This window comes from Ammospiza nelsoni, chromosome 26 (assembly GCF_027579445.1).
Source record: "Ammospiza nelsoni isolate bAmmNel1 chromosome 26, bAmmNel1.pri, whole genome shotgun sequence".
NCBI lineage: Eukaryota > Metazoa > Chordata > Aves > Passeriformes > Passerellidae > Ammospiza > Ammospiza nelsoni.
In genome coordinates this window covers 4910996-5047899 of record NC_080658.1, presented here as the reverse complement: position 1 = coordinate 5047899, position 136904 = coordinate 4910996, and the positions used below count along the sequence as shown (strand labels likewise).

At 56.6% G+C, this 136904-nt stretch overlaps 8 protein-coding genes across 17 annotated transcripts; 5 read left to right on the top strand and 3 right to left on the bottom strand.

Annotated features, from left to right (window-relative positions):
* Positions 1–41: 41 nt before the first annotated feature.
* PLEKHM1 (pleckstrin homology and RUN domain containing M1) lies at positions 42–22054 on the top strand. The gene is made up of 14 exons (XM_059489433.1): positions 42–63; positions 1063–1481; positions 1983–2137; positions 5501–5582; positions 7075–7322; positions 8638–9267; positions 10422–10746; positions 12939–13173; positions 13591–14493; positions 16031–16176; positions 16311–16504; positions 16945–17008; positions 17399–17556; positions 21283–22054. The coding sequence occupies exons 4-14, from the start codon at positions 5541–5543 to the stop codon at positions 21476–21478; spliced, it is 3141 nt and encodes a 1046-aa protein (XP_059345416.1). The 5' UTR covers positions 42–63; positions 1063–1481; positions 1983–2137; positions 5501–5540; the 3' UTR covers positions 21479–22054.
* A 560-nt stretch (positions 22055–22614) lies between these two features.
* On the top strand, positions 22615–34228 carry ARHGAP27 (Rho GTPase activating protein 27). 2 transcript variants are annotated; one of them, XM_059489434.1, is made up of 16 exons: positions 22615–22711; positions 22963–23821; positions 27056–27481; positions 28788–29003; positions 29321–29425; positions 29518–29585; positions 29682–29769; positions 31050–31154; positions 31605–31703; positions 31782–31872; positions 31974–32093; positions 32458–32556; positions 32833–32910; positions 33033–33167; positions 33623–33728; positions 33840–34228. In XM_059489434.1, exons 2-16 carry the CDS (start codon positions 22982–22984, stop codon positions 34015–34017), a joined length of 2754 nt encoding a protein of 917 aa, XP_059345417.1. In that variant the 5' UTR covers positions 22615–22711; positions 22963–22981; the 3' UTR covers positions 34018–34228. The 2 variants fall into 2 exon arrangements, with proteins under 2 accessions (XP_059345417.1, XP_059345418.1); XM_059489435.1 differs by lacking the exon at positions 29321–29425.
* Positions 34229–37415: 3187 nt separating this feature from the next.
* TMEM98 (transmembrane protein 98) lies at positions 37416–41080 on the top strand. 4 transcript variants are annotated; one of them, XR_009420050.1, is made up of 6 exons: positions 38055–38172; positions 38418–38451; positions 38728–38843; positions 39289–39348; positions 39856–40801; positions 40863–41080. XR_009420050.1 is itself a non-coding variant. In XM_059489397.1 (5 exons), exons 1-5 carry the CDS (start codon positions 37416–37418, stop codon positions 39350–39352), a joined length of 477 nt encoding a protein of 158 aa, XP_059345380.1. The 4 variants fall into 4 exon arrangements, 2 of the variants coding, with proteins under 2 accessions (XP_059345380.1, XP_059345379.1); XR_009420049.1 differs by having other exon boundaries at positions 39856–40821; XM_059489397.1 differs by lacking the exons at positions 39856–40801; positions 40863–41080 and adding an exon at positions 37416–37546 and having other exon boundaries at positions 38041–38172; positions 39289–39352.
* A 2757-nt stretch (positions 41081–43837) lies between these two features.
* On the top strand, positions 43838–49412 carry GRN (granulin precursor). Of its 3 annotated transcripts, none has more exons than XM_059489390.1 (13): positions 43838–43879; positions 44897–45000; positions 45069–45140; positions 45241–45325; positions 45409–45512; positions 45594–45741; positions 45838–45944; positions 46532–46646; positions 46728–46825; positions 47429–47671; positions 48343–48585; positions 48906–49169; positions 49244–49412. In XM_059489390.1, the coding sequence occupies exons 2-13, from the start codon at positions 44911–44913 to the stop codon at positions 49340–49342; spliced, it is 1668 nt and encodes a 555-aa protein (XP_059345373.1). In that variant the 5' UTR covers positions 43838–43879; positions 44897–44910; the 3' UTR covers positions 49343–49412. The 3 variants fall into 3 exon arrangements, with proteins under 3 accessions (XP_059345373.1, XP_059345374.1, XP_059345372.1); XM_059489391.1 differs by lacking the exon at positions 43838–43879 and adding an exon at positions 43885–43925; XM_059489389.1 differs by lacking the exon at positions 43838–43879 and adding an exon at positions 43957–44287.
* Positions 49413–49465: 53 nt separating this feature from the next.
* FAM171A2 (family with sequence similarity 171 member A2) lies at positions 49466–58987 on the bottom strand. Its single transcript, XM_059489458.1, is given in 10 exon segments — positions 49466–49758; positions 50383–50963; positions 50965–51655; positions 52417–52543; positions 52778–52894; positions 53542–53718; positions 53794–53952; positions 54058–54150; positions 55502–55729; positions 58844–58987. Coding segments are annotated over 10 exon segments (2337 nt in total). The 5' UTR covers positions 58953–58987; the 3' UTR covers positions 49466–49703.
* Positions 58988–59898: 911 nt separating this feature from the next.
* On the bottom strand, positions 59899–67988 carry ITGA2B (integrin subunit alpha 2b). Its single transcript, XM_059489146.1, has 30 exons — positions 67843–67988; positions 67640–67770; positions 67465–67562; positions 67227–67386; positions 67087–67136; positions 66690–66735; positions 66400–66525; positions 66270–66317; positions 65999–66042; positions 65843–65902; positions 65694–65746; positions 65365–65567; positions 65069–65251; positions 64947–64992; positions 64766–64870; positions 64620–64675; positions 64369–64520; positions 64034–64147; positions 63295–63365; positions 63065–63212; positions 62241–62333; positions 62078–62157; positions 61898–61978; positions 61727–61829; positions 61495–61647; positions 61291–61416; positions 60888–61001; positions 60572–60676; positions 60375–60497; positions 59899–60132 (listed from the first exon to the last, which is right to left on the bottom strand). The coding sequence occupies exons 1-30, from the start codon at positions 67986–67988 to the stop codon at positions 60007–60009; spliced, it is 3144 nt and encodes a 1047-aa protein (XP_059345129.1). The 3' UTR covers positions 59899–60006.
* A 1330-nt stretch (positions 67989–69318) lies between these two features.
* On the bottom strand, positions 69319–125798 carry GPATCH8 (G-patch domain containing 8). Of its 4 annotated transcripts, XM_059489143.1 has the most exons (9): positions 125720–125769; positions 109063–109137; positions 103435–103452; positions 101291–101363; positions 89817–89884; positions 88908–88994; positions 84754–84897; positions 75468–75598; positions 69319–75132 (listed from the first exon to the last, which is right to left on the bottom strand). In XM_059489143.1, exons 5-9 carry the CDS (start codon positions 89841–89843, stop codon positions 71304–71306), a joined length of 4218 nt encoding a protein of 1405 aa, XP_059345126.1. In that variant the 5' UTR covers positions 89844–89884; positions 101291–101363; positions 103435–103452; positions 109063–109137; positions 125720–125769; the 3' UTR covers positions 69319–71303. The 4 variants fall into 4 exon arrangements, with proteins under 4 accessions (XP_059345126.1, XP_059345124.1, XP_059345125.1 ...); XM_059489141.1 differs by lacking the exon at positions 103435–103452 and having other exon boundaries at positions 125720–125798; XM_059489142.1 differs by lacking the exons at positions 103435–103452; positions 125720–125769 and adding an exon at positions 100567–100722 and having other exon boundaries at positions 109063–109086.
* Positions 125799–134620: 8822 nt separating this feature from the next.
* Positions 134621–136478, top strand: FZD2 (frizzled class receptor 2). The gene has a single exon (XM_059489333.1). It carries the CDS (start codon positions 134660–134662, stop codon positions 136331–136333), a length of 1674 nt encoding a protein of 557 aa, XP_059345316.1. The 5' UTR covers positions 134621–134659; the 3' UTR covers positions 136334–136478.
* The last annotated feature ends 426 nt before the right edge of the window (positions 136479–136904 follow it).

The following is a 136904-nucleotide window of genomic DNA, read 5'->3' as shown; positions in this document are numbered from 1 at the left end:
ATGATGGGCGGGACGTGCGCGTTCCCGGCACTTCCGGGTTTTCCGGCCGGAGCCGCGGAGCCGGTGAGCGGGGGGGGCCTGGGGTTACCGGGGGCACCGGGGGCGGTGGGGCCTGACAGGAGCTGCGGGGTGAGCGTGGCCGGTGCGCTGCGGGGCTGCCAGGGGGTGTGCGGGATGAGGGCCGTGAGGTGCGAGGCGCTGGGGGTGTGCGGGATGAGGGCCGTGAGGTGCGGGGCTGCCAGGGGGTGTGCGGGATGAGGGCCGTGAGGTGCGGGGCGCTGGGGGTGTGCGGGATGAGGGCCGTGAGGTGCGGGGCGCTTGGGGTGTGCGGGATGAGGGCCGTGAGGTGCGGGGCTGCCAGGGGTGTGCCGGATGAGGGCCGTGAGGTGCGGGGCGCTTGGGGGGGTGCCGGATGAGGGCCGTGAGGTGCGGGGCTGCCAGGGGTGTGCCGGATGAGGGCCGTGAGGTGCGGGGCGCTTGGGGGGGTGCCGGATGAGGGCCGTGAGGTGCGGGGCGCTGCGGGTGCAGAGTGACGGGGTTTGTGGAGGGCTGCGCGGTGCCGGGTTCAGCCGCCGTGGTCGGGGTCTGGCAGGGGGCGCAGGGCTGCCTGCGAGCGCTGCTCCCCCAGCTCCCCACGGCTGCTCAGGCCCCGATCCCTCCTCAGCCCCCCTCGCAGCCCCCAGCCCGCCCGTGGCAGGCCCCGCACGCCTGGGCTGTGCTGCCCAGCCAGCAGCCTCGGCCTCTCATTCCTCCTCTCCGTGTCCCCCCCATGGGGGCACAGCGGGTCAGATGTGCTTTTCCAAGGGCCCCACTGGGGGTTGGTGTCTGGTCCTTAGTTCACCCCCACGAGAGCTGACACCCCAGATCTCTCAGCCTGTTCCTCCCACCAGCCAGAGATCCCAGCACCTGTGGGATCCTTACAGCTGTCCCTGATTTATCAGGTGGTCATTCTCAATAAATCATGTTTTCTCACATCAAATGAGCAGTTGCAAACAGGGTCTGGGTAATTCTTGTGTATAACACAGAGATTAAAAAGCCCTTTCCTCCCTTCCTTCCTTGCAGCCACCGCTGTCCCCTGCTGAGGGATGCAAGCCACCCACCCAGCCGGATGGCACCAGGAACATCCACAGGGAAACTCCAGCGCTGGCAATCCAAAGCAACACAAAAACTGGGAATAGAAACCTGGGAACATCTTGCCTCGACACGCTGGGGCTTTCACAACCTGCTTGGCCCGTGCACGGTGGCTCCAGTGCTGTGGAAAACCAAGCCCAGCTCTCCCTGCGGCTCCAGCAAATTGTAGCCTGGTGCAGGAGCAGGTATTAGGCTGAAGGAAATTCCCAGTTTGGAGTGTTTGGGAAGCACAGTGTCACCACCCAGCCTGGGAGCTCAGTGGCTGCTCTTCCTCCCGCAGTGCTCCTGGGCCCTGCAGGGCAGAAGCTGGACGGGTGCATCGGAGGTGACACTTCTCCAGCCACCACCAGGTTTGTCAGCTGTGACAAATAGGGACGAGGGTGGTGTGGTGATCCTGTTCCTCACTCCTTACCTGTGTTCCTGCTGTGAGAATCACAGCACTGCTGCATCAGGCTGGGCACAGGGAGGGAGCCAAAGTCAGACCATGAGGGTCCTGTCCTAACCCTTGCCAAGCTGTTTCCAGGGCTTTTGTCCTCCAACCAGCCAATCCCCATGCCATGCCACTGGCTTTCCTGCTCCTGGGCTGTCTCTGGGCCCAGCTTGCACTCAGCTCTGGGTGGAAAACAGGAGCTGTGTCAGAGGAGAGGACTGTCCCCACAGCAGCCCTTGGACCCTCTGTGCCATCAGAGCCCCCATGTCCCCAGGGCAGAGGGTGACTGGCACAGCACTCGTGCTTGGAAAATGACTGGCTCTGTGTCCAGGCCTTGAGTCACCCTCACGCTGCCGTCGTGGGCTGTTGTTTTCCATCCCAGAGCACAGGCAGTGACCTGCTGTTTATTTATAACTCACAGAGCGTCCCTTCTTGGGAGACTGAGGAGCCAAGCTCTGGGACAGAGGCTCTGCTCTGCTGCTATGAACCTTGATTCCAGCTGTTCCCAAAGAATCTGGCTGGTTTGCAGTTTGGGAGATCAGCAGCTCTGCCCTTGCACCGGGACTCTTCTCCTGGGTAGGTCAGACTGTGCCTGGGGTTGTTCCTCACCTCTTTGCCTTTCCCTGCTTCACCCAGGGAGCCCCTGGGGTGGTGACTGCTGGGAAACCTGGTGGGTTTTCTCTGCTCTAGCTGTGCTTGTCTCTGTCTTTGCACATCCATCCCATCTCTTATCTTCCAAGATCACAAAGAACAGCTGTGGCTTTCCAGGATCTGCCTGGAAGTGCTCCAGAGCCCTCTAGGTCTTTCTAGACCCAGTGTCCTGTTCCAGTTTCCCTGTGTTTCACCTAAGATTTTATTTGGTGAAATCCTCCTCAAAGCTGCTTCCTTGCACTCGTTATTCAGGAAAATTCTGTCCCACAGAAGTGGTGCCATGTGGATTTGTGGTGCTGGAATAAACTGGTTGGACTGGTCGCGGTGGGAGTGGAAAAGTCCCGTGGTGAAGGTGGTGGGTTGTCCTCCTCAGCTCTCTCCTCCTGCAGCCTCTCATCTCCTTCTGAGAGAAGTGATGCTGGCAAAGGAGAGTGTTTTGGGGGAATAACTCTCACTTTGTAAAACTTAGGTGAAGTCTTTGAAAAACCTCTGCTGTCACCCTTTTCCCTGTGACCAGCTCAGGACTCCAGGGTGGTCCTGGAACTGGAACACCTGTGCTGCCTCCCTGGGCATGAGAAATGCCACCCTGTGCCCCTCCTCGAGTCTCCCACCCTCAGGTCTCACCCTCAGAGCTCCCTCATGTCTCTCACTCTTGAGTTGTCTCCCACACCTGGGTCTCCTCTCACTTTTGGATTTGGATTTCCCATCCTTGAGTCTCCCACCTTCATTGTCCTCAGGGTGTAGCAGGAGGTGGTGGGGAAAGGGGCAGAGGCTGCCCAGCCCTGAGGAGCCTTGAGGAGCTGGAGCCTCCCAGGTGGGAGCAGAGATGGGGGTGGCTCCCTGCAGTCCTTGGAGCCCCTCACTTCCCCAGCCCCCCAGCAGCCCCTGAGCCAGTGGTGAACTTTCCTGTCCTCCCCCATTTCTATGTTGCAACACAGGGAGAGGAAATCTTATGACAAGCCACAGCAAAACCAGTTTCATTTTCTCTGAAATCATCTGTGAACTCTGAAAACATTGAGGATCTGTCCTGGATTTGGCCCCAAGGAGTTTTTGCCCTACTGCTCTCAGCAGGGCCAGCTGCTGTGGTACCTGCACAGAATGCTCTGGGTCTGGGATATTCTAGATCTGGAATGTCTGGATTTGGGCTGCTCCAGGCTTGAGCTACTCTGGGTTTGGGCCACTGCAGATTTGGGCCACTCTGGGTTTGAGCTGCTCCTGATTTGGACAGTGCTGCCTTCAGGACTGGCTGTGGCCATGGAGGAGCTGCTCAGCAAACCATGACTCTGCCCAGGCCTGGCAGGAGAGGGGCAGGTTGATGCTGTCAGCTCTGCCCAGAGAAAGCTCTGGGGATTTTGTGTTGGCTTGAAAATAAAATCTGACACATCAGTGCTATTGCAAGCCTGTTGTCTGCCAGAGGCAGATCCAGCCCTGTGGCAAACAGCTGGGCTCTCCCTCTCCATTTGGATGGCAAGTGATTCCAGCTTAATGGAACAGTTTGATAGGACAAGGTGGAAGGCTTTCACACTGACAGAGGAGAGGGTTAGATGGGATATCAGGAAGAAATCCTTCCCTGAGAGGGTGGGCAGGCCCTGGCACAGGGTGCCCAGAGCAGCTGGGGCTGCCCCTGGATCCCTGGCAGTGTCCAAGGCCAGGCTGGACAGGACTTGGAGCACCCTGGGCCAGTGGAAGGTGTCCTGCCATGGCACTGGGTGGGACTTGCTGCTCCTTAGGGTCCCTTCCAGCCCAAACCATTCTAGAATTCTATAAATAAATTCCTTCTCCAGCCTCTCCTGTCCTTAGGAGTCACAAGGGCTGGAGCAGCCCTCAGACCCCTCTTCATGCCAGGCCCAGCTGTGCCTGGTGGGGGATCCAGCTGTGTTTGCAGTGGGATCCAGCTGTGTTTGCAGTGGGATCCAGCTGTGTTTGCAGTGGGATCCAGCTGTGCCTGGAGAGGGATCCAGCTGTTTGCAGAGGAATCCAGCTGTTTGCAGAGGGATCCAGCTGTGTTTGCAGGAGATCCAGCTGTGACTGGTGAGGGATCCAGCTGTGTTTGCAGAGGGATCCAGCTGTGCCTGGAGAGGGATCCAGCTGTGTTTGCAGAGGGATCCAGCTGTGCCATGGGTGTCCTGCTGACACCATGTGTTCTGCTCAGAGGCTCCAGGCACAGCTGGGTTTCACAGACAACCCCAAGGGAAGAGTAGGGCAGGAAGCCAAGAGTCAGAAGTCAAAGGTCCCTTGTTGTCCCTGCAGTGGCAGCTGACCTGGCCAGGCTGCCCAGACTGTTCAGGTCTTTGCAGGGTTTTCCATATCAGGAGGACACTGTTTTTTTTCTCTGTCTCCCTCCAAAGCAGCAGAGCAGCCCTGGCACCCCCCAGCATGGGGAGATGCTGAGGTTCATCTGCCTTGTGGAGAACCCAAAGCCTTCCAGTACCCTAGAGGGGCTTTTAAAAAATGTGGAGAGGGACTTTACATGGGCAGACAGTGACAGAACAAGGGAGAATGGATTTAAACTAGAAATGGAGACTGGATATTGGCAAGAAATTCTTCCTGTGAGGGTGGGCAGGCCCCGGCACAGGGTGCCCAGAGCAGCTGGGGCAGCCCCTGGATCCCTGGCAGTGCCCAAGGCCGGGTTGGACAGGGCTTGGAGCAGCCTGGCATAGTGGAAGGTGTCCCTGCCCATGGCAGGGGGTGAAACTGGGTGGGCTTTGAGGTCCTTTCCAACCCAAACCATTCCAAGATTCTTTCCCATCTCCCCAGACGGCTCTGTGCTGATAGGGTCTGTCGCAGCTGAAGCAGTGTCACTCCTCTGGCATGTGACAGAGCTGAACTGCTGTCACCTCTCCCCAGGCTCTGCTGAGGGTGACACCCCTTGTCCAGGCCACCTAATGCCACCCTCACTTGGATTTTGGGTGCCTTTTCCAGGCTTAGGCATTCCAGGGGACACAGGGACAAGGGGAGCAGTCCCTGGTGTACCTGTGGCACTGCTGGCCACACCTGCCTGAGGCCCTCACTGGGGTTCATTCCTCCCTCCTGTCTCCTGGTCATGCTCTGTTTTGCCTGAAACTCTCCTGGTGCCTGGGAAGTGTCCCCAGGCATTGTCCCTGGAATCACAGCACCTTTCCATGTCAGTCACTCCCAGCTCAGATCCCACAGTGTCCTGGCCATGAGCACCTGCAGAATGCCTCAGGGCAGGATCCATCCCTTGTGGGTGGCACCAGGAGCCCTTCCTCTGGCAGGTGAGTGGGGTGAGACCCCTGGGTGCTCAGCCATGCCCTCCTTGTCCCACAGGTGACATGTGAAGGCAGCGTGGGGAGCAGCAGCAGCAGAGATGCATTCCAGCCACCCCGAGGACCCCAAGGAAGCCATCCAGGTGAGCCAGAGCCCTCAGTGCTCCCCAGACAGCTCCCAGTGCAGCTCCAGGCACTGCTGGGGACAGGTAGGATTTGTGGGTGCTGCCAGCTGGGATTAGGATGCTTTATACTGGGATTGGAAACAGATCCTTGATGATTTGTCTGGGTTGGGGGATTAAAGGAAATAAGGGCTTAAATCACACCTTGGCCTTTGCAAGACCTCATGTGGGGCAGGGAAGGTGCTCAGCTCTGGTACCTGGATGAAGGAATGTTGTCCCCCCCAGTTTGGGGTCTCTTCACCCAACTTTGGGAGTCTAAACACATTCAACAAGCAAAATCCAACATCAACGGTTAAACCCAAGTGTTTTACTCCTCCCATGGATGAATCCATGCGTGACTGATAAAATCATCTGCACTCTTTATTCTTCTCAGCCCTCAGTGCTCCTTCCATGGAGCAGCAGACCTGGGGGGCAGCTGAAAAAGCTGGAAAACAGCACCCCAAATAAGGGACACATTCCCCTGGCTGATGTCCTTGAGCTACACCTGCTGGGAATCTTATTTAGATGCTGAAAAAAATATCCCAGGCTGGAAATTTAATATGGGTTTGTGCAAGCCAACCCAGGCTGGAGTTAAAATGTGCAGAGCCCTGCTCAGGGAGCATTCAGCCTTTGCTGGAAATGCTGTGTGGTGCTGAAACATGGATTGTTTGGTTGGAATTTGAGGAGGGATTTGTGGTGTTTTCCAAGTGCCTGCTGGGAAACACAACCTTGATTTAAAATAAAGATAAAATAACGATTGGTTGACATATCCAGGCTCAGTTGCTTTAGGAAAAATATTTTCCACTGGCATGAAATTGCTAAATTCACCAAACTGGCTGCTTTTGACTGGTGGAAGAGGAAGTAAAGCTGCTGGAAGGCAAAATTCCCACATCCCAGAACCCACTGAATGTCTCTGAGGGCAGCAGCTGAACCCCAATGTTCTCCGAACCCTGATGTTTTGGGGCCCGTCCCCTGGGTGTTTACCCAGCACAGCCAGTGAGGTCGATGGCTTTGATTTCTGCTGGCAGCCCTGTGTCACATGTCACATGCTGCTTGGGCTGGCCTGCATGAGCTCAGGGGATCCATTCCCTCCTCTGAGTTTCTCCTTTCTCACCCACACTGAATCCTCGTGTTTCCCCCGAGAGACTGCCTGGAAAGAACCAATTCCTTTTTCCCCGTCCCCTTAAGCCCGTTCCTGTCTGCAGAGGAAGCACCACACACTCTAAAGGCAGCCCCAGTTCTGAAACACCAGCCAAAATTGCATAAATTATTATTTTTATAACAAAATAAGCCAGATGACAGGAGTGTGAGTCCCCAGCTTGACCGGTTCAGCTGCTGCAAAGAGTGAGGACGAGGCAGGAGTCGTGTGGTGCTTCACTGTGGATAAGCCTTACTGTTTTTTGAGCTCTTATACATTAAATCCTTCCTAATAGTTTTACTTTTATAATCCAAACCTGCTCCTCCTGTCTTGCAGCTGGTCAAGAAGCAGCTGGTAAATGCCATCAAGGCTCTGCAGAAGCAGTACGTGAGCTCGGACACCGTGGTCACCAGCGATGACAGCAACGCCAACACGCTCTGCAGTGCCCTGGAAGCTGTGTTTGTGCATGGCCTGAAGGCAAAGCACATCAAGGCAGAGAGTGGGGGGAAAGGGAGGAAATCAGGGGGTCGAGGCCCCCTTCCCCAGCCAGTTTTTTGGGGCCTGCTGAAGAGCATCACACATCGGTGAGCAGGGATTCACGGGCTCAGTTTTATCCCTTCTTTTGGTGCTGTCACATTCAGGGAATGAGGATGATGGCTCGATGGTCAGATATGTCTCTCCCCATCTGTGTGCTCAGTCCCCTCAGCTGCAGGGAAGCATGCTCTCACAGGGCTTTGGGGGGCTGCCCAGGACCCTGGGAGATGGAAGTAGCAGTGAAACCCCTGCAGTGCCAAGAGGGGCTCAGCCCCAACATCCCTGCTCAGTGTGTGCTGGGGATGAGCTGATGTCCCCAAAAAGTTGAGGATTGAAACTGAAGGCACATCCCTTTCTTATTTATTCCTGGGTGCCAGGCTGGATTTCTGGGCCCAGTGGCCACACTGGTGTCCAGCAGTGGCTGCTCATGCACAACACAGGGATCTGGGCTCTCTCCTGGCCTGGATCTGCTGGAAATGGTTGGCCCCGTTCCCTCATGTCCCAGCCAGCCTTTAAGGAGGTCTCTCCTGAGTGATCACTGTTTACTGGGTTTTTCTAGCCACTCCCTAAGTCAAGTTCACACACAGTAAATAACAGCCCACACACAAATTGTTCTGAAAGACTCATCCAGTTCCATCACCAACTCCTGAATTATGAAAGAGTGGATGAAAATAACTCTTTCACATGCTAGGGGGGATATTTTTGTGCCCTTTGAAGGTTTTTTCTTCTGTCTTGAGAGACAGATTAGGAAAGAAGTCTTACAAAACCTTTGTTCTGGTTTTTGAGGTGTATGAGTGAGCTGGGAGCAGGGAGGATCAGGCAGCGTAGTGTCGCTGTTGGATTTTAGGGAAGAGCAGCTGAATTCAGGAGTTTGGGACTACTTGAGCTCAGCCCCAGTCAGGTTGTTTTTTTTTGGGGCTGCCACAACACTTTTCACTGTGTTTTGACTGTTTTTAAATTTGAAGTGAGAATTTAGACACATGGTTGTCACCAAGGAAGGATCCAGCCAGTATAAACCCCATAAATACACAAGGACAGCAGGAATTCTCTGCATCATTCAGTACAAGCAATGTGTGGGAGATGCCTCCAGTCAGAGAGCATGGTCAGCCAGAGGCACTGCAGGGCTGCCTGGGGTCCTTACCAGCATATTTAGTTTGGACCATTCAGGAGCCATCTCCCTCCATGGAAAACCACACTTTCCATGAAGGAGAGAGATTTCCCACAGCCTGTTTTATCCCAACTCCTGAACTCCTGTAGCAGAGCAGGTTGGGCAGTGTCTGATGAAGGCTCTGGCCCTCCAGCACCCCACTATGGACCAAAACAGAACCACTCACTCCTGCTCTGTTCCTTTTCCTCTTTTGCCAGGAATATTGTCTCGGAGCTGGAGCAGCTGATGTTTATCAACACGGACGTGGGGCGCTGCCGGGCCTGGCTGCGGCTGGCGCTGAACGACGGCCTCATGGAGTGTTACCTGAAGCTGCTGCTGCGGGACCGTGCCCGCCTGCACGACTACTACCAAGCCCCAGCCCTGCTCCTGGATGCTGAGGAGTGCGAGTTCCTCCTCTGCTACTTGCAGGGTTTATCCTCCTTAACCTTTGAGCTCTCCTACAAGTCAGCAGTTCTGAACGAGTGGACCATCACCCCGCTGTCCCTGTCGGGTTTGTGTCCCATGTCCGAGCTGCTGGAGCCCCTCACATCCTCTGAACCCCGCAGGAAAGCATCGCTGGGCTCCATCTCCCAGTCCTCAGGGTCGGATGAGATCGAGATCCAAGCCCCTGTGCTGCCCATCAGCAAAGCCAGCAGCAAGATCAAGCTCACATCATCCTCGCTGAGCCTGAACACCACGAGCTCATCACAGCTCTCATCCAGCCTGGGCTCCGACAGCCTCCCCCCGGCGCCGTGCGCCCGCAGCCCCGAGCGCGCCGAGGAGCCGCTGTCCTGCGACTCCGACCTGGGCACGGCCACCGCCGAGGACCTGGACAGGTCCCTGCAGGAGTGAGTCTCTCCCCACATCTCCTCTCCAAAGGGGTTTTGACCCTCTCTGGGCTCTCCTGTAGGCAGGAAGTCTTTCTCCCTGTTTGTCGTTGACAAGCCCTTTTTCCCTTCTGGAAGGAGCTTTTGTTCTTTGCACGATCAGCACGGCTTGTTGAGACTCTGCTGCCAGTGCAGATGAGCTCATAGCCACTGAAGTGTGTGTGTGTCCTCTTTAGCAGGGCAGAAATGTCAGAAAAATGCTGCTCCCTGGTTTCAGGAATGTCACATCTTCCTGGAGTACACTGGGGGATGCTCCAGGGCTTTCCACAGGGGGAAAGAAATTAATTTGGTCACAGGGAAGGGTTGTAATTTGCAGCTTTGGCAAATCACTCAGAGAGGGAGGTTGTTGATTTGTCATCCTTGTGATTTATCCCTGCCAAGCATCCAGCACAAAGATTTCCAGGATTATATAATCTCTGAGTAATCTGTAAATATTTTGCCTGTCACCTTTAGAGTGTGACTCTGAGGGAGGCGAGCCTTGGGGTGATGCCTCTTCCCAGTCTCCAGGAAGAGTTGGAGCTGCAGACTCTGCTTCCCCATCTATAACATCATCATTCCCTACTTCCAGATTTTGCATCTTCCAATGGTCCTGGAAGAGCCTGCCTTGATTGGATTAAACTCGTGATGGAGACGCTCCTTTGAGTTTTAATCTTGGGCTGATTTAATTCTGGGGCTGGCAGCAGAGTGGGACCACGGGAACAGCCAATCCTCTGGCCAGGCTCCACTGTTAATTGCTCATTAATGAAAACAATTGGAATTTGGCATATGGTCCAAGGCTGGAATCGTATCCAGGAGCTGTACATGGGGCTGGGGCTGTGGGGAGCACCCAGTGCTGTCCCTCCATCCACCAAATTAAACCAAATTGATGGATGTAATTGGGAAATGCTCCCTTCACAGGCTCCATGCCATGGGGCTGGTGCTGCTCTATGGGGCACAAATCTCACATTTTTCTGTTGGCATCACTGGGATTTTCCAGCCACACCGTGCTGCCATCCCACAGAGGCCAGCAGTGACGCTGAACCCTTTTTACATGATTACAACTTGCAATAATGGGGTGGGGGTTTATAGCTTTTGTTTTTGAGCTGCTTTCAAACCAATCACTTTTCCATTTCCAGGGTGCTGTCCGAGTTCAGCAAGGCCAGGCCCAGCCCCGACGCCCCGGAGGGACGGCTGCTCCCCAGCGTGCTGGGCTGCTCCCCCCAGCCACCCCCAGGCCCCCCAGCACCGTCCAACAGAGCACAGCAGGAGCCTCCCCCCAGCAGGGTCACCTCTGCTGGGACAGCAGCCCCTGAGCACGGGGACAGAGATGGCAGCAGCACCTCCAGAGCTCCGGCCCCTCGGGAGGGTCTGGGCAGAGCCAGCAGCAGTGGCAGCGAGGGGAGCCAGGCTGTGCGCAGCCCCACGGCCCAGCAGCTGCTCTCTCCCCTGCCTGGGTGTCCGGTAAGTGCTGCAGCTCCCTCCCTTCCCACCTCCTTGGGTTTGTATCCTGTGGTAAAGGGAAAAAAACTGGGGACAGCACCAATAGGTACTGCTTTTCTAGGATCAGGAAATCCCAGAATGGTTTGGGTTGGAAGGGACTTAAAGTTCATCCAGTTCCACCCCTGCCATGGGCAGGGACACCTTCTGCTAGACCAGGGTGCTTCAAGCCCCGTCCAGCCTGGCCTTGGACACTTCAAAGTCCACTTCCAACCCACTTGGATTTCTCCAAACTCCCATCTTTCATGCTGCTCCCACTTGGTTATCAGTGATGATTCCCACCCCATGGAGCTGTGGCCATGCAGCTGCCTCAGGAGAAACTGGATCAAAGTCTGTGTTCCCTAATGAAAGAGGCACCAAAGCTTTTGAAGCCCTGCCTGGCCTGTCAGTCATCCCTCTCCAGGAGCAGCTGCTGCAGGAAGTTTTGGTTTTGTTAGGGATATCTGGAGAGGGGTGAGCTCTTGCACAAATCTGGCTGTGGGCTGTGTGCAAGCGATAAAACAGCCCCAGAGTTGAGGTTCTCATGGGGACTTTTCTTCATTTCTGGGCCACGTAAGAGGAGGGAGGAGGGTTGACTGGACAGGAAACAAACTAGTTTCCCAGTGGGAAAAGCCTGCTGCAGCGCATCTGTTCCCAGAGTGGGATGGCATTCCCGGGTGTTGGTCCTGAGCAGCGGCGGATTTCCCCTGCTGCCACCGGGAGCTGATCTACATCCACTGGCCCCTTTGAACAGCCCTGTCCTAATTCCTCACTGACTGTTCCGTCCTGGTTCCCATTGTTTCCATGCTGGTTCCCATCCTTTCCGTGCTGCTGAGGGTAGGATGTACCTCACACCCCGAAGACCATTTCTCCTTTTGCTCTCTGCTCCTCTCGGTTCCCTCCCGCTTATCCCGTTTCCGCTGCTTCCTCGTGGCCCAGAGCCAGTTTGACCTAATCTATGTATAACATACTGTGTCAACAGGAAATTCCCCCTGCTCTCCATGACTCATGGAGCAACCTGCATTCCTGCCCCAGGAGTAATCCAGGAGCTGCCACCCGTGATCCTCCCCAAAGGGTGGTGACAGCTCTTCTGCTGTCACTTTGGTTGTTATTCAAAATAAAAGGCTCTTGGGAGGCTGCAGAGGGGAGTTGAAAGGGCATTCCTGTTGGGATGCAGCCCAGGAAGGATCTAGGAGTGCTGCTCCCTTGTGCCAAGGCACTGAGCTGGGTTGTTTTTTCCTCCTGGTGTTTGCTCAGGGGCCTTGTCCCAGAACCTTGCTCCTTTCAGGAGGAATTTCTTCACTGAAAGGGTGGTCAGCCATTGGAAGGGGCTGCCCAGGGAAGTGATGCAGTCCCCATCCCTGGAGGTGTCCAAGGAATGCCTGAACATGGCACCCAGTGCCCTGGTCTGGCTGCCACAGTGATGATTTGGCACAGGTGGGACTCAAGGAGCTTTTCTCCCTTAATAATTCTGAGATTCTTGTAGCCAGAAAAGCTCCTGGAGAAGCTACAGCCTTATTTTTTTCAACTCATGGACCTCATCCTCTCCTGGCACATGCAGACAGAGGCTTCTTCTGCTTTCCCTGCTTTATTTTTCCCCTGCACAGCCCAGGCCCCTGTAGCATCCTCTTGTGAGCAGTAGGTCTCAGTTTCACCCTGGACACCTCTGCCTCTCCCCATCTCTGTTCTTCCTGGTGCTGCTGTTCCAGCTCATGCCCTTCCATGTCAGGGGTGGAATTTCACCCCCATCAGTAAAACCCCATGGACCTGTGGTCACTGCAGGGAATGTGCTCTCCTTCCACAGTGATTTTAGGGAGAGAGAACTGATTAATTTTGGACTTCATAATCCCACCAGAATACAGTCTCAGTATTTTCCAGCTGTTGGGACAGTTCCATGAATCATTCTTTGACTGGAGGGAGCAGGGGAATTACCCACCTGGGAATGTCTAGCAGAAAATCAGGCAGTCATGGAATGGTTTGGGGAGGAAGGGACTTTAAAACTCATTCCCAACCTCCTGCCATGAGCAGGGACACCTTCTGTTAAATTCACACATCAGTGCCTGGATTTGGGCTGCACAGGAGCATCCTCCAAGGAGGGGTTGGTGTGGATGTGTGTGTTTGAGGGGCACAGGGTGTTGCATGAGCTTAAAAATTCATAATATTTCCATTTTTAACAGAAGAGCTGGATCTCAGAAGATGATTTCTACAGACCTCCCCCGGGAGAGAGCAGCAGGAGCACAGCTGACACCAACGGCTTCGGGCCAGAGGGGGACAGCGAGGGGCCAGCCCCAGGGCTCATCAGTGCTCTGGACTTGGAGAGGCTCTCAGTGCCATCCTCGGACGCTGGGAAGCCCAAAATGTCCCCAGAGAGGGAGCAGAAGGGCTTCAGCGTGGTGCACCGCAGGCAGATGGGTACGTGCCACCTCCTGCTGCCCTCGGGGGCTGCTCCAGGTGGGGATGGGCTGGCTGGGGAGGTCGGAGCTGATGGCAGCGCTGGGAGCTGCAGGAGGCAGTGGAGCAGCTTCCCAAGGCATTGCTGAGCCCAGGGAAGCTCTGATGGGTGGGGGAAAGTCTGTCCATCCTGTGGGACACTTTTCCTTTATCCAACTTGTTCCCAGCCTCAAAACCCAAATGCAGAGGACAGAAACCCAAGTGTGGGTGGACAGTGATGGAGACCAAGGTCCCGTCCGCTCCTGCCCCAGCCCACCATGTACAGCACTGGCTCTCACCCCTGCCACACCTCTGGGTGCTTGCTTTGAGGCCCTCTTGGCTTTCCTCTCCCCACTATCTTCCCCTCTGTCACTCAAACTGAGCCCTCTCTTGCCCCAGGTATTTCCAACCCTTTCCGCGGGCTGCTGAAGCTGGGCAGCCTGGAGCGCCGCGGCGCCATGGGCATTTGGAAGGAGTTCTCCTGCGAGCTGTCCCCGCTGGAGCTGCGCCTCTTCCAGGACCACGAGGAGAGGATCTGCGTGGAGACCTTCTCCCTGCTGCGCTGTGAGTCCCTGGCTCTGAGCCAGGATGGCCGTTTTGAGCTGGTGTTCCTGGGCAAAAAGCTCTTCCTCAGAGCCCCCTCCCAGGACGAGGCCGAGGACTGGCTGGACAGGATCCGCGAGGCGCTGCGCAAGTGCCGGCCGCAGCTGGAGGAGGAGGACTGGGAGACTCTGGAGTGTTCTGAGGATGGAGGTGAAGCCCAGCCTGTCCAGGGAGATTCCAGTGCTCTCCAGCACAGTGATGTGCCTGGGAGCAGCTTGGACTGGAGTGCAGCTCCAGAAGCAGAGCTGGATGCCATCAAAGAGACTGTTCTGTACATGGACGTGGACAAAACCTGGGTCCCGTTCATTTTTTCCCTGTCTCTAGAAACTCTGAAGTGCTTTAAAATCAGAAACAGTGACAAAATTTTAAGCAACAGTTATGGCATAGAGACCATCCAGGACATCCTTCCAGACACCAGCCTGGGGGGACCCTCCTTCTTCAAGGTGATCACCTCCAAGGCTGTGCTGAAGCTGCAGGCTGAGAGCGCGGAGGAGGCAGCCTCGTGGCGGGAGCTGGTCCGAGAGGTGCTCATGTCCTACCTGGAGGGTGCTGAGGAGGCACTGACTCTGGGGGGCAGCTTGGATGGGCACTCCCAGGTGGTCCTGAAGAACATAGTGAAGGAAAATGGCTTCTTGCTGCAGTACCTGGTGGCCATCCCCATGGAGAAGGGCCTGGACGCGCAGAGCTTCATCTGTGCAGGTACAATTCATGGAATGGTTTGGGTTGGAAGCACCCTAAAGCCCCCCCCCAATCCCACCCCCTGCCATGGACAGGGACCTTCCACTGTCTCAGGGTGCTCCAAGTTCTGTCCAAGCTGGTCTTGGGCATCCCCAGGGATAGGGCAGCTGCAGCTTCTGTGTTTTCCCAGTGACCCAGCAGCACAAGATCTCCTTGGTGGGGCTTCATGTCCCTGTCAGGGGCACCTTTGGTGTCCTGGGTGCACAGGGTGAGCCCCCCCCACCATGCTGAGCCCCCCATCCCACCCCAGCCCAGTCCAACTGGGATGTTACTGGGCTCCCATTTAAGATGCTTTTGGCATAGAGAGTGGGAAACTGGGGTTGAAGCAACCTTAGGTAGATCAGGAAGCTCAGGACTTTCTTCCTGGGCATTTTGAGGCCCCAGCCTGTGGGGAAGGTGCAATCTGGAGCAGTTTTTCCAGTAAGGCAGCACGGGAGCAGGGATTGCCATGGGTGTGACGGGCTGATTTTGCAAAACAATCATTTACCCTTCACCTGACGCCTCTCAGCACACAGGGAGATTCTGGTGGCACCTTCACTGACCTCCACAGGAGCTGTAATTTGCTCTTTACCTTGCTAAGTTAATTAAATTTCAGATTTCTCTCCTGCTTCAATTATATTTCTTATACCCTCCAGGAGGTTGGGATTTTTCTTTTAATCTGTCTCCTTTTTATTATATAATTTTTTTTTCTGGTCTATTTGGTCTCTGCCTTCCCTTCCAAGCTCTTTCCTGTATCTTCCACCTCCCCACAGCTGGAAGCCACAAGCCAAAAAGACAAAATCCCAGTTTTTCTGTGTAGGTTTACTTTAGGGATCTGCCTGCCCTGCTTTCACCCCCCTCCCAGCCTGACACCTGATGTGTTCCCTTCCATCTCAGAGTAATCAGCAATAAAGTCTAGTTTTTCTTATTAATTCAGAAAGCAACACGTGATCTCCATGAATATTTTGGAGGGATGAGCTCCAGCTATTCCACAGTGCAATGAATGGGGGTAGGAGAGCCAAGATGGGTTCCACAGTGCTATAGTAAAGGTTTTTTTGGGTTAATCCATCCTGATCTCATCCCTTGCAGATGAGGTTTAGGTACCCTGTGACATCAGGAGAAAAGAAAAAGGCTTAGTGAAGGCAAAATAGTGCAAAGCTACTGGTGGAGGTGATGGTACAGCAAGTGGGATTTAGGTTCTTCCCTAAACCACTGGGATGTTGCCAGAATTCACTTTTCCTAAAAAAAACCCCAAACAATTGAAACACCTGATGGATAAAAGTGGGTTCACAGATAGTTCAGCCTCCTTTTTAGAGAGAAAAAGTTGAACCCTCATAGGCTTAAATCCATGAGGAGGGGGCTGGAGGCCTCGCACTGAACATCCTACAGGTGCTTTAGTTGCTCTCTGCCCTTTCCCAAAACTTCATTGCTCAGTTCCACGCTGCCCAAGGTTCCCCCCCATGTGGCAGTGGTGGCAGGGCTGTGGGCAGCAGTCCCCTGTCACCCCCTGCTCCCGCAGGCTGCTCCCGCCAGATCGGCTTCTCCTTCGCCAGGCCCAAGCTCTGCGCCTTCTCGGGGCTCTACTACTGCGACAGCTGCCACAGGGACGAGGAGAGCATCATCCCCTCGCGCCTCATCCACAACTGGGACCTCACCAAACGGGGGGTGAGTGCAGCATCTGCTTCCCAAGGGTCCATCTGGGCATTCCCTGCGCTGGCAGTGCCCAGCCCAAACCTCCCTCTGAGCTCTGGGGCTGCTCCGTGCTCCGTGTCCAGCTGTGCCCTCTCTCTGTGCCCCAGGTGTGCAAGCAGGCCCTGAAGTTTCTGACCCAGATCCGAAACCAGCCTCTGATCGACCTGAGGCTGGTCAATGAGAGCCTCTACGAGCACGTGGAGAGGATGGGGCGGATCCTGCGCAGCCGGGAGCAGCTGAAGCTCCTGGGGGATTATCTCATCATGTGCCGCAGCGGCGCCCTGAAGGAGCTCAGCAAACGGTGAGCTCCCTCCTGGGGTGGTATTCCCGTCTCCTGGCACCCCAGTGGGCTCCTGGTCCCCCTCCTCACTCACCATGGCAGCAGGGAGCTGTGCTGCCAAGGCTCAGGCTGGTTTTACCTCCATGTCATCTGCTCTAAGGAGTTATCCATCTGTTGGCTGGGTCAGCACAATGAGCTGGGACTCAGGAAACACCTTCCTGGCTGAGGAGCTTCTGGCTGGACAGGAAACACCTGGCAAAATAGATGAGATATTTATTTTATTTTTTCCCCCCCTTTGAAATGCTTTCACATGATTTCCAGTGGCAGGATTTGGGACGTGAAAATGGGCTCTGCAGTGATTCACTTCAAAAGGCTGCTTCATCCAGCTTGCTCCTTGCTCCAAAGCTCTTGGAGGTGTGGTGGAGATCATCTACCCCCTTCCTCTCTGTGCTTCTTTGCAGGCTTGATCACAGGCATTACCTCCTGGAGTGTCCCCACAAATACAGCGTGGCTGATCTGAGACAGGTGAGAGCTGTGTATGGTCATGGAATCACAGAATGCTTTGGGTTGGAAGGGACCTTAAAGACCACCCAGACCCACCCCCTGCCATCCAGTTCCACCTCCCGCTAGACCAGACTGCTCCTAGCCCCCTGGCCCAGATGTTGGGGTTTTCCAGCTGAAAACACCCCAGTGTCTGTGGGAATGCCACGTGCTGCTCCTTCAGCAGGAGGCTCCCAGCAGTTGGGTTTTCCAGTGATCCCCAAGCCAGGAGCCCCATCCTGGCAGGCTGTGGGTGCTGCTCTCAGCACTCCGGGGTCCCACTGCATTCCAGGCTTGTGGGCTGGGGGTTGTTTTGGAGGACAGCCCTGCCTTCAGGTGGAGCCCAAAGCAAACACTGACCCCTGTGTCCCCCAGATCGCTGAGGGCAGCTTCGAGAGCTTCCTGCAGTCGCTGCTGCAGTTTGCATCCCACCACGTGTACAGCTGTGACCTGTGTACCCAGAGAGGCTTCATCTGCCAGATCTGCAACAGCAGTGACATCATCTTCCCCTTCGAGTTCGACACTACCACCAGGTGAGTGAGCTGCTCAGCACCCTGCCCGTCCTGCTGCAGCCAGGGCACCCAAGGGCACAGCCTGCCTCAGGCCAGGAGCCCCTGCCAGCCCCTGAGTTCTGGTCACACACCCCACTTGCAAGGCACGGGGGGAACTGGAAATGGCTCTGAGGTGGTTCTGCATCCTCGTGATGCCTGAAACCTTGTGGTTCCCATGTGGTGCCCATGTCTTCGTGGCAGCACATGTGCCCATATCCTTGTGGGATTTGCATCCTCATGGTGCCCATGTCCTCATGAGAGCCTGTCTTCACGTCCCACACTCTTGTGGGAGCCACATCCTCATGGTGCCCATGTCCTCATAAGAGCCCTGTGTTCATGTCCCACACTCTTGTGGGAGCCACATCTCCTTGGTGCCCATGTCCTCGTGGAAACCTTCTCTTGATCTACATTCTTGTGAGAGCCACATCCTCCTAGTGCCCATGTCCCCATGGAAGCCCTGTCTTCATGTCCCACATTCTTGTGAGAGCCACATTCTCGTGGTGCCCGTGTCCCCATGAGAGCTGTCTTCATGTCCCACATTCTTGTGAGAGCCACATCTCCTTGGTGTCCATGTCCTCATGAAAGCCCTGTCTTCATGTGTCACATTCTTGTGGGAGCCACGTCCTCGTGGTGTCCACATCTTTGTGGGACTCATCCTCACATGCCCACATCTTCATGCCCATGTCCTCATGGAACCCATCAGCTCCAGGGTGCTCCAAACAAAATCTGGGCTGTCTGGGGCAGGAGCAGGCTGTCCTCACAGAGCCAAGATGTCACCAAGAGAGGTGACTTTGCAGATTGAAGATGCAGCCATCAGCACCTGCTGTCAGCCTGCAAAGGCCTTGCTGGGTGCCAGGGCAGCCAAGATGGTTTGGGTTGGAGGGACCTTGAAGCCCATCCAGTGCCACCCCCTGCCATGGACAGGGACACCTTCCAAGTCCTGTCCAAGCTGGCCTTGGACACTTCCAGGGGTGGGGCAGCCACAGCAGAGGTAGATGGGGAGCAGCACTGTGGGATGTGCTGGGACAGGCTGAGGATGTTCCCAGCAGGAGAGGGGTGATACTGGCTCTCACTGGGGTTAGTTTTCCCCTGCCCACAGAGCTCCCATTCCCCACAGGCAGAGGGACCTGTCCTGCAGAGGGGTCAGCTGTGGGTCAGGGTGCAGCAGCTGGACAGGAGTTGGAGTCAGGATGGGGATGGTGCTAGAGGGGAATTCTTATCCCCACCACCATCAGGGTTTGCTGAAGAAGTCAAACCCTTCCAGGCCAGGAGGCTGCTCCACTGGAGCTGGAGAGATCCACATCTCCATGGTTATGCCGTAGAATCATGGAATCATTCAGGCTGGAAAAGCCCTGCAAGATCATCGAGTACAGTTCACCCAGCACTGCCAAGGCCACCACTGACCCATGTCCTCAGGTGTCACATCAGGGCTTTGAAATGCCTGCAGGGCTGGTGACTCCACTGTTTGCCTGGGCAGCCTCTGCAGTGAAGAAATTTTCCATAATATCCAACCTAAACCTCCTCTGAGGCAGCTTGAGGCCAATTTCCTCTTGTGCTGTCTTGGCCTATTTGGCATTGAGCACAATCCTGGCAGAGAGATTTCACAGGCTGCGTGGTCTCACTTTGCCTGGCACTCCCTAAAAGTGAGCAGCAACACCCAGAACCTGCAGAAAACCACCACGGATGCCGGGATCCGTGGGTGCTCCGTGTGTTCAGGGCTGCGAGTATTTATTTCCGTGGAGGAGGAGCAGCGCTGCTCGCTCCCCTCCCCGCCACAGGGACAGCACTGAGCTCATTATCGAGGACAACAACATCCCCAGGGGACCGATTTTCCCTGGAAAAAGAGCAGCCGTGCTCTGGGAAGCGCTGGCACGCAGGGCTGAGCTGGCTCAAGGCCACCCGGAGCTTTCGTGTCCTGCGGAGCCGAGCTCTGAAGTTTGTTGACGTCTTTCTTTCTCACCCTGACGGAGGAGGCTGTGCAGCAGGAAAGCGGCTGAGCCGACATCCTCGGGAGCTGAACGCGGCTTCCTGCCCCTGTGCCCGCCCCTGCCCGCCGGGTCACACCGGCCCTGCTGCAGGATGTGCCTGCAGCGCCTCAAACAATGACCCTGCCAGCGCAGGAGCCTCTCCTGCTCCGGCAGCTCGGGGGGAGCTGGAGGCAGGAGATGCTGGTTCTAGCTCAGAACCACTCTGGGTAAAACCTGGCTTCCCAAATCCCCCGTGCCTGGGGAGCAGCTCCCACCACTGCTGATCCAGAGAGGCCACATGGAATTTTGTTCCACCTGGGGAATGGGTATTTTCCATCCCAAATCCTGCCTGCCCGTGCACCAGCCTTTTCCTCCTTAGGGTTTGTAGCTCCTCTCCAGAGCAGGATTTCACCCCAGCTGAGATGCTGTGGTCCCTTTCCTGGCACTGCTGGGTGTTTCTCTGCCTCTCTCCCACACATCTTTTGGGGAGTTAAGGTGTTTCGTGCTGCTCACACATGGATTGTACACCAGGTATTTGCACAGTGAAGGTAAATCCGGCTGCCCCGCTGGCATGTGGCTGAGCCACATTTTACTGTCACTGATGAGCTGGGGATCACACCCCAAAAATTGACCTCAGCTCTCATAGCAGGGACGTTTCTGCTGGTGACTGAGCAGTGAAACCCCTGCCTGAGCTGGGGTCCTTTGCAGGGTGTCACATTCCTGCTGCTGCTGAGCCAGATCAGGGAGCTCTGACACCTCCACAGAGCCACCTGCTCAAGGACAGCTCCCTCCTGGCTGTCTGCCCCCTCCCTGCAGCTCTGCTGTCCCTACATGCTGGTCCTGCTCTCAGGGTGGGCTCTCCCACCCCAGCCATGGCAAGCAGAGGGTCCCCAACAACAATGCTGTCACAAGGGTTGGTGATGAGGGATCAGTGTCAGGGGTGGTGTCACAAGATTGGTGTCAGGGGATCAGTGAAACGAGGGTGAATGTCTGGGGTTTATCACAGGGTTTGTTGTGCAGGGGGTGTTGTCACACCCTCAAACTGTGCTCGGTGCTGGGAGAGCAGGGCACAAACCTCAGCTCAAACCTCACTCCCGTCTCTCTGACACATTGGCAGCACCCACCACGCTCCTTCCGGCCCAGCTCGCAGCTGCTGGGGTGGATGAGGAGCTGTGGGGGGGATGAGGAGCTGTGGGGGGGATGAGGAGCTGGTGGGGAGGATGGGGAGCTCTGGGGAGGATGGGGAGCTGCTGGGTGGATGAGGGGCTCTGGGGAGGATGAGGGGCTCTGGGGAGGATGGGGAGCTGCTGGGTGGATGAGGAGCTGCTGGGTGGATCAAGAGCTGCTGGGAAGGATGGGGAGCTGCTGGCGTGGATGAGGAGCTGCTGGGGAGGATGAGGGGTTGCTGGAGCTGATGAGCTGCTGTGGGGTGGATGAAGAGCTGCTGTGGGGTGGATGAAGAGCTGCTGTGGGGTGGATGAAGAGTTGCTGGATGGATGAGGAGCTGCTGGATGGATGAGGAGCTGCTGGGGTGGATGAGGAGCTGCTGGGGTGGATGTTACACTTGAGCAGCTGCTGCTCCTGCACTCGAGGCTCCTCCTGAGCTGTGGCTGGGGCTCTGCTCAGTGAGTGCTCAAAACACACCAGGACAGGGAAGTGTTCCCTGGTTCAGTGGGGGAAGTTTGCTCTTTGTTCTGCCGTTCCCAACACAGCGGGTTTCGTTTTTTCCTTCTTTTCCCAGGTGCAGTGAATGCAAAACCGTCTTCCACCGGGACTGCCACGCCCGGGCCCCGGCGTGCCCGCGCTGCGAGCGGCGGCAGCGCTACCAGCGGCAGCTGGAGGCCAGCACAGAGCCCGGCCCGGAGCCCGGCGCTTACCTCGACACTGCCCTGGGAGCAGGGACGGCGGCAGGGACAGAGCAGAGCCCCCCTGCCTGAGACCCCATCCTGCGCCTGGCCCTGCCCTGGGGACAGGGACAGTGTGGGGTGGGTGCTCCTGCCCTGCGGAGGGACCTTCTGCCCACCCAGGGCTAAAGAAGGGCTGGAAAAATCCATCCCCCTTCAGACTAACCGGGTGCTGTCCTGTCACCCTCCTGGTGCCAATGTCCCCTCCCAGTGGAACCCAGCGGCTCTTCAGGGTGTCAGCCCAGAATTCCAGTCAAGGGTGTGGAGAACTGACATTGATCAAAGCTCTAGTTTTTTAGGATACTGAAAACTGGTATTTTTTTACATGGGGGTTTTGCACAACTGGGCTGCTCTGGGTGGTGGACCCACGCAGGGAGGGGACAAAGTGACACTTGTGCCTTTAGGGACCTGCCTGCCCCAGGGGGACCGTGGGTGCCCTGAGCACCTCCTGCTCAGACAGCCCAGCCAGGGCCGTGGCCTCTGGGGAGAGCTGGGGAGAGCCGGGCCGCTCCTCCTGGCCTGCTGCTGCTCATCCTCGGGAGAAATTTTATTTTCCTTTAACCCCTCTCCACAAAAAGATAATTAAAGTCTATTTAACAACAAGTGAAACCATTTCTGAGTTTGCTTCTCCGCAGTGGGACCTCATCACAGTTTGAACCTGACACGGTGTCCATGGGAAGAGGATTGGGAATGGGGATGCTGCCAATCCTCCATCCTCCCTTCCCAACCCCCATCCTTCTTGCCCATCCTCCAGGGTTTCACTTGGACAAGTGGTTGGGGGTCCCTTCCCCATTTTCCTTTCCAGCTGCTCCCCACTAGTGTCAGCTTCTCCCATTGTTGGTTTCCCCACCACTCCTGTGCTTGGAGGACTTGGGATGTGCCCACCTACAGCAGAACTCTCTGGGGTGCACGGGGACAAAATCCAGGGCAGGGCAGCTCCCACGGGGCCCCCCTAATGGGGTCCCAATCCCACTGCCCAGGGAGGCCGTGCCGGATCCGGCAGCAGCGGGGCTGGGCCCTTCCTGCGGCAGGAACCTCCCGAGGAGCCGTTTCCTCGGGTCCCCTCCGCCACCGTCCCGTCCCGCCCGCCGAGGGGACAGGGCGCGCCCAGCACCCCGAGCAGCAGCGGGGGCCGGGCACGCACCCGCCGCGCAGCCCGGCCCCGTCTCTCGTCGAGGCGGCGGCGGAAACCGGGCGAGTCGGGACCGGCCCGGCGCGGGCACGAGCGGCACCGCGGGCGCGCCCCCGCCCCAGCGCCGGCCGCAGGTGAGAGCGGGGACCGGGGATTCGGTGCTTTGGGGCTCGGTGCCTTTGGGGCTCGGTGCCTTTGGGGTCTGGGGCACGGTGGCAGCGATGGTGGCGGTGACCCCAGGGTGTTCCAGCAGGTTCGGGCGGGTTGCGAGCCCGCCGCGTAGGGCGGCGGCTCAGCGGGGACCCCGAGGGAACTGAGTTAGGGGGTGCTCGGCCCAGGAGGGGTTGGGCGCTGCCGTCACCTTCCCCTGCCCCGTGTCCCGCAGGCGGAGGCGCGGGGAGGCCATGGAGGCGGCGGGGCCGGCGGAGGAGGCGCTGGTGCTGGTGGAGTACGGCTTCGAGTACCGCGCCAAGGACGGCACCTTGGTCTCCATCAAACCCAACGAGCGCTATGTGCTGCTCAAACGCACCAACCCGCACTGGTGGCACGTCCGCAGGAGCGGGGACGCCCGGCCCTTCTACATCCCGGCCCAGTACGTGAAGGAGCTGCCGCCCATCGCTGCCCCAGCCCCGCTTGACCCCCCGCCATCGGGACACGCTGCGACAGAGCCGGCCGTGCTCGTCCCTCAGCCCCCGCCAGCCTACGAGTATCGGTTCATCGGCGCCGCCGAGCCGGGGGAGCCGGCAGGAGGATGCCCGGTGCCCAGGAGGAACTCGGTGCTCCAGGATTCGGTGCCCAGGAAGGACTCGGTGCCCAGGAGGGACTCGATGCTCCAGAAGGATTCGGTGTCCAAGAATGTCTCGGTGCCCAGGAAGGACTCGGTGCTCCAGAGGGAATCGGTGCCCAGGAAGGACTCGGTGCTCCAGGATTCGGTGCCCAGGAATGTCTCGGTGCCCAGGAGAGACTCGGTGCCCCAAAGGGACTCACCACCATCACTCAGCTCTTTTCGGGTCCTCCCGGGGCTGACCCCACACCCGGCCGAGCCCGTGAGACCCTCGCACTCCCTGGATGACCTGGCGCGGGTGACACCGACACCTCGCGGTGCCACTGCTGCCATGGGGACATGCGGGGACCCCCCAGGACACGCTCGGCCGCTCGGGAAGAGCCGCTCCGAGACCCTCTGCGCCCCCGGCAAGGACAGGGACGCGGCCAGGAGGTGGCCGGGGGCCGGCCCCGCGGCTCAGGTACGGTGACATCCCCGCTGCTGTCCCCAGAGGCTGCGTTGAGGGGGGGGTTAGCGGGTGGGGGTGTTGAGCGTTGCCCTCTCGGCTGATTCAGTGGCCGTGTCCCCCCAGCATGGCCTGTGACCCCCGGCACAGAGTGGGGTGACACTCCGGCCCCACAGCCACTGCTGGGATCCCCAAAGTCTCCCCACCGAACTGACCCCATGGGACAAATCTGCAGGTGACCCCACCATTGGGGCTTGACAAAATTAATCATTTTGAAGGTGTGAGAGACCCCTCACACAGGGACACCCCCGCACACCGTCCACCCTCAGGCCCAGGCCCGTGCCTCAGTTTCCCCACCCTCATGGGCACCCCTGGCCTCTCTCAGCCCCCTACTCCGCAGAACCCCGTGGTCTCTGGGGTGTTTTGCAGTGATCCCTCAGGCTCCCTGAGCGTTCCGGGGTGAGAGGAGACAGAAAGGGTTAACAGGGAAGCGCGGCAGCTCCTCCCTGCCGGGGCGGGAGCCTCACCTGGGCGCAGCACCCATTGACCGAGGTGTGTGCTGGGTGCTCCCCGGCACAGGCCGGCGCCCCGACACCCCAAAGCCACGCTCACCCCACACCTGTAAGTAGCAAAAGGCTCTGCCCAGCGCCCCCTGGGCTGCACCTCCCGAGGGGGCACCCAAGGGTGGGGGTCCCCGCCGGCCACCAAGGCGGGCTGGGGTGCACAGGGTGAGGCAGCGCCGGCACAGGGGTGGGGCCACCCCCGACCTTGTCCACTCCTCACTTGTCTCCAGCCCCTCACTTCGGAGTGACCCCGGGCACCTGCAGCACCCCCAGCCTGGGTGTCCCCCACTTCCAGGGGGGCTGGAGGGATTGTGCACCTGGGGGAGTTGCTGGAGGAAATGGGGTATTGATGGTGGGGGGCTGCGGTTTACACCCCATTGTCCACCCCATTTTCACCTCATTTTCACCCCATATTATACCTTGTGCCCCCAGCTGTGCCCTTTGCACAAAGCCACTGTGCCCCTCTGGGGGTGACCCAGCATAGTCCCCAACCCCAGTGCCAACACGGGAACATTCCCCTTCCTGCCCAAATCCAACCAGTGCCAAAACCATCGGGCATGGCAGGACCATGGTGGCATCGGTCCTGCCACCATCTGCACCCGATGGGATGGGATGGGATGGGATGGGATGGGATGGGATGGGATGGGATGGGATGGGATGGGATGGGATGGGATGGGATGGGAGGGGATGGGAGGGGATGGGAGGGGATGGGATGGTCCCAGTGTTGTGGGGACACAGCAGCTCCAGATCAGCTTCCATTTGAGCAGTGTGACACCAGATAGGGCACCCAAAATCCCCCCAGTGCAATTCCTGCTCAGCATCACCCTGGAGCAGCTCCTGGGTGGCCTGGGCTTTGCTGGAGCGGGTGACGAGTGGCAGGTTGTGGGTGCCGGGTGACAACAGCCCCGAGAGGAGCCGGTTCCGCCCTGGGCGTCTCTTCCGCTCCTCGAGCCCCGGCAGGAAGCGCGGTGGGTGCAGGGCCCTGCTCAGGGCGCCAGCAGCGGGACCGGGGCCTCGCGCTGTCCCCACAGGGTCCCCACGGTGTCCCCACGGGGTCCCCACCCCGGTGTCACCACCATGGGTGACCAGGTGCCGGGGGGGTCCCGGCAGGCCTGGAGCAGGGCACGGCAGATGCTGCACCTGGGGAAGGTAGGCAGCACCCAAGGGTGCTCCCAACCAGGGGACAGGGGGGTGTTTTGGGGTCACCCCTTGCCAGGCTCCCCCTCGGCTTTCCCTGGGGGTTTGCGGGTGCTGGAGGGTGCCACAATGCTCATCCCAAAGTGGGGAGGGGGCACACAGTACCCCCCCGGGGTGAGAAACCCCCAGGGATGCACCCAGAGGGGACAGAGAGGTGCTGGGGGGGCTCGGTGCCAGGGATGCCCCATTGCCACCCCCATGTCCCTTGTCCCCAGGACGAGGGCAGACCCCCAGTAGTTTCTGGCCCTGCTCACCAGGGTGGGGGGGTTGTGGGATGATAGGGGGATGATGAGAGGTGTCATGGAGCTGCTGTCCCGCTCTGATCCAGGGTGTCCCCAAGGACAGTGCACCGACTGTCACCTCCCTCGGGGTGATGGGCAGGGCTGCAGTCGGGACCTTTGTCCCCACAGCCATTGGTGACAGACTCAGGCTGTAAAGCTGGGGAGATCAAAGGGTGACAGGAGGGGGTTCCCTGCTGGCAGCACCCTCCTGGTCCCAGGGGACACATCCCCCTACCCCGGGGTCCCCACAGGAGGGATCAGCCCGGCTGGTGCTGGGGGTGCTATTTTGGGATGTGGTGATGGGACTGTCTGGTTCAGCATCCGGCTCTGGGCGGGAGGCCGGGGCTGTGGGTGCTGGAAATGTCCCAGGGTGCAGGTGATGAGTGCTGGGGTGCAAGCGTGGGTGAGATGGGTGTGAGTGTTGGGGTGCCCACCAGAGGGGTGGGCACAGATGCTGGGGCTGCAGAGGATGAGCAGGTTGGAGGTGTTGGGACCGCAGGTGTCAGTGCAGAGATTGTGGGTGTTCATGGTGTGGGTGTCAGTGCTGCGGCTGCTGCGGAGAGCAGGTGATGCAGGTACCAGTGATGGGGGTGCTGTGGAGAGCAGGTACCAGTGATGGGGGTGCTGAATCCAGGGGGTGATGCAGGTACCAGTGATGCAAGTGTGGATGATGCAGGTACAAGTGACACAGGTGCTGCATGAGTAGGTACCAGGGACACAGTTGTTGATGATGTGGGTGACATGGGTGCCAGTGATGTGGGTGCTGATGATGTGGGTGCTGATGATGCAGGTACTGATGATGCAGTGACACCGGTGCCAGTGCTGCAGTGCTGCTGCAGTGCTGCACACAGTGGGTCGTGCAGGTACCAGTGACATGGTGCTGGTTGTGAGGGTGCTGCCAGCAGCAGGTGACACAAGTGCTGGACCTCAATGTGCCAGTGGGTGCTCCCTGCCCCACTCTGGGTGCCCCTCTCCACCTCCTGGCCTCCCATCACTGGCACCTCCTGCCCCACACTTTTTGGGGGCCCAGGTCACTTTTGGTGACCCAGCAGCCAGGACAGGATCCAACCCCTCAGTGCCTCACCCATCGGCCACCCGGACACCACAGTGGGGACACCACAGGAATGCCATCCCAGGAATGCCATCCCAGGAGTGCCATCCCAGGAGTGCCATCCCAGCTCAACAGTGACACATCCGTGTTCCCCCAGGCACGCAAGGAATCAGAGGAGACACCGGATCCCATCTACCTCAACATCCAGGAGCTGCGGGCAGAGGCCGCCGCCAGCTCGGCCCCAGAGGAGCCCGGCGGCTCCGTGTCGGACTGGGAAACCCACACGGACACGGACAGTGGACATTTGTTTTATTACAACCCCGTGACGGGCGAGACCACGTGGGATTGTCCCTTCGGGCAGGCGGCCGACGGAGTGAGTGCCGGCGCCTCTCCCGCCTCCTCGCTCGCACACAGCCCGGAGCTTCCCGCGTGGGAACAGCACGTGGACCAAGGAAGCGGACAGACTTTTTTCTATAATTCGGTGACAGGTGAGACGTCGTGGGACCCCCCCAGTGCAGGAGACACGGGCAGCCCCCGGGAGAGGCTCCCTGGGGGGACGCGGTACGGTCCCATGGAGCAGAGGGTGAGCACCCGGCGAGGCGCGGGGAGGGCTTGGGGTGGGGCGGAGACAGGGGTGGGAGTGGGGACAGGGATGGGAGTGGAGATGGAAATGGGATGGGATTGGAGACGGGGATGGGATGGGATTGGAGACAGGGATGGGAATAAGACAGGGATGAGAATGGAGATGGAGATGGAGATGGAGATGGAGATGGAGATGGAGATGGAGATGGAATGGGATTGGAGACAGGGATGGGACTGGAGAAGGATGGGATTGGAGACAGGGATGGGATTGGAGACCAGGATGGGATTGGAGTCAGGGATAGGAATGGAGATGGAAATGGGACAGGAATGGAGACAGGGATGGGATTGGAAATGGAAATGGAATGGGATTGGAGACAGGGATAGGATTGGAGATAGGGATGGGAATGGAGATGGAAATGGGATTGGAGACAGGGATGGGAATGGAGACCAGGATGGGATTGGAGATGGAAAAGGGATGGGTTTGGAGACAGGGATAGGATTGGAGACATGAAAAAGGGATGGGTTAGGAGACAGGGATGGGATAGGAGATGGAAATGGGATGGGAATGGAGATGGAAATGAGATGGGAATGGACACAGGGATGGGAATGGAGACAGGGATGGGATTGGAGATGGAAAAAGGATGGGATTGAAGACAGGGATGGGATTGGAGACATGAATAGGAATGGAGATGGAAATCCTAGCATCCTGGCAGGGATGAGATGAAAAAGGAGACACGACGGAGACTGGGATTGAGAAAGGTGTGGGAGATGCAATGGAGATGGAAATTGAGATGGAGATGGAAACTGAGACAGATGGGAATGGAGACAGGTGAAGATGGGCATGGGTATGGATACAGGGGTATAGGAAAGGATGAGACTGCAGATGGAAACAGCGATGGGATGAAAATGGAGGCAGAGCTGAAGACTGAGAAAGGATGGGAGATGAAATGGAGATGAATATGGAAACAAAGATGGAGATGGGAACAGATACAGGGATGTAGAAAGAGAGGGAATGGAGATGGAGACTGGGATGGGATGGGATGGAGATGGGGAGGAAGTTGGAGATGGGAGACAGAGATGGGAATGAAGATGAAGATGAAGATGGAGAACAGAATGGTACCGGGATTGAGTTGGAGATAGAAACAGGAATAGGAATGGAGATGGAGACAGGGGTTGAGATGGAGATGGGAATGGAGACAGATATAGGAATGGAGATGATGGAGATGGGGCAGCGCCCACCTGGGCGACACGCAGAGATGCAGATCTCTTGGTTGGGCACAAGATCTTGAACTTCCTCTTCTCTCCAGCCACCCACTCCAGAAACGGATTATCCAGACCTGTCTCCAGATGAGCTGGAGTGTTATCCTGAGGAGGACTATTCACCTGTGGGCTCCTATGACCAGAGGGCCTCTCTGTGCCTGTCCCCGAGGCGCCCCGAGGAGCTGGGCTCGTCCCCAGGCTGGTACGGGCACGGCCACCCCGAGGGACTCGTGTTCTACCCCGAGCACTTCGCCCCTGACACGGTACGGGACAGGGATGGGAACAGGGACTGGGACAGGGATGGGGATGGGGACAGGGAAAGGGACAGGAAATGGAAGAGGGATGAACACAGGGATAGGAACTGGGATGGGGACAGGGATGGGTTATGGACAAGGACAGGGACAGCGCTGGGGATGGGGGTGAGATGAGGGACAGATGCAGGCAGGGGTGACTGCCAGGGATAAACATCCTCACAAGCCCACAGAGCAGGGGCTGTGGGAGCTCTGGGGTGCTGTGGGTGCACAGCCCAGCCCCTCCTTCCAGGGGCACCTCAGGCTTCACCTGACCCCTCCCTGCCCAGGTGCCATCCCACCACGAGCGGGCCAGCAGTGGCTCCAGCCAGGACAGCGGGCTCTCCGCCTGGCACAGCCCCGTGTCACCAGCCCCAGGCAGCAGGGAGGAGAAGGTGAGCACCCAGGAAGGAGCACCCAGCCTGCCCTCACCCCAGCACCAGGCAGAGCAAGGGCCAAATTTGACACCCCCATCTTCACTTTCCAGTTTAAAAGCCTCGAAAAAGCCGGGGTGCTCAACAGGACCAAGACAGTGGACAGAGGGAAGCGGCTCCGGTAAGGACATCCCGGTGTCCCCTGCCTCTGGAGACACGAGTCCAGCAGGGAAAAGGGGCTGTGCTATCCCTGTGTGACCCCTGCTCCCCTCCCCAGGAAGAACTGGAGCTCCTCCTGGACAGTGCTGGAAGGGGGAATCCTCACCTTCTTCAAGGACTCCAAGCACTCAGCTGCCAGTGCCTTGGTAAGAGCCCCAGTGCCTTGGGGCAGGGCAGCTCCCATGGGATGGGAGCAGTGTCCATGGGACAGGGCCAGCACCCATGGGACAGAGCCAGCACCCATGGGACAGGGCCAGCACCCATGGGACAGAGCCAGCACCCATGGGACAGGGTCAGCACCCATGGGACACGACAAGAACTCGCAGGATGTGGCCAATGTGTGCAGGATAGGGGCAGCACCCACAGGGAACACAGCGCTGGCCTCACCTCTGGGGTGGGGGTTCAGGGCTCTGTCTAGGGAGTGCAGAGGCTCTTGGAGTAGGGGGACCATGGCCAGCACCCACAGAATGGGGTCAGCATCAGCAGGATAGGACCAGCACCCACAGAATGGGGCCAGCATCAGCAGGATAGGACCAGCACCCTTAGGACAGGGCAAGGATCCACAGGATGGGGTCGAAGCTGCGGGATGGGATCAGCACCCATAGGTTGAGGCCAACATGCAGGGGACAGGACCAGCATCCAAAAAATAAGACCCCAGCACTGTGGGGGATGTCAGCACTTGAAGGATGGGACCAGGACCCACAGGACAGGGCAGGTGCCCTGCACAGGGACCCCAGCACAGCGACCCCAGCTCACCCCCCAGCACACCCTGCAGGGGTGGCAGTGTCGGAGCACCTGGAGCTGGTGGGAGCCAGCAGGAGGAAGCAGAGCCGGCCCCCGGGTCCAGCTCCTCCCCCCGCAGTGCCCAGCTCCGGATGCAGAAGTGCAGAAGTTGCCGTGGCTCTTGCAACACCCTGTGGTGACAGCGAAGGGGGGGGAAGTCAGGGCACCCACAGCTGGGGAGACAGTGCTGGCCCCACCTCGGGGGTTCGGGGCTCTGGCTGGGGGTGCAGAGGCTCTTGGTGGCCAAAGCACCCCAAAACCCAGGGCGTGGGGAGAAGCAGTGAGCCTGATGCTCACCCCCTGCAAAATCCTCCTCCTTGGGAGCAGCCACCCTCTCCATTCCTGCAGTGTCACTGAGAGGGACCCCAAAGCTGGAGCCCCCCCAGGGTCCCTGGGGAGGGCTGGGAATGTCCCTCGAGGTGATGGCAGCCCTAGGACTGGCTGTCCCCAAGCTGGTGGCCATGACCCTCGCCCCACCCATGTCCTAGTCCTGCAGAGAGCACAGGAGGGGACAGAGGGGTCCCACAAAGGACATCTGGCAACCTTGCCTGTTCTGGAGGAGGGCAGCCCACACCCCCCAGCAGCATCCCGGTGTCCCTGTCCCCTGTGGGCAGGTGCCACCCTCATCCCCTTATCCCCACAGAGGCACCCCAGCACCCTGACCACCCCCGAGCACACAGTGAAGCTGCGCGGGGCCACCCTCGCCTGGGCCGGCAGGGACAAGTCCAGCAAGAAGAACGTCCTGGAGGTGAGCAGGTGACAGCAGGAGGGACACTGCTCACACCCCAGGGTCCACAGGTGGCCCACAGGGCAATGCCACCCCTGCCCAGTTCAGGGGATGGCAGTGCAGACACTGGGGACGTGCAGGGAGTGGCACTGCTGGTCACTGTCCCGTTCTGATGGGGACAGAGAGGCCACCAAGGGACATTCTGGCTCCCAGAGGGGCACTGCCAGGATGTCCCGTTCTGCCCATCGCTGTCCCGTTCTGATGGGGACAGAGAGGCCTCCAAGGGACATCCTGGCTCCCGGAGGGGCTTTGCACGGGGAGGAGCCGCTCCAGCCGCTCCAGCTCCCCGCACACGGCACCGTTTGGTGCCATCGCAGCTGGCGCCGGGCTCAGCCACATCCTGGTTCCTAAATCCGCCCGGTTGCGGCAGCCCCGTGCCCTTTCCCTGACCTCTGCCTATCGCTCCGGCAGCTGAGGACGCGGGAGGGCTCGGAATTCCTCATCCAGCACGACTCGGAGCAGATCATCACCGCCTGGCACAAGGCCATCGCCGACAGCATCGGCCGCAGGGTGAGCGGGGCCCCCGATCCCCCATGGCCGCCCTGGGGCTGGGGCCGGGCCCGGCGTCTCACGGCGCCGCTTCCGTAGGGCTCCGACATCTCCGCAGAGGACGAGGCCGAAATTCGGGCTGAGTTCGGCTCCCGGGAGAAGCTGGGGGGCGGCGAGGAGCGGAGGGCAGGTGAGCACCCGGGATGGGCACGGGGGGCCTGGCAGTGCCACCCACCCTGCGGGGACCCTGGGGACGGAGCTGATGTGTCCCATGTCCCATGTCCCCGGCAGCGGCAGGACAGGCGACGGGCAGTGCCGAGAGTGACACCAACCGGGTCCGGAACAAACTCCGCAAGTTCCTGCAGAGGCGGCCGACGATGCAGTCCCTGCGGGAGAGGGGCTACATCAAGGGTGGGTGTGCGGGGCGGGATCGGGGGGTGCTGGCACGGGGCTGGGATGAGGGCAAATCCAGAGTGGGATGGGGTGTAGGGATAGGACCTGTCACGGGTGGGTGCTGGAATGGGGCTGAGTCCCTCGGGATGTCTGCAGGATGGAGGGTGGGAGGGGACAGGCAGGGATGGAGCTGGGACAGCCAGAGGTGGAGCTGGGACACTGGGTTGAGTGACCAAGCCCAAGCCTGACCCAACATCTTGATGATGTTCCATCACCTCCAGCCACCCTGGTGGGAACAAGTCCCTCTGTCCCCAACCCTGTCCCCCACTAGCCACCCTCCTGGTGTCCCCTGGCCATGCTCATGTCCCTGCTGTGTTCCCAGACCAGGTTTTTGGCTGCTCGCTGCTGGCGCTGTGTGAGCGGGAGCGAGGGACGGTGCCACGCTTTGTCCTGCAGTGCATCTGGACCGTGGAGAGGAGAGGTACAGGGGACAGGGACAGCCTGGGACACCGGCATGGGGACAGATCCAGGGACAGCCTACGTGGGATGTTTGGGTTTTCCTTGGAAGCCTGGTGTGGCTGCTGTGAGCACCAACACAGCTGTACTGGTCACTGTCACCATGTGCCATCTGGCTGTGGGCATCCTCCAGGGGACAGCAGGGACACATGGGGACCCAGAGTTCCCTCAGGAGTCCCTCATGTCCCATCCCAGTGTGGATTGTTTAACTGGAAGTTTTCCCCCATCTCCATCTGCCCAGGTCTGGACATTGATGGGCTGTACCGGGTCAGTGGCAACCTGGCCACCATCCAGAAGCTGCGCTACAAGGTGGAGCACGGTACGGTCACCCGCGGTGACAGTGGGGGACAATGGGACAGAGGGACAGGGGAGGGGGCATCCAGGGACCACCCACCCATCCCTGGGGCTCTGGGCACAGCTGAGATGCTGCTCCACCCCCAGATGAGCAGCTGGACCTGGATGACGGGCGCTGGGAGGACATCCACGTTGTCACCGGGGCACTGAAGCTCTTCCTGCGGGAGCTGCCAGAGCCACTCGTCCCCTTCAGCCACTTCGACAAGTTCATCGCTGCCATCAGTGAGGGACAGGGACAGGGGATGGGATGGGATGGGATGGGATGGGATGGGATGGGATGGGATGGGATGGGATGGGATGGGATGGGATGGGATGGGATGGGATGGGATGGGATGGGATGGGGTGAGATGGGGTGGGATGGGATGGGATGGGATGGGCTGAGATGATGAGATGGGGAGGGGGTGGAGATAGGTATAGGATGGGGACAAGGATGGAGTTGAAATGGGATGAGATGGAGACATGGATGGGAACTGGGATTGAATAGAGATGGGATGGAGAAGGGTAAAAGGATGGGGTTGGGGACAGGAATGAGATAGAAAAGGGATGGGAATGGAGACAGGAACTGGGACAGGGGAGATGATGGGGATTAGGATGGGATGAGGATGGGAATGGGGGTGGGGGCAGGGATGCTGTGACTGCTGGAGCCAGCGCCCCACCGTGCCCTCCCTCCCTGGCAGAGATCCAGGACCTGTCCCTGAGGGGCCAATGCATCCGGGACCTGGTGCTGTCCCTGCCACCCGCCCACCATGACACCATGAAGGTCCTTTTCCGCCACCTCTGCAGGTGACACCCCCTTGTTCCCCCAAACCCAACCCGGTGCAGGAAGGCAGAACACGACTCTGGGGACAGCCCCAGGGTCAGGGCCATGCTGGTGACACGTCCCCTGTCCCACAGGGTGGTGGAGCACAAGGAGGAGAACCGCATGTCAGTGCAGAGCGTCGCCATCGTCTTCGGCCCCACGCTGCTGCGGCCGGCCAGCGAGGAGAGCAACATGGCCATGCACATGGTCTTCCAGAACCAGGTGGTGGAGCACATCCTCAACCACTATGGATACATCTTCCCTGATGGATAAACCCTGGGGACACGTGCGGGCACGAGCCTGGCAGTGAGGACTTGATGGAGCAGCATCTCCAGGAAGGACTTGGCCATGTGTCACCTCGCTGGTGGCTCCATGGAGGGCAGCGCGGTGACCTGGCTCAAGGGAGGGGCTCCTGGGGGATCATCCTTGGCCACCCCATCCCACTGGGGCTGGATGTGAGGGGGGCTCAGGGGGTCCCCATGGTCAGTGGAGCCCTGCAGTGCCCCCCTGGAGCTGGGTGGAGCAGGGAGGGTCTGGCGGGCAGGGCCTGCTGGGCACCGGCGGCACCAGCGGGCGGGCAGGGAGGGGCCGGGCAGGGCCGTGGCTGCAGCCCCTGCCCCATCCCAAATAAAAGAGCCCATGCAGACACAGGGGTCAGGTGTTGCTGGCAGGACAAGGGGACATCCCAGGGGTCAGGTGTTGCTGGCAGAACAAGGGGACATCCCAGGGACATGGGTGGCACAAGGGCTCGGTGCTCCTTGGTTGCTGGTGACCCTCAGGGACACCATATGGCCTTCATACCCCATGAGGATGAGGGGACCTGGGACAACATTCCTGGCTGGTGTCACCAAGCACTGTGTCACCACCAGTGTCACCACAGACAGCGAAACATGATGAGAGCCACGCAGTCATGGGACATGAGTCCCCTTCACACAGAGCCACCTCCTGGGCTGGGGGCACTTTGGGTCATGATGGTGACAAGCTGGGACACAACCAGGACTGGATGGGACACAACAAGGATGGCAAGGGACATGACTGAAAGTTCTTTGGGACATCATGGGGACAATAAAGGGCATGGCAGGGACACGAGGAGGAGGTGTGGGGACATGGGACACATGTCCTGTGCTTTGACACACAGCAAGGACAGCACATGGCAGCAGTTGGGGACCCAGGGGTGGCTGGGGTGCAGAGGGAACACTTGGGGACATAACAAAGGGCTCTTTGGGGTGTGGTGGGGATGTAATGGGGCCAAGCTGGATGGCAGTGGGGACACTTTGGGACAAGACAGAGACATTTTGGTGTGCAGTGGGGTCATTTTGGGGCACAAGGATTTTCAGGACACAAAGAAAAACTGGCTCAGGAGTGCAGGGACAGTGGTTTGGGACACAATGGGGACAATTTGGAATGCAACTGGGACACAAGGGGCCACAACTGGGGACAGGGAAGGGACGGTGTGGAATGTAGGGGGGAATTTGGGGGCACAAGGGGATACTTTGGGGGGCAAGACAATGCTTTGAGGGTGCAGCAGCGGCACTTTGGGACGCGCCGGAGCCACCTTGGAGCACAAGGAAGTACTTTGTGACAAGAGGGGATTCTTCAGGAGCGCAGTGCGAGTGCTTTGGGACATTTTGGGACACTTTTGGATGCATGGGACGCACTTGAGAACTTTAGGAGGAGCAGGGGACTCTCGGGGCCCCTCGGGGCGGGAGGGAGGCGGTGCTGGGGGCAGAGCCCGGCCGATCCCCGCTCCCATCCCGATCCCACCCCGCTCCCTCTCTGCTCCCTCCCCGCTCCCGGCCCCGCTCCGCGCCCCCCGCCCGGCTCCATCTTGTTCGCGGCCGCCGCGGAGCCGCTCCAGGTGCGGGGATCCGGGAGGGACTGGCGGGACCCGGGAGGGTCGCAGGGACCCGCCGAGGGAGCTGGGAGGGGATCTCCCACCCGGGACCCCCCCAGCCATCCCCCAACCCCCCACGGGACCGCAGGCGCTGTAGGGGACCCCTGGGAGCGATCCCTCCCATAGAGCAGTGTCGAGACCCCCCAGAGACCCCCACCCCCACCTCTGGGCCCCCGGAGCGACCCCCAGGGCCAGGAGGGACCCCGTCAGCCCCGTGACCCCCGGTAACCGGGACTGTGCGGGACTGGGAACCGCCAGCAGCGACCCCCCAGAGACTCAGAGGGACTCGGCGGACACCCCTCAGCAAGAGCCCCCCCACTTCCAGGACCCCCCCAGCAGAGTCCCCCCCATCCCAGAACCCCCCAACCTCTCTCCCAGTGCCCCCCCAGACTCCCCCTTCCACCTTCCCTGGTGCTGCTCGGCAGGGTCTGACCCCAGGCCAGCCGGGACAGTGACACCCCCTGCGGCTCGGGGTGGCGCTGGGGACACTTTGTGGGGGCCTGGGGACACCCCCGGGGCTGTGCCCTCCCCAGGACCAGGCACCAGGGGGTTACAGCAAAAGCAGCTTTGGCAGCCGAAATCCCTCTTAAGGCTTTAATCGCAGTGAGAAAGTGGCGGAGGGGGGGTGGGGGGAGCACCCTGTCCCCCCCTCGCTGTCCCCAACCCTGTGGGGTTGCAGCGACAACTGCAGCTGGGCTGGAAATTTAAGCCAAATCCCTAAACCTGGCTTAAAATTCAGTGGGATTTAGGGGGGAAAGAAAAAGAGGGTGAGGGGAGGGGGGGAGCAGTGGGGCCGGAGGGTTTTGGGGGCTCATCCCGCACCCCCCGTCCGTGGGGGGCCCAGGTGTGAGTCAGGGGGCGAAGGTCGGTGTGGCCGTGTTTGCACACCCGGCACGGAAGTGGCACCGTCCCCGCGTGTCCCCGTGTCCCGCCCGGCCCGGCGGTGCCACCCGGCTGGAACAGGTAGGGAGGGCAGGGATGGAGCCCCCGGCCCGCGGGGTGGGTACAAGGGGGGTCCCTGCAGGATGGGAACCCCACAGGGACTCCCAGTCTGTCCAGGTGGGGACACAAGGTCCCCTGGGCCTGGTATGGCTGGTGTCCTGCTGAACATGGGGACAGGGACACACAGGCCCTGCTACGGCAGCACGGCTGGTTCTGGGGTCCCCGTGGCACAGATTTGGGGGATCCCCATGGAAAGGGGGCTCTGGAGGTCCACATGACCCCATAGGAATCAGGACTGGGGGCTCTGGGGGTCCCTGTGGCCCCATAGGGACAGGAACTCTGGGCTCCCTATAGGGATCAGTCTCTGGGGTCCCCATGGCCCCATAGGAAAGGGCTCTTGGGGTCCCCATCAGGGTCAGGCTCTGGGGGGGTCTCCATGTCCCCATAGGGACAGGTCTGTGGGTGGAGGTCTCCAGAAGGACACACTCTGGGGGTCCCCACACCCCCCTATGGCCCAGGCCTTGCTCTCCTCACCCCAGACCCTGTCCCCTCCTGTCCCCATGGCCATGGTGACAGGATGAGGGCAGCCCCCCAAATCATGCTGCACCCCACACCCAAAGTCACCACATACCTCAAGTGACACTGCCTCTAGAAAGACCTTGGGGACAGAGGGGTGACAATCTGGGGGTGACACCTGGTCCTGGCTGGGCATTTTGCGGTGTGGGGTGAACAGGAGAACATCTGTGGAGTTCCGGTCCCCGGTGTCCCTGTCACTGCAGCCCCCAGCGTGCTGTGATGGCCCCGGCCGCCTGAGCCCCTGTGGCAGGGACAAGCCATGGAGACCGTTGTCATCGTGGCCATCGGGGTGCTGGCCACCATCTTCCTGGCGTCCTTCGTGGCGCTGGTGGTGGTGTGCAGGCAGCGCTACTGTCACCCCAAGGACCTGCGCCACCACTATGACACCAAGTGAGTGACCCACGGGGGTGGCAGCGTCCCTGTCCCCACCAGAGAGGGACCCCAACCCCCGTGGGCTGGGGACACTGCTGGGGACATGCTCAGCATCATCATGGAGACAATGTGGGGGACATGTCCCTGGTCATGGGGGGACAAAGATGGGGACACACCCTCCATCAGCAGGGGGACAAAGATGGGGACACATTGGCCATCATCAAAGGGATGAAGATGGGGACATGTCCAACATCATCCAGGGAACAAAGATGGGGACATGTCCAACATTCCAGGAACAAAGATGGGGACACGTCCACTGTGATTGGGGGGATGATGCAGGTGATGTCCAGCATCATCAGAGGGAAGATGCCCCCATCTTGTCCCAGTTTGGGACACATCCACATCACTGGGGGACAAAGATGGGGACACATCCACCAGCACCAGGGCTATTGGAGCTGTGGGGCCACCCGAGGAGGTGGCCCTTGGTGGGATGTCCCCCATGTCTCTGACAGACCCATTGTGGACCTGATGGGGACCACGGAGACGCCGTCAGAGCCCTCGGAGCTGGAGCTGGACGATGTGGTCATCACCAACCCCCACATAGAGGCCATCCTGGAGAACGAGGACTGGGTGGAGGACGCCTCGTGAGTGTCCCCTGTGTCCTCCCACTGCTGGGGACCCCCTGTGCAGTGCCAGCCCCCCATCATGGGATGCAGGGGACAGAGTTGGAGGTCACCAAGCCATGGGGATGGTCCTCAAGATGGTCTTGGGGTGGGAATATCCCCACAGGTCTGAGGGACAAGGGCTGGCAGGAGAGGGGGGACACACAGGGGACAAGGACAGAGCAGGGGGGACACAGGTGGATTCACACCCTTCTCCCTCTCCACAGGGGTCTGGTGTCCCACTGCATCGCCATCCTGAAGGTGAGTGAGAGCGTGGCACTGGTGGCAGTGGTGACACTGGTGGCAATGGCAACTCTGGTGATACTGGTAGAGCTGTGGTACTGGTAGGCAGTGGTGGCACCAGTGGCACTTGTGACATTGATGTCAGTGGTGGGCAGCACTTGTGGTAATGGTGGCAATGGTGACATTGTTGGTACTGGTGGCACTGGTGCTGATGGTAGGTGGCACTTGTGGCACTGGTGTTGATGGTGGCATTGGTGCTGATGGTGGCACTGAGTGCTCACCACTGTCCCCCAGATCTGTCACACGCTGACGGAGAAGTTGGTGGCCATGACCATGGGCTCAGGTGCACGTGTGAAGTCCCCAGCCAGCCTGGGTGACATCATTGTGGTGGCCAAGCGCATCAGCCCCAGGTGACAGGGGATGTCTGGGGGGTCCCAGGGCTCTTGGGTGGGGTCCTGTGGCTCTGGGGTGTCCCCAGGGACTGGGGGGGGAAAATTCCAGGGCTCTGGAGGATCCCCAGAGATTTCCAGGGTGGGTCTGGAAGGGTCATGGGAGCTCTGGGCATGTCCTGAGGCTCTGGTGGGGGTACTGAAGCACTGAGGGGGACCCTGGGGACTCTGGAGGGAAACTTGGGGACTTTAGGGATGTCGGGGGACTCTGGGAGGTGTCCCAGGACACTGGGGTAATTTTGGGACTCTGGGAGGTGTCCTGGGGTTCAGGGGGTACCTGGGGCTCTGGGGGGTTCATGGGGCTCTAGGGGGGTCCCAGAACTCCAAGAGAGCTCTTGAGGCCTGGGTTGGGTGTGCTGAAGGTGTCACCACAGTGTCCCTGGGGTTAACGCTGTCCCCACCGCAGGGTGGACGACGTGGTGAGATCCATGTACCCCCCGCTGGACCCCAAACTGCTGGACGCAAGGTGACAGCGATGGGAAGGACAGGGACACTCCTGGGTGGGAGATACCTGTGGGTGGGGACACCCCCCAATCCCATACCACACCTCTGGGGACAATCCCACTCTGGGGACAAGCCCAGGTGACCCAGCAGGATGGGGAGTGAGCAGATCCCAGAATATCCCAGGTTGGGAGGGACCCTAAGGCTCATCCAGTCCCAATCCCAGCCCTGCCCAGACCCCCCAACACTCCCACCCTGGGCATCCCTGGCAGCGCTGTCCAAACCCTCCTGGAGCTCTGGGGCCATTTTCTGGGGAGCCTGGGCAGTGCCAGCACCTGTGGGGTGAGAACCTTTCACTGAAATCCATCCCAACCCCACTGTGGCACAACCTCAGGCCATTCCCTGATGGTCCTGGTCACCACGGCCAAACTGGTGACCACGCTGCTGTTGCTGAGGAAGCCCCATGGGGCAGGGCGGTGACAGGGCAGTGACAGGGAGGTGACAGGGCGGTGACAGCCCCGTGTCCCCGCAGGGCCGCGGCGCTGCTGCTGTCCGTCAGTCACCTGGTGCTGGTGACCCGCAGCGCCTGTCGCCAGCCGGCCGCTCGCCACTGGGTCGAGCGCTCGCTGGCGGCCGCCGAGGAGCACATGGCCGTGCTGCGCCAGGCCGCCATGGCCACCGAGCCCGAGCGGCCACCGGCCCCCGGAGAGCCGCCCCGCCAGGAGCAGTCGGCCATCTGACCCCAGTAAAGGCCATCTGACCCCAGTAAAGGCCATCGGATCCCAATAGAGGCCATTGGTCCCCAGTAAAGGCCATCTGACCCCAATAAATGCCATCTGTCCCCAATAAAGGCCATCTGACCCCAATAAAGGCCATCTGACCCCAATGAAGGCAATCAGATCCCAATAAAGGCCATCTGTCCCCAATGAAGGCCACCTGACCCCAATAAAGGCCGTCGGATCCCAATGAAGGCCATCTGACCCTAATGAAGGTCATCAGACCCCAATAAAGGCCACCAGACCCCAGTAAAGGCCATCTGACTCCAATGAAGGCAATCAGATCCCAATAAAGGCCATCTGTCCCCAATGAAGGCCACCTGACCCCAATAAAGGCCGTCGGATCCCAATGAAGGCCATCTGACCCTAATGAAGGTCATCAGACCCCAATAAAGGCCACCAGACCCCAGTAAAGGCCATCTGACTCCAATGAAGGCAATCAGATCCCAATAAAGGCCATCTGTCCCCGATGAAGGCCATCGGATCCCAATAATGGCCATCTGTCCCCAATGAAGGCCATCGGATCCCAATAAAGGCCATCTGTCCCCAATAAAGGCCATTGGACCCCAATTAAAGCCATCTGTCCCCAATAAAGGCCATCAGATCCCAGTAAAGGCCGTCGGATCCCAATAAGGGCCGTCGGATCCCAATAAAGGCCATCGGATCCCAATAAGGGCCGTCGGACCCCAGTAAAGGCCATCTGTCCCCAGTAAAGGCCATCTGTCCCCAATAAAGGCTATTGCATCCCAATAAAGGCCATCAGATCCCAATAAAAGCCATCGGACCCCAATAAAGGCCATCTGACCCCAGTAAAGGCCATCTGTCCCCAATAAAGGCCATCGGATCCCAATAAAGGCCATCGGATCCCAATAAGGGCCATTGGACCCCAGTAAAGGCCATCTGTCCCCAATAAAGGCCATCAGATCCCAGTAAAGGCCATTGGACCCCAGTAAAGGCCATCTGACCCCAATAAAAGCCATTGGACCCCAATAAAGGCCCCGTGTGCCCCCAACCCCGCACGGTGGCTCTGGGATGGGCTGGTGATGTGGTGTCTGCGTGGAGAGGCAAAACGGGGGTGATGAAGGGGAGGTTGGGGGTCTAGGGAGGGGTTGGGGGGTTTGGGAGTGAGTGTGGGCAGGTTTGAGGGGTTTGGAGGGGGTTTTGTGGGGTTGGGGGGCTTGGGAGGTTGAGGGGTTTAGAGGGGATTTTGTGGGGTTGGAGCTGAATTTGGAAGGTTTGGGGGGCTTGGGAAGGAGTGTGGAGGGGGTTTGAGGAGTTTAGAGGGGATTTTGTGGGGTGGAAGGTGGATTTGGAGGGGTTTGGGGGCTTGAGAGGTTGAGGGGTTGGTTTAGAGGAGATTTTGTGGGGTGGAAGGTAGATTTGGAGGGGTTTAGGGGCTTGGGAGGTTGAGGGGTTTAGAGGGGATTTTGTGGGGTTGGAGGTGGATTTGGAAGGTTGGGGGGCTTGGGAGGGAGTGTGGAGGGGGTTTGAGGGGTATGGAGAGGATTTCAGGGTGTTGGAGTAGGATTTGGAGAGGTTGGGGGTCCAGGGAGAGGCTGGGGGGGCTGGGAAGGGAGTGTGGAAGGAGGTTGGCATGAAAGGGATTTGGAAGGGTTGGGAAGATCGGAGGTGGTTTGGGGGTTTGCCGGGGATTTGGGGTGTTGGAAGGGGAGGTTTTGGGGTTTAGGGAGGGTTTGGAGGGAGTTGAAGGGGTTTTAAGAGGAGTTTAGGGGGTGTTGGAGTGATTGGAAGAGGTTTTAGAGTGAATTTCCTGGGACTGGGGAGGTCAGGGGGTGATTTGGGGGAGTTGGAGGAGAATGAGAGTTGGTGTAGGAGGAGAAATGGGAGTTTGGGAATGTTTGGGGTGGATTGGTAGAGGGGTTTGGGGAGGTGGAGTGGGTTTAGAGGAGCGTTGGCATTGGAGGGGATTTAGGGGAGCTTGGAGGGGGTGGGACAGGCTTGGAGAGGGAGGTTGGAAGTTTTGGGAAGGGTTGGAGTGGTTGAAGTGGTCTTTGGGGCACAGGGGGTTGCAGGGGATCTGGAGAGGATTTAGGGGCATTGGTGGGCATTGGCAGGGAGGATGGGGGAGCTGGGGGGCAAAGTTTTGGGAGGGTCGGGGAGATTGGGGAGGACTAGAGGGGGCTGTGTTGACTGGTGGAAATTTGTGGGGTTGTGGAAGATTTGGGGGACTGGGGATTCTGGGGGTACGGCCTGCCCTGGGAACAAGGCCTGGAGGGCTCCAAGGGGCAAAACCCTGAGAGCTGGACAGAGGGATCTGTGCCCCTGAGAAGGGGCTCTGTGCCCCTGATGGGGTCTATGCCCCTGATGAGGGTCTGTGCCCTGAGGCAGGGTCTGTGCCGGGGGGAGGGGGCCCGGAGCCGCACAGGGGGGCTCAAGGCTCAAGGCAGACAGAGGGGTCCCTGTCCTGGGCAGGGGGGTCTGTGGAGTCTGTGTGCCCTGGGCAGGGCCCCCTGTGCCCCGAGCAGTGCGGTCTGAGGGCTCTCTCTGCCCCGGCAGGGCAGTCTGAGGGCTCCGCGTGCCCCGGGCAGGGGGGTCTGAGGGCTCCCCCCGTACCCCGGGCAGGGCTCCCTGTGCCCCAGGCAGGGCTCGCTGTGCCCCGGGCAGCGCGGTCTGAGGGCTCCCTGTACCCCGGGCAGGGCTCGCTGTGCCCCGGGCAGAGCGGTCTGTTGTGTCCCCCCTCAGTCAGCGCGGTCTGTGGGCTCGCTGTGCCTCGGGCAGGGCGGTCTGAGGGCTCCCTGTGCCCCAGACAGGGCGGTCTGAGGGCTTCCCGTGCCCCGGGCAGGGCGGTCTGAGGGCTCCCCATGCCCCGGGCAGGGCGGTCTGAGGGCTCCCTGTGTCCCGGGCAGGGCGGTCTGTTGTGTCTCTCCCTCCGGCAGGGAGGTCTGAGGGGTCTGTACCCCGGGCAGGGCGGTCTGAGGGCTACCCCCGTACCCCGGGCACGGCTCGCTGTGCCCCGGGCAGGGCGGTCTGTTGTGTTCCCCCACAGTCAGGGTGGCCTGAGGGCTCCTCCTGTACCCCGGGCATGGCGGTCTGTTGTGTCCCCACCTCGGGCAGGGCGGTCTGAGGGCTCCCTGTGCCCCAGGCAGGGCTCCCCGTGCCCCCGGCAGGGCGGTCTGAGAGCGGTCGGAGAGGTCTCCCCCCGGGCAGGGCGGTCTGAGGGCGGTCGGAGAGATCTCCCCCCGAGCAGGGCGGTCTGAGGGCGGTCGGAGGGGTCTCCCCCCGGGCAGGGCGGTCTGAGGGCGGTCGGAGAGATCTCCCCGCGAGCAGGGCGGTCTGAGGGCGGTCGGAGGGGTCTCCCCCCGGGCAGGGCGGTCTGAGGGCGGTCGGAGGGGTCTCCCCCCGGGCAGGGCGGTCTGAGGGCGGTCGGAGGGGTCTCCCCCCGGGCAGGGCGGTCTGAGGGCGGTCGGAGGGGTCTCCCCCCGGGCAGGGCGGTCTGAGGGCGGTCGGAGGGGTCTCCTCCCGGGCAGGGCGGTCTGTTGTGTTCCCCACCCAGCCCCTGAAGGCTCCCTGTGCCTCGAGCCCCCCCCGCTCTCGCCGCCCTCAGCCCCGAAGGCGGGGGGGAGGGGGGGTGCGGCCACGTGACCGCCCGTCACGTGACAGGGTTGAGGAGGCCGCTGTGCCCGCCCCCTCACCCCTGGCTGGCCAATGGCAGCGCGGCGGGCTCGGCAGACGGCCAATAGTCGGCCGGGGGCGTGGCTTGGGGCCAGCGGTGGGGGCGGGGCTTGCTACCAGGACCGGGAGAGGGAACTGGGAGCGCTGGTGGGTACTGGGAGCGCTGGGAGACGCGGGCACGGCACGCAGGGAGGTACTGGGAGCGCTGGGAGCTGCCAGGAAGGACTGGGAGTCACCGGAGGAACTGGGAGTCACGGGGGCCACTGGGAGTCACCGGAGGAACTGGGAGTCACCGGAGGAACTGGGAGTCACAGGGGTCACTGGGAGTCATACGGAGACTGGGAGGTGCTGGGAGAGGAACTGGGAGTTACGGCAGGAACTGGGAGACACTGAGAGTCGTGGGGCAGCACTGGGATTGCCCGGGAGTCATGGGAAAACTACTGGGAGGCGTGCTGCGAGCACTGGGAGCGCTGGGAGTCCCTGATGGGAGGCGTGCTGCGAGCACTGGGAGCGCTGGGAGTACTGGGTGCACTGGGAGTACTGGGAACACTGAGGGTAATGGCAGAACACTGGGAGCGCTAGGGGCACTGAGCGTACTGGGAGCACTGGGGGTACTGGGAGAGCACTGGAGGCACTGGGAGCTCTGGGAACACTTGGAGTGCTGAGAGCACTGGGAGCACTGGTGGCACTGGGAGTACTGGGACACTTGGAGTACTGGTGGTACTGGGAGCACTGGTTCTGGGGGATGTCGGGGGTCAGCCCAGCCCTGCCCAGGTGGGGGTGCAGTGCCACCAGTGTCCCCCCGAGCCCCCCCATGGGACACAAGCCCCGCGGCCCCCCTGGGTGGGGCAGGAGGTGTCTCCGGCGGGGAAAGGGAAGTGACAGTGATTGTGGGATGGGGGGCGGGGGTGCCCGTCTGGCACCGCAGGGAGATCTTATCGGGGCACGGTTGGGGTGCCGGACACCTCAGGGGTTCCCCCGCTGTCTGTGGGTACCCCCAGCACCCTGAGGTGCCCCCCAGCACCCCGGGGTGGGGGCTGGCTGAGGGGGGGTGGGGCTGAGGCTTTCCCAACATATGACTGAAAGAAGAAGTGAGATTTGGGGGGCAGAACTGAGTGCTGAAAGGGGAAACTGAGGCCGGGGTTCGGGCGGGGGGTCCCACAGGTGCTCCCAGAGCCATGAAGACCCTCCTGCTGCTGTGGGTGGCCCTGGCCGGCGCGGGGGCCCAGCTGCCCTGTCCCCATGGGGGACCCTGCCCCGTCACCCCGGTGAGTGTGAGGGGTTTGGGGGGGTCTGGGGGGCCTCAGCAGGGAATGTAACCCCCTGTGTCCCCAAGGCCCTGCCTGCCCCCAGTGCTCTGGGATGCCAGGATGGCTCATCGTGCCCCGCCAGCTGCCAGCTGCCAGAGGTGAGCCCCCTCCCCAGTGCCTCAGTTTCCCCCCTGTCCCTGCTGTTTGTGGGGCACTCCCTGACCCCACCTGCCCTCCCTCCCCCTTCTCTCTCCCCAGAGTGTCCCCTGTGCTGGGGGCCACCGCTGCTGTCCCCGAGGGTCCCACTGCAGCGCTGATGGGCAGTCCTGTGTCACAGACCTGGGTATGGGGACACGGGGGGTGGCTGGGGGGCAGAGTGGGCCTGGAGGGGACGGGATGGACAGGGGGTGTCACCTGTCTCCGCAGCCCCCCGTGCTGTCCCCTGTCCTGATGGCCAGTCCGAGTGTCCCGACGATGCCACGTGCTGTGTGACGAGCAGCGGTGCCTGGGGGTGCTGCCCCATGCCCCAGGTACGGGGTGTGGGGACATGGGGACACTGAGGGGGGACCTGGCATGGCCACCGCTGTGACGAGCACGGCTGGCACCCACAGGCCTCATGCTGTGCTGACAAAGTGCACTGCTGTCCCCACGCCACCGTCTGTGACCTGACCCGCGGGCGCTGCGTGTCCCCTGCCGGTGACACCGATGTCCCCATGGGCACAGCCTTCCCCGCCTGGAAGCGCCACCCCCCCGCCCCAGGTAAGGGCTGTGCCCTGGGGGTGCCCTCGCTGTGCCGTGCGCTGGGCCGTGGTGACACCGTGTGTCCGTGGTGACACCGTGTGTCCCTCCCCTCAGTGGCGCTACGCCAGGTGCTGTGTCCCGATGGCCACTCGGTGTGTCCCGACGGGGCCACCTGCTGCCAGCTGTCCCCAACGCAGTATGGCTGCTGTCCCCTGCAGAACGTGAGTGCTGCCACAGCCCTGGGCACCCCAGCATGGGCAGCTGTGCCAAACCTGTGTGTGCCCAGCACCCCAAACCTGCCACCCCCACTGAACACCCCAAACCAAGCACCCCATGCCAGGCACCAAATCCTGGCCTGTGCCAGGCACCCCAAACCAAGCACCCCTGTGCCAGCCACCCCTCACTGGGCACTCCAAACCAGCACCCCACACCCCAGCTCACACCACTCACCCCGTACCAATCCATGCAGGCACCCCATTCTGGACACCCCAATTCCAAGCACCCCACAGTGATGCCAGGCACCCTGTTTGGGCACCAGTTATCCTATACCAGACACACCTTGCTGGGCATCCTGGGCACCCCACCCTGTGCCATGTCCCCACACCAGGCACCCTGCACTGTCCCCCGTGCTGAGCACACCCTGTCCTTGTCCCCAAGGTCCCTGTCCCCCCATATCCCCCGCTCCCAGGCCATGTCCTGCAGTGCTGGGCAACACTGCTGTCCCAAGGGCACCTCCATGCCATGTCCCCTCTGCTGTGCCCCCCTGTCCCCATCCTCAGGGTCCTTGTCACACTGTGTCTCCCCCCAGGCCGTGTGCTGCAGTGACGGGCAGCACTGCTGTCCCCAGGGCACCACCTGTGACCTGGTCCACTCCACCTGCACCTCCCTGGGGGGCTCTGCCTCCCTGGCAGCCCTGCCCACAGGTAAGAACCCCCCCAGGGAGCAATCACTCCCTGTCCTGTCCCAGGGAGGGGACACCAGCCGTGACTGTCCCCTGTTCCCAGCTGGTGACATCAAGTGTGACGAGAGGACGAGCTGTCCCGATGGGAACACGTGCTGCAGGCTCAGCTCTGGGGCCTGGGGGTGCTGCCCCCTTGAGCAGGTACAGGGGTCCCCTGTGCCCCCAGGACACACAGATGTCCTTCGCCCCCCCTGGGAGGGATAAGGACACATGTTCTCTGTGCCCCTGGGTGGGATGAGGGCAGCTGTGTCCCGTTCCACTGACAAGCACAAGGGTGGGGGTTCCTTGAACTTGCCTGAGACAAGGTTTGATGTCCCCTGTCCACCTTGGGAGGTAACAAGGATGGGGTCCCCTGTGCCCCTCTGGGACTGGGAGATGTCCCCTGTCCCCCAGGAGGGCTCCCATTCCCTGATGTCCATTGGGGAAGGGTGACACTGAATCACTTTGACATCTCCCAGTCAACCCCCCTGTACTGCCTGGGACCAGTTTGGGGCTCCAGTGGCACGAGGTGGTGAAGGGACATCCTGGAAGCCACCAGGATGCTCAGGGACCTTCCTGAGTCCCACTGAGGGGGGAGGTCAGGAGAGATGAGAGGGTCCCCATATCCCCCCCTCCTCACTGCTGGGATGGGGAATGGGCACGGCAGGAATGGGCAGGAAGGGACACATTTGTTCCCCCTCCTGTGGGGCTGGTAGTCCCTGGGGGGGTCCCCTGTGCTCAGCCCCCCTCTCTTTGCCTCCCCAGGCCGTCTGCTGCCCCGACCATGTGCACTGCTGCCCCCAGGGCTACACCTGTGACCCCGAGGGGGGCAGCTGCCTGCAGGGGGGGGGCTCCCGCCTGCCCTGGGTGCAGAAGAGCCCAGCAGTGCCCCACGGGGGACAGGTGACATCGGGGAATGTCAAATGTGATGAGACCACGAGCTGTCCTGACGGGACCACGTGCTGCAGGATGGGCCTGGGCACCTGGGGGTGCTGCCCCTTCAGCCAGGTGTGGGGGGCTCTGCCCATGGGGTCCATGGCTGGGTGGGGTGGGGGTCCGGAGGGTGCACCCAGGGAGTGAGGGGTGCTGGACTGAGCAGATGGCTCAAGGGACCCCGAGTGTAGCACCTGCTTGGGGACATGGGAGCATTCACAGGGCACAGAGACCCCCTGTCCCCTCAGCAGCCCCCTGGGCTGGGGGTCTCCTGTGCCCCGAGGGGACAAAGGCCAATGTTCCCTTTCCCCGGGGGGTCAAGGCCAGATGTCCCCCTTTGTTGCTTGAAGGATGAGGGCAGTTGTCCCTTGTCCTCCAAGAAGAGTGAGCTCCAAACCCCTCATGTCCCCATGGGACACCAGGCCCCTTTGCTGGCCCCCAACCCCAGTCAGACCCTCTCTGCTAACTGGGACCAATCTGGGACTCTGGGGGCAGGAGGTGACAGAGGCACACAAGGCCACTGAAGTGCTCAGGGACATTTATGTGTCCCACAGAGGGGCAGAAGCATCACAAGGGGGTCCCCATATCTGCCCCCCTCAAAGGGGGGATGGAGCCAGGCTGGGTCCAGGGGGACACAGAACATGCAGGAAGGCAGGAACAGGCACGAGGGCACTTGTTCCCTGGGGGTCCCCAGCTGTGTTGTTGGGGGTCTCCTGTGCTCAGTCCCCCCTCTTTGCCCCCCCCAGGCTGTCTGCTGCCCCGACCTCGTGCACTGCTGCCCCCAGGGCTACACCTGTGACCCCGAGAAGGGCAGCTGCCTGCAGGGGGGGGGCACCCGCCTGCCCTGGGTGCAGAAGACCCCAGCACTGCCCCACGGGGGACAGGTGACATCGGGGAATGTCAAATGTGATGAGACCACGAGCTGTCCTGATGGGAGCACGTGCTGCCGGCTGAGCCTGGGCACCTGGGGGTGCTGCCCCCTCGAGCAGGTGTGGGGGAGTCCCTGGGGGTTGGGGGTACCCCAGGGGTGGGGTGTTGTCTGGGGAGTGAGGATTTGGGAATGGAATGGAGGGAGGTTGGGACAGAGCATGACTGTGGGGGTGACCCTTTGGGGACAAGCTGGGTTGGAAGGGGCAGGGACATGGGACACTCCCACGTTTGTCAGTGGTACCCTCCATGGAGGCTCTGTGGGCACCTTGGGGACAGGGTTTGGCACAGCCCCTGTGTCTCTGCGTACCTCTGTCCCTGGTACCCGGACCCCTGTGTCCCCCACTGTCACCCCACTGACCCCATCCTGTGTCCCCCCCAGGCCGTTTGCTGCGGGGACCACAAGCACTGCTGTCCCCGGGGCTACACCTGCAACGTGGCCACCGAGAGCTGTGAGAAGCTGCTGGCACCCACCCCGCTGCTGCCAACCCCCTCTGCCCCCCGGCGGGCACCCCCCGTCCCGCTGCGAGCCGCTGGCACCCGCCCCGGTGGCCTCGTGCCCTGCGGTGCCACTGGCTCCTGCCGCGGGGGCCAGCGGTGCTGCCAGGCCCGGGGAGGCTCCTGGGGGTGCTGCCCCTTCGCCCAGGTGAGTGGAGGGACACCAGGGTGGGGGTTAGGGTGGCATCATCACCCCCCTGCTCACTCCGTGTCTCTCTGCAGGGCTCCTGCTGCTCCGACGGCCGCCACTGCTGCCCCGCGGGATCCCGCTGCACTGGAGGGGGCTGGGGGTGCAGCCCCCAACGCTGGGACCTGCTCTGATGGCACTGGGGACACCACCAGCACCAGCACCCACCCTGGGTGCCACCACCCCAATAAACGGTTTCTAGGAGAAACTGCACCCGTGGCTCCTGGCGAGGGGGAAACTGAGGCAGGAGGCGGAGGCAGGGGGGATTTTGTGTGTTTAATATATTAATGCCTCTAAGGAGCAGGCAGGACGTGCAGGCAGGTGCAGGCAGCAGCTCCCTGCCCAGCCTGGCACCCGGGGGGGTCCCCATGGCCCCCCTCTGTGCCAGCCTGGCCCCAATGACCCCTCTTCATCCTCACCACGTAGAAAACGTTTAGAAACACGAGTTAAAATCCAAAGGGGGATGAGGGTGGGGGTACAGGGGCCCCCTGGCTCCTATGGCAGCTTGGAGGCACCGCTGGCTCGGGGGGCAGTGCCAGCCCCCCCTGTCCTGCAGGGACACAAAAGGGGACATGGGTCAGGATTGGGGCAACATGGAGCATGCAGTTCCCACCCCCAAAAGAACAGGGATGGTGGTATTGGTGGGACAAGGAGGGAACAGGGGCAGCAGGATCCCGTGTGGCAGAGCCTTGTGGCACAGGGTGGGGGCCCGAGGAGATGGGGACATGGGTGGCCTGGGTGTGGTCTCTGATCCCTCCCGCGGCAGAAAGGGACCGTGGTGGTGGGATGGGATTGTGGTGGGAGAGGACAGTGACAAGGCAGGATGGTGGAGAAGGTGGTGGGATGGCATGGCAGGATAGGATGGGACAGTGACACGACAGGCTGGTGGGAGGGTGGGATGGGGGTGACAGCAGTGGGAGGAGATGATGGCTGTGTGGGATTGTGGTGGGATGGGACTGATGGGGGAGGATGATGGATGGGATGGTGCTGGGATGAGATGGCAGTGGGACGGCAGCGATGACAAAGGACAGTGGTGGGAGGAGATGGTGGGATGGTGGCCGGGCAGGACAGTGGTGGGCTGAGATGGGTGACAGCAGCAGCGTCCCCTTCTCAGCTCCCCCTGGGATTTGCCCTCACCCCGGACCAGGGGCTCGCCCTCCCCACCCACACTCACTTGACATTGAACACCATCAGAGGCCGCTCCTCCCGCTTCTGCCAGGGGCTCTTGCGGTCGCCCCCCTCGTCGGCCCCGTCGCCCGCCTCGGTCAGCGCCTCCTCCTCGGGGCTGGTCAGGGAGTCTCGGGGGGCTTCGCTGGCGCTGCTGCGGCCGCTGCCGCCGCCCCGCCGCCCCCCGCTGCCCGCTTCCAGCAAGGGGGCGAGCGAGCTGTCCTCGGGGGAGGCTGCGGGCAGCGGGGGCCGGGGCCCCCCGTCCTCCTCCCCGCCTCCGGCGGCCCGGGGGAGGCGGGGAGGGGGAGCTGGACCGGGGCCCCTCTCGCTGCCCTGCAGGTCGATGTAGGAGTGCCGAACCTGCGAGGAGCGCCCGTCCAGGGACACGAACCAGGCTCTGGGCGGCGGCGGCCCCGCCAGTTCCAGGAGCTGCTGCCCGGCCAGCGCCTGCAGCTCCCCGTTGAGCTGGGCCACCGCCGACCCGTCCAGCAGCACCGGGATGGCCACCGAGCCGCTCACCGGTTGCGGGGCACGAGCCCCAGCCCAGTTTTCCCCTTCCTCGAAGGGCTGCCCGGAGGAGGGGGGGGGGCGGGGGCGCGGCCGTCGCCGCCGTCGAACCGGGGCCCCCGTCGGCTTCGGGGGCACCCTCGGGCTCGCCGGGCGCCAGGCGCATGTAACGGGCGGGGATGAGCAGGGTGGGCATCACCCCCCGGTAAACATCCTCGGGGCCCCCGCCGCGCTCCAGCGGCCCGCAGAGCAGCAGCGGCCCGGGGGGGGCCAGCGAGGGCGGCCGCGGGGGCGGCTCGGGCAGCGGGTGCTCGGCGGGCTGCGGCCCGTAACGGGAGAACGAGGGCGAGGGCGGCCGCGGGCCGAAGGCGGCCGTGCCCCGGGGGTGCTCGTCGGGCGGCTGCAGCCCGTCCACCGAGCGGGCGGCCCTGAGGCCGAAGGCTTCGCCGGAGCGCCCGTAGTCCTCATGGGCGGCGGGCGGGCGGCGGCGCGGGCCCAGCGTGGCCGCCGGGGGCCTGAGGCCTGCGCGCAGCGGGGCCGGGGCCGGCGGCTGGAAGAAGTCCGGCCGGGCCGGGGGCAGCTCGCGGGTGGAGGGGGCCAGGCTGGGCGTGGGCAGGTCGGTGTCGCCCCCCGAGGAGGCGGTCTCCAGGTGGCTGCCCCCGCACAGGAGGTCCAGCTGGGACACCGAGGTGGCCTGGTCCCGGCGCGCCGCGTCCAGCGGGCCCGGCAGCGGCAGCTTGCGGTGCTGAGCCCGCGGCTTCAGGCAGCGCCGCCTGCGGGGACACGGCGGGTCGTGGGTGCCCCTGCTCCCCAGCTCCCTCACCCGCTGGAAGGAGCTAGAGGAGGGGGCTATAGGGCACCCAGGGGTGTTGAGGAGTGATGTGTCACCCCCCAAATCCAGTTATAGGGCAGCCAGGGGTGCTGGGTGTCACCCCTGTGTTCCCTGTGACACCTTGTGTCACCCCCCCAAATCCAGTTATAGGGCACCCAGGGATGCTGGGGAGTGCTGTGTCAACCCCAAATCGAATTATAGGGCACCCAGGGGTGCTGGGGAGTGGTGTGTCACCCCCAAATCCAATTATAGGGCACCCAGGGGTGCTGGGTGTCACCCCTGTGTCCCCTGTGACACCCCTGTGTCACCCCCAAATCCAGTTATAGGAAACCCAGGGTGCTGGGGAGTGGTGTCCCCCCTCCCAAGCCAGCTGTAGGACACCCAGTGTTTCTGGAGATCAGTGTCTGGCTCCCAAATCCAGTTAAAGAGCACCCAGAGGTGCCACAGGCTGGTGCCTCCTCCCCATAGCCAACTATAGGGCATTTGGGCGTTCCAAGGGGTGGTGACTCCCCCAGAATGGCTACAGGGCACCCAGGGGTACCAGGAGGATGCTGCCCCCCCCCTATAACCAGTTTTAGGGTGCCAGGAAATGGTCCCCCCCAGCTATGGGGCACCCCGGGGTTACTGGTGGGTGCTGACCCCCATTCCCACATGGAATGTCGGGCTCTGTTCCCACCCCCCTGCCACGGGCAGGACACTGACCTGCAGTAGTAGATGAGGAGGCAGAGGAGGATGAGGACGAGCAGGGCCAGGGCACCCAGGATGGTGAGGAGGAAGATGGTGTGGTAGGTGGTGATGTCTGTCACACCCGCTGCCATCGCCACCAGCCCTGGGGACAGCAGGGTCAGAGGGGCAGCCCCACCTGAGGGTACCCCGGGGGGCTGCAGTGTCCCCCCAGCCCAGCCAGCCCTGGGGACAAGGGACATGGGACAGCCCCCACCCCACCGGAGCAGCCCTGGGACAGGGGGGGCAGAGGGGAGCACCCCAAGGTGCTGCCACCCCCTCCCCATCCAGCCTGTCCCCAGAGCCAGGGGACACAGGGCACTCACAGGTGTCACCTTACCCGTGCTGGGGGAGGGCAGAGCCGCTGCCCAGTATCCCAGCTGGGAGGAGACAAAGGTCCAGTACAGCTGCCGGCCCTCCTTGCGGATCAGCCCCGTCCCGTTCCTGACCCACAGCCCTGCGGGGACACACCGGGATGGGATCCCCCACCTCGTCACCCCCCGACCCCATAACAGGAGCTGTGTCCCCCTGTGCCACCTCCAATATGAGGTGTGTCCCTTCTGCCACTCCCAGCCACGGCTGTGTCCCCCTCTGTCCCCCCCAGCCGGAGCTGTGTCCCCTCTGCCACCTCCAACAGGAGCTGTGTCCCCTCTGCTACCCCATAACAGGAGCTGTGTCCCCTCTGTCACCCCCAGCAGGAGCTGTGTCCCCTCTGTCCCCCCAACAGGAGCTGTGTCCCCTTTGCCACCCCCAACAGGAGCTGTGTCACCTTCTGTCACCCCCAGCAGGAGCTGTGTCCCTTCTGCCACCTTCAACAGGAGCTGTGTCCCCCTCTGCCACCCCTAGCTGGAACAGTGTCCCCCTCTGCCACCTCCAACAGGAGCTGTGTCCCCTCTGCCATCCCCCAGCCAGAGCTGTGTCCCCTCTGCCACCTCCAGCCAGAGCTGTGTCCCCTCTGCTACCCCATAACAGGAGCTGTGTCCCTTCTGTCACCCACAGCAGGAGCTGTGTCCCCTCTGTCCCCCCCAGCAGGATCTTTATCCCCTCTGCCACCTCCACCTGTGTCCCCTGTGTCCCTCCCTGCCACCCCCAGCCACCACTCACCGCTCTTGGGGTCAAACCTCCAGGCTGGCACACTGGTGGCCACCACGGCCGCGGCGTCGGGGCCCAGAGGGACGGACAGATGGACGGGGCCGGCCAGCGGCACCTCGGTCCCGTTGCCGGTGAACAGATGGACGCTGACAGCCGCCACCGGCGCCAGCTCCAGCCACGTGCCATTGCCTGGGGGACAGCGACATCCCTAAGGGGTGGCACACGCGGGGCGCCCCCCACCCCAAATCCCGGTGTCCCCCGTACCGCTGCCGTCCTGCTCGGCCCCGAGGAAGGCGGGGAAGGCGCGGGCCGGGCCGGGGCCGGAGGCGGCCGTCAGGGACGCGGCCAGCTGGCTGTAGGTGGAGCTGCGGGGCAGGCGGGCTGCCCGCCGGGGGAACTGCGCCCACGGCTGCCCACGGCCACCTGCGGGGACACGGAGGGTGGCAGCACCCGGGGGATGGAGGTGTCACCGCCGCCGTCCCCGTGGTTCGGCCGGTGGTGGCACCCAGGGACACCCCCCTGTCTCACCTGGGGATCCCAGGAGGATCTGGACCAGGTCCTCGTAGAGGATGAGCGTGGCCGGGCGCTCCGGGAGCAGGTAGAGGCTGATGGAGGCGTAGACTGCAAGGGGAAGAGGGGGTGGGGGGGACCCCAAAATACCCAGACATGGACCCTAAAATACCCACACCCAGACCCCCAAAATACCCACATCTGGACCCCAAAAATACACCTGGACCCCCAAAAACACACATCTGGACCCCCAAAATACCCACACCTGGACCTCAGAATAGCCACACCTGGCCCCCCAAAATACCCACACCCGGACCCCCAAAAACCCACGTTTGGAGCCCCAAAAACGCACATCTGGACCCCCAAAATACCCACACCTGGAGCCCAAAAACACTCACAGCTGGACCCCCCAAAAACCCACAGCTGGACCTCCAAAATACATACACCTGGATCCCCAAAATACCCACACCTGGAGCCCAAAATACCCACATATGGACCTCCAAAATACCCACACCTGGAACCCAAAAATACCCACATATGGACCCCAAAATACCTACACCTGGAGCCCAAAATACCCACATATGGACCCCCAAAATACCCACATATGGAACCCAAAATACCCACATCTGGACCCCAAAGTACCCACACCTGGAGCCCAAAAATACCTACACCTGGAGCCCAAAAATACCCACACCTGGACCCCAAAATACTTGGGGGCCACCAGGACATGGTTGTCCCCTCCCAAAGGGGCCAGACCCCTCCCAAACACCCTTCTATAAGGGATCCCTACACTGAAACCCATTAGGGGTCCCCTGTAAGGAAGGGTCTGAGGTCCCAGTAAGGGACTAAGGACACCACTCCAGGGCTCAGAGCCCCCCAGTTGGGAATTTAGGACCCCAAATGAGACCCAGAACCCTCAGGAAGGGATTGGGGATCCCCCATCATGGTTTAGGAAAGGATTGGGGATCCCCCATCATGGCTCAAATCCCCTCAGAAAGGGATTGGGGATCCCCCATCATGGCTTAGGAAGGGATTGGGGATCCCCCATCATGGTTTTGGAAGGGATTGGGGATCCCCCATCATGGCTCAAACCCCCTTGGGAAGGGATTTGGGATCCCCCATTATCGTTCAAATCCCTTTAGGAAGGGATTGGGGATCCCCCATCATGGCTCAAGAAGGGATTGTGCCCCCCAGACAGACTCAGACACCCCAGTAAGGGATTGTGCCCCCCAGACAGACTCAGACACCCCAGTAAGGGATTGAGGACCCCCAGACAGACTCAGACACCCCAGTAAGGGACAGGGGACCCCCAGACAGACTCAGACACCCCAGTAAGGGACAGGGGACCCCCAGACAGACTCAGACACCCCAGTAAGGGATTGTGCCCCCCAGACAGACTCAGACACCCCAGTAAGGGACAGGGGACCCCCAGCCCAGGAGGGCTCGGGGCTCGGTGACTCACGTGGCAGTTTGGTGACACGCCAGGGCACAGAGGCGGTGACATAGCCGCGGCGGGCGGCGGTGACGAGCAGCCAGGAGCCCAGGCGGTAGGGCACGGGCAGCACCGCCGAGCCCGCCTGGTCCGTGCTGCCCGCGGCCAGCGCCGAGCGGCCGCCGAACACGTCCAGGGCCGCCTGCGGCAGCGGGGCCAGCGAGCCGCTCTCCAACACCTGCACCCGCAGCAGCACCTCTGGGGACACGGCACAGGGACACGGCGTGGGCATGGGGGACGGGGTGGGGGGGAGGACAGTCACCATCCCAGAGGGCACAGCCATCGTCCCAGCAGGGTGGGACACAAACTGGGGGGTCACAGACGCTGTCCTGCATGGCCACCATCCCAGGGAGTAATGGGCACCATCACAAGGAGTCATGGCCACTATCTCAGGGGGTCATAGACACCATCCCAGCAGGGTGGGACACAAACCAGGGGTCACAGCCACCATCCCAGGGGGTCACAGCCACCATCCCTGGGAATCATGGCACCAGGGAGTCACAGCCATCATCCCAGTGGTTTATGGCCACAATCCCAGAGGGTCACAGCCACCATCCCATGGGATCAGAGCCACCAAACCAGGGAGTCATGGGCACCATCCCAGGAGGTCATGGGCACCATCCCAGCAGGGTGGGACACAAACCGGGGGTCACAGACCCTGTCCCCGGGAGTCACAGCCACCATCCCAGTGGTTCATGGGCACCATCCCAGAGGGTCACAGGTACCATCCCAGGGGGTCATGGGCACCATTCCAAGGAGTCACAGCCACCATCCCAGCAGGGTGGGACACAAACTGAGAGTCACAGACACCATCCTGTCCTGCATGGCCACCATCCCAAGAGGGTCATGGCCACCATCCCAGTGGTTCACAGCCACCATTCCAGAGGTTCATGGGCACCATCCCAGGGACTCATGGCCACCATCCCAGCAGGGTGGGACACAAACCAGGGGTCATAGACACCATCCCATGGGGCACAGCCACCATCCCAGGGGTAATGGGCACCATCCCAGGGAATCATGGCCACCATCCCAGCAGGCACAGCCACCATCCCAGGGGGTCACAGTCACCAAACCAGGGGGTCATGGCCACCATCCTGATGGATGATGGGCACCACACCAACAGGTGGTGGGACCTGTCCTGCTGGGTCATGGCCACCATCCCCATCACAGAAGATCGTGGCAAACAGCACAGGGGGTGTGTCCACTATTGCAGCAGGTGGTGGAACACACCCTGGTCATGGTCACCATCCCAGGGGTGTCATGGGCACCATCCCAGGGGGCTCATGGCCACCATCACAGCCACCATCCTGGTGGGTGATGGTCACCACTCCAGCAGGTGGTGGGACCTGTCCCACTGGATTACAGTCACCATCCAGGCAGGATGGTGGGACCCACTCTAACAGTTCACAGGTGCCATCTCAGAGAGCCATGGGCACCATCCTGGTGGTGGTGGCCAGGTGGTGGGACCCATCCCAGTGCCCAGCATGCCCAGCAGGTCACAGTCATCACCCACGGGGGTCACAGGCACCACCCTGGCAGGTCACAGGTGCTCCCCAGTAGGCAGCAGGCACCATCCCAAGGGGGTGTGAGCATCACTGTTGTGCCACCCTGTGCCCCCCTGATGCCGTGCCACCCGGCTGGGTGCACCCACTCACGCCACCCTCACCCCCCCCCCCCCAACCAAAGGCCACCCCCAGGTGCTGCTCACTCCCATCCCAAGGCCAGGGGGTCTGGAACCCAGCCGGCCCCACAGCAGCAGGGGGAGGGATCCCCCGGCCATTCCCCGCTGCAGGGCCCGGCTGGAGGGCGGGGGGACCCCAAACCCCCGCGCGCCCCCGGCCCCCCCGAGCCGGCGCCATCCCGCGCATGATCCGCAGCCCTTGGCAGCGGTCCCGGCTCCGGCGCCGTCACCCAGGCAACGACCTCCTTCATCCATCCCTTCATCCCGCGCCCCGGGGCTGCCGCCGCGCCCCCCGCAGCCCCGGAGCCCCCCGCTCCACCGGGCACCCCCCCGACCCGCCCCGGCCCAGATGCGGCCCAGATGTGGCAATGGACGAGGAGTGGGGGGAGATTGGCAGCAGCTGCTCCGGGGATGCACAGGGGCGGGTTCGGGAATGGAGGGGCTGGGGGTGTCCCCTGCATGGCGGGGACAGCCGGCACCCGCGGGCAGGAATGTCCCCGCAGCTGCCGGGGGACAGCTGGCATCGGAGGGGGCCACGGTGCCACCCCCAGCGCGGGGACACAGGCACAGGCATGGCCCCGTCCCCACTCTCTGTGCCCCCGCCGCCACCAAAGGGTCCCCAGAGGCGGTGAGGCCACCCCAAAGCGCACCGGCCCCTCGCTGGCTCCCCAGTGCCCCCCAGTGTGACCCCAGTGTCCCGTGAGCAGGGCGGGGGTGCCAGGCCCTGGGGTGGCACTGAGGAGCGCTGCCGTGTCTGTCACCCCGCGGGGACAGGGATGGGCAGGGGTGACGCCAGCGGGAGCTGAGCCAGCACAGACAGACGGGTCAGGGACCCCCCCTGTGAGCCCCGGGCACGCCTCACCCTGGCACAGGAGGGTTTGGGGTGCATGGGGGTCACAGGGGACCCCGCGGCCCACCCTGCCTGCCGGATGCACCCCCACCCCCATCCCGCACCCCCGGCCGCTGCTCAGGACCCCCTGCACCCCTGACCCGGGACCTGCACCCACCACCAGACACCCCCAAGCTCTGCTCAGCGCCCCCATCCACCCTCCCGCACCCCAAAGCTCTGCCCGCGATCCCCACCCAACTTCCTTCACCCCCTCCCTGGTTTGTGACGCCCACCCACCATCGCGACCCCCTGGCACTGCCAGGCCCCCCACCCATCACCGCCCTCCCGCCGGTGGCCAGAACGGCCCGGGGACCGGAGACAGACGGACAGACAGACGGGGGTGCGGCCGGACAGACAGAGCCGGGGATGGACGGGGGGTGGGCGGGCAGGGATGGGGGTGTCGGAGCCGGGCGGGGCCGGGCTTTGGGGTGCGGGGGGCGTCGGGAGCGGGTTCGGAAGCCAAGGGACGCCGGGGGATGCCGGGGCGGGGGTGATGCGGGGATGGGGGGGCCGGTGCCGGGATCGATCGATCGGGGGGCGGTGCGCGGGGGGGCCACAGGATTCAAAGGATGCCGGGGGGATGCGGGCGCGGGGCTCGGGCGGGCCCGGGGGCGCCGGTGGGGCTGGGGCGGTGCGGGGCAGGGGGTGGGGGCCGAGGGATGCCGGGGGGATGCGGGCGCGGGCAGAACGCGGGGGTGTCGCCGGCGGCGCCCCCCGCCCCGCACACAAAGGCCGCTCTCACCGTGCGCTCCCGGCTCCGCCGCGCCCCGCGCCCGCCGCCCGCCCGCGGCCGCCAGCAGCAGCAGCACCGGCAGCGGCGGCAGCGGCGGCAGGAGGCGGCGGGGCCGCATGGTGGCTCCGCGCCGTTACCCCGCCATGCCCGGCCCGCCCGGCCCCTCCGCCCGCCCGCCGCGGGGACCGGGCTCCACCTGCCGGAGCCGCCGGGCACGGCCGCCCAGCGCCCACCCCCGGAGCGGCACCGCCCCGGCACCGGGACCACCCCCGGCACCGCCCCGAGACCCCCGGACCAGCCCCTGGCACCGCCCCAGAGCTCCGGCACCGCCCCCTGCAGTGCCCGAGAGCCGGGACCCGGACCCGGTGCCGCAACCGACACCGGCAGCGCTCTCCGGGACCCAGACCCGGGCCCGGTACCGGCACCGGCATCCCGGGACTGACCCCGGTGTCCGCAGCGGCATCTCAGGAGCCACCCCCGACATCGGCACCGACCCCCGGATCCACCTCTGACCCTGCTCGAGCCCCGGCACCAACCCCGGTACCGATCCCGACCCGCTGTACCCATCCCCGGTACGGCTCCGAGACCAGGACCGGGACTCGGCACTGCCGGGCTCTCTCCGGTACTGGCACGGGCAGCATTGCACTGCCCCCGGTACCGCGCAGGCCTCCCGGGACCCATTCCCGGCTCCACTCCGAGCCCCGGGACGGGGACGTGGTACCGGCACCGTCATCCCGGGACTGCCGTGTACCGGCACCGGCATCCCAGGACCCGCTCACGGTACTTCCCTGAGCCTCAGCGTCGAGCCCCGGTACCACAGCGGCACCTGGGGACTGGCCCTTGGCCCTGCCCCGATCCCCCGGTGCCACCCCGGTACCGTGACCCACCCGCGGTACCAGCACCGGCCCCGGTACCGATCCCCCAGCAGTGCAGCTGCCCCCGGGACTGACCCCGACACCGACCTCCCCACTGCCCTCCCGGGGCACCCCACAAGGACACACGGGGGTCCCCAAAATCCTCCCTGCCCCCGGTGCAGCTCCGGGGGGACACAACCACAGCCGAGGGCAGGGCCGGGATTTATTGTCCGGGAGGAGCAGAGCGGGGCCGGGGTCCCACGGGTACGGAGGGGCTGGGGAAGGAGAGCGGGGTGAGGGGGGCACGGGGGGACCCCGCTACTCCTGTGCCTGGCCCGGCTCCTGTGCCTGGCCCGGCTCCTGGGCACTGCCCGGTTCCTGTGCCTGGCCCGGCTCCTCCGTGTCCCCCTCGGCTGGCGGCCGCGTCCTCTTGAAGAAACCCATCTGCAAGGGGACACAGTGACATCGGGCCCTAGGGGACCCCGCAGCAGGGATCCCACAGGCTCAGCCCCCCGGAGATCCCTGTGGCACCACCGCGGGGACCCCCTGACTCTGGGGACCCCACAGTGTCACCCACCTGCTGTCCCCTGTCCTGTCCCACAGCCCCCAGCCCAGCACTGTGTCCCGTGTTTCATGGTCCCTCTGAATGTCACCGGTGTCCCCGGTGTCCCCCTGCCCCCACTGACCTTCCACATGAGGAGGATGAGGAGGGTGAGGAGCAGGAGCCCGGCCAGGCCCCCCAGCACCACCCAGCCCACCGGCACAGCCCCCTCGCCGCCGGGGCTGGCGCGCACCACGCACGTCTCGGTCTGCAGAGGGACAGGGAGGTGACAGCGCTGCCACCGCGGCCCGTCCCGTGTCCCCACGGCCACGGCAGCCCTACCTCAGCCTGGCCGCTGGGCAGGAGCCGGGGCTGGACGCGGTAGGGCATGGCCGAGGTGCTGAACCACGCCTGGGACTGGATGCGGAATTCCCGGAGGTGCTCCCGCTAGGGACAGCAGGGGGACGCATGGGGACACATGGGGATACATGGGGACACATGGGAACCTGGCATCAGGGGTGCTGCCAGCTCACAGGACACCCATGACCCCACATATGGTATCCCCAGGGTGCTCTCTGGGCACCACCGTGCAGGAGGGGACATTGCGGGGATGCCCTGATGCCACCCCGTCCCCTCTGTCCCCAGGAGGGGACAGTACCTGCTGCAGGGTGTCCATCCAGAGCAGGGCGTGGACGCTGACCAGTGCCCGCTGGTCCTTGCCCAGGCTGGCCACGTGGCAGGTGATGTCCACGCAGGTGGCATTGTCACAGTCCTGAGGGTGGCGTCCAACATGGTGGGTGTCGGGGGGCCCCCATCCTAGGGGACACTCCCAGCCGTGGGCTGCATGTCCCCAGGGTCACCCAAGGGATGTGGTCCCACCCTGGCAGCCCCAGCTCGGCCTCCATCACACCCGCAGGTCCCCAGGATCACCCAAAGGATCCATTCCCACCCTGGCACCCCAGCCCGGCAGGGCCCCAGGGTCACCCAAAGGATGTGCCCCACCCTGGCAGCCCCAGCCCTGTCTCCATCACCGCCGGCAGGTCCCCAGGGTCCCCGCTCACCACACGGACGAGGTCCCCCAGCCCCAGGTCCCCCAGCCCCGCTCCCGAGGCCGGCTCCGCCTCCCGGCGCTCCCGGTGCCGGCTGCCGTTCCCGGGCGCTGCGGCCGTCGGAGCGGAGATCTCCAGCTGGAAGGGGACACAGAGGTGACACCACGTCCCTGCCATGTCCCAGCGCCCCCGCGGGCAGGGTGCCGCAGCCCGTACCTGTGCGGGGTTGAGGGCAGGGTGCTGGGTGCAGTTGGTGCCCCCCTCGGTGCCCAGCCCCAGCAGGTAGAGCAGGACGTGCTCCCCCAGCCGATGGGGCACGGCCAGGCGCAGGGTGACCCCGCTGACGGTGCCGGGACCTTTGTTGTGGAGCTGCGGGAGGACGGTGGGTGATGCCAGGCACAGGAGATGGCACCGGGGAGGGGACAGAGGGGACATCCCCCGAAATCACCTCGTAGACGTGCTCCAGCCTGATGCCGTGATCCTCGAGGCGCCGGCTGCCCCGCACCCCGTGCCAGCCCGTGGGCACCACCATGGTGGCTGGCAGGGAGTTGCTGGTGGGAGAGGGGGGTCAGTGTCGCCCTTGGTGCCCCCGTTGTCCCCGTGTCCCCCTGACCCTCACCCTCGCAGCTCCATCTCCGCCTCTGCCTCCACGGGCACTGTCACTGTCACCGAGCCGTGGCTGGGGCTGGGGCTGTTCTTGCTGTGGGGACACAGCGGGATGAGACACGGACAGAGTTTGGGGACACCGAGCCCGAGGTGCCAGCAGTGGGTGGGGGACGGGGGGGCAGCACGGTGTCACCTGCGCAGCTGCAGGTGGAAGGTGATGGCGTCCCCCATGTCCTCCAGCCCGGACACGCTCAGCTCCATGTCCACGGTGATCTGGGGACAGCAGAGGACAGGGGCAGGTGGGTGACCAGCCCTGGTGGGTGACAGGCACAGCAGGGACCCCCCTGTCCCCTTACCCGGGCTCCGGCTTTCATGGGATTGCCCAGCTCGCAGAGCACCACGTGGGTCCCGTTCTCCTTCTTGGGGTTGCAGCTCAGCTTCTCCTGCCCCTGTGGGGTGGGGACACATCAGGGACCCCACCAGGAACCAGCCACACTGGGGACCTGCATGAGCTGAGGGCAGGGCTTGAGCCCCAGACACCCCTGAACAGCCATCACCAGTGGGGACCCTGTGAAGGGTGACAGCCACCAAGGGCAGCACAGGAACCCCCAATCCCTGGGCAGCCACCCCCACCAGGCAGCCCCATGGAAGATGAAGGACACAGTGTGAGCCCCCTGATTTGGGTGTCCCCTCTGTACCCAGCACTGTCCCCATTCCCAACCCTGGGAATGTCCCCTCTGTCCCTCTGCCACCTCCAGTCCCTCCCCAGGATGTCCCCCTGCTGTCCCTGCTCCCTCTCAAGACATGTCCCCAGTCGTCCCCCTGGATGTCTCCTCTGCTGTCCCCATTCTTCCCTCCAGGAGATGTCACCTCCTTCCCCTCCTCCATCCCTGGAATGTCCCCTCTCTGCACTGTCCCAAATCTCTTCTCTGTGATGTCCCCTCTACCAGCTGGGCACCCCCTGACACCCATCCCCACTGGGCACCAAGGAAGGTGACAGCACCAAGGACACGGTTTGGGTCCCCCACCCTGGGCATCTCCCAGCACCCATCCCCACCGGGCACCCCCAAAGAGGCAGGTGATGCCAGCAAGGACAGGACGTGCCCCCGCCGCCCTGGTCACCCCTGTGACACCCCTGTGACACCCCTGGTCACCCCCAGGCTGTCCCTGTCCCACCCACCGGGATGGTGCTGCGGGCAGCCTGGTAGTGCGTGCCCGGGGGCAGCTGCACCCGCAGCTCCGCCTCGAAGGCGCCTTCGCCCGCGTTGGTGGCGCTGGCCCGCAGGGACAGCACGGCCTCGGCGCCGATCAGCAGGCGCTGGCTGGGGCTGGGGGACACGGGGACAAGGGGACAGGCTCAGCACCCCGCGGGGACACCGGGCACGCCCTCAGTCCCATCCCCGTGCTCACGTGTGGGCGGCCAGGTGCAGGTCGGGCACGCAGAGGTTGTCATCGCCACAGTCCTCCAGGATGATGTGGGTCTGGCAGGGGACAGCGAGGGGACAGGGAGGGGACAGGGAGGGGACAGGGGGGACCCCCCCATTCGAGGTGAAATGGAGGAGAAGGAGTCATTGGGGACATCCCAGGGAGGGACTGGGCTGGTGGAGGGGCCAGACCGGAGGTTTGGGACAGTGCAGAGCAGAGAGGGGACAATCCAAGGATGGAGGGGAGGGAGGTGACATCTCCGAGAGGGAAGAATGGGGACAGCAGAGGGGACATCCAGGGGGATGATTTGGGACATGCCCTGAGACACGCCAAGGAGGGAGCAGGGACAGCAGGGGGACATCCTGGGGAGGGACTGGAGGTGGCAGAGGGACAGAGGGGACATCGCGGGGTTGGGAATGGGGACAGTGCTGGGTACCGAGGGGACACCCAGGGGAGTGGTTGGGGACTGCAGGGTGAGCACAGAGGGCAGAACAGCACGGGCACACCAGGGAGTGGCAGGGACACTGAGGGGCACATTCCAGAGGGAACAAGGGACAGTGGGAGGGGGACGGGGCAATCCCGGGGGGGGTTGGGGACACTGGCACAAGCTGGGGACCCCAGAGCTGAGCTCAGCCAGGCCGGGGGTACCCACACGTGCCCTGGTGGGGCTGAGCCCCCCCCGTGTCACCACGGTGATGTCCCCCCACAGCCACGTCCCCCCTACCTGTGCCTGCACCAGGGTGTCCCCGTAGAGCACCAACCCCGGGGCCTCTCTGGGCAGCGTCAGGGCCACGCTCAGCGCCACGGGGCTCAGCTTGTCCTTGAACTCAGCCTTGTCCTGGGGACACCATGGGCACAGCACTCCGGATGGCATCCCGTGCCCACCCCACAGCCCCCACCCATCACTGTCCCCATCCTGGGACAGGGACACACTGTTATCCCCAACCTGTCCCCAACCCTGTCCCCAACGCTGTCCCCATCCCGTGGCGATGCCACATCCCCATGCCCGTCCCCTCCATGACTGTCCCCTCCCTCTGCCGCCTGTCCCCGTGCCCGTACCCGCAGGTAGGCCGTGAGGTTCCTGCACACGGGGGGTGCCCCCGGTGCCACCAGCAGCGCCTCCTGCCAGGACGATTGGTGTCCCCGCAGCAGCAGCACCCGCCGCGATGGCCGCGGCTTCAGCCGGTCCAGCTGCAGCTCAGCCTCCAGCTCTGGTGGGACACGGGAGGTGGCACTGGTGACACCCGCGGTGACACCCCGGTGACACCCCGGTGACACCCCAGTGACACCCCAGTGACACTGGCACTCACGGATGCTCCGAGGGATGTCCTGGCCCGTCACGCTGACACAGAACTCCACGTGGAAGCTGCGGGGGGACACCACCAACAGCGCTCAGAGACCTGTCCTGTGCCCACGGTGGTGTCCCCATAGTGTCCCCATGGCAGTGTCCTCTCACCAGCTGACGGGGACGCTGGAGTTGGGCAGGGAGCAGTCCAGGATCTCAGGGTTCAGCCCGTCGGGGACGCTCAGCTGGGTCCGGGCCACCACCACGGGCAGTCCCCTGCGGCACGGGGACATTGCTGAGGTGCCAGGGGACCCGAGAGGGAGCCCCGGGCCACGCAGGGACGGGCACTCACAGGTACACGGCCACCTTGGCTGCCCCGTAAGCCCCCACGAGCAGATCTGCGGGGACAAGCAGAGGGTCGGTGCCAGGGCGGTGCCAGGGCGGTGCCAGGGCGGTGTCCTGCCAGGGCTGTACCCGCGTAGCCGTTGCCGTCCAGGTCGGTGGCACCGCGCAGGGCGAAGCCGAAGGCGGCGGCGCCGGGGAAGGGGCTCTCGAGGCGCTGCGTGGGCACCGGTGCCAGCCCCTCGCTGTGCCCGCGGAAGATGAACACCTGCCCGCTGCCACTGTCACCGCCCTGCGGGGCGCCCACGGCCACGTCTGGGGACAGAAGGGACTTGAACTCCCCCCGCCCCCCGCGCTCTCCTGCCTCAGTTTCCCCCAGGCGCGGCACTGAGGGTGGCACAGCCCCTGCCCGCCCTGCCCGCTGTTACCGCCGAATCCGTCCCTGTCCAGGTCGCCCAGGCTGGCGATGGCGGCGCCGAAGCGGCCGTAGGGGTGGGTGCCCGTCAGGGTCTGGGGGGGCCCGGCCAGGCGCTGCTGCCCCCGGTAGAGGTAGAGGCGGCCGAGCTCGCTGCGCTGCCCGTCCGAGCGCCGGGCCATGAACAGGGGGGCACCCACCAGCAGATCGTCCCTCCTGTGCCCGGAGCGGGGGCACGGTCAGGCTCCGCGGGTTTGGGGGCCGGGGGCACCCAGAGCTGTGCCAGGCACGGGGCAGCACCCCTGGGTGCCAGGGAGGAGGGGGGACTGTCCCTGCTCTCACCCGTCCCCATCGACATCGGCCACTGCCACCGTGTGCCCGAAGTACGAAGCCACCTGGGAAGGGTGAAGGTGGCACCGGGGGGTGCTGTGGGACGGGGCTGGGGTGCTGTGGGGCACCGGGGGTGTCAGGACAGGGGTACTGAGGGGTACCTGCTCGCTGGCGATGCCCCGCAGCCGGCGCAGGGTGTCCCCCGCAGTGAAGATCTCCACCTGCCCAGGGCAGTGTCAGCGCCAGGCCCAGCCCGGGGTGACACATGGCGGTGTCCCCTGGTGTCCCCTCGGCGCCGGGCACTCCGCAGCACTCACCTCACCCCTCGTGTTGCCCTTGTTGGGGACCCCCACCACGTACTCTGTGAGGGATGAGAGCCCTGAGTGCCCCACTGGCACATTGAGGGGGGCACGGGGATACCCCTGGCATTGGGGTGGGCACAGGGATACCTCTGGCACTGGGATGGGCACAGAGATGGCAGGACGGACCCCTGGCACAGCCTGTCCAGCCCCCTCGGGAAGGGGAGCAAGGTCACTCTGGGGTGCCCCAGGCCCATCCAGCCCCGTTCCCTGCACCCCTCAGCCCTACCTTTGGTTTTGGGGTTGCCATCAAACTCGCCCACAGCCACCGAGTATCCTGCAGGGAGATGGGCACTGGTGACTTGGGGTACCCCAGCAGGAACTGGCAGTGGGGCAGGGTGCCCGTGCCCGCTGCTCACCCCGGTACCCGTCCTCGTAGTCCCCGAACACCGGCTCCGTGGGGCGCCCGGGGCTCCCCAGCCACAGCAGGGACTTGCCGAGGAAGCGCCGGAGGATCTTGTCCAGCTCCACCGAGTACACGAGGCCTGGGCACAGCGGGGCAGGGAGCACCAGCCCTGGCGGGGCACCCGCTGCCACCCGCCCCAGGCTGGCAGCGCCACTGCGGGTGGCACTTGCGGGGCACCGCATCCAGGGTACCCTCTCCCCGCCGTGCCCATCCCGGGAGCACCAGCCGGGTGGCAGGACTCACCTGAGAAGTAATACCCGCCGGGGGCACCCAGCACCAGCGTCCCATCCTGCGGGAGGAGCTGGCTCAGCATCCCCCGAGGTACCCTGGCATCCCCCCCAGAGCATCCTCAGCCAAATATCCCCCACCCCGGTATTTCCCCCAAAGCATCCTCAGCCAAATATCCTCCACCCTGGTATTTCCCATCCTGGCACATTCCAGCCCAGCATCCCCATCCTGGCACCCCCTCATTCCTAGGGCCTCTCCTCCCGGAATTCCCACTGCACATCCCCACCCCAGCATCCCCTGCCCTGACACCCGGGTACCATCCTGGCCGCACCCTCTGCATCTCTGTCAAGCCCCCCCTGGGCATCCCGGGGGAATCCCCCCAAGGTGCCCAAGCCCCCCAATCCCCTCTCACCGGGGTAGCAGCGGCGCTGAAGCCGATCTCGCAGTAGCGCCTGTCGTGCGCTGCGGGCACAGGGCAGGGTCAGGGGGACTCGGGGCTGGGATCCCGGGCAGGATCCCCCCGTTCCCGTTCGTTGCCCGTTCCCCGCTCACCGTAGCCCGTCTGGCGGTAGGTGCTGGCCATGGTGCGGTCGCGGCACGGCGAGTACCACACGGAGCGCTCCGGGCTCCGCACGAAGCAGGTGCCCGTGGGGGTGCGGAACGCTTCGTGCTGCCCCTCCAAAGCGTTCCAGTGCTGCAGCGGGGCACAGACCTGGGCACGGCGATGGCACGGGCTGAGTGCCCACCCCGTGCCCACCCAAGGTGCCCACGTCCCCCCCGATGCACCCACCACCAGGTTGCCGCGCCAGCTGGTGACGGACGCTCCCAGCCACTGGTGCGATTTGTAGGTGCGCAGCTCCAGGGTGCCCTGGCTCTCGCTCTCGTCCCCTGGGGGAGCGGGACAGGGGCAATGTGCGGGGCTGGCACCCCCCGTGCCCGCCCCCCGCCCCGCGGAGCCCACGCACCCGCAGTGTCCATGGGCAGGGGGTGGCAGGGGGTCCGGCCGGGGGGCCAGGAGCAGAGGAACACGGCGCCGGGCTGAGCCACGCCGGGCTGGGAGGTGTTGGCACGGGGGGCTCCCACCGCCACGCTGGGCCTGGGGGCAGAGCGGGTGTCAGGGTGGGCGGGGATGAGCCGTGCCCGACCCCGGCCCCCGGTGCCTCCCTACCTTCCCTCGCTCGTGTGGAAATCCAGGGCGAAACCGAAGTAGCTGCCGGGGGGTCCCTCGTAGATGGTGGGGGGCTCCTGGAGAAGCCCCAGCGTGGGGGGCAGGCGCAGCCCCCCGAGGAGCAGCAGCACCCGCAGCAGCGCCATCGTCACCCCAAAATGGGGCCACAGCCGCTGTCCCGGGGTGTCCCGGGCTTATCTCGGGGGACGCAGCTGGGGCCGGGCCCGGCAGGAATGGGGAGCACAGGAAGGGCCCCCCCGGACGCGCATCCACTCCTGCGGGGAGCCGGAGAGGTGCGGGGGAGACGGATGTGGCTGGAGCAGGGCGGGGAACGGGAGGTGGCAGTGCCACCACCGGGAGACACGGTGACAGGTTGGGTGACACGGTGAGGGACACAGTGACAGGGTGGGGGACACGGTAGGAGGGTGCGGGACACGGCCACAGCAGCCTGAGCCTATCGCCCGGAGGGTGCCAGTCTCGGGGTGGCTGTTCCGGGATGGGCAGCTCGGGGTGGCTATTTCGGGGTGCAGGCAGTCCCCACCAGCGGAAATGAGGCGAGCGGGGAGGACAGCAGGACACAGGGCCCCTCCATCGGCCCCGATCTCCCCTCCACAGCCGGATGGAGCTGACAGCACCGAGCCCGCCCGCACCGGGCATCACCCCCACAGTGTGCCCTTCCCCAGGGCAGGGACACCCCAAACCCTGCCAGGGCTGTGCAGGGCAATGGATCTGACAAGGGGCCCTGTTCCCTGTGCCCTCAGCCAGGCCTGGGACAGCCACAGAGCTCAGCCCAGCCCGGAAAGCGGCATCAGCCCTGAACCCATCTACAGAATTAATTTAAACTTCGTTAATTAAGGACAGTCAGGCTGCCCCGGGGGCTCTTGCTGCCCACCCAGCGCCCGTGGCCGGGAGAGGCCCCGGAGCAGCTCCCTGGGAGCCGGCCCCTGTGGAACGGGGCTTTTCTCCAAGCTGCAGTGGGAAGCAGGACAGGGCAGGGACTCGGGGGGTTTTGGGGGACACAGGGGGTCCCTGCAGGGCACCTTGGCCCCTGGAGCGGGGTCTGTTCCAGCCCTGTGGAGCAGCTGCGGCTGGAACAGAGCGGGATTTGCCCAAAGCCGTGGCACAGCTCCGAGGGGTGGGAAGGGTTCAGCTGAGCCCGGAGCAGCTCCAGGAGAGGACACCGGACTCAGGGGCAGCTGCTCCTCCTCGGGAGGTCTCGTCCCCAGCTCGCTGCAGCATCTGAACCCAGCTGGAGCCCACCCCAGAGCCCCTGAGGGCAATTACAATCCTTTCTTCCGTCCAATTACTGCATTTCCCGTTTCTTTCAGCACTGCGGCACCATCCCTAGGGCAGGTGGCACCCTGGATCTCTCCGTCCTGCTGGCATGCAGGGGGGTGGATTTTTTGCTTTAATCAAACCAGGAAAAGAGAGGCTGGTGCTCTGCACAGCAGCTCCCCACCACCACACAGCATCACATTTCTTTTTCCACAAATCATTGGTTTATTAGAAAGGTTTTTTTCCCTCATTTTACAGCATATATATATATTTATATATATATCTTATGTGACAAAGTTAAATACAGTCTGTTTATGCTTGTAAGTAATGACAGGTTAATTATTTTAGCGCTATCCTGAAGTCCAAAAACAATCCCTGCCCACAGTGCAGTGGGGCCAGGGCACAGATGGGCCCTATGAAGCTCAGCTCTGACAGTAACACTGAATTGTCTGGTATTTACAGGAAATTGAGTCCCTTTTTTGTGACTGCTGTCACTCTGACCTGCTCCAATTCTCATTTACACGGTGAGGGAGCTCAGGGGGGTTTGATCCTTTGACTCTGCCGGGCCTCGTGCTGCACTCCAGGGAAGAGGATGAGGAATGGGACAGGGATGTCACCACGTCCCCACACTGCTCTGAAATCCCTCCCTCCAGCCGTGGTGGCCCAAGGCTGTGACACCTGCAGTGTCACCTGAGCTGGGTGATGCTGGGAGAACTGGGAAATCCCTCATGGACTAAGCTGGGGTAACCCTCTGTGTGGGCTTGGAGCAGTCCCAAGGCTCCACATTACTGCTTCCAAAGAGGGGGAAAAGGAAAGGAAAAAAGGGCTCCTATTCTCTGGGAGCACCCTGAATTCCTGCTGCTCCCCAGGCTGCTCCAGTGCCCATTCCTATGGCAGGGAGGAACACAGAACCTGCCAGAGTCACTGCTACCCCCACACCCTCACCTCGCCCAAGTCTCACCTGTTGATTTTTTTTTCTTTTGCAAAATTCTAAATTAAGATTTTGTTTGTTTTTACATTTTATACTACATAAAAACTTCAAAAATACATGAGCTTGATAAAATATACATGCTTAGCTGTTCTGCATCTAGCTGAAACTATAAATTGAACCTTTACAAGTGTCTTAGGTCACCTACAGCAAACATATTTACACAGAAGCCACCAAAACAAGTACCACTAAGAACTGGCTGTAAAAAATATTATTGCGATATACTACAAATGTAACCTTTGATAGGAGCTACAAAAAGCAGCATCTTTGTTTACAGAGTTCAGTGCAATTCTTTACATTAAAAAAAAAATCCTATAAATTAATAAAGAAACCATCAGTGTTACAGAGGAAAGAACACGTTTTACATCCAGGCCGCGCTCCCCCGTCCTCTGTATTGCTTCAATTCCTAAAGGATTTGCCTTCTCTCTCCCATCCCAGTGCCTCTTTCCCAACCCCACAGAAGATGGAATTCAAAGTGATTTTTTTCCCCCTTTCAGGAGAAGAGTGGTCAAAGCCCAGACTGGAATCCCAACCCCAGAGTCTCTCTCCAGTCTGGGATATCCAGGCATGGTCCTGGCGCAGGAGAACGTGGATGCAGGATGGGGAAGGAAGGGAGCTCTGGGCACACACACAGAGCTCCTCCTCCTCTTTACACTAAGATCTTACTTCCACCTTTGCTGCTCACACCAAGAAAAACCCACATGTGCAGAGAAAGGGGCCAAGGAACCTCCTGCAATGCTGAAAGCTCAGGCCTCCAGCCCCTCCACAGCCGGCAGCGCCCGATGGTCCATGACCGTTTACAAGCCAGGTTCAATCATGCTATTTGAATTAGATGACCTCATTAAAAGGATTTTTTAGAGATTCTTTAGTGTGGATGAAACCTCATTTATCATATACAAGGTGGCAGAAGGAAGATGACCAAGTGTAAGAATCCAGGGGGGAAAAAAAGCCTTTCCAAGTGTCTCACTGTTGTAAAGGTGAAATGGTTCCTCTGGAGCAGTGCTGCTGCGTGCATGGAGGAGCTGGAGTGAGACTTCCCTGGGGTGCAGCCACCTGCCCAGCCCTCGAGCCCCCGGCTTCTTTGGCTGCTCAAGAGTGAAAGGAAATGCTCAGGCCTCACCTGCCCGCTGGCTCGACTCCAACCCCTTCCCAAAACGCCAAATATTCTCCTTCCTCCGAGGTTCCTTCATCGTGTCCTTCATGTGCCGTGGCTGGGTGGATGCTGCAAGTCCTGTCCTGAGAAAATGGGGTGCAGCAGGGGGTGGAGGTGCAGGGCTGTGGCAGCAGCAGCAGCTGCTGGCCTGGGAGCCAGGAGGGTCGGGTACAGAGCGTGAGGGACGGGGTGGAAGGTGAAGGGGCCGGGGTGGATGGCGGACGCCGGAATGATGTGGATGGGGTGGCTGGCCAGGAACGTGGCGGGATGACCTGGAATAATGGAGTGGGTCAGGTGGGACAGGGAGATGGGTGTCAGGTGTGGCTGGGGGATGTGGTGGACCTGAGCGAGGGGCTGTGGGTGGGGATGGGGGTGGATGCCGATGGCAGCAGCAGCAGCAGCAGCGTGGTGCTGCAGGATGGCGTGCTGCACCGTCGTGATGGACGTGGCCGAGGCTGCTGCCGGCTGCTGGATGTGGATGGGCTGGAGGGCAGGGGCGGCCGGAGCCAGGGCGGCCGAGGTGGGGAAAGCCTTCACTTGCTTGGCCAGCAGCTGCTGCTGGATGTGCTGCTGGGCAGCCTGCTGCAGCTTGCTGTACTTCTCCATCTCCTCGGGCGTGAAGGTGATGGGCTGGCTCTCCAGTGGGGCTAGAGAGGAATCTTCTCCCCCCTCCCGATCTCCTTCCATGCTGGGCTCCCCGCTCTGAGGCACATAGCCAGGAAAGTGCTCAACATCTGGAACTAAGGGCATCATACTGGTTTCCACTGGGACTGTCTGGTTGCCCCCATCCATAGGCTCCAGCCCATCACCGTCGCTCGGATCCGAGAGGAAGTTGTGTGGCATGACCAGATCTCCGGAGCCAAAGCACTCAGGGAGCGCCGGCGTGTCCAGGGGAAGGGATGGCATCTCCACAGAGGCTTCATCACGTTTCTGCTCATCCAGAGGCTTGTCCTGAATTACCATCACCACATCTTCCAGGAGAGACTGGCTGGCCAGCTGACCCTCCTCCATGCCTTGGGAACCATCCTCAGCATCTGACAGCTCCTGCTCCTCACCCCTCTCCAAGCCAGACTCCTCATATCTTTTGGAGTTTGGTTTCCGAATGGTTGGCAACTTCCCAATTAAGGGCAGAACCGGTTTGTTGCCTAAGGAAGGAGGCAGTTTGGGGCCAAAGTAGCCCTGGGGAGGATCTTTGAGCTTTATGCCCACTTTGTTTGCCCCTGACAGCATCTCATCAGCAACACAGGGCTTCTTCTCAACCTTCCTGGACTGCACCTTTTCCAAGAGCAGCTTTGCAGTGACGGAGTTCCTCTCCTCAGGACTGCAGTCCCCCTCCGAGGCCCGCCCCATGCCAGAGCCACTGCTGTTCTGGGACAGGGAGCCAGATCCTTTCAGATCCTCTCCTTTGCCATCCTCCTTCTTGGGCGGCACCGCTTCACCTCGGCCTGTCCGGAAATAGTGAGGAGACTGCGAGCGATAGATCTTGGACCGAATGAAGTCCCTTCTGCCAGACCTTCTCTCCTCGGGGCTCTCGTGGCCCCGCGAGCCCTTCCGTGACAGGGACCGCTGCGAGTGGCTGCGGGTGCTGCGGCTGCGGTCCCGGCTGTAGCTGCGGCTGCGCTTCCAGCTGCGCCCGGTCCCGCTGCGGCTCCTCCTCTTGCTCCGGCTGCGGCTGCAGCTGCTGCTGCGGCTCCTGCCCCGGCTCCTCGATCTCGACCTGCCCCGAGGGTGGCTTCTGCTCCTGCTCCGACTCCTGGACCTGCTCCTGCTCGAGCTGTAGTCATCTTCCGACGAGGAGTATTTGCGCCGCTTGGAGCGGTGGTTGGAGCCGTTGTAGTCGGAGTCGTCCTCGGAGTCCTGGGAGCGCTTGGAGTGGCAGCGGGAGCGGTCGCTGTAGTCGCTGTAGCTGTCGTCTGAGTAGCTCCTGTGGCGGCTGTAGCGGCTGTGGCCCGAGGAGGCCTCCGAGCTGCTGGAGTAGGACCTGTGTGAGGAGCGCCTGCGGCCCGAGCGGGAGCGGCTGCGCGAGTGCTCGCTGCCCGACTCGTAGTCGTCATCGCTGTACTGCGACGGGGACTTCTGGTGGCAGTGCTTGCCAGGGGAGCCCTCATCACTGTCGTCGTCACCGCTGCTCTGCCGGCTCCGGCAGCTGCTCCGGGGCTGGGACAGAGCCGGGCAGCGCCGCCTCGCTCCAGGCACCTGCTGCAGCTCAGCCTTGTGCCTTTTGCTGCCGTGCTCTTGGCAGGAGTTACCCCCGTCCTCTTTTTTAGTACTGCTTCCCTCCTCGGCAGACAGGGATTTCCTCTGGGACTCCTGGGAGCATCGCTTTTTCTTCTGGAAATGGCTGCAGTCTTCAGACAGTTCAGGTTTCAGTGCCCGGTCGGACTCGGTTGAAAGGGAGGATTTACCTTTTTTGTGCCTGTGCCTTTTCCGTTTCTTGGGTTTCTCTTCCCCCAGCTCAGCTTTCCGGGCCTTCTCCTCAGCTTCCTCCTTGTGTTTGCGTTTGTGTCTGCTGGACTTTTTGTGCTTCTTTTTCTTTTTGTGTTTATGGGACCTTCCAGATTTACTCTTCCCCGTTACACTCTTACTGCTGTCCTCCCCTTCTCCCTTACCGACGCTCCCCAGACCGGACTCCTGCTTGCTCTGGGGTTTGTTTTCCATTTTTTGAGCAGAACTGTTCTCTACACTTTCAGCCTCCTTGGCTTTGCTCACCTCACCAGGTTCTGTGCTCTGAGTGTTGTCCTTACAAAGCCCCCCTGGATCCTTGGATTTCTCTGCCCCTTTCCCTTTTGCATCCTTGTTACGGGAGAGCTTGAAGTCAAAGTACAGGGGGTTGCAGCTGTAGGACACAGAGGGCTCAGCTTTGGTGAAGATGAGCAGCTCTGAAGGCCACTGCAGTGTCGTGCTCTCATCCTTACTCAGAACAGGAAAAAAAGGTCCTGTGGGGTGCTTTGGTCCCTCAGAGCCATCTCTGCAGCCCGAGGCAGGAGGAGGAGGAGCTTCTTTAGCAGTGTCTGGCTCAGGGGGATTGCTCTCTGGAAGGTGCTTGCTCTCCTGTGTGTTTTCATTCTCTGGGATGTCTTCTCGTTCTGTTTTGCCCTGCTGGGCTGCAGTTTCAGTAGTACTCTGTTCCTTCTGCGGCCCCGTGCTCTCGGCAGCCTTTTCTGTGTGCTTGCTGGGTTTGGGTTTGGGGGAACTCCCCTTCTTCACTTCGTGCGCGTTTTTTTTGTTCGTATTTTCCGCTTCCGTTTGCTCAGTAGCCTTCATGAAAAGCAGGAATTGAAAGTTGGGCTTTACTTTACAGTGGGCTGGGGGGATGTAGTGGTAATATTCTGGTTCCACAGCTGTTGGTCCATCTTCTCGCCTCATCTTCTTCAGTTTGGATAAGGTGCTGGCCAGAGCCCCGCTGTCCTTGTCGTGCTGGTCATCGTCCTCCCCCTTGCCATCAGAATTATTGGTGCCTTCACCCTCCCCAGACTTCTGCAGGCTGCCACCCTCTGAGGACCCCCTCTCATCACCTTTTGCCCCATCTCCAGAACTGGACTCGTCTACGTGGTCCTTGAAAACAGAAGCGATGGTCTCCAGCTTCACTGGGGTCTTCTTGGCAAAGGAAAAGGACACCCCAATCTTCTGCAGGGGAGTTCCCAGAGAGCCCTTAATGCCAAAGCTGATGGCCTGTGCCCCCTGTGATGCCTGGCCTGGCACCACAGTGCCTTGCCCAGTGTTCAGGAAGCCTCTGTCCGTGGTCATCTCTGTGCCCTGGCCGGAGCTGGTCTGGACGAAGGAGCCGCTGTTGGCTGCGGAGTCATCGTCGTCTCCGCCTTCCTCATCCACAGCCACCGTGGTGGTCCTGAACATGGGCCCACTTCCAGGAGCACTGGAACAGGGGAGAGAGAAAACACAGCTTACTGGTGTCCCTGTCCCTCTGCAGCAGGATCCATCCCTCACTGAAGACAATCCTGCACCCAGACATATGCATTAAAATATCATTAGACAGCCACTCAAAGTTTGTAATAACAGTAAATTACTGAAGAAAATGTATTGCTGGATAAAGCAATTTGGGGATGCTCTGCATGATCAGTTTAGTGAATTCACTCCTACCAAAAGCACAGCAGTGTGAAGCTTTGCCCTCAAAGCCCGTGCAGTATCCCAGAGCAGGAATGCCAGCCCAGCCCAGCCCAGCCCAGGGGTGCTGGGGACCCCCAGACTCACCACTCAGGCTGCCTCCTCTGCTCTGCCAGCTCGTGCAGGCGCCGCAGGGCCTTCTCCTGCTTCCTCTCATCCTTCCGGGATCTCGACGACACATTGCGAGCAAATTCCCTTTGCTTGAGATCTTTCAACCTCTGAGGCAAAAGAAAGCAGGGATGGATCAGATCAAAGCTGTTTGTGGTTTGTCCAAGAGCAGCTCTTTGCTGTAGCACTGGAAATTGCGGTGTCAAGCCCCTCCCCAGGGACATTTCTTGAGCCAGGATGGAGCAAGAGCATCTTAGCTCAACAAACCCCACGGAGCACTGCCATCCTCCCAGCAGCTGAAGGAAAAGACAACTGGTGGTCACTTTTGGCTATGACTTCAAGTTCTGTGTAAACCCCTTTCCAATCAACACTACTGGTTTTCTTTAGCATGGACAACAAAGCTGATTTCAAAGCAACAAGCAAATTCTGGAAGGAAAAAGGGAAAATAAGAAGGACTGTTTACTCTGCTGCTCTTGCAGCGTGCAGATGTACTTGACAAACAGTGCATGACACGAGTCAAAAGCATGGGCCAAAGGACAGGAGGGATTAGCTGGTGCCAGAGCTACCCAGGAATGACATCTGACAAAAGCAATGTACCATTACATTGGAGAAGGAGCCAAAAATCCCATGCAAATCATTTCATCAGCAAACCCAGAGTACAACATACACCACAACCAGTTACTTGGTTTCCTGACAGTAGTTCTGAGAGGGTCAAGAAACAAACTGCTCTAAAGGCAGAAGGGTCTCTTGGGGTTGAGTACTTTGTGGGGGCAGAAGCACCAAGTTCCCCAGAATCTTATAATGAGGGAGCAAACCCAATCCCAAGGAATTTCAAACATCCTAATATTCACTGAGGAAGTCTAGGTAGCCATTTCTAATAGAAAATAAATGTCCAAGACTTCAGAACATTTTGGAAAGTCCTTGTCTCAGAGCACTAGGAGAAGAGGCTGCTGGTTTTTCTTGGACTATATGTGGATATTCACAACATATATTTAGAGTGCTCTACAGAAGTTTCAGTAACAGAAAGCAACAAAGACAGACCTCTACCATCCTAAAGGGACTCATTGTTTTTTTTAAAGTGCACAATTCAAAACCCTTTCCAAGGGCCCAGTTCGAGAATGCATCCGGTACTCAGCTTTTGGAAAAAGTTTCATGTTTTTCAGGCATTTCATGCAGGGCCTGGGAGACTAACGAGACTCAGAGCAGGAGTCACTTTGGAACAATTCTTGTACAGGATGTACAAATCACTGGTGAATTCTAAATACTTCTGGCTGGCTGACTCTGCCTCTTTCCTGGAGCAGAGTCAGGCTGCCACACACATAAACAGTGGAGCTGGAAACCAACCCAAAGCTCAAATTTGAGTAATTAAGCTGGCCCAATGTAAAGAGAACATTGCTTTGTGAAAAAGGGAGAGATTGGACAAGACAGAGGATTCTCTTACCTAATTGTATTTACTAAATGTGGTTGATTGTTACCAAAATCAGAGGGGAGGACACACAAAAAAGATACAACTACAGACACCAGTAGAAAGAAACTCACTCTTGTGATCTGGACTCCCAAATTAGAAGGGTTTGCTTTCAATACATCAGCTGAAAACGTCACATCACAAAGAAAAAAAGAAAGTAAAAATATAACAAGAGTGGAAGAGAGAAAAAAAACCAAAAAACCAACAAGCAAGCATGACTAGAGAGCTGTGGGGGAGTGTGCCAGCTACTCTACAGAGCAGGGGCACGGGAGGAGCCAGGGTCTGCAGCAGGGACACACGGACACGCACGGACACAGCCATGATCCCACCTGGAACAGCAGAGCTACTTTCACCAGGACAAGTAAAGGGCTCAAGGGTTTTGTGGTGTATGTTAAATGTTGAGGAGGAAATTTTTTTTCCAAGAGGAAGGAAAAAAAAAAAAAACCAACTAGATGGACTGAGCAATGCTATCAGCTTTTTCATGCTGATTTTGAAAGTGTGTCTGAAGTTACAGCCACCAACAGCTGACAAAACTATTTAATGGGGGCTGATGCCAAGTCTCGAGATCACTCACCCATTTGGAAAAAAGTATGACCCAGCTATTTACATCAGCCATGAACTGTGACCTTTTCCTCCCCAGAGGAAGGTGCAATGGTGCACTCAGAGCCCCCTGTGCCCCAGGCATGGTCCTGATCACCCCCAGGACACAAACTGGGCTCAGAGCTGTTGGGGACATGCAGCTGCCCCCAGGCTCTCCTGCCTCCATTACATGGTGATTTGAATGCAGACAGAATTGAATTTCCATTATTAAATGCTGACCTTTGTGTGTCTCTGCTCCCCCAAACCTCCTACTCTCAGCACTTCAAATTTAGAGGTGTGAAGCAAATGAACTACCCCAAAGCACTGGAATCCAGAATATGCACCACAGCAACTCCCAGCTGCACCCAAACCTGGGCCCTTGAGGCTGACAAACCACTGGCCCTGGTGTCAACACTGCTGAAATTTGGTACTTCTAAAATTGGGGAAGAGTTGGTCTGGTTTTCAAAGGACCAAGAGATCTCAAGGCTGAGTTTCTTTGTGTCACACAGGAGTCAGGAGGAAAAAGAGTCTTGCTAGAAAAATACAGGATAGAAAAGCTCTCAAATGCACTGTGCCAGCTCCTTGGAAATGCAAAATACTGAACAGAACACAGCTCAGCTTCTCAGACTGACCTAAACCAACAGATCTATAACCAGAAATGACTCCAGATGTGCCAGAGACCTGGCTGGAGAGCATTACCTTCCCTAAATGCATCCTGGGGGAGGGAAAGGGGGAAAACAGGAGCCCACACTGCTCATCTGTAAGAACAACCTGCTGCAGGAACGAAAAATAGCCAGAACTTTTAAAAATAACCTGTAACTCTTCCTTTACTGTTTCAAATCCAGGGATTCACCCCCTCAGAGTGGATAACCAGCTCACTACAGCCATGCCCACTCTGTTCCCCAGTCCTGACTGGGAAGGAGCAATCCAAAGACAATTTCACCAGGTGAAGGGAGCACAAGGAGCACTGAAATGCTGCTCACACACTGCCAGGTCTCAGCCTGCCAAGGAAATCATCTGAACTAAACAGATATTTAATAATTTGAACTAAACAGATATTTGAGCTCAGCTTACACTAAAGAAATTTCCATCTAATCCTGAGGAGAGTGTTATTCTAATCCCCCAAAAACCACTAAATGACTTTTTGGACCACACCAAATGTGTGGGTGTGAGTGAGGCTGGAGGTGCATGGAAGTGCCCCTTCCCCAGCACCATGGAGAAATTCCAACAAGGATTTAACACAGCCACTCAGCCATCCTCAGGGAGCTTCTCCCTTCCACAAGGAGAACTCATCCTTTTGGGGTGAATCCTCCCTTTTTAAGTCTCCCCGTTGTGCTTAGCAAGACAATGATTTTTCAACAGGATTAGAGCCAAACCTGTATTAAATCAAACACATGCTTCATGTTATTACAAGATTTCAAAATTAAAGGGCATTTTTCTCCCTGGGAAGTGTATTTTCTGAGGAAACAGCAGTTTATCCAAGCAGCAAGACCCTTTCCAACTGCAGGATCATGGGGACCATAAAGCCAAGGAATATTCTGCTGGTTTATTACTTCAGCAGTCACAAGGGCTACACTGCAGTGACCAGCAGAGACACATATCACCAGCACTTAGATAAAATTTCTCCACATTTCCACATGCTGTAGGCAGTAGTTCACTACCTCCAGCCTTCCTGGGCTCTATTAATAGCTGCCACCCCCCTCAGCTTTGGAACAAAGAATTGTATTTGAAGTTTTCCTAACAAAATTCCAAAATTGTCTCTGCATTTCCACAGGAGTGCAAATTGAGTTCCTAAAGAGCAGGTTTGGTATCAAATCTGCAGCACAGAGAGCCACAGTGCTGGATTATCTCTCAATCCCTGCGTGCCTCAGGAGAGGCCAAACTGGCAAACACCACCAGCACCTCCCAGTTCTCACAAATCAGCTTAAACCAGCTGCACCACAGCACTGCTGGAAAGCTCCTGAGAGCCCAGCCCAGGCTCAGCAAAGGGGGAAAATCCAGGGGGGTGAGCAGGAGTCAGGAACTGCTGCAGCAGGAAAATCACTGGATCATCACAGGATGTCCCAAGGATCCTCCAGTCCCAGCCCTGGCCCTGCAGACACCCCAACAATCCCACCCTGGGAGCTCTGTCCGAGCACTCCTGGAGCTGTGGCAGCCTCAGGGCCATGAGAAAACTCAGCACAGCCCAGATTATGCTGATGAGATGGTACCAGGTAAGACTTCCCCAGAACCCAGCAGGGGTGCAGAGCTGTGCAGGCTCAGGACCAGCAGTAAATGGATTTTTGGATTTTCTCCATTTAAGCTGACAAAGCCACACAGCATCACTGAACTGAGGCCCACTGAGACACATTCTTTGCCTAAAAAGTGCAGAGCAGAGAGAGCCCCCTGTTATTCTCACAAGACAAAAGCTGTGTCACCAGACCTGCAGATGTGAGACTTTCATGGCAAACCTCACACTGAGATGGGTCAAAGCAAATCCACCTCTGGGGCTGCAGGCAGGAGGCAGCACCCAGGACATCAGAGCCCCCTCCTCCCTTCCATTGTTCTCACGTCTCTCTGCCAACCCACATTAAATAAAATAATAATAATAATAATAATGTACTTTTCATTCTGTGCCAGCAGATTTCTTGCTTTCTGAACTTTTTGATGTCTGCTTGATTCTTTGCCCCAAAAGCTTTTGGGAGTGAACAACACCATGAAACAGAAGCTCAAAGGATGGGAACCTTGATCATTTTCCTGAAGGGGGAACACAAGCCTGGCTTATCTTTGGTCATCAACATTCTTTGCACGCTTATAAATGAAGTGAAAAGAAGAGAGGGGAAATGGCCTGCAAATGCTGCTTTATTTCATCTTAATTTCCTCCTTGGAAGAAATCAGTATTTTTCCTAGATGGGTTAAGAAAAATATAGAATGGGTTGGGTTGGAAGGGACCTTGGAGATCACCCAGTGCCACCCTCTGCCATGGCAGTGACACCTTCCACTGTCCCAGGGTGTCCCAGTGTCCAGCCTGGCCTTGGGCACTGCCAGGGATCCAGGGACACCCACAGCTGCTCTGGGCACCCTGTGCCAGGGCCTGCCCACCCTCACTGGGGAGAATTTCCTCATCATCTCTAACCCAAACCTACTCCCTTTTCAGTTAAATCCATTCTCTTTTGTTTTCTCACTCCATGCCCTTGTCCAAAGTCCCTCTCCAGTTCTCCTGCAGCCCCTTTATTGATAACTGGTGGTTTTCTGAGGGCAAAGCATTTCTGGAGCAGAAGAACCTCCCCTGTACCACCAAGTACCTCAGGGATTCCCTCCTCAGCCTTCTCCATTCAAGCCATGCTTGGAGGCCCAAAGTTTTGGGGATCTCAAGTCTCCCCTAAACACAAAGTTCAGGGTTTGCATTCAGAGTATCCCTCAACCCCAGCAGTGACTGTCTTGGTAATTTTATTGTGCTTGAACAGATCCCTCCCTCTCAGCATGAGAAGCAAAGATGCAGCTAATTAGGGCACAAAGAGAACTGCACATCACATCTCTACCTTCAGTTCTGAGTTCCACCCTCTTTCCCAAAGAACTTTATGGAATACACTCCCTTTGCCATTTTACAAAGAGAATCTAGGCAGAATTAATCACCTACACCTCCAAAACACCACACACTTAGGAGAAAAACCAGCTACATAAAATCTGCATTTCAGATATTTTCCCTGGTTTGTGTTCTCCCAGGGAACCTGGCACAGGTTCACTCAGAACACGTTTGTTTTTCACAGGCAAGGCAGAAGGGGAATGTTTTCATTCTGTTGGGTCAGTCACTCAGTAAACAGCTCGAGCCCTCAGCAGGCACATGAGCAGAAGGAGGTGATGCTGGGAGATTCTCCAAGTTCTGGGATTGTTAAAACCCCCCCACAGTAAAGCTGTAAATGCTACAGAACTTACACACAAGGTAATTCCAACCATAACTCTGCAGGCTGCCTCAGGTGCTGGGCCCTGCACATCCAGGTTTATCTGACAGGGACACAACCTAGACAAGGGGCTCACACTCCTCTGCACACAAATCTAACACGAGGTTTTTATCTTCATGCCAAAACCTCAAAGCAAATAAGGAGCCCTCACAGGTGCAATGCCTTAAGGACACATTCCCACTGAGTCCAGAGTGTTCTAGGACTGGCAGCTGCCAAGGGTCAGGACATTGTGCATCTGCAAGAGAGCAGCACAAAAATCACAGACTGGTTTGGCTTAGAAAAGATCTAAAGATTATCTTGTTCCACCCCTGCCATGGGCAGGGACACCCTGCACTATCCCAGGTTGCTCCAAGTCCTGTCCAACCTGGCCCTGAACACTTCTAGAGATACACACTGGGTTCAGCTTCACCACCCAAGCTCCTTCTTAGCTGCAGAAGTTTTCTTTCTACATTTGCCACCTTCTGTCTTTTAATTATTATTAATTATTACTCTGCTGACTGTCAGGACTGGGCATCATCAGAAGTGGGGCCCTACCAGGCCTTCAAGATTAAAATCCTAGAGGTAAAAAACCACAACTAAAGACATCAGCAGCAGCACAAGAAGTTGTGGGATCAGCCTTCCCCAGCTGCTCACTGCAGGGTGTGTGAGAGAACTGAGCTTATTGTCCCTCCTGCAGGGCCACCTGCACCCACTGCAGCTGCCTGCAGTCCCCTGGGAGGGACAGGCCATGTGTCCAGAGGGTGAGGGCTCCTTCAAACAGCTGCACTTCTCACCAAGTGTCAGCCTAATTAAAACCAGCTCCACAACAACACTGCTCACTTCCAACAACTAAACACGCCAGTGGTTTGGGAGAATAAATGCAAGGATCTTGTCCCAGGTAAGGAAATGCTGCCTTTTGGAGAAACTTGGTGTTGAGGTTGATTCAGATGTAGCCAAATAGTCTATAAAACCAGGACAGGAAGTAAAGAGAATAAACCTCCCCTTTAATTGTTTGGTGTTGACACAATTTTGGTGGGTCCAAAATTCATCCGGTTGGGATCGATACACTTACCTATCATCCCTGTGGGGCAATAATCCCGAGTTCCTTCCTGGAATACAAGACAGTGTCTTTATAACTCGGGAGTGGAAAGGGATCTGAGGATGGAACATCTATTTACAGGGACAGCCTAATGCTTGCAGAGCCACAGAGGGATAACCAAACACTTCAACGTCAGCGGGATGTGGAACTAAAAATACTTAAAAGCAAAAATGCTGTGGAAACTGAGCCAAGAAAAAAGCAAAAACGAGCTCTGTTGCCTCAAAAATTACCACTGAGACAATAAAATCTTGCAGATGATGTATACCAAGCTGGGTTGTTGTAACTAAGACACTGTAATGGCCTTTCTTTCCAAGAAAGCCAACTGATGCCCTACTTTTAGGCAAAAGTTCATGTTTCTCCTCCAAAACTTTAAGCTCACCTTTCTACAACCTCACCTTCTTGTACAAAGAGACAAACTATAAAACATCAACGTGCAACATATCAAAAGCACAGCTTGTTTTATTTTTTAACTATGTTAAAATTCAGGCTGGACTGCTGGGTGTGAGCCTCCCTGGAGCAGGAGGGAAGAGATAAAGTTCCTTATGCAAATTCTCTTCATTCAGTGATAATGTTCCTTATGGAAATTCTCTTCATTCTGTCTCAGGGGTTTCAAGTTCACTCCCTAAACGCTGACCCAGCGGGGTCACACACATTTCAGCCCAACAAAGCTGGACAAGCAATTTTTTTCCCTAAGCAAAGCATGATTGCTTCTTTGTTTAAATCCCTCTGTAACTAGAAATTAATGCTGGGTGATGCAGCCAGAGTTTGGAGGCTCATTTTCTCCAAAGCCTGCCTGAAGCGACTGCAATAGATGGAATTATCCAAGAACATAATTCCTCTCTCAAAATAATCAGCATTAGCAAGCAACCTCCAAATTCTTTCTCCTGATGAGATGACCCCACCCTGTGTGCACACAAGACATTTTTCTCTCAGGCCACTCCTGCTGAGGACTCCTTTTAGTGCTTTCCACAGGTTGGTTTCCTCCTCCACAGCACCTGCAGCTGCTGGAAGAGCTCAGAGCCCGGCCAGGCTCATGTCAGTGCCCCAGCAGCTCATGGAATGCCACAGCTCAGCACACCAAGAATGTGACACAAACAGGTCCTGCCACCTCCCACAGAAATGCAGGTCACTGCACTTGGGTTCCAGCCAAGCTGATGGAGACTTTCCAAGGAAGTTCTCTGCTCTCAGGTGTCACCACTGAGCTTGGCCAAAACCACCCCTCTGCCCAATAACCAAGGGAATAAATGAATTTCTGCTCTTGATTCTACCAAACCACTTCTCTTCACAGAGCCCAGCTGCCCTGCCATGAGAATTCCTGACCAGACTCCCTTAGTTCAAAGCAGGTTCTCTGCCATATTCTACACTTCATGCACACAAACAAAAATCATACTTGATTATACAGCCACATTCTTGTTTTTAAGCTGTTTTCACTGCTATTTTGCAAGCTCTACAGCACATCCTCCTCGAGTTAGCAGCATTTTGATGATTGTGTTGTTAGAATTTATGACTAGGAACATCAAACCCCTCCTCTGAGCCCTTCCAGCCCTGGAGGAGCCCAACACTGCTATCTGCTGTGCAGTTACATCTCATTTAGCAGCTTAAATGGTCAAACAGATCAGGCTAACGCAAGAACTTCCATTACTTACTGTGCAGCATGAAGCACCCTGCAGACACTACAGTACATCCCTAGCTTGGGAAAAAAGCCAGCTCCACTCTGAACCCACCTTCTCTTGAGAATTACAGACTTGGGGAAGTGCTCCTTTCTTAGGATTCCTTTGACACAGCCCCATTATTTCCTAGTCTGTTTTCAGTAACTCCACAGAACACAGACTCAGGCAGTAAAATGTGGGGAACCAGCACTCCCCAAAGCTCTATCAATGCTAAAAGCAAGCTGGGAGCCATCCACCTCCAGGTGTACACTCCTCAGTTTTACACCAGCACAGTTTTATCCTTCAGTTTTATGGGTCTTTGAGAAATGGGGCTCCTTGATGCCACCCATGGAGTGGGGCTTGGGGGGGTCTTCTGTTGTTTTGTGTTCTTAAATGAATGATGGGCATAAAAATCTTACCCAGTGACATAAAACACCTATTCCAGGACCAGTAAGGAGAACAGATACACCAGGGAAACTCCAGGAATTAACCACAAACAAGACCACCACAATGAACAAAAAGTGGATGAACTGTGCTGTCTACAACTGGTTACCTGCTTGTGAGCATGGTCATAGGAGTTGATGTGGTTGTCAAACTCCTGGTGCTTCTGATACTGCTTGTCACAGAGTTCACAGTAGAAGTTTGCTCTGAGGTCTTCCAAAGCCTTGGCAATGGCCTTTTCTTTATCAACATAATCCTGAAAAATTAATAAAAAATTGCTTCTGTTATGCATCCTGTAGAACAGCCTGGAAGATGATGGATAAGGAAAAATAGTGCTTAATAAAAACTTTGTGTACATTGATTATATTTATTACAGGATCACTGAGGTTGGAAAACACCTCCAAAATCACTGGGTCCAACCTGTGCCCAACGCCCACCTTGTCCCCAGCCCAGAGCCCTGAGTGCCACATCCAGGCCTTCCTGGGACCTCCAGGGATGGGCACTGCAAACCTCCCTGGGCAGTTCCAAGGTCTGAGCCCCCTTTCCATGGGGAAATTCCTGCTGTGCCCACCCTCAGCTGCCCTGGCCCAGCCTGAGGCCGTTCCCTCTGCTCCTGTCCCTGTTCCCTGGAGCACAGCCCGGCCCCTGGGCTGTCCCCTCCTGTCAGGAGCTGTGCAGAGCCACAAGGGCCCCTGAGCCTCCTTTGCTCCAGGCTGAGCCCCTGCCCAGCTCCCTCAGCCCCTCCTGGGGTTCCAGACCCTTCCCAGCTCCATTCTGGGCACTCTCCAGCTGCTCCAGGTCCTTCTCATCATGAGATGCCCACGACTGGACACAGCATTTGAGGTCTCACAGCAGTGCCAGCTCAGGGGACAGTCACTGCCCTGCTCCTGCTGTCACCCCAGTCCTGGGACAGGGGTGCCCATTGGCCTCTGGTACACCTGGGCTCATGTCCAGCCTTTGCTGAGCAGCACCTCCAGGTTCTGCCCAGCTTTTCAGTCCTTTTGCCCCACCTGGACCCTCCCATGGGGTTGCTGTGACCCAAATTCAGGTCCCAGCACTTGGCCTTACCAAACTGAGCAGCCTTTGCAAATTCACAGGTGGCATTCCAGAACTTTGCAATGCTGCCAACCTCAGTGCTATTTGTTACCCAAAATCACAGAATATTCTGTGCTGGAAGGGCCCCACAAGGACTGAACAGCCCCTGGTCATGGCAGAAGTGCCACTAAAAGAAGATTGCTCCAAACAAGGCCTGCAGGGGTGATGGGTGAGGCAGCTCTGCCTCAGAGGAGTCTCCTGGATTGTCTGTGCCCCAAGGAGAGCTTCAAAGCCTTCAGCTAACCCAGAGAGCATCACTGGCATCAAACCCAGGAGGATCCCTGCCCTGGGAGCAGAACCTGACACCTCTGAACTGACACTGCTCCATTTTGAGTGCTAAGAGATGGCTGCTTGATCTTGGCTTGGCTGCCTGAACTCAGGAGGGAGGAACTGGCTGGGAATTACCCTTCAGAGCCTGCTGAGCCCAATCCACTCCAGTGAAATATTCCCAGGAGCAGAAGTGTCCCTCAGGCTGGGCTCAGACACTGCAGTGGGCACAGGGAGCTGCATGAAATGGGAGTGAGGGAGGGGAGACAGCCCTGGGTGCTGACAGGGTCTTTTCCCTTCTACAACTGAACACCTGCACAGGTGAAAAGCAAACCTCAGGCAGAGATGGGGTGTCTCACCTGGCAACAGCCACATCCTTCCCTCTTTTGTTCCAGCTTTTGAATATGCACTGAGCTCTGGGACTGGGGAAATCCCAGTCCCTCAGGTGGCTGCATGGTTGGAAATCCAAGTGTGGAAGGAGCCCCAGGGCTGCTGCACACCTGGGGGGCTCTGAGACACACCTGATGCTGGGACACAGCAACCTCAGGGTTAGGCAGCTGCTCCCTCTTGCCAGGCTGTATCAATTACATCCCCCCAGCAGAATTAATAAAACATCACCACTCTTCATGAGCTCTCTGGGGAAGTTTTACCCTGAGGAGGTGGAAGGTTTTACTCAAAATCAGCTACAAATGCTGCATTACAAAGCTCACTGCACTCACTGCAGCGCTTCCCATATAACTACTGACCACAGGCATTTCAACTGGAATAAAGAGAAATTATATAAAAAAACAGCCTAACATTAGAGAAAAAGCACTTAAGGATCTTTTTTTCCATCTTCAATACGATCTCCTATGGGAAGCTTCCTTCCTCAGCAAGAGGAGGCAGCAAGCATTTAAGGCAGAACCCTTTGAAAGGTTTTTCCTTTGAATTTCAGATCTTGTTCAAGGCAATATGGTTTATCTCCTAGTTACCACATCAAAATGGCATTAAAATAACATTATTGAGCGTGTTTTATATGACATAAAGTTATATTAAAAAATTCAACACCCAAGGAGAGGAAAAAATATATATAAAAAATGTTAGTGCTCATGTTTGGGATTGTTTTCAATTTCAAGCACTGTTCATTCTACATAAAAAAGGAAGCAACTTCCTGCTTCCATCTATTACCAGATGCCCTTGACAAGGAAAAATAAAAAAAAAAAAGAAAAACATCAACAAATGTGGAGTTTTGAGCCTGAGGCAGGTCCCCAGGAAGACAAGAAAGGAAAACAGAGCAGCGTGAGCTGCACAGAACACAGACGTTCAAAGTTCCTCTGAATCCCAGACAAGCTTCCTGTGCCATGGGTAGGTTTTTTTGAGCAAGCATCCTGTGGCTAAACAATGAAACCCAGGCATTTGAGTGATCAGAATTTCTACAAAAGAAGGGAATTAAAGCACACTTCTTGGCTGCAGAGTTATCTGAGGCTCCCTGAATGGCTGATCAGGATGCACTGCCATCAGCACTAACATAATGGACTCCTGTGGAGCAGCAAAAAGTAATGGCTGTAGAGATTTTTCACAGATTAATACCAAAATGCAAGGGGATAAGGATGAACTGAGCTTATAAAAACCCACTGGAGCTGGGATAGACTGCTACTGCTCCAGAGCTCCTGAAAAAATCTAAGCTGGATGAGGGAAGGAAGAGAAAAGAGAGCAACAGAGGTTGGGCTGTGCTGGGAAAGATAATTGTAAACCCCAAGAACTCCAGGATGACAAATTGGTTTTGGTTGGGAGGCACCTTAAAGCTCACCCAGTCCCTCCCACTAGACCAGGTTCCATCCAACCTTCCCAGAGATGGGGAGTCCACAGCGCCCCTGGGTACCCAAACATCTGCAGTTCACTCCCCAAGCAAGTCAAGGTCTCAAGAAAAAAAAAATAAAGAGGAGAGGAGGCTGTAAATTTTCATAGCTGAACAAACTGCCTGAAGAATTAACTGTTCAGCTGGGGAAATGGAATTTTAGATTTGCCGAGGTTATGTTTAATTTTAAAGGCATTGAAAGTACTTTCCCATTATTTCTCAAATAATTAAAATTTATGCAAGACTGACACTTCATTTGGATGTCTTGGGCTCTTCCTCAACCCTGGTACTCCCCAAGTCTCTGGACAATTGAACAAGCAGGCTTTCCTGAGAGCTGCTGGACTGCAGGGCTGGGAAGCAGAAGAGTGGATTAAAGGATGAGCAGAGCCCATGTCTCCACAGAGAACCTGGTTACAGCTAATCCAAAAATGCTCCTGCATGTCACGCTCAACCCCAACACCACAGCTCATTTTTATCAGCCCCTGGCTTACAAAATAACCCCACAGGTTTTGTAAATCACATAGAAATACAGAATTTATCTTTTTTTTAATGCTGCCTGAACAGTTCTTCCAAAGAGCTCCAGCCCATTGATTTCTCCAAGCTGGAGCCATGTCCTACCTTTCAAAGCAAGCAGGATTTATGCAATAACATCACAATGAACTGTTCACTCCTCACTCAGTACAACACAAGAGCTCCTCCTCCAGCTGGAACTGCCCCTCTACCACCTGCAGGCTTTGTCCTGACATGGCAGGCTCACTGGAAAAATCTGTGGGGAAGGAAATGTCCTGCTCACGCCAGGACTGCTCCTTCCAGAACAGGAGCAAAGCACGTGGAGAAAGCCCTGCTGCCATCCTGGGGCTCTTCAGCAGCCAAGCAAACAGGAAGGTTGATGCCAGGAAGTGAAAAACCAATGTGTTAAAATATAAATCACCTCCACAGTGACCAAACCCACAGCAGTGAATTCCTACCACCATCACTGCAGCAGGATGAGGAGAACTCAGCCCCATCAGAAGAGATCTTTTCCCAAGCAGCCCAGGACTCTGATGTTGACGTCCCTCTCTCTGTACCTTGTACTTCTGCCTCAGCTCCTCAGTGTCCTCCTTCTCCACCTCCAGCACTCGCCTCCGCTCCGTGGCATCCTCGGCGTAGTCCAGCTGTGGGAAACAAAATAAAGATGAAATTTGGGCCATAAATACATTGCAATCAAATCTACCAGAAAACACAACTGAACAACCTCAGCTGAAACAGAATCTAGGCAAGTTGTACTTTGCTTTCCCTGCTTTGTCACCCCAAGTGTACAACAGGGGTTTTACATCCCCCTAATGTAGACAGCTCTGGCAGGCCCATGATAGCTTTGGGGAGGGGAAATCTCTGAGCCCAGGGATTTTGGGGAGCATCCAGACCCCAGAACAGAGGCTCAAAGGGATAAACAGAGGATGCATTTTGCAGACAAGGGTGTATTTTGCAGACAAGTGTTTTCTTACTGCACTGATTCGAGAGCAAGTCGTTCTTTGCACAAACTCTCACTGTAAATGCCTTTCCCTCTTGTCACAGACATCTTTTCATGAAAAATCCTTTCCTTAGGATTTTTTTTCCTCCTGAGAAGCTGAGAGGCCTCAGGAACAAAATGTAAACAATGATTATCTGCTGCTGTGGGATGCAACAGGTGCATCTGGGATTGGTCTCATGTGGTTGTTTCTAGTTAATGGCCAATCACAGTCAGCTGGCTCAGACTCTCTATCTGAGACACAAGCTTTTGTTATCATTCTTTCCTATTCTATTCTTAGCTTAGCTAGCCTTTGGATGAAACCTTTTCTTCTATTCTTTTAGTATAGTTTTAATATAATATATATCATAAACTATTAAATCAAGCCTTCTGAAACACAGAGTCAGATCCTCATCTCTCCCCTGACCCTCAGACCCTGTGAACACCATCACAACTCCCCAGGAGCCCTGCAGGGGTGAGGGGAGCTCACCTCCATCTCCATCCGGCCCATGCCCATGACATCATACTTGACAACGATAGGGATGGGATCCGTCCTCCCTGGAAGAGGAACACACAGAGAGGGGTCAGCAGCAGCCCAGCACCACAGCTCACTGTACACATTGGGTTTGGGTGGTTAGAGATCTTGCCTTGGAGTGCAGAGACCAGAAAGCTACAGTGAACCAAACACGAGCCATTCTCACAGCTTACAGCCAACCCTGAGCCCAGCTCCCACGGCACTCAGGATGACAAATGCATTTTTGTGAACATTAACTGCTCATGTAAAAGCTTCTCATGGTTAATGTTCCCCCATGACCAGCCCTAGGGCAGGGCTGATAACAACACTTGAGCTTTCTCCTTAAGGCTTCCACATCAGGCTCCTCATCTTGCCATAAGAGTGAAGAAGCTGCTAATCACATTTCACATGAATAATCGATTAGAACTTCCCTGTAAGAGATGTGGAAGCCTCTCTCCCACCAGCTTTTGCCCTCCCCAGGAGCAAGGAATGCTGAGGAGAAGCCAAACTTCCCCCATCCCAACCAGCCAGCCTGGCCAGGGGTGGGTCCCTGCTCCCCCAGCCCTGGAGCACTGCTCTGGCCCTGCTGTGTCACCTGTAAGCTGTGAAAAGGACTGGTTGCGAAGAAAATTGACTTTGAACTAATCAAACTATGCTGGAGATTTTTTTTTTTTTAAAAAACATATCTTTAATCCACTCATAACCAGCCAAACAAAGCAAAATGGGGCAGACAAGCACTTTACTACCACAGCTTTTTTTTTTTGTTTTTTAAAATTATTATTATTTTGATTTTTTACATCACAACTGGCACTGGTGGTTGTGATGTAACCCACTGACAAAGTACTTACCTTTTCCAGTGCAAACCTTGAGTGAAAAAACAGAATGTTTACTTCCCTTATTATTGCTCTTGTTTGGTGTAAACAACTTTTTTGTTATACACACATACACAGGTATTATACCTTTGGGCTAAAAGATTGACACGTTGGAGTCATGCCAAAATATTCCACAAAAGGTTAAAGTCTTTAAAACTGCCTCAGAAAACCTGGATAGGTGTGAACTCTTTGCCAGCATCAGTTATAATTCCTGCCAAAAACACAGCCCTGGAGGGGCTTTTGAACCTTAAAGTAGAGACATGTGGTTTTATTCAGAAATAAATTTAATTAATTGCTTTATGATTTTGTTGATATGCCCAAAAATTTGACAGGCAGGTATCCATCAAGTCCAAAATTAGTGATCACATTGATCTGAAATGGTTTGGACTGAGCTTTCCTTTGGATATTTAAGGCTCATCTTTGACAAGGTTTCTCTTATGCCCAATGGTATAATACAGTAAGCAGTGACTGCAATTTTTAGCAAAAGGACCAAATTAAAGACAGGTTATAAAAATGACTTCCTAGGTGCAATATCACTTTCATAACGTCTCAGCCAGGGATTTACTGGTAAGTGGTGAACCCAAATGGAATGGCTGGCACCAAGTGCCAACAATTTATTGTTCAAATTTTTTTTCAAGTTTTTTCTTTTTTGTTTTTGGGTATTTTTGGTTCATTTTTGTTTTGTTTCTCCAGCAATTGAGATCTTTCCATGCAGCCTCATTGGCCTGGTAAACCCCTGTACACAAACAATGCATCAGTACTTTTGCCTTCTAAGGCAGTCAAAGTTTTTTGGATTGTTTTTTTTTTTTTAAATTCAAAATCTATTTGGAAATTGCAGTAGCAAGTGCTAGTGCCCATCGTGTTGGGGGAAAAAAAATCAAGTTTGGACAGTATTAAAAATTTATGTTTAAACTGATTTTGGCAGTTCTAACACAAACAGAAACATCCCTTCTTAGCAATACCCTTTAATGAACAAGGATCAGACAAGTGTGCATAAAGAAAGGAAAGGAAAGGAAAATGAAAGACCAAGCAGAAGGATGATGGCTACAACAGAGAAAGTAAGCCTAACATTGGTGCACTGATGACAAAGGAGTAATTCAGTCTGAAAATAAAAAATTACCACTGCTAAGTTTACCATCACCACAACAAGTCCAGGATCATAACGCTGTAAAAAAGAAACACCATTTGTTAGGCAGAAACCATTAGGGGCAGAAAATAGGCCATTGGGCAGGGAGGATGGGTTAAAAAATAATAACAGGAGGCTTCTTGCTCACCCCTCCACCCCATGACCGTGCTCTGCCCTGCAGAACCAGGAGCCACTGGAGCAGCTCTGACTCCTGCTGGGTGCTGGGAGGGCTCCTGGTGATGGCCCTGCTCCAAGGAGGATCTGAGGCACATGGAAGCAGGCAATTTAAAAAGGAAACAAATCAGGATCTTAAGGAATAACAAATATTCTGGGCCAAAAGGGACTCTGCTTGCAGGGAAGAGAAGAATATTCCATGCAGAAAGCGATGCCTCTGTTTTAAACTGAACCATCGTTTTGTTATGAAGGGAACCTCATGGGTGACATCCAGGTGACAAGTGGCACATCCAGGCATGTAGCACAGCTGTGGCAGCAGTGCCAACCCCACACGGATCCCCTGGAGCCAGCTGGGGCAGCAGGACCTCACTCCATGTCCAAGGAAAGCCACAATGGTGAAGGGACAGGGACAGGCCCAGGGCCACCCCTCGTCCCTGGCTGCAGGTGGGACATGGGGAGCAGCCAAAGGGGAAAATGGGACTCTCCAAGCCCAGCTCATGGCTTCTCCTTTGAAGGAACTTCCTCAAGGAATGTTTGTCCTACTGCTGGCCATGACAACAGGATCTTTCCCAGCAGGTGAACGTGGCTTGGAGCTTGGGAGCCTCCCAGGTCTGGGGTCCCTGCTGAGCCCTTCCTGTCCCAGCAGCCTTTGAAAGGAAGGTGAGCTTCCAAGGCCCAGAATTCCTAAACTTCCTGCCACACAGCAGGGCTGCAAGCAGTTCCACATCCCAGGGCAAATCCTGCTGTGTCCCTGGCCCAGCCCCCTGCACCTTGTGACATTTATTTTCTTTTTGAGGCAGGTCACAAACTCCTTCACAGACCGGGCACTGCAGACCCCAAAGCAGAGAGGGTTATTGCATAAAACACTTCCACACACAGGGAAAACCTCATGGAGAGGATAAAGCAGAAACTTCCATCAGGATGGAAAAAATAAACAGCTCACACAAGAGTCACACCTTAGAAAACCCAATCTCAAAGGAAATTAGGTTAGTAATGATTCCCTGCACTCAGAAATGAAATGAGATTCCCAAACTGACCTGCTGTACCTGTTTTGCTTTCCTCTCCCCAAGAAATGGGAAAACCTTTCTCCCAGTTTGTGAAAAACTGCTCAGACCCAAACAAACCCTGAGAGCCTTCCCTTCCCAGAGCCCTGCATGGCAGGGAGCACGTGGCCAGGCAGGCTTCTCCACATTCCCTTCTGTTTAACTGCATAAAGCTGTTGGATATGAGCAAATACTTCCCCCCCGGTGCTACAAATGAATAAATCCTAGGAAAATTCATCCTAAGGCTTTGGTATTAGACACAGGTCATGCTGCATGTGGAGGGCTGTGGGTTCAGGGCCATGCTCTGCCTCTGGATGTGGCAAGGATGCTGCTCTGCCCTCTGGAATGGGAATATCCCAGCTGGAGCTGCCATCTGAGCCTGCCTGGCAATGCCAGCGTTGTCAACACCAGCCCATGTTTGATCCTGTTTTTAACAAGTCAAAGCAGAAAACAGTTTTCAACAGATTTGCAGATTCAGAGGAACTCCTCTCTCCAAGAACAGCATCATGGCAACAGAATTCCAGAATGGTCTGGGAGGGAACTTAAAAACCAGTTCCTCCATGGAACAGGGGCACCTTCCACTATCCCAGGCTGCTCCAATGTCCAACCTGGCCTTGGACACTGCCAGGGATCCAGGGGCAACCACAGCTGCTCTGGGCACCCTGTGCCAGGGCCCCACCACCCTCACAGGGAAGAGTTTCCTCCTAATATCCAATGCAAATTGATCCTTTATTTAATTTACAACATCTACTTCTTGTCCTATCCCAACAGATAAATTTCTCCAATAAAGGGGCATTCAGATATAACAAAATGGAAAAAAAGTACCTCAAGAATTCTATGTGAACATAATTCAATCAAATCTCTTTCCACTGTGTCCCTTATGCAGCACAGATGGAACACAAGAACTGTAATCCTGTTTGTTTTGTTGACATCCTCATAGAAATTCCCCCCAGGTACAAACAAATCCTAGAGGAGTGATTGGTATCACACTTGTCACTGAAGGAGAATTTCATAAACTCAGCATCTCCAGAGGACACAGACAACAACATCTGATTTTGTTGGACATGGAAGATTTCTCCTTATTTGTCATCTTTAACTGAAACCCACAGTGAGACACAACCTTGCAGGGGCTTTCAGCTGCTCCTGCAAAGGGACTCTCACTCATCTGAGTGCAGGGCAGGTTCATGAGCACAGCCCAGGGTGGGTAAGGGCTGGTTTGTTCACTCAGCACAAACCCCACTGCAGGCTCTGCAAGGGAAACAGGTGCCTGGAGTGAACAACCAACACCTGGAATGGAGCCACAGGGCCAGGGCTCACCTTCAGCTGCACTGTCTGGGAACAGGGAGACAGGGAGGAGTCTCTGTGCTCACGAATGAGTTGCATTTTTGAAGATAAGAATTTTGCAACACTCAACACTCCCAGGACTGTTACAGCATGGGGGGCTGGCTCTGCTTCCAGGAACAAGGGACAGGACAAGAGGGAACAGCCTCAAACTGTGCCAGGGAAGGTTTAGGTTGGATACTGGGGAAATTTCTTCATGGGAGGGGCTGTCCAGCCTAGGCAGAACCCAGGAGTCCCCATCCTGGAGGGATTTAAAAGCTGTGTAGAGGTGGCACCTGGGGACAGGGGTTTGTGGTGGCCTTGGCAGCACTGGGCTCCCTAAGAGTCTGTGAGAAACCAAGTGCTGTCCTGTTGAAAATTCAGACTCCTCATTCAGTAAGGGGAGAGAGGAGAAAATCCACTCATTTTCACTGATATGCAAGCCTGGGGTGCTCCTCACTGGCTAAAAGTGACACCACATTATCAAACTCATTCCAATTGCTGCAAGAAGCAAATGAACAAACAAGGGCAAGCTTTAATCCCAGTCCCCTTTGGGAATTAGATCTGTGAGCTCATCCTGTTTATGTCAGATTTCTGGAAGGGGTCAAAACAATCAAGAGATTTAAACAAAGGTCCCTCATCCTTGGTAGCAAACAAAGTTCCAGAGAGGAGAGAGCTTTTTCCAAGAACACAGAAACTGCCCTGTCAATTTGATCCTTACTAAGCAGGGGAGAAATGACAAGAGAAAGTCAAGTTGTAAACATCCCAATCACTGGAAAACTGCCAGTGGGAGCTCAAAACTTTGCAGAACACAAACCAAGGATGCCACTTGCAGAAAGCCAAGCTGAGGTTTGGCACTGAGGCACCAGAGCTCCTTTTGCAGGGGAAGGAATGTAGTGGAGTCTGGGTCAAAAAACATCCCTACCCCAAATGCTGGGCAATGGATTAATGAGCAACAAAGAAGTAGTTGGAGCAAAACCACAATTCCTGGTTTGATTGAGGACAGGAATTCAAGGTAAGAGCTGCTGTCTGTGCTCATCTTGGTAAGTGGACAGGGCTGAAGGGGCTGCTGTGATTCAGGGCTGCACTGAGGAGTGAGGCAGGCTGTGCAGGGCCACTGCCTCTCCCAGTTTAACAAAACTGCTCTTCCACTGCACCAGCACCAAGGGCCAGAAGGCCTCGTGCCCAGCCAGGCCAGGGCAGTCTGTCACAACAAACACTGAAAGCACAATGACTGCAGATCTCACTGGCCACACCCACTCAAGCGACACAAACTCACCACCTGTAATCAAGGGAAGGATCTTACACCTCCAAAAGCAAACAAGGGGGCAACTGCTTCCCCCAAAGGACACTGAGGCACTGAGCAAACTTCCCCCTTGGTCTGTGGTCTGCTGGGTTTAACACAGCAGTGAAGATGGGGATGATGACAGCAACCACAGCAGGCCAGGTTTCTCAAGCTAAGCTCACATGAAAACATCACTCAAAACCACTGCTGTGATTTGTGCTGCAAGCACAAGCATGGAAATGCTCCTCCATGCCAGGATTGAGGTTCCTGTGAGGACAAGTGAAGATACAAGAAGATAAGAGAGTGATCACAGCTATTTCTTGGGTAAGACTGCAAACCAACCCATACCTAATGAATAAAGGCACTGTTAAGCATTTTTATCCACCTCTCCTGTGTTTTCCTGTATTTATTACAAAGCTCCCAAACCCAGAAAGAAATGTGACACTCCTCAGCCCCTCAGATGCTCATTGTTCCATGTTCACAGGCCTGACACCCATCCACCCTCTGCTCCACGAGATCAGAGCAGCCAACAAATGGAAAGCACATGAATATCTGAGCTGGGGCCATTTGGCGAGCAGGTGACAGCACCAGCATTCAAAACCCTGGAATTCAAACCCTGAGCTCATTTCTCCAAGCTGCAGCTGCCAAGAGATCACATTTGTGACTGATCTCAGTTGCTTGAGTGGTCAGAGCTCTGTTTATTGCTCCCCACAGCCTGAGAACATCCAGCAAAGGCAGTGCCTGCAGCCACCTGGCAGTGCCCTGGAATGGGGACTCAGATCTGGCTCCATCTCACCCCCAGGGGCTGCCAGGAGAGGACATTTCCTGCCTGAGCCTCACCTGCAGCTCTGAGCAGCTTCCAGCACTTGTCAGACACTCCTGCTCTTCCACCCTGCTCAGCCCTTGGAGCAAGAGGGAATGTTTTCCCTTTTCTGAACAGATTTGGGGAGGAATGTGCCAAAGAACTGCACCACAGTGATGCTGAGGGGGGGAGTGCTGACTATATTTATCCTCACAGAATTTGCAAGTCAGAGCACAAATCCACTTGTGCTTTTTCTTTTAATTGAAACCACACAACAAAAAATTCAGCTTGATGGAAGAATTGGATTTTAGCATTTGCTACCAAATTTGTTATACCTGACTTTGCTACCTAGCTGAAAGAATGAAAGAATAAGAACGTTCTATTAACTGCTGCTCCCTGTATCACCAGATGATTTATACAATCAGTGTGGGGCAGGAACAGCACTGCCCTGCCAGTCTGTGCAGGTTTATTGTTTCAGCCTGAGTGGAAGGGAACCAGGATGCAGGAAGGGTTCCCAGCCCTGCATGGCACTGCCAAGAGAGACACAGGCACAGCCCTGCCCTCTCCTCACAGTTACATCAGCAGAGCTGCTCCCCAGGGAGATGGAAGCAGTTCTTCCAGAACAGTTCCACCGAAATGATGCCAAAACTTGGCTAAAAACACAAGCAAACATGAGGGAAGTTATTGCTAAACAGGCAGAGGAAGCAGGGGACAGAAGGTATTTCTTCAGGACCAAAGGCTACAAGGAAAGTTCCTGCCCCAAAAGGGACATCCCTGCCCTAAACAGAACCTCCTGCTTCTATTTCCTGAGTACTGGAGAGAATCCAAACCCCAGCACAGACCAGCAGCCACCCACCTTGAGACTCCTTTTGGTTTCACTCTGAGCGTTTTCAGACAATAACCAAGCACTGAATGAGCTGCCTCAGGAATTCCAGAGCTGCACTGAGCCCCCCACATTACCTGAGCTGTGACTGGGGAGCAGCTCTGCCATGACAAATCCTGTGATTCCTGTGCCATAGCAAAGTACTACACTGGGATTCACCTCTCAGAGATATCACAAAAGATCAGGAGAATCTTGGTCTTGGGAATACTGTGGGAATACACCATAAATTGATACCTTAAATATATCAAATTAATCATACAGGACACAGTTTGTGGTGTAGAGGAACTTGTAACTGCTTCTATACTGATGGTGGGGCTGCTTTTAAAGGGTCAAGGCTGCAATCAGGCAAGAATGTTTACAATAGAGAAGCAAATCTGTGTTGAACCCAGTTGTTACCCAGGCTGGCTAAGGATGAGCTGGACCTGTGACCAGAGCTGGTCAATCCTTCCTCAGAGCCCCCTCCATATGGCCAGTAAACATCAAGCCTTCCTCCTGCCCTCTCCAAACATCCCCAGGCCCTGCTATGACCCAGGAAACAGCAGCACAACCTACTCAGCTTCCCCTGGTCTAATTAAATGAGATTAAACTCATTCCAGTCTTGCAGAGAACTATTACTTCATACTAAACACACAAATCCAAAAGGAAAAATAAAATCCCTAAGTTTTCAGCACAATTATTTTTTCAAACAAGACTTGTTAAAAAAAGTTGACAGGGAAAAGGCAAAGAGCTTATAAAAATATTTTCAAATGTACCATTCAAATGATCCTACTTCTGCACGTCAGCCTCCTGGATTTTCATAATACTACTTTAACTTCATGGGAAATACTCATTCCAAGAGAAATCATTAGAGTGTGGCTGAATTCAGAGTTCCCTCAGCCCTCTCATTCCCCTCCTGACTTATGTAACTCCTAATTTATTCACAATCCTTGGGCTCATTCAGCACAGGACTTCACACCAAGGTCAGGCAATGCTTTTAAGTGATCTTTTGCCACTTTCATTTCTCCAGGAGACACAAAATCCTGGATTATCAACTCCAGACATTCCCTCAAAAATAAAACAGGCTACAATAACCATTTTCTCACTTGTCAGAGCACAACCATCCCATATCTCTATGGAAAAGTGGCTCCCTAAGCCACACTTTCCAAATTAATAAAGATCCCTGTCAAATGGCAATCCCCTCTCCTGCTTTTTGATATTCACTGGCTGTTAGCAAGCTGAAGCACCATTTCCAAATATAACACAAGTTATTTGTGAGGGAATATGAGGAAAAACATCAAGGAAAGAGATGAGCTGAAGGATGACTCTGCTGAATTCCTCAGGAGTGTCTCTGAGGCAGGAGTGGCATGGTCAGAGGTGACAGCACTGTCCCTGCCTGGTGCTGCACTCAGCCCAAATTCAGTGAGAGATGCAGATGTTCAGTGAGAGATGCAGATGTTCAGTGAGAGATGCAGATGTTTCACACAGCTGGTGACAGCCACATCACCCAGGGCATGGGCTCTGTGCTTCCCTACCCAAGGGCTCAGCTTTTCTCAGTGTTACACCACAAGGCAGCTGCTCCAGGGGGTACAAAACTCCTCCCTCTCTGGAATTTTCCTGGGAATGAGCCATGGGTCACCACACCAGCAGATTTTTACCACCAAGTGTAGATTTCAGGCTGCTACAGGTACCACCCAGAGACACTCAGCACTCTCACCACAGGATTCCATCCCCCAGTGGGTGGTCAGGATGAAGGAACCATCACAGGGTGAAGTCCTGCAGTGTGAGCTTCTTGCTGAACAACACCACAAAACTACCAGAAACATTTCTGCTTGCCAGATGAATCACTTTGGGATTCAACAGAACTAAAGAGGAAGCCCCAACTCAGATGAAAATCTAGAATTAAAAGCAACATCACAAAACTCAGCACACTGAACTCATCCACTTCCTTTCAAAAGTAGCTGAATGCAGTATCAATTCCATACATGCAAGCCCAAATTTTTGAGGGTTTGATGTAAGGACCTTCTGCAGGAGGTCACAACCACAGCCACAGCTCAAGGCTGCTTCAAGGGGTTCTGCTTCTGCTGCACCTCCTCACCACAGGCTGTGTGAGATTTTAGCTCAAGCAGTGTCAAGCAGGAAGAGTTTAACAGGAACACACCTCTCCTGGTCTTTCCTGAGCAAGGTAGTGTGGAAGATGGGAAGAAACTTCTGTTCTGCTCCTCTCTTCTCACTGCACATCAAATGTCTCTTCAAACTCTTAGAATAAGATTAAAATTGGATGCAAATGTTTCCTTCCTGACATTTTGTATTTGGATTTTTAAGCCAATCTAATATTCATTAGAAAGGTCACTGGATAATGAATTAAACACTCCCAACACAATCACCACCAATGCCACAGGCTCTGGCTGCTGAGAACTCAGAGGAGAAAAGCTGGAGGAGCAGCAGCCTCTCCCTTCCACACCCTCTGCCTGCCCAGACCTCTGGAGGAGTTGGCTGGCAGGTGGACAGGGCACTTCTCCCTTCCAAAAGGGCTGAAATTGCTGCACATGCTCCAAATTCTGCATTAGGAAGGCTTCAGCACTGAACTGGGTTAAACTGGTGGGTTATTGTGACCACGCAGGAGGCACAGGAAAGCCCTCAGAGCCCAAATCCACAATTTGCTCCCAACCAGCAGAGCTCCAATGAAGTGTGAGAGATCTGGAACAGCTCCAGCACACAGAGAGGCACAGGGGGAACATCTAAATCTGGACAAGACTCAAAGTGCAAATTCCTGCTGGGCCCATGGGACATGGTGACAGCACCACCCCCTGCCCTGACCCCAGACCTGACCCCATAATCCAGCTCACTCCAGCACACCTGAGCCTGCAGATCCCTTGGGCTGTGCTTTGGGATCCACCTGGGGCTGGGACAAGGCTTTTCCTTCTTTCAAGTCTCTGTGTTTTCCACCTGGGGCTGGGACAAGGCTTTTCCTTCTTTCAAGTCTCTGTGTTTCCACTCTGGTGACACACAGAGCAATACAGAGCACTGAGCTCCACCCTCATGTGCCAAAGGAAGGACCCACAGGTGACAACTACAGCCCCAGCAGGGACATGAGAAGACTGGACAGTGCCATGCATCAACCAGAGAACTCCAATAAATCACATTAGAAAAGCCAGAAGCATTAACCTGCAAGGCAGCCCTGCCTGAGAGGTTAGAGAGCTTTAGGATTAATAAGCATTGCCAGAGTTTGGGGGATTTGTTACCTCTGCAAAATCCTCCAGAGCACAGACAGCCCCATCTCCAGGGGCTCATGGAACATGGCTTACAAGCTCCCAGGTGTTCAGACCAGAGGCACAGGAACATGAGTGAGTTACTGAGGGCTCAGGGCACACCTGAGCTTCAAACACTGCCACAGGTTCCTACAGAAAGGGGGTTCAGTGTCACAGGAAGGATTCAGGCTCAAACAGCAAGGTCTGGTGTGTGCTGGGCCAGCCCACTGAGATTTGCTAATCCCTGACAAACTGCTGGGATCAGGAATAAATCCACCCTGTGACAGTCCTGTGGAGAAAGCAGGAGTGAGCCTCTCCCATCCAGAGAACCTCTGCCAAAGGCCCATCTTCGGTGGGCCTTTCCTGGCCTTCTAATGGCTTCTGACCCTAGTGAGCACTGACAGATCATGGGAACTCCCTCAAATCTTGAATTTTTAACACCAGAACAGCAGCACAGTTGGAAGCTGCACCACTCCCTGTCAGTGTGGAAAGTGAATTCTCCTTCCTCCACGCTGACTCTCACACATCCAGCACACACACAGCTCTAACCTGTACCAACAAGGGAGGCAGCAGCTCCCAAATATGAAACTCAACAGTGCAACTGGTTGGATATATTAATAATGGAAAGAAAATCTAATCTAGGAACAAAAAGCAGAAATAATTTTGTTAAAGATCAAGGCTGGAGTTGAAGGTTTCAGACACAAGGGACTGGACTTACCCTGCAGTGACTTTCCCAATCCCTGGCCCAGCTTCCAGCCATGTTTCTGGAGTAAGCGATGTCCAATATTATCCTGACAGACAGAACAGAGAAAACAAACCAAAAATATTCCAATAATATATTCTTCCCTTCCCACTGACATTTAAACATGTGATGAGCAAGAGATTTTTTCTACATATATATGCATGCAAAAAAATGCTACTGAAAAGGCAATATATGCCCAATAAAGGGAAAGACAAATGTCAAAAATTGCTGGCTAGAATTTTTCCAGGGGGATGGGGATTGGGGACGGTCACTTTCTGATGGTGTGCTGGGCAACTTTTGTGCATCACGTTTAAAAGAAATCAAAAAAGAATAAACTAAAAAGCAATGTGGAAGAAAAGAAAGTGTACCAATAAAAATTGACAGTAAAAAGCATAAAATCAAGCTATTTATACAATCATATCCATCACCTAGACAGCACCACTTAAGATTTTTTTTTTTGTAAAGAAAATCTACAATGTGTTTAGTCATTTTGTTTGTGTGTCAGGCTTTTATAATACTGAGTAAGTTGTAAGTGCAAGACTGCCCCACCACTAGAAACCAAAACACAATCAGAGCAAAATCCAGGCTAGACTTGATTGGGTTTTTTTTATATATGTATATATATATATAAACTAGCATGCAGCCAATATTAAACTGAAAAAACAGTGAGGTTAGTAAAACAAAAAATAAAATAAAATCAATTAAATAAAATGAGCTCAAGCACAGACTGGGTGATGCATTTCACATGTAAACTAACAAAAATACTAAGATGTTAGAATGAAACAGGCCTAGCAATAAGTTAACAGCAAGGAACCATTAGTGCATGTAGGGGAAACAATAAGCATAATGTCTCATCTTCCTAAAAAAAAAAAAAAAAAAGCTATTTTGGAATAACTGGAAAAGTACTGACGCAGCAATTAAGTGTCAGCTTTTGGCAATGGGGCTGAGCAGGGCTCAGTGGGGAAATTGTTGTGTTTTCTGCAGGGTTTCTGCCCCCACACAAAGAGCAGAGCACTCACAGCACCCTGGAACCACCTCAATCTCCTCAGTTCACCCAGTTCCCAGCTCCTCAGAGAAGGACTCTTGGCTGGGGCCTTGTTCACCTTCCCATCACAAAAAATAAAAATAAAAATCAGGTATGAACTTGTTGATTATTAATTATCATCAGGCAAACCACAAGCTAAGGTATCACAGAAATATCCTGAATTATAACAGGATGTGACTCCAGAACACTGAGTGCTACATGGAATCAAAAAATAATTATATCTATATGCTGCAGGTTTCTTTAATTAAATAACAGTAATCAACAGAAACCAGAGTAGGTTTTGTCCCTCCACAGTGAAGAAAATGACCACAAGGGTTTGCACAACTTTGGTGAATCAGCTTGAAAGGCACAACCTTCCCAAAGATATTGGCTGCATGGATACATTTTTCCTCAAAAAGATGTTATCAAGTACAAATTTTGGATTTTTTTTTCCTGATATCCTAATAAAGTCAGACATTTTTGTATTCAAGAAATAATGTACATTTTTCCCACACTTCTGGCTCTGCCCCAGGACATAATTAGGGCTAGATGGAAAAAAAATTTAAACCAAGGGACATAAGGAAACTTCTGGGGATAAAAGGTCAAAAAAAAAAATTTTAAAAAGGAAAAAAAAAAAAGGAAAAGAAAGGAAAATAAACCATGAAAGAAAAATAAAGAAGGATGGATCCCCCCACAGGCACCCTCTCTGTTGGGAACACAGAACACTTACCTGCAGGCCAATCCCAAGGACCACAGAGTGCCCCATCCTGGCACATAGGGGCTGCAGCTTGGGATATGTTTGGGATATTATTTTAATTTTAATTGCCCTACCCTGAACAAAGGATCATTAAATCTAAAAGTTGGTGCTGACAAAAATGGCTGCGTTTTCCAAAAGGGGGGAAAAAAGAAAAAGAAAAAACAAAAAAAGGAAAAACAAAAGAATTGAAAGGACAAGGAGTACTTTGCAGTCTTGGCCAAGGGGAGATGAGACATTGTGCTGACTGTGTGTGTTATGAATGCACTAAAATAAAGACAGATGAAGCAGAACGCTATTCCAAAAGCAGTGCAAGTGGAGTGAAAGCATTTCCATACGAACCTGGCTTTAAAAACTGGGCTGTCAAAAGAACAGTTAAATGTAACACAAAGTAAGAAACTGTCCAATCACTAATGGTAGTTTTTTTTTCTTTTGCTTTGTTTTCAATTCACTGCTTGCAAGTAATGTATTTATTAAAGAAGAGTGAAAGCATAAAATAAATTCAACAAGTCAAGACCAGCTGGGAGATTCAAGAGCGGTGTGTTGTGACTGACAGTGAAGGGGGAAACAAATGTTAAAGGGAAAAAGAAAAATTTAGAAAGGTTATACACATTAGCACCACTTTTACAGACCCACTCAAGAGGATGGTCCTGAGTTGTTTGACATAAATTGGAATTATGCCTGAACATTGCCCTGTCTCAGTTCCCAGGAAGGGGCTGTTCCCCTCTCCAGACTTTTCCATTTGTTTATTTATGCAGTAGAACCACTCCCTAATTTTAGATCCTACTCAACTGAAATGGAGCATCTCCTGTTGCACTGAATAAGGAGAACAACTCTAAGAATTTAAAATTAACATTGAGTTGTGATCTGGCCATCATTTTGCTCCTTTCTGGCCATGTTCAGCTCCTCCCTCCTTTTCCACTGGCTAACCCAGACCTCTGATGGAGGCAGACTGACAGAACTGCTCTTCAGTGCAAAAATGAAAATCCTGCCCTAAAAATTAAATAATGGAAGGCCAGGCTTGCCTAATCCCTAATACCAGGGAGTATCCAGGGATATTGGGACCAAAATGTGACATGGGACAACAAATGTTGCAACAGCTGACAGCTTTTTTTTAAATGCAGTTTTAAGTGAAAGTTGTGTAAAGTACAGCTACTTTCACATAGAAGAGATGGAGCTTTTCACAGCAAGCTTCCTGCCCATGTCAGGAGCTGTCAGACTGTCCTCACATGCAGCAGTTTTCCTACAGAAGAGCTGCAGTGACGCACAGAAACACCCCAGGCCTGGGAGGACACTCCTCACTCTCAGCAAAGGCTGCCAGGAGTCTCCTCACCTTCCTCCTCTGCCATTTGGGAGCTCCTTGTATTACAGCACAGTAAAAATTACTGAGGCAGCCAAAATAAGTCTCCCAAAAGGTGTTTGGGTGAGCAAAGGAGCTCTCCTGGCCCATGTGGGCACAGGCTGTGGATGCTCCATGCAGCAGCTCTGGGTGGGACAATGCCAGCTCTACTGAGGGACAGCTCTGCTCTAAAGACAAAGCAGAACTTCTCCAAAGGTGTAGGAAATGCAAGGCCTTGGGTCTGCCAGACCTTCACAGAGCTGGCTGAGGTAAAAAACCTCATCCAAAGGGACTAACTGGCCTCCCAGAGCCCCATCCTGTGCCCTGACAAGATGCCCTTGCTTGCTTTCCATGCAGATCAGTGATTCCTGAGCAGGACACCCCCAACAGAAATTTCTGATAAAGGTTTGGCCAATAGAAAAAAAATTGCTGACAATTAAAAGATGGGTAGAAGCCCAAGGTTTTGATGATGCCTGTGGGATGTCACCCACAGCAGTTTTGCCTAGCACAGGTTTTCCATGAGATCCCATCACTCATCCCAGCTCGGGCAGGAACCATTCCTCTCTTGAGTGGCTTGTAAGCTGTGCTGACTGTGTATGGAGGAATCTATAAGCAAGGATCAGATGCTACTGGGTGAACCCATGCAAACAAGAGGTTGAAAAGATTCCCAAAACAAAACCTAGAGCTCACTACAGATGACACAATGAAGACCAGAGAGAAAAGCCAAATAGTAATGCTACACCATTCAGCTTCCAGAAGCACATTATTTATAGCGCTGTCCACATATGGCTGCTGCTAAATGTCAAATCAGCAGCCTCATCAAATGACACTTTGGAACTAGTGGAGTCCACAGATCTGTACAGATTTCCAGTGCCACAACCCAGCTCTGCCTTGGCCAGGCTGTGCCAGCCCCTGGTGCCCAAGCACCACTGACTGCAGCCTGGCATGGGGCTCAAGGCACCCTCGAGGCACTGAGCAGCATTAGAGAGAGGGGAAAGGACATTTGTTAGTCAGGACAAGGACAAACTAACAAGCTCCAGGTAAGTGGGTGATTCCCAGTCTGGCCTCAGCGTGGCTCCACCCCTGACACTGCCTGCACGGGGCCAGGGCTGCTGCTGGGGGCTCTGAGGGCTGTCTGCTACTCCATCTGCACTGCTGGCACGAGGAAAACCAGGAATTCACAGCAAGAGACTCAATAAACAAGTAGAGATAAGGAATTAACGTGGAGAAAATCTGGCTTCTATTAAAGCTGCAATAATTTGTGACTTCCCATTCCAGTACCTGAAGTCAGTGAACTCAAAATGGCCCAAAACAAATGCATGCAGCTTCTTGAGTTTAGAAAAAAAGGGTGAAGTGCTCTGATTTTTCATGGACATCAGTGACTGCACCGACATGAACAGCCAGTGTAAGTGCAGCATCTTTCAAAGCACAACAAGAAAAAATGTTACTTGTGGGAGGGGGGAAAAATATCAGTATTTGTAGCTCTGAAGAGTCCATTGATATGAAATACTTTCTTCAATTTAGTCATGGAAAACAGCTGGCACTCGTTCAGGCCACGTCCATCCCCAGCTCCTGGCAGCTCTGCTTTCCATAAATGCACTCTGGTTAGAGTTGCATGTTTCAGAGCAGACATCTTTGGCCTAAATGAGCTGCACACAGCAGGATTTCCACAGGAACAACAACACCAGTAGGCTAATTGAGGACATGATTCAACATTGTAATGATCTGTAGACTCCCAAACCTATTTTTCCAGCCACCTTTGAGTTGCATGCTGTAGCAGTACAGTCAGCACCTCTCAACAGATAATGCTGCAGAGATGGATGTCACATCATGGGGACTGTCACAGGGACATGGCACAGGAACACTCCCCCCATCTCCAAACACCTGCAAGGCTCTGGAGCACCTTCCTGGCACTAAAATGTGGGAAGCTGCAAGGAACACATTTGTGAGAATATACTAAATCCACTCTTTGTTCTGAAGAATGACATTTTAACTGGGAAGCACTTTGAACTGCCATGGCCATAAACAAAGGGTGCTCATCACCCAAACTGCTTCCATACCATGAAGCACAGGCTCACTCCTGACTCTGATTCCTTGGAAAAGGCCATTTGGATTGCTAACAGAGAACTGGTTAAGGTTTAAAATCCAATTTTTTAATGTTGAAAATACTTAGATGTGTGGTAGTTCTGAAACATCAATTTGCCTTTCCTCCTTCCCTCTCAATTTTGGTTCTGGGTGAGCAAACAGCACAAAACAGAAAAAAAAAAAAGGCCACAAAATCAGAATGAACCCTCCTTTCCTGGTGAAATATCTTGCAGGAGAGGTACCTCACTGAATTCTGCCAAGGAAACTCTCCCTTCTGCTCATGTGTGTAATTTGTTAATTCAAAGAGCACACTGATCATTAACAGTGTGGAGGCAGAACCACCTCCACAGGTGTCAGGAAACACAACAAAGTCATTCCTGCTCCCCAGATGGGGAATTAAGGAATGTGAAACCTCAGAAGTGACCACTTTGTTTCTGACTGCAGTTTCTGACACCACCCTTGCTCAGGCCAAACCCTCCCCCTGTGCAGCAGCCAGAGCTGAAATCCTGGGATTTCACTGGCACAGCTGCCCTGGGAAGTGCTGGAGTCACCATCTTGGAAAGGCTCACAGGCCATGGAGATGTGGCATTTGGGGACATGGGTTAGGGGTGGCCTTGGCAGTGCTGCAGGATTGGCTGGACTCACTGAGCTTAGAGAGATTTTCCAACCTTAATGATTCTGTGATTCTCCTATGTCAGACAAAAGAAGAGTGGAACAAACTTGATTTTAAAGAACAATTTGAGGTTTTAACTCTTTCTCCTCACAAACCAAGCCATTCTCTTGTCCTCTTCACCCAACTGTTTTCAATTAGGCTGAACTGTACCTACCCAAGCAGTTGTAAAGATTAAAAATGTCCTGACATTTGGATGTGAGAGACAAGAATAAAATATTAAAGCCATAATTTAATTTATTTTTTCTGCTGCAGCTCAGCATTAATCAAAGTGCACAAAGCATTACTTCTGTGGAGAGTGAGATCTGCACAGTGAGCCCATGTGGGCACAGGGTACCTGCTCATGCTTTACACACTTCCATGGGCATCCTTCCCTCTGGAGCACCAGAGATGTCAGCTGTCACCTCTTCTATTCCTCTCTGTAATCTGTGACCTCTTCTATTCCTCTCTGTAATCTGTGACCTCTTCTATTCCTCTCTTTGAGAAAGCACTTTTGGAAATCAGCTAACCAGTCTGGTCTGTAAGCAGCATTTGAATTATTTTGAAATGCTAATTTCCAGTGTGGCCCAGAGTAGGCTACCAACACATATTTCCCATTTTATTTCCATCCAGCTTGGCATTTGAATTCGAATCCCTGTGTCCCAAGGTAAGACTGAAGTATTCAGGAGAAGAGTGAATACAATTCCCATCTCTGCAGCATTATCTCATGCGTCATCAATTACTGCCATGCCTAAATCTAGCATCATGCCAGCACATTAAGACAGTAGGTACTATATGCAGTGTTCACTGGACCAGAAGAACAGAAATAAGAAGGGGAAAGGAAACCCTAGAGAAGAAATTAAAAAAGGCAGACCGTGCAATACAAACCAGATCATGGCTGCTTAGCTAATATGGGCCAACTGCTGCGGAAGAAAAACGTCGAACACCCCAAGTTGTGTAAATTTTTGGTAAACATCTAACACGCACACAAACACACACAACACCAACCTACACACCAACAAAAATACACAGTGGGCTCTGGCTAACCCTGGCTCTTCTAGGGGCTGACTAACGTGGAGAAACTTTAACTGAACTTCAATTCATAGGCAAAAGAAACACTTGATAAATACTTAATAAAAATCTAGAATTAATCAGAACACCAGTAAGTGTCCCTTGATTATTCACTGTAAGTTTTCTTGTTTCTGAATGTTTTCTGTTTCTGAAATGAACCTTAGCTAAGGCTAAATGCCAAATGTGGGTCCAGTTTAGGCTGAACAAGCTGCTGTGCCTAAACCCAGCAGAAGGTGCTTTGCAAAGAGAAAAATTAAGAAGCTCCAAGAAGATTAAAAAATCAAAACTAAACAAAACCTATTTCTTTCCTCATCTTACAGCAGGAGTCTTCACACCTAACTGAAGGTAAAGCAATTTTAGAGAAAGGCTCAGGGCAGCTTCAGCCCCATGGGGAAGGAGTGCTGGCCTAACATTGATCCCTGTCTCCATACGCCAGGTGTCATTCTAACACTTTAAACACACCGGTACTTTTCCAAAAATATAAACTAAAAAGGATCAAAATGTATTTCACTATACTATTCCATCACGTTCACATCTAAATTAAACTGATTCCTCAAAGAAAGTACAAAACCTTAAAATAAATATCTCTGAATGAATGTATTATTTTAAATAATTCCTGAAATACGTTGAACTTGAATTTCAGGTTTTAGTTCTAGGACTAGTTCAAGATGAAATCCCAGGCCCACTTAAGGTCAGCATGCACTTTACCACCAGTTACCCCTGCCTGCCACCAAGGTGCCCACTGCTCTCAGATTGCCTGCATTCACATCAAGGAGCATCCAGCACGCCGAGCTCCGGGGGCGCTGCAGCTCGGGGGGGCCCTTACCGATTCGATGGGCTTGTCGAGAGACGCCTGCTCGATCTCCAGGTGCCCCTCCTCATACTGATCAAAGTGATTGCCCTGCAAGAGAAAAACAACCAGGCTCAGCTCCACAGAACACATTTCCAACAGTTTAGTGTCCACGCGCTTTGGTTAAAGCGCTACATTTCATATAATGTTGATAACAAATGAACTGATTAAATACAGGCTCCATCAGTGTATCAGCTGTAAGTTTTTAGGTTTTTTTGGTCCTAAGTCAATTTGATGACAATAATAAACTATTAAAGTTGGCAAAATACCAAGCATTTACTGGATTTTTTCCTTAGAAAGTCTATGAAAACACAGAGCACAAGCATCAGTGCCAGCATGGAAAGCACACATGACAAGGAGCAGCAGGAATGGGTGTGCCACCACTAAAAGGCTTTCCCTGCACCAGGAATTTGCTTGAGGGATACATGTGATTTCATACACCTAAAGGCAACAAAACCCACAGTGGTACCAAAGGAAAGCTGTCCCTGTGCCCACAGTGTTGGTCCACGGTGTGGAGCAGCCCTTGCTACAAATCTGAACTGAATGTACCCACAAAACTTTTCTGTTTTGCTGTGCCTTAAGACAATGAATCAGAAGAACACAAAATATTTTAACACTTAAATCCAGCAATTAAATAAAACCTAAATTCTGGATCTGTTGAGAATACATTCATACAAATGTGAACAGTGATCTGTGTGTGGAAGTGATCCTCAACACACCACACAGCCTTATTCCTGAAGCAGCCCCCTTGCCAGTTGATCACCATCCTCCTTGGAAAAATTCCATCTTCCCACATTTGGGTGAACACTGAGCATGTAGGTTCCTGAGCTAGCATGGCAATGGCAATATTTGATCTCCAGAACAAGGGTTGGTGCTGGAACACAACAGTGAGGAGCCATTTCAGGAAAAGCAAACACCTCCACTGCAGCTCTACCATAATTTGAGGTTTCTGCAACATCAAATTCCTGAGATTTCCAACATGGTGAACCATTTTTGGCTGTTCAATAGGTCCATGATGCAACACATCCACTGACACAGACCTGGAAAGGTCTCTGGTACCCACAGTGGTACCAAAGGAAAGCTGTCCCTGTGCCCACAGTGTTGGTCCATGGTGAGGAGCAGCCCTTGCTACAAATCTGAACTGAATGTATCCATAAAACATTTCTGTTTTGCTGTGCCTTAAGACAATGAATCAGAAGAACACAAAATACTTTAACACTTAAATCCAACAATTAAATAAACCCTAAATGCTGGATCTGTTGAGAATACATTCATACAAATGTGAACAGTGATCTGTCTGTGGAAGTGATCCCCCAACACACCACACAGCCTTATTCCCAACCTAAAGCAGCCCCCCTGTCAGCAGATCATCATCCCCTCTGGAAAAACTGCATCTTGCCATGTTTTTGGTGAATACTGAGCATGTAGGTTCCTGAGCAGGACAGCAATGGCAATCTTTGATCTCCAGAACAAGTGTTGGTGCTAGGCCATTTCAGAAAAAGCAAACACCTCCACTGCAGCTCTACCATAATTTGAGGTTTCTGCAACCTCAAATTCCTGAGATTTCCAACATGGTGAACCATTTTTGGCTGTTCAGTAGGTCCATGATGTAATACATCCACTGTCACTGGCACAGACCGGGAAAGGAAACACTCAGACCTTCCAGCTGCACACTTGGAAGCAAAAGAAGTGAGATTCCTGCAGCTGGGATGAGACCAAAAGCCCCTGAAGGGGGTGGTTTCAGTGGGCTCTCCTACATTCCCAGGCCCCACTCAGTGTCACAGCAACTCCAGGAGGTGCCAAGCCTTGTCTGCCACCCCCACTGCCCCCTCAGCACCTCTGGGTTCTCTGGCTGCTCTGTGCACACCAAACCCCTGGCAGGCTCTGTTTGCATCCCAGCTCCACAAGCCCTTGGAGCAGGAGCACACAACACTGCAGCCAAGAGAAACATGTTGTCACCTCCTCCTTGCACCAATACCACCAACTTCTCCTTCTGCAAGAATTCTAATGGGAGCCAGCATCTGAAAGAGCAAACTGCAGTTGTAACAGACTGACAGCTGGAACACTACAAGCCTCCAAAAATCCTCTGGAAGGAGTGTTCTATGCAGCAATGTAAATCTGCAAGGGAACATCCTGAAACCTGGTGCCAGGAGAAGGTGCTTTGATGCTGGGGCCCCAGTTCCAGCCCATCCTGGTGGTGAATTCACCCTGGCCATGCCCTGCTCCTGGGCATTGCCTTTCCCATGGCCTCTCCAGAGCAAATCTGGGGTTTCATCTGCAGGCAGCAATCCACTCCCACTCTTTTTTTTTTTTTTTGGACAGCCTTCAAGGAGCAAGCTGAAGGCAAACTTACTATGCACAAGCAGTCGTGGAGCTGCTTTGGAAGGCTAACAAAGCTCAGAGACAGCGTGGTGTGGATGCACAGACTGTGTGTGTGAGGAGTCCAGCAGCCCACACCAAAACACACCAAAAACCTGCCTCAGTGTAAAAAAATATAGTGTACAAAAGAACCAGAACAGTCAGGAGTGCAGAGATTTCCAACACTGGCAAAATACACTGCTGAACTTCATCTATTAAAACATTAAACTCATATAATGTTCAGTTAACAGATGAAATCCTCTCAGCACAAACCCAGACACATCCCTGTGCCTCCTTTCACCTGCTGCCTGCAGGTAGCTCAGCACAGACCTATAAATTATCAGGAATAGTTAAATATTGCTGCCCACTCCTCTGGGGGCTCCCTGCAAGGCACTCAAAGCTGTTTTTACCAAGGGCAGCACTCCTGGCTGCTCTGAGGCTTCACAAGTCCCTTCTTCAGTGCTTAAAACAACATCTCCTCCCTGCACCATGCAAAAGGCTGAGCACTCCCTGTGCTCAGAGCATCAGAGAGCAAACAAAGCCTTTATCTCTGAGTTCTGGTGATCCCACCACTACCCACTCCATGTATTTTGGGGGTTATTTTATATATTCATATTCTTTGGGGTTTATTATGTGCTTGATCTCTACTAGCTCCTGGTCCAAACAGCTGCAATATTAAAAGTGGAGCTTTGCAGAGAGGCAGGTGCTGCCTGTCTCTAAGTCCTGGGAATAAAAAGGCCATGGAGCACAGGAACAGGCCCTGTGGGAATGCTGCCAGCCTGCTCCTGCCTCAGGAGGGAGTTTCAGGCTTGGAAATTCAAGGCTTCAAAATAACAAAGTGTCCAAACAGAGCCAAAATCAATACTCATCACAGAGACAGCTCTTTATTTATCAATATTCAGAATAAATGATAAAGGGAAAATTCCCTTGCACCATAAAGCAGCTCATCCTGGAAAAAGGCAAGCAGACAATCCAATGGTTATTGTGAGGTTGGATTTATGGGGGTTCAGGCCAGTGATGTTTAATCAGGTAAGAGAAAAATAAAAATGGCTCCATGGCTATGGCCACAACAATGCTGTTTGCCTCCATGGGGATCCCAGGCCTTGTGGAGCTGGAAGCAGCACAGTCTGTCCCTTTGCTGCTTCATCCCTGGAACTGGCTAAGGAACAACTTGGGGGCAATTCCATCTGTTTCCCTCTTCTCCAATCCTACAAACTGGTGCATGGAATGTATCCATAAAACATTTCTGTTTTGCTGTACCTTAAGACAATGAATCAGAAGAACACAAAATACTTTAACACTTAAATCCAACAATTAAATAAATGCTGGATCTGTTGAGAATACATTTCTGGCAAACACAAACCCCAAGCACTGACCATGTTTCAGTATAACTTTGAATCTTCTGCAGACCTGAGAGATGCTTCTCACTTCACAGGAAACCTTTATGTGAAAGGATTCAACCCCATGGGTACCAGGATGTGAAATAAGAGCTGCATTAAACCCAGCACTACTTAAAACCTGTTCCCAAACCTTCTTCCTGTATGGCTTTGTTGCTTTCTGATGCAAGGTGAGGCAACTTGGTTCTGAGGAAACAGCACGGCGACCCAAACTCTCCAGGGTCACTCGGGCTAAGAATACACGTGGGCACTAGGATGGTGGACGGCTCAAGACCTTTATTGTCCCGTCTCGTCGGGTTTTATACTGGGAAAGTTTTTTCTCTACGTCAGGGGGTCTTACTTTACTGTAATTGGTTAGTAAGGAGTAGAAAGTTACTAATGTTAGGGGGGACTGCATTCTTGGGTGATCCTTTATCACTAGGAGTTAGGGGGAGAGGAGTCCTGCTGCTTTCTGTGACATCGTGAGATTTTCCGAGCGCCTGACCCTATCTCCTACAGGCTTCCAGAGCTGCAGTAAATTCCCAGCCCTGGGAGCTTCACATGCTCCTGTGGACAAGGATTTTGGGGCTGACTGCAGCCCCCTCCTCCCACTCATCCTCTGCCCCTCCATTTCACAGCTGTTGTTTCAGGTTCTCTCACTTCTGCTTTGTGAAACAAGATGTGTTGCACTGTCCCTTCCTCACAGACACTTCTGCATCCACCCTGGGACAGCAGAGTAAGATGAGAGGCTTCACTTAAGCACCATTTATTGCTCTCTGTGCTACAGCAAGTGCTCTGACACTGGTGTTTCCCTATAACCACACTGAAATTCAATATATTTTCCTACTCCATGAGAAGCAAGCATGCAAACACTCCTCATTACACACCACACACACCACTTGGCTTCCTTGTGCATTCTTCTCCAGGAGCCAACATGTTTGTGCCCTGTAATTTTTGTGTAATATTGTCTGAACTTTGGCTCTCTGTGCACTCTGGTTACTCACAGTCACATGTTCTCTGCTCTCTCCTCCTCTTTCCCATTGTCTGAACTTTGCTCCAAGCTCTTGGCCAAACCTTCTCAGAGCCCTCACACACTGAATATGGCATTTGAAACATCAACCAACAAAAGCTGCCTCCATGTAGGAATTCAACTCTTGTTCTCCCTTTTTTGGACAGTAAATACTTTGGAGCCCTGGCTCAACAAATGCCATTTTGTCCCAGATCATACCCAGAGGAGTTACTTCATTTCCTGGGACAATTCAAGTTAATAGTTCTGGGGAAGAGCATTGCTACTTCCTCCCTACTTACAAGGTCCCAAACACTGTGGCAGTGAAACTAAAACCCAGGCAGCATCATTAAAAAAATGTAAGAAACTTAATTACACTTTCATCCCAAAATCCTCAGTGGCAAGAAGTGTTGCCAACAAATCACTCAGTGCAAGTGAAATGAATTGTTGATTACAGCCCATTTTATCACAGTTATCACCACTGAATTCACTCTCTCTCATATAGAGGTGCTCTATATGAAGCAGCTCTTCAGGAAGGTGAGTTACCACAAAGCACACAGGGGAAACCCTTTAAAATCTTCACAGTGACAAGAAGAAAATACACTCTGTCTTTTCCTCTCACACCCCAAAGGGTGTATCCCAAACCAGAGCTGGCTCATGAGCACTGCCTGCATTTCTAAGACACCTAAAGCACCACCAACACAATGACAAAATAAGGATGAGTCACTTCAAGGGCTTTAGGCCCATCAGAGCTCCCTGGACATTAATTCCTGAACTGCCCTGTGCATGAAGCACATGAAGATGTCAGCATGCAGAACACATTCCATCCAGTGCCCATTCCTGATGGAATGAGTGCTTGCTTTGCTGAACAGCCCTGAGTTATCCATGTATTATTCCCAAAGAAAATGTGCCTGGGGACACAGAGCTCCTGGGACACAAAGGAGCAGCACAATGGGAGTGTGGGGGATAAATTCAGGACCCCTCCCCTCAGGTGTGCCTGTCACACCAGCCTGGTGTTATTAACACCAGAGAGGATCAGGTGAGTTATAAACCCAACACAAGTCAGACAGCAAGAGCCCAGGATTGGAAAATCTCCAATCACAAGGGACAATGCCTTCAGTGCTGTGACCAGAGCAAAATAGGAAAAGATTCTGGCACAAAATCCTGGGAGCATGAAAGCAGGGCTGGCTGGGGAGGGAATGGGCAGAAGGCAGCTGCTGAGACGTCACAGCAGAAAAAAATCTTTATTTCCATCCCTCCTGGATTGCAGGACTGGCTCTGAACTGCTGCTTCGTGAGACCACACCAGTAAGAACCTAAAGAAAGCAATTTTGCAGAAAAGCCTTACTATACTCACTGTTATTATTTCTTAAATGCACTGGAAAAGAGCACAGCATGATCATGACTGCTTAACTGCACTTGAAAAGAGTGAAGTGTGCTCCTTAAGATAGTCAAAATTTAGTTTTACGCTAGGAGAGTACCAGAAAAAGACTCCAAAAAAATCCCATTTATACTGCATTTACCTTAGAAAATGGAATTTTAAAACATTAAAGCAAATCAGCACCACTTTTTCATATGCTATTTATCCATCAATTCAATCAATAAATCTTAAACTCCAAAAATGTTACATCAAGCCATAAAATTGAGGGTTGTTACCCACAAGTATCACTTGAAAGCATTTAACCAAGCCCACTCCCAAAAGCCCTGCAGGCATTAGGCTGAGAACAGCAGCTGAGACACAGGAATATCCACAAAGATAAACGAGTCCCCCCAAAAAAGGCCATTTTCTAGTGAGGATAAAGCCAGGGCAGGCCATGTGAGCAGATCCCAGAATGTTTTGCTGACATTTCCTGCTGCCCTCCTGGGACGGGTCAGCACAGATGCAAGGTCTGAGCACAGGGAACTGGAGCAGCATCTGAGCACAAGGCAGCAAATGCCATCTTGCCAAATTCTCCCTCTCTGCACACTCATGGAGCAGGGGAAAAAACCCTCTGATCCCAGAAGTGAATATCCTGTTAAAATTGAAATTTTCTTTTTAAAAGGAGATGGAGCAGTTACAAAATCTTTAGATGGATAAGGCACCTTCACATCCATGCACTTTTCCCAAAGCTGGCTCCCAGCACTCTTGCCAACATCCCCCATCCAGCACACCTGGGTGAATGCTGCCTGTCAGCACAGGCACAGTGGCCAAGAGGTCAGGAATGGCCAAAAGATATATTGTCCTGGTTTAGGACAAATTAGGGGAAATCTCCAAAAGGGAGCCCCCCAAACAAAACAAACCTCCAACCACCCCTCCCCCAACACCGGGTTCGGGAAGGAATTTCTCGGAGGAGCAAAGTGGAAAACAAAACCTATTTATTTACGGGAAAAGGAAAAGGAAAAGGAAAAGGAAAAGGAAAAGGAAAAGGAAAAGGAAAAGGAAAAGGAAAAGGAAAAGGAAAAGGAAAAGGAAAAGGGACTGTTGTGAGGGCGCCAAGCTTTCCTTGCAAGCTCCAGGTGTCCTGGACGTCCCAGGTCAGGTCCGGAGCCGGTCCAGTATCTTCAGGGGAGGGTAAGAAAGAGGGAACGAAAGAAAAGGAAAAAAAACAGCGCAAAAAGCAGAAAGCAAGCAAGCAAAGTGGCTAGCCAAGCCAAGCAGCCAAAAGCAAAAAAGCTCTGCTGAGCCCTGATGGAGCACCAGCCTCCTGCCTGACCACAGCTCGGGAATTTCAGCGCTCCACCACTGACACTCACCCCATGTTGTATTTAGTTCTCTTCTGACAAACCTCTCCAGCCGTGCTGGTTTCACTTCTCTGCACAGGGAGGCAGCCAGCACCTGCAGCTGCAGTGGCACACGTGGGACAGGCAGGACAGAAACTCGTTCCAGGCATGGATGAGACACAGGAGGTACAAGTGCCAAGGTCTGCTCTGATTTATCTGTGGGGCTCCATCACCAACATCACCACTGACCTCACACTGAGTTTCAGCCAAGAGCAGGGGGGAAGGAAGGAGTTTAAACTCCCCGTGACTGACTGTTGTGCTTATTACACACAATTAAAATATAACTGGTTTCTAATACCTCTGCAAGATGCACACCTCCCCACACAGGCTGCCTGCAGATCTCAGTAGTAATTCATGCTGCCCTTTGCAGCTCAGCAGGGCCTGATGACTCCATACCATGGAAGGGCTCCAAAACGTAATTGATGCAGACAACCATGTTGGTGTTTAGAAATGCATCCAAAGAACTCAAAAACAACTCCAGAAAAGTGTGGCTTACAGTGTTTTTTGAATATTCATTATGTACCCAGGAAAAAATACATTTTTAAGAGCAACATGCACCTAGGAGATGGCTCCATCCAATCCTGGAAACTTTCTTGGATAATTATAAAGGCCACATGGGTTCTCAAAGCTATAAAAAGCAATACAAAAGCAACTTTGTATTGGCACCTGAAAAGCCTTTGTTAATGCTTCCCAGAACAAAATCATCCTTTTTCCTGTTGTTCCCTGCAGTGTCTGTAAAGACACACACACAAAAAAAAAATCACAGATTCTTTCCTAGCAACACAGAGGTGAAGCATTCCCAAACAACATGTTCTCACTGCCCTCCACACACCAGGAATTGCTTTCCCTGGAATACAAGTGGGAAATATGGACACAGCACATCTGCACAACCCCAGAAACAGCTGAATATTTACAGTCAACATCTTGTGAAAGCTGCAGCAAAACCTCATTTTCAGCAGACACACACATCAATTATTCCGAGAGTGCTTAACAGGAAAATCCTCTCAAGTCAATACAACAAAAGCAATCACTCGAGACTTGGAGATGAATTTAAATTGGCACCGTTTGAAAGAAGCACCTTGGAATTGCACATTGAGAAGCTGATGGCACCTTTTGTTTACCAAACCAAAAATTAATTCTGACAAAACTCTTCCTGCTAAGTCCAAAACCACTGAAAGCCCACTCAGCAGAACACATTTGAGACTAGTCACAGGTCAAGCAGTTTAAACCAAGAAAAAAATAAAAATACCCACTTAGAGCTGTCCAAACAAAAACATGCTCCACAGCTCAGAGATAAACAGCTTGTACCACACAAGGAGTGGGAGCCAGAGGCAGGTCTCTGCTTTGCATACTTTGGCACCAACCAAGAACAATTTCATGTCTTTCAGATTCCTTCTGCTGCACCAGCAGCAGCTGTGGATGTGTTCCAGCACACGAGGGATGCTCTGCAGCCCTTCAGAAAGCTCTGCCCAAGAGCCAGCACCTGCCTCACTCACCCAATTCTCTCTTTGTCATTTTTAATGTGCCTTGATGCTGCTGCAGCTTCTAGCACCCACATTTCATGCTAACCAGGACCTTAAACAACCACAGAACCATGGGAAGGGGTTGGGTGGGGAAGGACCTTCAAGATGATTTGTGCCATCCCCTGCAGGGGGTCGTGTTCCACTATCCCAGGTTGCTCCAGCAGGCCTTGGACACTCCCAGGGATGGGGCAGCATCAGCTTCTCTGATAACCTGAGCCAGGGCCCCAATTCCTTCCAACATCCCATCTAACCCTGCTCTTTGGCAGTGGGAACACATTTCCCTTATCTTGTCCCTGTCTCAAGTCCTTCTCCAGATCTCCTGGAGCCCCTTTAGGCTCTGAGCTCTCCCTGGATCTTTCTCCTCTCCAGGTGAGCACCCCAGCTGTCCCAGCCTGGCTCCAGAGGGGCTCCAGCCCTGGAGCAGCTCCATGGCCTCCTCTGGACTCACTCCAGCAGCTCCAGGTCCTGCCTGTGTTGGGGACAGCTCTGCAGGTGGAGTCTCACCTGAGCAGGGCAGAATTTCCCCCTCACCTGCTGCCCATGGTTGGTTCCTGGGCTGCCAGCACAGCTGAGTCACTGAATTTCCCATCAAACAATCCCCCCTGTCATCCTCAGAGCTGCTTTCAACCCATTCTCCCCCAGCCTGGATTTGTGCTTGGAGCTGACCTGACCCAGGTGCAGGACTGTGCACTTGCCCTGGCTGAACTCCAGGAGGTTCAGATGGACCAACATCTCCAGGTCCCTCTGGATGTCCCTTCCCTCCTGTGGGTGACCACAGCAGGCAGTACACAGCAAAGAGAAACCACCCTGTAATATCCAAGGTGTAATCTATTTACCACTATGAACTCCCAAGGTTCCATCATATTATCTGCCTTTTCTTTCTTACCACGGTGTCTGACTTGATAAAGAATTGTTTCTAAACCAAAATCTCACAGGAAATCTCTCTCAGGAGCACATTAAAGGACTCAAACTCCATTCAATACTGTTACTGTGCACTTGTCCTTGCTGAACTCCACGAGGTTCACACAGACCAACCTGTCCAGGTCCCTCTGGATGTCCCTTCCCTCCCATGGGTGACCACAGCAGACAGCACAAGGCACAGAGAAACCACCCTGGTGGAACAGGGTGCCAATTATGGAATATTCAAAGTGTAATCTATTTACCACTATAAACTTCCAAGCTTCCATAATATTATCTGCCTTTGCTTTCTTACCATGGTGTCTGACTTGATAAAGAATTGTTTCTAAACCAAAATCTCACAGAAATCTCCCTGAGGAGCACATTAACATGATTCAAACTCCATTCAATACTGTTACTGTGCACTTGCTCTTGCTGAACTCCATGAGGTTCACACAGACCAAACTCTCCAGCCTGTCCAGGTCCCTCTGGATGTCCCTTCTCTCCCACAGCAGACAGAACAAGACAAAGAGAAACCACTCTGTAATATCCAAGGTGTAATCTATTTACCACTATGAACTTCCAAGCTTCCATAATATTATTTGCCCTTTTCTTTCTTCCTACAGCATCTGACTTGATAAAGAATTGTTTCTAAACCAAAATCTCACAGCAATCTCCCTCAGGAGCACATTAACATGATTCCAGCTCCATCCAGTACTGTTATCAATGACCAGAGCAAAGAGAGCAGCTCAGTTTGCAGATCAGGCAGCCCAACAAAGAGGGAACAGCAGAGGATGTGTTGGTTCAGAGCAACCTGACCCCAAGAGTGGCTTCAACTCCCCAGCACCACATCTGCCTTCACAGAGCCCTGCACAAACACAGGGCTGCACCAGCAGCCTGGGAAATCCCAGTTCAAACCTCCTCACAAAACATGGCAGCAGAAAGGATGAAAATACAGTCCAAGGGTGTGCAAACACAAACAAATAAAGCAGTAAATAGATGTTTATCTCAGTACATTATACCAGGTAAGAGTCTGCTCCTCTGAGCAAGTTTTCCAATTACAAGTGTGGACAATTTAGAATGCAGAAAGCTGTAATAACACAGAACAATAACAGAATTCAGAGCCATTAATGCTCTCAGAAGCTAAAATTGAGCAGAAATGCTGTATATGCCTTCTCACAAGAGGACAAATAGTAGTAATGTGTGCTTTGGTGCAGCAGAGAAGGACATAATGCTCAGCAAAGAGCTAAAAATAAAGAAAATCTAGAAGAAAAATTAAGGAAAATGCAGCTTTCAATGGCTAAACTACCAGAACTATCTACAAAGGAAAACGTTCCCCATCACCAGTTGTCTTCAAGGGAGAGATTCTGCAGCCAAACACAAACTCTTGGACTCAGAACTGGGTCAAGATGGGAACTGAAACTTAAGTGGTACCTGGATATTTAAAGCCACCATCCTAATATTAACTTCTAATATTTTGGCCAAAATCTCAAATTACCTGCCCATGGAGCTGTCTGAAGGGAGAAAGCAGCAAGAATTACTACAGGTTTAAAACTATGTGGTAGGAGAAGAGCTTCTGTCAGCTGAGGAATGCTGCCCTAGAATGCAGCAATGTTTTTTATCAGATGAATTCCACATTCCCACCCATGGTGGCAGAGCCTGGGGACAGGGGGGGTTCTGTCCTAGAGAAGGTGACCCAGGAGAAGCTGAGGTGGCTCAGCCATGGCTTGTGGGACTGCAGGATAAAGTGTTTCCTTTTCCTTTCAGCAATGCAGACCATCACTGTAGGACAGAAGGGACAAGACTGGGGGAAGGCACAACTAAGGCAGGGAAGGTTTATATAAAATCACCTCCCCACGTGAATCCCAGAAATCCAACTGAAGTTCAGACCCTACTGTGATGTTCTAACACTGGAACCAAAACTACCTGATCTACTTTAGGACACATTTTCCCCCAGCCCTCTCCCCTCCCCACTCACACAGGGAGGTTAAAAACATCAGTCACAGTTCTGTTCCTGCTCTGCTCCACTGAAAGGTCAGAACGTCCTGCCAAGGAGGTAAGAGCTCTATTCTTCCCCTGAAATCCAACCTGAATCAAATGATAAATTAAGATCTCAAAACAATTCTGATAGATCTTCTAAAATCTCAGATTAATTCTTCAATTAGGAAACAGCCCATGGAAAGGCACAGGCTGCCTCCTGATTCTTGCAGCTACTGCTGCCAAAGGCAAACTCCCAGCCCAGGATCCTGGACCAGCTGAAAGCTCAGAGTAACAGAGTCTGCAGATTCCAATCCTCGTTCTCCACATTAAGTTCTTCTTTTCCCAATTAGTAAAGGCAGGCAGAGAAAATGCCCCTGTTTATCTCTGTGCAGGGCCACCCCGAGCAGCTGCTCCTGCTGAAGGACATGGAAAGCAAATGCTGTCCCCTCAGGCAGCACCTGGGCAGTGAATGAGGCTGCAGCCACGGCCACACTGGTTAAGGATGGATCCTAAACCCCCTCAGTGCTGGCCCAGCTGCCCAGCAAAGCGCTGCCTAAGCTGCTTGGGAGCAGAACTCATCCCTGACATTCTGCCAATTAAAAAGCACAAAATCCCCCTGCCAGCAGCGCTCAGCTCAACCTGCTGGAAGCAGGCAGGGCCAGAAGCAGTGATGTGCTGGCTTAGCTCTTCAAATCCTTTGTGGAGGCAAAGAAAAAAATAAAACCACCTATCTTCTTGGAATTAGCAGGCTGGGATTGAGACTGGTCACACTTGCAGCCAGCAGGGAAAAGCAGGCTTGGCTCTGTGTTATTCCATTGCACAGACCATACAACAGCACAAAAACAAGAGACAGAACAGCCTGTGTTCTGTCTGGCTAATGATGGCAGCAAGTGCCATGTACGTAGGAAGAGGAAATAATTGTACACATAGACACATATGGCTGGGAATATTTCTGCTTCAACAATGAAAAGGAGAAAAATGCAGCAAGAAAACATTTTCTCAACATCTGGGAGTAAGTGGGAGCTCCACTGGATTTCAGAGAGACATCCATGATATTTATTCTTTGAGCTTGCATACCTGATCTGAAGAATAAAATCACTGTAAATGCTTTCAAAATAGCACTAAAAATATGTATTTACTTATTAAAAATATGTATTTACTTATTGCAGCAGTTTCATATGTTTATACAGGTTTCATTAATGCTCCCACAATATTCTGTTATATTCTGTATATTCTGTTATATTCTGTTATATTCTATATTCTGTTAGCATCATCTACAGCTATTGTTCAGAATTCCTCAAAGTTGTGGTGGTTCCCATTTGTCTGTGCCAGGGGACAGTGGCACAGACAAGTGACAGAGCCTGTGACAGGTTCCCCAGCCCTTCACCCCAAGAACTAAACTCAAAAACAACCTCTCCTGGATGGAAAATGGAAAAAGGTTGGGATTTATTTGGATGAGCCCCCCAAGACTTCACTTGCCACTGTAGAGCCCAGAAGAGAGGCAGGAGAAGGAAGGTCAGGGATGTCCCCTCTCCTCCATTAATTCATTTCCCTGCCCAAGCTCCCAAACAAAGCCCTGTGCTGGCCTGGGAAGGGAAAAACCCCCAGGACAGCAGAGCACAGCTCAAGGCCTGTCTGTGGAGCTGCCCTGAGGTTCAGCACCTGCAAAAGCCACTCCAAACCAGGGGCTTCCCAAGTTTCTCTGAGGTTGAGAGCTGAAAGCAAAAAGGGAAGAGGATCTAAGCCTTCGGTGTGGCTTCTAAAGCTACAGAGCACAGCAATGCTGGGAGGAAAAACCCAAGGGCTGCCCAGTCAGCTCCCTGCAGTGATCCTCCAGTGCCATTCCTGCTCCTTTGCAATTTCAGCTTCCAACCCCCCCCAGCTTCTGTGCCCAACACAGAGAGGAGTCACTACAACCCCACCTATATAATCCTTCTCCTCTCCCTCCACACCATGACCTTCATCCTTCGGGAGGATATTTGACTTTCTTATCCTTACACAAACCACTCTGTTCCACAGGACTCCCAGGGAGGAGCATCCCTCCCTCTGCAGCTCTCCATGCCCACCTCACCAGCTGTGGAAGATCCCTCACTCCTCTCATCTCTCCAGTTCCCATCTGAGCCCTCTGCCCAACCCAGCAGGACCCTTCTCCCCTGAGCACCTTTCCAAGCACCACAGACCATGGGCACCTTCTCTTTCTCAGCTGATTTAGGTCCTTTTTTCCTCATTTTCCTGCAGTGCTGGATGTTTCCATCCCAGCCTCCCTGATAGCACTGATCTTTCTCCAGTCAGGCACAGGGAGGGAGAACAGCTCCCAGCAGCTCTCACCTTTAATCCACTTTTCTCCAGCATATCAGAAGCTCAGAAAGCTGAGGATCACCTCTGCTAACCCTGCCCTGCCCACAGTGCTCAATCTGCTCTCTTGCCAAACTGATCCTCCCAACCCAGACTCTTCAGCTTCTCTCCAGGAAGGCAGCTGATAATAATAACTCTGAAATGCTTTTTTTTCATTAGCCACATCCCTAACCCCCAGATATCTGCCTTTCTTCCACGCAGCTAAAAGGTTCCTTTGACCTCTTTACTCCCAACCTTTTGTTCCTCTCCCTCTCTCCAAACTGCTACAGAACCTTTCACTTGGAGGGGATCACCCCAGAACAAAACCCAAGAGCTCTCTGCAGCCTCCCTCCCACACTGCATCCATCCCTGAGCAAGCTGTGTCATTTTAGAGCCTGTGTCCCTCTGGCCACGCTCCCTGGGACATGGATCACATCTAGAGTCACACCTGCCCCAAGGACAGACATTTCACCTGCCAAGGAACTAGAGCTGTGTGAAAAGGGCATCCCTAACAGCAACACAAACACTCCTGGCTGTGTTATATCTGCTCATTTTTACCTGCAAATACCCAGCACAGCGAGCATTTCCTGCATTCCACACCCATGGCACAGCTCAAGCAATCTCTGGCTCAATACAGAGAGGAAAACTCAAAAGTCTTGTCTGAAAGTGATTTTCAACCTCATTTTTCCTTCTTGTTCAGCCAAAAGCTTTCCTCCATCAATATACTGTGGAAACACTGAGATTGCCCAGCTGTCAGGGGTAGGTGCACAGACTCTGAGCTCCCAAAATCCAGTGTGACCTTGGCCCAGTCCCCCTCACATCTCCTCTTCCACTGTTTTCACCTTCAGTGCTCTGCAGCCTCAACCAGCTCCAAACTGCTCCTCCCAGGGGACAGATTCCACTTTTCCCTCACAGGAAGCTTTAACACAAAATAAAATGTCTCTCTTCTCCCTGGCATATTTTCAGGGAGGGAAGAACAGTGCAGTGACCCTTCCATAAAACCTTCCATAAAACCAAATTCTATCATTTTGTTTTTCACTCCAGTCTATGGGAACAAGGAAACCCTGGTATTTAGCACAGATAAATCCCAATTTAGAACTGTGCCCTTTGTTAAAGTCAAGGGTTGTGACTTCAGTTCTTGTCCCCAGGCACACTCAGCAGCTTCCAAGATCCTGGGATCAGCTAATGGAGCAGAATTTCCTCCCTCACATCACCCCACATTCCCCTGTGTGTCCAGAGCCACCACACACTAACAGGTTTTGCCACTACAATTAATTTTCTTGCCATGGGGGTTTCCCCACAAAGGGACAGGACTGCAGAGCTCACCTGTTCCCTGGGCACAGCCACAGAACCTGACTTGGTTTGGGTTCCCCATCTCTCCCTCACCAAAGGATTACAAGAAATCTGTTTCAAGCCCAAGATTTGGCTCGCTCCACTTCCTGAAACACAAACTTCAAAGCCAAATCAGACAATACCAGTGTTAATTATGGCTCATTTCTGCATGGAAGGAAATGAAGGATGCAAACAAGCCCACGTTTGGGGCTGTGGCAGGAGCCAAACCTCCATCCAACAGGGATTTATTTTCTCGTGTGTTTCTAGCACAGTTTAGTAACAATTTTTGCAGCGTGCACCCCTTATAACACCCAGAAACAACACAAGTTAGTCACTCCTGGATGTCCTGACTGCTTCCAAGACTGCACCTTAACGCCAGACGAAGCAGAATTACGCAAGCTGCACATTATAAAAACCCTCGCAGGTCTCTGGGTGAAAGGCCCGAGTGAGGATGAACAGCTCCCGAAACAAGGAGCCACAGAACAGCTCATCCACGCCTCTCCTCGCTCCTTTTGTTTTCCTTCCTAACCCCGCGACTCTCTCGGCCTGAAGTCAGAGAACAACATGTCATTGTTCGAGCTTAATGAGTCAACGTTAATTTCCCCATTGTTTATTGAAATCCCCTTTCAAACAGCATCAGTGGCGTTAATTACGTTGAAATATTGATGTTTTGGGGAGGGGGTGCGAGAAGGAAGAAGCGGTTTTTCCACACGCAAGGGAAGATGTTCGGAAGCGCTGTGAGGGTCTCGGGGGAGGGATCCGAGCCCTCACCGGGGGTGGGGGATTCCCCTCATGGAGGGATCGTTCCCTCACCGGGTCCCTCACGGGGCTGGTCGGTGCCATCACGGGAGGAAGGCTGATCCCCTCACCTTCAGCCCCTCGCCGCCACCATCACAACCCGTGCCCGGGCAGCCCTCCCGAGCCGCGGCTCACCCTGACAGGCGGCCCCGGCCCCCCACGCTCCCCTCGGTGCCGCAGCGCCGGGCCCGCACACAAAGCCCCGCTGAGGGGGTGCGGAGAAGGCGGCGGAGCCCAGCCCGAGGGGCCGCGGCCGCGCGAGGGAAGTACCTGGAAGTCCCTGTCCTCGTTGAAGCGGGAGAACCTGTCCGCCATTTCGCGCCGGCCCGGCCCGGCCCGGCCCCGCTCCGGCCGCCGCCGCCTCCGCCCTCAGCGCCGCCCGCCTGCACCGCCCCCGCCGCACCGCGCATGCGCCGCCCGCGGCTCACGTGCGCGGCGACGCGGGTCACGTGAGCGGCAACGACGGGGGTCCCTCACGGCAGCGCCAACGCGCGGAGCGGAGTGGCTGCTGCAGCGGGAGCCGGCGGCAGGACGGGCCCGGAGACTGCGGCGCGCCAAGGGGGCGGAACCGGCTCGCACGGCCGGCCGCGCCCTCAGGGCTCCGCTGCGGCAGGTCACGTCCCGCCGAGCCTCGCTGCGCGTCTGACTGCGGATGGCAGCGCGCAGGCCCGCCCCGGCGGCCAATGGGGGCGCGAGCAGCGGCACGCGCGCGCCGGGCAACCAATGAGGGCGCCTGCACCGCACGCGCGTGCCTAGCAGCCAATTAGGGCGCGAGCTACTGCGCAGCGCGGGGCACCGTTTTCCACCCGCTGCAACGCGCATGTGCAAAGGCGTCACACGGAGAGGGCTCGACATGGAGACAGCGAGCTCCGCTTCGGCCTTCCCGCCCTCCCGGCCTGAGCCAATGGGAGCTGCTCCAGTCGCTTGAGTGATGGACGTGTGAACCAATGGGAGCGCAGGCTCTCCACCGCCCCCCGGAGTGCGCAGCGGGCCGTGCCGCCTGCTGGGGCCGCGCATGCGCAGAGCGGGATCGGCGGGGCCCGCGCGGGGGTGGCTGAGGGCGGCCTGGGGCCCCTCAGCGCTGGGAGCGGCTCGGGGCCGGAGCGCCCTCACGGGCATCGCAGAAATGGTGGCCAGCACAAATCCTCTCCTCTCCCCGCCCCTGAGGGGGAAGTGTGTGCCCCAACCCTGCCCTCTGCAGGGCACAGCAGCAGGGCCACGGACAGCACCGAGGGGCTGGAGGGTGGTGCTAGGTCAGGGTGTGGAGTCTGGGTCTGCTTTGGGATCGGAGTCAGGTCTAGGATCCAGATCTGGGTCTGGATTTAGGGGCCAGGACTGGGTACTCGGGGCTGTTTGATGGATTTGGGGGCTGTGAAAAACGCCAGTCACTTTTCACAGGGGGCTTGGCTGGGTTTGGCATCAGGGGATGGGCTCTAGGTCTGGGTCTGGATTTGTGGGCAAGGCTTGCATTTGGGGTCTGGGTCTAGGTTTGAGGTCTGGATCTGGGATTTGGGTCCGGCTCTGCAGAGGTCTCTGCTTCTCCATCCCCCAGCACAGCTGTCGCCAGCTGTCCCCCAGCACCGTGCCGTGTGTCGCCGGCCCTCCGCCTGCCCCGACAGCAGGAAAAACGGATCCCATCTGTCTCCATTCATTCTTTGCTTTCCCTCCCTCCGCAGCAGCCTCTCTGCCCGGGCCCTGCTGCCCTCTGCTGCCTGTCAGGGCCGGTGAGGGAGAGGAGTTCAGGATCGGGGATGTGTGCAGTGTGTTCTGTGTCCTCCATGTGCCACCAGAGCTGTCCCTGAGGGGACACCTGTGCCCTGCCCAGCGAGGCAGTGAGTCCTGAAACACTGCTTGTGCTTTGTGCTCCACTGGGTAGCTCCAGCCCAATTTGTTCCTCCAGTGAGCCAGGCTGGCCTGTGCTGCCAGAACTCCTGTGTGGAACATGTGTTCCCTCACTTGCTAGGAGGGAATGCTGTGCTCAGCCTGCCCCACCACAGCAGCCCTGTGGGAATTCCCCCAGGATATCCTGGAAATAAAAACCTCGCAGGAAAAGGAGATGCTGGATGCCCCAACCCTGGAAGTGCTCAAAGCTGGGTTGGGTAAGGCCTTGAGCATCCTGGGGCTGGGACTAGGTGGTCTTTAAGGTCCATCCCGACCCCTAATATCCGATGATTCAAATCTCACCTCTCTCCTGGGGCCAGCCAGCCCTGTGTGGCCAGCCAGGTGGGATGAACCTGGAACAGGGAATTGGGGAGCCCCTCTTCTCTGGGGAGCCCCTCTTCTCTGGGGGGCCCTCTCTGGGCTGTGCCCCCCAGCCCTGCTGCCACAGGAGCAGGAGGGAGGCCAGCAATGAATGCCTCCCCACTTGGCATCTGCCTGTGCCAAGGCCTCTCTGCCCTCCAGGACCTGTGGCTTTTGGGGGACACATCTGCCCCCTTCTGGTACCCTCTAGCCTGGAGGGACTGGCACAGGGACAGCTCTGTGTCCTACTGGGCACAGGGACAACTCAGTGTCCTTGTTGGGAACAGCTTCATGCACTGTCACACACAGGGACAGCTCAGTGTTCACAGTGGGGACAGCTCTGTCCCCACTGGGCATGGGGACAGCTGCATGTCCCCGTGTCAGCTCTGTGTGAGGCACCCATTGGGTGCCTCTGTGTCCCCAGTGGGCTGGGGACAGTTGGAATGGCTGTGTGACACTGTGGAGTGTGACACTTCTGGTCACACTGAGCCCACCCCTCCCTGCAGGGGGACAGATGGGCACTCAGGGGACCCTGAGAGTCACCACGGGTCAGTGGCATGGGCTCACTGATGTCCCCACAGCCAGCCCTGACACTGGAGGGTATAAATAGCAGCTCTGTCACCTCCTGTCACATGCCCAGTGCTGGCAGGTCCCCTGCCCCTGGCTGGGGACACAGCTGTTCCTGGGAGAGGGAGGGGTGGCCACAGGGGCACCCCATCCTTCCTGCACTGCCACCACCCCACAGACCTGCCACAGTTCCTGGGGGACATCACTGGGGACACAGACCCCAACCCAGCACAGGGACAGAGCTGAGATGGTTGGACCACGCCCACCCGACCAATACGGGGTCCCTGTGCCCCATGGGGACTCATTGCCATCCCTGGGGACTTCAAGGGCACTTCCAACCCCAAAGCAGAGCCCAAAGGGAAATTTGTGCCCATTCCCCCCTCCCCTCCCCGCCGTGATCCCGTGCACTCCGTGGGCAGAAATGGTCACTGCGGTCTGGGCTGGCTCTAAAAATACCCAACCCCTGACAGTGACAGCTGCAGCCAGGCCAGGGGGGCCCACAGCGGGGGCTGCCAGCCCCGTGTCCCCTCCCTGCAGGGACAGCCTTGTCACTTCCCACACACACACATTTCTCCATTTCAGCGTCCCCTGGGGTCCCGTCCTGCCGCCCCAGTGTCCCAGCAGGACGGTGCCACGGGGCGGTGGCCGCGTGCCCACCGCGCCCACGCTGTCCCCAGGGCCTGGCGGGCGGCACGCGGCCGTGGTGGCCCGGTGGCCGTGGCGCTGGCCGTCCCCAGGCCTCCCCGAAGCCCCTAATCCATCTCTCGCAGCAGGAGATGCCTAAGCTGCCTTTTCATGCCGGCTCCTCCGCGCGCAGCCTCGCGCGCTCTCAATGCCGGCGCTGGCAGGAGATGTGTCCGACAAGCTGAGGGGATCCTCCCCCGCCAGCAAGGTCAAGGTGTGCTTAAGCCACGTCCCCACACCCTCCCTGGTGGGCTTTGTGTCCCACCAGCACCAGGGGTGGCTTTGGGGGACAGCACAGCTTTGGGGGACAGCACAGCTTTGGGGACAGCACAGCTTTGGGGGACAGCACAACTTTGGAGGACAGCACAGCTTTGGGGGACAGCACAGCTTTGGGGGCAGCACAACTTTGGGGACAGCACAGCTTTGGGAGACAGCACAGCTTTGGGGACAGCACAGCTTTGGGGACAGCACAACTTTGGGGGACAGCACAGCTTTGGGGGACAGCACAGCTTTGGGGGACAGCACAACTTTGGGGGACAGCACAGCTTTGGGGGACAGCACAGCTTTGGGGTCTCAGTGCCCTGAGGGATCCAGGCAGGCAAACCCATATTGTGGGGGCTCATCCCCCAGCTCAGTCTTGGGGTCACCCACCAGCCCCCCAGTCCCAGCTGGGGACCCTCTGTGGTCCTTGGCTGCCCCCAGGGCTTGGCTCACCCCACACCCAGCCCAGGGCTCATCTCTGCCCCCAGCCCCCCTGGGCAGGGCTGCTCACAGACCCCTCCCACACACGGAGCACTGCAGACCATCACACCAGTTCAGACCAGTATAAACCAGGCCTGAGCACTGCTCTCCCTGGTAAGGAGCACACGTGTGTGTGTGTCTGCACACGTGTGTGTGTCTGCACACGTGTCTGTGTGTCTGGGCATGCAGGGCCCATGCCCAGGACCCCGTGTCACTCCTGTTCCCTTGGTGACAGACCCCGTCCTCTGCTGGCACCTCGCGCCTGCCGCCAGCCAGGGCCTTTGTGCCTGGTTTTAATTAGAGCCTCTTAAGTGTGAAACAAAGCCAAGGGCAGGGCTGGGGGGCCTTCCCTTCCTCTGCGCTCTTGGGGGACCTCCAAGGTCCCCATCCTGCCTGGCATCGCCCCCCACAGCCCCTCCATGCCCCACTTGTGCTTTGCCATCCTCCGTGCCCATCCCTAAGGGACACGTGCCAGTACCCCCTGGAAGTTCTGCCCTTCAGAGTGGTGCTGGCTACACACAGGGCCTGTGCCAGATGTGGTGCCACCCCCAGTGTCACCCCCAGGGAAGAGGCTCAGAAAGGGGCCACCGGCCTGTGGCTGGGTTAGGGTGCTCCCAGCTGTGTCCCCCATCCTTGGTTATGATGGGTGCAGGGAGGACCCCACAGGCATCCTGGCACCTCATGGTGCTGGGGGGATCTCAGGAAGGGGGGCTGCATGGGCACCATGTCCTGCTCCATGAGGGGCACAGAAGCCACCAGACCTTTGGAGGTGGCTGTACCCATGGGGTCCCTTGGGTGCTGGGAGCAGGGGACTGCCAACACTGGGTGCCCACCAGCATCCCCCAGTGCCGTACTGGGATGAAGGGAGAGTGGAGCAGTGGGAGGATTGGGGCTCCTGGGTGCCCCCCACCCTGAGCAGCTCTGTGGGGACACAAAGGGGAGCTGGGGGGAAGAGCTGGGTTTGGCCCCATACTCCCAGTAAAGCCCAGTCTGGGCAGCACCCACCCTCTCCCACTGGGTGCAAGGGTTGGTCCTTGTCTTCACAGTGTCCCCTCCACCCAGGACACCAAGCCCAGACCCCCATTGGAAGTTTTGGGGAGGGGGCAGCACCCTCTACCACCCCTCATGCCTCTGGCAGGGCCTGGTGACAGGGACAAGGGATTTCAACAGGATTGCCTGGCCACCCTGAATGTCCCTGTGAGGGGACACCCCTGAGCAGGTAGGACCCTGCTGCTTCCCTGGGGTGTCCCCTGACACCCCCAGCCCACGCAGGGGCTCCTCTCAGGGCTGGCTGGTGGATCTGCTCTGGGTGTTGCCATCCCCAGGAGGGCTCAGCACCCACTCTGGGTGGAACCATGTCCCAGTGTGTCCCTGGAGGCTCTGGGGACCCTTGTCCTGAGCCACCAGCACCCAGGAGGACAGGCAGGATGGGGCCAACCTCTGCAACCCCTTCTGAAAGTGAAACCCCCAATCTCCAGAAAGAATCCAAAATCTGAAGCGTTTAGGAAGTCAAGATCCACGTGGCTGTGCAGACACCCTTGTACCCCTCTGTTCCTGTCGCTGTGGGCCTGGGGGACACGGTGGGGACACTCAACCAGACTGTGCCGCCATAGGGCCGGAGCAGGAACGCGAACGGGAACGGGAATGGGAACGGATAAAGGAATGGGAATGGGAACGGGAACGGGAACGGGAGCGGGAACGGGCCGGAGGCAGCGCTGGCCGGGCTCCAGCCTCTGCCCGCCGCCTCCCGCCCGGGACCCCCGCACACCCAGCGACCCCCGGGGCCCAAAGGCAGCGCAGCACCCCTGGGTGCCCCATCAGGGACAGCCGGCCCTGGCTCCCATCCCCCGGCAGCCCCGGAGGCTCCGCCATCCCGGGAGCGGGAGAGCCCCGGGCAGCCCCGCCGGGACACCCGGCACGTCCGGCCCGGGGGGCTGGCGGGGAGGGGGCCCGGCAGCATCGTGTGTCCCGGCTTTCCCCCCACCCCAGGCTTTGATTTGGGAGCCCCCCCTGCCCTTCCCCCTCGGCCAGGAGCCGCAATGGTTTCAATTACGCTGTGAAAGGCGGTGGGGCCCCCTCTTTTCACGACAGCCCGGGTCTCCTGCTCACAACAAAAGCTTAAGTTACAGGAAAGGGAGAGAAAGGGAGGGAGGACGCGCAGGGAGGGAGGGAAAGGGGCTGCCAGGAGCCCCCCAGCTCCCCAAAACGGAGCGGGCAGGGGCAGGGGGCTCCCCAGCACAGCCCCCCCGGCTGCCTTTCATCCCCCAGCCCCCCAAAACAGGGGCAGGGGGTTCCCCACCGCAGCCCCCAAGGGAAACGGGGGAAAGGCAGCCCCTTGCCTTGGGAAAGGCAGCCCCCGTTCTAGTGCCGAAATTTGGGGTGATCACCAACAGTATTATTCCCTCCAGTGGGTTCCAGTCACTCCCAGTGTGTCTGAGCCTCCCCAGTGTGTCCCAGTGCCCCCCAGTGTGTGTTTGACTCCCCAGTGTGTCCCAGTGCCCCCCAGTGTGTGTTTGCCTCCCCCGTGTGTCCCATGACCCCCCTGTGCTTGACCTCCCTGTGTCCCAACACTCTCAGTGTGTCTTGGATGGCCCCAGCGCATCCTGGATCCCCCTGCTGTGTCCCAGTGTCCCCCCACAGTGTGTCCCAGTGTTTCCCCAGTGTGTTCCAGTCTCCCCTTGCATGTCCCAGATCCCCCCAGCATGTCCTGGATCCTCCCAGTGTGTCCTGGTTCCCTCCAGGCATATCCCTGCCATGTCCAAGACTCCCCCCCCCAGTGTGTCCCAGTCCCTCCCAGTGTGTCCCAGTTCCTACCAGTGTGTCCCAGTCCCTCCCAGTGTGTCCCAGTCCCAACATGTGTCCCAGTTCCCCCCAGTGTGTCCCAGTCCCTACCAGTGTGTCCCAGTTCCCCCCAGTGTGTCCCAGTCCCTACCAGTGTGTCCCAGTCCCCCAGGCCTCTCCCACTGCCCTGTTTTGGGGAGACCCCTGGCTGTGCAGTGGCCTTTTGGGGGTGCAGCACTCCATGGTGCCCAAGGAGTGGTGGCACTGCCTGGCTGACACCTGGGGACAAGGGATGTTGGGGCCAATCCTGGAGGTCTCCTGTGGGGCATGGGAGCTAATCCTGCTCCACTGCACCCTAAAGTGGGACCTGGGGACAGTGGGGGACACCTTGCAGCGCCCTAGAGGGGTCTTGGGCTGGGGGGAGCAGCCCCACAGGTGGGGGGCCAAGGTGGGGTTAGGGGACATGAGCAGTGCAGAGGACACAAGGGGGGCACAGGAGACACAGAGGGGACAGAGGACATGGAGGGAGTGCAGAGGCCACAGCAGGGCTAGGGCACCCAGCGGGGGATGCAGGGGACACAGGGGACACGGAACACTGGGGGAGTGCAGAGCACTCGGGGGGCACAGGGTACATGGGAGGTGCAGGGGACAGGGGAGGGGCACAGGACAGAGGTACAGTGACCACAGTGGTGGTCAGGAGACACGGGGGAGAAGTAGGGGACACGAGGGGACACAGGACAGCCGGACACACAGAGGGCACATGGGGGCGACACAGGATAGCAGGGCACACAGAGCGGGGACAAGGGGACATGAGGGGCACAGGGGACACGGGGCACAGGGGACACGGGGGCACAGGGGACACGGGGCACAGGGGATACGGGGGCACAGGGGACACGGGGGCACAGGGGACATGGGGGCACAGGGGACACGGGGCACAGGGGACATGGCAGGGGCACTGGGGGCACAGGGGACATAGGCGGCAGAGGCCACAGTGTGTTTTGGGCACACGGGGCACAGGGAACACAGGGGGCACAGGAGACACTGGGGGCACACGGGGCACACGGGACACGGGCGGCAGCGGCCACAATGCCATTCGGGCACACAGGGCACAGGGGACACGGAGGGGGGCGCAGAGGCCACACTACCGTTCGGGCACACGGGGCACGGGGGACACTGGGCACACGGGGCACAGGGCCACGCTCCGGTTCGGGCACACGGGGCACACGGGGCACGGAGGGCACTGGGCACACGGGGCACAGGGCCACGCTGCCGTTCGGGCACACGGGGCACAGGGGACACGGGGCACAGGGCCACGCTGCCGTTCGGGCACACGGGGCACACGGCAGGCCCGCTCCCCGCGGCCCCGGCCCGACCCCGCCCGCGGGGGGTTCGGGGGGGTTCGCCCCGCTCGGAAAAACTTTGGGGGGGGCGGTGACCCCCGGGCCGGGGGCGGGGCCTGGTGGGCGTGGCCCGGGCCGGGGTGGGCGTGGCGGCCGCGGCTTTTGAATGTGATTGGTGGAGCGGGCGGGGCCGGGGGCGGGGCGGGCGGCGCTGGCCCCGCCCGGCGGGGACGCGGCGCTGCCCCGCACAAAGGCGGCGGGAGCGTCCGGTGCGGTCGCTCTGTTCCCCGCGCCCCGGGACCCCGGCACCCCCCGGCACCCCCCGGGACCCCCCTCCCGCCACCCTCCCGGCACCACCGGGAGCAGCAGGAGCGCCAAGTTCGGGCAGCGGGAGCAGCGCCGCGGAGCACCGGGAGCCCCACGTCCGAGCACCGGGAGCCGTCCCGCCACGCACTGGAGATCGAGACACCGGGAGCCGTCCCGCCGGGCACGGGGTAGGCGGACAGCGGGCAGCGGGAGCCGTCCGGGCAGCGCCGGGTACGGGGGATCCGGGAGCCATCCAGGCGGGAGCTGAGAGCGTCCCGTCACCGGGGATCGTCCGGCGCCAGCACCGGCCACGGAGGAGCTGATCCCCGGGAGCCGTCGAGTCAGCATCGGGCACGGCAGATCAGGCCAGCCGGGGTCATCCAGGCGGCACCAGAGCGTATCCAGTCACCGGGAGCCGTCCAGGCAGCCCCGGGCACGGCAGCCCCGGACGGGAGGATCGGCCGTGCGGCGGGGCACCGGGCACGGTAAATCGGGACGCACGGCTCGGGGCACCGGGCACGGTAAATCGGGGCGCACGGCTCGGGGCACCATGGGCCCCCCCGGCGTGCTGCCCGCCCTGGCCTGGCTGCTGGCGGGGCTGAGCGTGCCGGCGCCGAGCCGGGCCCAGCTGCACGGCGAGAAGGGCATCTCCATCCCCGACCACGGCTTCTGCCAGCCCATCTCCATCCCGCTCTGCACCGACATCGCCTACAACCAGACCATCATGCCCAACCTGCTGGGTCACACCAACCAGGAGGACGCGGGGCTGGAGGTCCACCAGTTCTACCCTCTGGTGAAGGTGCAGTGCTCGCTGGAGCTGAAGTTCTTCCTGTGCTCCATGTACGCGCCGGTGTGCACGGTGCTGGAGCAGGCCATCCCGCCGTGCCGCTCCATCTGCGAGCGGGCGCGCCAGGGCTGCGAGGCCCTCATGAACAAATTCGGCTTCCAGTGGCCGGAGCGGCTGCGGTGCGAGAACTTCCCCCGGCACGGCGCCGAGCAGATCTGCGTGGGGCAGAACCACTCCGAGGACGGCGGCTCCCCGGCGCTGCTGACCAGCGCCACGCCGCTGGCCGGCCAGGGCACCCCGGGCGCCCCTCGCTACGCCACCCTGGACCACCCCTTCCACTGCCCACGGGCGCTGAAGGTGCCCAGCTACCTCAACTACAAGTTCCTGGGGGAGAAGGACTGCGCGGCGCCCTGCGAGCCCACCCGGCCCGACGGCCACATGTTCTTCAATGAGGACGAGATCCGCTTTGCCCGCATCTGGATCCTCATCTGGTCCGTCCTGTGCTGCGCCTCCACCTTCTTCACCGTCACCACCTACCTGGTGGACATGCAACGCTTCCGCTACCCCGAGCGACCCATCATCTTCCTCTCGGGGTGCTACACCATGGTGTCGGTGGCCTACATCGCCGGCTTCGTGCTGGAGGAGAGGGTGGTGTGCAACGAGCGCTTCCAGGAGGACGGCTACCGCACCGTGGTGCAGGGCACCAAGAAGGAGGGCTGCACCATCCTCTTCATGATGCTCTACTTCTTCAGCATGGCCAGCTCCATCTGGTGGGTCATCCTCTCCCTCACCTGGTTCCTGGCCGCCGGCATGAAATGGGGCCACGAGGCCATCGAGGCCAACTCCCAGTACTTCCACTTGGCCGCCTGGGCAGTGCCGGCGGTCAAGACCATCACCATCCTGGCCATGGGGCAGATCGACGGCGACCTGCTGAGCGGCGTCTGCTTCGTGGGCCTCAACAACATCGACCCTCTGCGAGGCTTCGTGCTGGCGCCGCTCTTCGTCTACCTCTTCATCGGCACCTCCTTCCTCCTGGCCGGCTTCGTCTCCCTCTTCCGCATCCGCACCATCATGAAGCACGGCGGCACCAAGACGGAGAAGCTGGAGCGGCTCATGGTTCGCATCGGGGTTTTCAGCGTCCTCTACACCGTGCCGGCCACCATCGTCATCGCCTGCTACTTCTACGAGCAGGCCTTCCGCGAGCACTGGGAGCGCAGCTGGATCAGCCAGAACTGCAAGAGCTTGGCCATCCCCTGCCCGCTGCACTTCACCCCCCGCATGACCCCCGACTTCACCGTCTACATGATCAAGTATCTCATGACTCTGATCGTGGGCATCACCTCGGGGTTCTGGATATGGTCTGGCAAAACCCTGCACTCCTGGAGGAAGTTCTACACTCGGCTCACCAACAGCAAGCAGGGCGAGACCACGGTGTGACCCCCCCCGCCCTTCGGCCTGAAATATTTTTTTGTTTTGGGGGTGGGGTGGGGGAGGAGTTATTATATATTTTTTATTTTTAGATTTATTAACGTCTAAGGGGTGTCTCTCTTTCTCTTTGGATTTTTTTTTTTTTTGTAATTAAACCTGTAAATAGCATTTGTAAATTTAAGTATATATTTGTATTTGAACGTGTGGAAAAAGAGAGGGAGGAAATAGGAGGAGAGGGAGGGAGAAAGAGGAGAAAGAGGGGAGGGAAAAGAATGAAAAGGGGAAAAAACAGTGGAAAAGAGAGGAAAAAGGGGGGAAGGAAAGAAAAATAGGAAAGAAAAAAAGAGGAGACAAGGGAAAAATGAGCAGCAGGGGTGAAAAAAGGAGAAAAGTGAGGAAAAAGGGGAAAATGAGAAAAAAGGGAGGAAAAAAGTGGGAGAAAGGGGAGGAAAACAGAAGAAAAGGGAGAAAAACAGAAAAGAGCAGAAAAAAGGAGAGAAGGGAAGAAAAATGAGAAAAAGCAGAAAAAAACGAAAGGGAGAAAGAACAGGAGAAGGAGAGAAAAAGATAAAAAAGGAGG

Bases quoted from the DNA above. Each gene is read 5' to 3' on its own strand.
- PLEKHM1 (XM_059489433.1), top strand. From the start codon at position 5,541: ATGCATTCCAGCCACCCCGAGGACCCCAAGGAAGCCATCCAG. The intron at 9,268-10,421 runs GTGAGTCTCTCC...TTCCATTTCCAG, and splicing joins CTGGACAGGTCCCTGCAGGA to GGTGCTGTCCGAGTTCAGCA. The intron at 17,009-17,398 runs GTGAGAGCTGTG...TGTGTCCCCCAG, and splicing joins GCGTGGCTGATCTGAGACAG to ATCGCTGAGGGCAGCTTCGA.
- ARHGAP27 (XM_059489434.1), top strand. From the start codon at position 22,982: ATGGAGGCGGCGGGGCCGGCGGAGGAGGCGCTGGTGCTGGTGGAGTAC. The intron at 31,704-31,781 runs GTGAGCGGGGCC...CCGCTTCCGTAG, and splicing joins CCGACAGCATCGGCCGCAGG to GGCTCCGACATCTCCGCAGA. The intron at 32,911-33,032 runs GTACGGTCACCC...CTCCACCCCCAG, and splicing joins GCGCTACAAGGTGGAGCACG to ATGAGCAGCTGGACCTGGAT.
- TMEM98 (XM_059489396.1), top strand. From the start codon at position 38,057: ATGGGGACCACGGAGACGCCGTCAGAGCCCTCGGAGCTGGAGCTGGAC. The intron at 38,173-38,417 runs GTGAGTGTCCCC...CCCTCTCCACAG, and splicing joins GACTGGGTGGAGGACGCCTC to GGGTCTGGTGTCCCACTGCA. The intron at 39,349-39,855 runs GTGACAGCGATG...GTGTCCCCGCAG, and splicing joins CCCAAACTGCTGGACGCAAG to GGCCGCGGCGCTGCTGCTGT.
- GRN (XM_059489389.1), top strand. From the start codon at position 44,161: ATGGGAAAACTACTGGGAGGCGTGCTGCGAGCACTGGGAGCGCTGGGA. The intron at 45,001-45,068 runs GTGAGTGTGAGG...TGTGTCCCCAAG, and splicing joins GACCCTGCCCCGTCACCCCG to GCCCTGCCTGCCCCCAGTGC. The intron at 46,647-46,727 runs GTAAGAACCCCC...CCCTGTTCCCAG, and splicing joins CCTGGCAGCCCTGCCCACAG to CTGGTGACATCAAGTGTGAC.
- ITGA2B (XM_059489146.1), bottom strand. From the start codon at position 67,988: ATGGCGCTGCTGCGGGTGCTGCTGCTCCTCGGGGGGCTGCGCCTGCCC. The intron at 66,318-66,399 runs GTGAGCAGCGGG...ATCTCCCTGCAG, and splicing joins CTACGAGGACGGGTACCGGG to GATACTCGGTGGCTGTGGGC. The intron at 66,043-66,269 runs GTAGGGCTGAGG...CATCCCTCACAG, and splicing joins TGGCAACCCCAAAACCAAAG to AGTACGTGGTGGGGGTCCCC.
- GPATCH8 (XM_059489141.1), bottom strand. From the start codon at position 125,764: ATGGCGGACAGGTTCTCCCGCTTCAACGAGGACAGGGACTTCCAG. The intron at 89,885-101,290 runs GTAAGTCCAGTC...TTCCTCTTCCAG, and splicing joins ATTGGGAAAGTCACTGCAGG to GGAGGACGGATCCCATCCCT. The intron at 84,898-88,907 runs GTACAGAGAGAG...TTAATTTTTCAG, and splicing joins AGCTGAGGCAGAAGTACAAG to GATTATGTTGATAAAGAAAA.
- FZD2 (XM_059489333.1), top strand. From the start codon at position 134,660: ATGGGCCCCCCCGGCGTGCTGCCCGCCCTGGCCTGGCTGCTGGCGGGG.